At 48.0% G+C, this 127,117-nt stretch overlaps 1 protein-coding gene across 1 annotated transcript; it reads right to left on the bottom strand.

Annotated features, from left to right (window-relative positions):
* Positions 1–10,639: 10,639 nt before the first annotated feature.
* Positions 10,640–69,912, bottom strand: LOC140409251 (E3 ubiquitin-protein ligase RMND5A). Its single transcript, XM_072497586.1, has 10 exons — positions 69,526–69,912; positions 51,555–51,697; positions 41,431–41,526; positions 39,106–39,240; positions 36,640–36,740; positions 34,684–34,850; positions 28,194–28,359; positions 26,708–26,810; positions 20,414–20,568; positions 10,640–11,488 (listed from the first exon to the last, which is right to left on the bottom strand). Exons 1-10 carry the CDS (start codon positions 69,665–69,667, stop codon positions 11,425–11,427), a joined length of 1,272 nt encoding a protein of 423 aa, XP_072353687.1. The 5' UTR covers positions 69,668–69,912; the 3' UTR covers positions 10,640–11,424.
* Positions 69,913–127,117: the final 57,205 nt, after the last annotated feature.

Here is a 127,117-nt window from a genome sequence, read left to right as displayed (position 1 = left end):
GTGGGCAAAATTTGGCAGATGCAGTTTAATGTGGGTAAGTGTGAAGTTAAAGCAAATTCCTGCTGATGCTGGAATCTGAAATAAAGCAGAAAATACTGGACAATCTCAACAGTATCTGTGGAGAAGGGAGCTAATGTTTCGAGTCTGGAAGACTCTTTGTCAACGTATTACAGGCCAGGGTTTAGAGAACCCCAAAATATATCATGGAATTCATCTGATCCACAACTTTTAATAGATTTTGGTTATGGGGAGCACAAGGGCCCACTTTACAGGTGCGATGCAGCAGAGATCTAAAAAGTATTTTTAAAACAAAACTATGTTTATTCTATGAATCCAGTTAACATTTTATAAACAAACAGTAAACAGTTTATCAACTATGAACACACAACTTCACAGATACAATACTTTTTGATAATCCTTAATAACATCTCAAACAACATCCATAATTTAAACCCTTTTTAAACAAAGACAACAGGTTTCAATTCTCTACAGAAACAGGTATTACTTTGAAATCATCAATGATCTGGAGACATTCTTTAGCTTGAAGAAAGATCATTTTACATATCTGCTTGCTTTGAATACAGCTCTCCAACCCTGAAAACGAAACCAAAATCACACTGCAGCTCCCAGCTCAAAACAAAAGTGAAAGACAGACAGCCCTGCTCCACCCACACTCACATCACTGCAGCTATTTGATAAACACCCATTTTTTAAAGCTACATCCACCTAACACCTCCCCCAAGAAAAAAAATCATCAACTTTATTTTGGTTTCATTTTTCAACTTTTCACTTTCCTTTAAGAAATACTGACAGTAAAATCCTTTTTTGTTTCATAAAACAAAACACGCAAACAGGTATAATAACATAGTCTATTTTAGTTCTTCTTCCTCCAACTGGAATCCCTCTTGATTAACAGTCTCTTTGGACAAGAAGGTCTCTGCATGATCCATCCATTTCTCTACGCCTCGGCATTTCTCTTTAAGTCAGATACTTTAGTTCAATCCGATCACAGAGTCTCTTGTAATTCTCCAACACAGGAGCATTGGTTAACACATCCTTTAGACCTTCAAATGCCTGTTGACACTCAGCTGTCCACGGAAATTTGCAATGTATCTTCAGCAGGTCCATCAGTGGAGCAACCATGCTGCAAACATTTGCCTCAGATTTTCGATAAAATCCACTCATGCCAAGAAATCACATTATTTCCCTTTGTGTCGAGGGTATTAGAAAATCCTCAATAACTTCTGTATTCACATCCCGTGGGACCATTCGACCCTGTCCAATTGTATGGCCAAAGAAAATTACTTGGGCTTTTCCAAATTCACTTTCGGCTAGGTTTACCACTTTAACAAACCTCACTGACTTATCCTGTTTTATCACATCAGCTTTCCAAGTGCTTTTCTTCAACCACCAACACTGTGACTTTACATGGCCTAGTTTATTACAGTGAAAACATTTGAAACTTTTCATTTCCCTTCCACCTTCCTGGATTTCTTTTTTAATCTGAGGTACACTCTCTTTATTATCTCCCATCAGATCACCTTTAGCTTTACCACTTGAGTATTTAGGTGGTTACAGGGATAGGGTGGAGGTATAGGCTTAGATAGGGTGCTCTTTCCAAGGGCTTGTGCAGACTCGATGGGCCAAATGGCCTCCTTCTGCCATATAAATCTATGATTCTATGCCACACTTCATCAAATACTGCCTTAATGTCAAAGGCAGTCACTCTCACCTCCAGAGATCAGCTCTTTTGTCCAGGGCAGCACGGTGGCACAGTGGTTAGCACTGCTGCCTCACAGCGCCAAGACCTGGGTACAATTCTGGCCCGGATGACCGTCCAGTTTGCACGTTCTCCTCCTGTCTGCGTGGGTTTCCTCCAGGTGCTCCAGTTCCCTCACACAGTCCAAAGAAGTGCAGGCTAGGTGGATTGGCCATGCTAAATTCCCTTAAGTGTCCAAAGATGTGACTTCCGGGTGCGGCGATGACCAGCTAAGTCGCACGTTTCGGCAGCTCCCGGTGGAACGGACCTTTGGGCTCTTGATAGGAGCCCCAACGGCAATTTTAACGGCTAAAAACACTGTGCGGTAAACCAGAAGGGAATCCCCCCTGGATACGGATGGAAAGAGGGGAAAGTGGCCAGATTGCGGTGGATCCTCTAGAGCAGCGGCAAGGAAGGCAAGCAAAAACCAAGATGGCGTCGGAAGGTGGTAGTTTAACATGGGGCCCTGAACAACAAGAGTTCTTGAAATGTTGTGTGGAAGAACTTAAAAAGGAAATGAAGAAGGAGCTGTTGGCCCCGATAATACAGGCGATCGAAGGGCTAAAGGAGGAACAAAAGACCCAGGAGCGGGAGCTTCGGGTCGTGAAGGTAAAGGCTGCCGAGAATGAGGACGACATACAGGGCCTGGTGGTGAAGACGGAGATGCACGAGGCACACCATAAACGATGTGTGGAAAGACTGGAGGTGCTGGAGAACAACGCGAGGAGGAATAACTTAAGGATTCTTGGTCTTCCTGAAGGTGCGGAGGGAGCGGACGTCGGGGCATATGTGAGCACGATGCTGCACTCGTTAATGGGAGCGGAGGCCCCGGCGGGTTCGCTGGAGGTGGAGGGAGCATACCGAGTGATGGCGCGAGGACCGAGAGCAGGAGAAATTCCAAGAGCCATAGTGGTGAGATTCCTCCGTTTTAAGGATAGAGAGATGGTCCTTAGATGGGCAAAGAAAACTCGGAGCAGTAAGTGGGAGAACGCGGTGATCCGCGTATACCAAGACTGGAGTGCGGAGGTGGCGAGGAGGGCGAGCTTTAATCGGGCCAAGGCTGTGCTTCACAAAGATAAAATTCGGAATGCTGCAACCGGCAAGACTGTGGGTCACATATCAAGGGATGCACCACTACTTTGAGACGGCGGATGAGGCGTGGACTTTTATTGCAGAAGAAAAATTGGAATGAGCGGGTTATTAAAAAAGAACGTTTGAAACAAAGTGGTGGGGCGAGTATGGGGGGCGAAGAGGGGGGTAAAAAGGGGGGAAAGAGGAGTTTTATGTCATTAATCCTGCGATGTGGTAACTTTTCTCTCTTCCACAGGTGGCGGTGGGGGGAGGAAAGGAGGTGGAGGAGATGGGGCGTTGGCCATTGGGGGCGGGGCCAAAGGGGAAGCGCGGGCTTGGTTCCCGCGCTAGGATAATCATGGCGGGAATAGGGAAGCAGGAAGGAGGGGGCGTCGCACGGTGCGAGCCGAGGTCACGGGGGGAAGCCGAGGTCGGCCAGAGTTTGCTGACTTCTGGGAGCAACATGGGGGGTGTAACTACGCTAGTGGGGGATCTAGCAGGGTGGGGGGGGGGGGGGGGGAGTTATTGGGCTGCTGCTGCTGGGGAGAGGGGGGAGCTGGCATGGGGTGGGGTGGGCGGGGGGGCACCGCCTGGGGGGGACACAGCTGCGTGGGTACCGGGTGAGGAGCTGGAAAAAGGGGATGGCTAATCGACGAGGGGGGGGTTAAAAAGCCCCCCAACCCGGCTGATCACGTGGAATGTGAGAGGGCTGAACGGGCCGATAAAGAGGGCACGGGTACTCGCACACCTTAAGAAACTTAAGGCAGACGTGGTTATGTTACAGGAGACGCACTTGAAACTGATAGACCAGGTTAGACTACGCAAAGGATGGGTGGGGCAGGTGTTTCATTCGGGGCTATACGCGAAAAACAGGGGGGTGGCTATACTAGTGGGGAAGCGGGTAATGTTTGAGGCAAAGACCATAGTGGCGGATAGCGGGGGCAGATACGTGATGGTGAGTGGCAAATTACAGGGGGAGACGGTGGTTTTGGTAAACGTATATGCCCCGAACTGGGATGATGCCAATTTTATGAGGCGTATGCTAGGACGCATCCCGGACCTAGAGGTGGGAAAGTTGGTAATGGGGGGAGATTTCAATACGGTGCTGGAACCAGGGCTGGACAGGTCGAGGTCCAGGACTGGAAGGAGGTCGGCGGCAGCTAAGGTGATTCAAGATTTTATGGAGCAGATGGGAGGAGTAGACCCGTGGAGATTTAGCAGACCTAGGAGTAAGGAGTTTTCGTTTTTCTCATATGTCCACAAAGTCTATTCACGAATAGACTTTTTTGTTTTGGGAAGGGCGTTGATCCCGAAGGTGAGGGGAACGGAGTATACGGCTATAGCCATTTCGGATCACACTCCACATTGGGTGGACTTGGAGATAGGGGAGGAAACAGAAGGGCGCCCACCCTGGAGAATGGACATGGGACTAATGGCAGATGAGGGGGTGTGTCTAAGGGTGAGGGGGTGCATTGAAAAGTACTTGGAACTCAATGATAATGGGGAGGTCCAGGTGGGAGTGGTCTGGGAGGCGCTGAAGGCAGTGCTTAGAGGGGAGCTGATATCAATAAGGGCACATAAAGGAAAGCAGGAGAGTAGGGAACGGGAGCGATTGCTGCAAGAACTTCTGAGGGTGGACAGGCAATATGCGGAGGCACCGGAGGAGGGACTGTACAGGGAAAGGCAAAGGCTACACGTAGAATTTGACTTGCTGACAACGGGTACTGCAGAGGCACAGTGGAGGAAGGCACAGGGTGTACAGTACGAATATGGGGAGAAGGCGAGCAGGTTGCTGGCCCACCAATTGAGGAAAAGGGGAGCAGCGAGGGAAATAGGGGGAGTGAGGGATGAGGAAGGAGAGATGGAGCGGGGAGCGGAGAGAGTGAATGGAGTGTTCAAGGCATTCTATAAAAGATTATACGAAGCTCAACCCCGGATGGGAGGGAGAGAATGATGGGCTTTCTGGACCGGCTGGAATTTCCTAAGGTGGAGGAGCAGGAGAGGGTGGGACTGGGAGCACAGATCGAAATAGAGGAAGTAGTGAAAGGAATTAGGAGCATGCAGGCGGGGAAGGCTCCGGGACCGGATGGATTTCCAGTTGAATTTTATAGGAAATATGTGGACTTGCTCGCCCCGCTACTGATGTGCAGTGTGTCCAGGAAGCTTTTCGAACACAGTAAGTAGATTGTCCGACCAGAGGAGGGGCAATATTGGATTTAGTACTGGGTAATGAGCCAGGGCAAGTGATAGATTTGTTAGTGGGGGAGCATTTTGGAGATAGTGACCACAATTCTGTGACTTTCACTTTAGTAATGGAGAGGGATAGGTACGTGCAACAGGGCAAGGTTTACAATTGGGGGAAGGGTAAATACGATCTTGTCAGACAAGAATTGAAGTGCATAAGTTGGGAACATAGGCTGGCAGGGAAGGACACAAGTGAAATGTGGAACTTGTTCAAGGAACAGGTGCTCCGTGTCCTTGATATGTATGTCCCTGTCAGGCAGGGAAGAGATGGTCGAGTGAGGGAACCATGGTTGACAAGAGAGGTTGAATGTCTTGTTAAGAGAAAAAAGGTGACTTATGTAAGGCTGAAGAAACAAGGTTCAGACAGGGCATTGGAGGGATACAAGATAGCCAGGAGGGAACTGAAGAAAGGGATTAGGAGAGCTAAGAGAGGGCATGAACAATCTTTGGCGGGTAGGATCAAGGAAAACCCCAAGGCCTTTTACACATATGTGAGAAATATGAGAATGACTAGAGCGAGGGTAGGTCCGATCAAGGATAGTAGCGGGAGATTGTGTATTGAGTCTGAAGAGATAGGAGAGGTCTTGAATGAGTACTTTTCTTCTGTATTTACAAATGAGAGGGGCGATATTGTTGGAGAGGACAGTGTGAAACAGATTGGTAAGCTCGAGGAAATACTTGTTAGGAAGTTGTGTTGGGCATTTTGAAAAACTTGAGGATAGACAAGTCCCCCGGGCCTGACGGGATATATCCAAGGATTCTATGGGAAGCAAGAGATGAAATTGCAGAGCCGTTGGCAATTATTTTTTCGTCCTCACTGTCAACAGGGGTGGTACCAGGGGATTGGAGAGTGGCGAATGTCGTGCCCCTGTTCAAAAAAGGAACTAGGGATAACCCTGGGAATTACAGGCCAGTTAGTCTTACTTCGGTGGTAGGCAAAGTAATGGAAAGGGTACTGAAGGATAGGATTTCTGAGCATCTGGAAAGACACTGCTTGATTCGGGATAGTCAGCACGGATTTGTGAGGGGTAGGTCTTGCCTTACAAATCTTATTGAATTCTTTGAGGAGGTGACCAAGCATGTGGATGAAGGTAAAGCAGTGGATGTAGTGTACATGGATTTTAGTAAGGCATTTGATAAAGTTCCCCATGGTAGGCTTCTGCACAAAGTAAGGAGGCATGGGATAGTGGGAAATTTGGCCAGTTGGATAACGAACTGGCTAACCGATAGAAGTCAGAGAGTGGTGGTGGATGGCAAATATTCAGCCTGGATCCCCGTTACCAGTGGTGTACCTCAGGGATCAGTTCTGGGTCCTCTGCTGTTTGTGATTTTCATTAATGACTTGGATGAGGGAGTTGAAGGGTGGGTCAGTAAATTTGCAGACGATACGAAGATTGGTGTAGTTGTGGATAGTGAGGAGGGCTGTTGTCGGCTGCAAAGAGACATAGATAGGATGCAGAGCTGGGCTGAGAAGTGGCAGATGGAGTTTAACCCTGAAAAGTGTGAGGTTGTCCATTTTGGAAGGACAAATATGAATGCGGAATACAGGGTTAACGGTAGAGTTCTTGGCATTGTGGAGGAGCAGAGAGACCTTGGGGTCTATGTTCATACATCTTTGAAAGTTGCCACTCAAGTGGATAGAGCTGTGAAGAAGGCCTATGGTGTGCTCGCGTTCATTAACAGAGGGATTGAATTTAAGAGCCGTGAGGTGATGATGCAGCTGTACAAAACTTTGGTAAGGCCACATTTGGAGTACTGTGTACAGTTCTGGTCGCCTCATTTTAGGAAGGATGTGGAAGCTCTGGAAAAGGTGCAAAGAAGATTTACCAGGATGTTGCCTGGAATGGAGAGTAGGTCTTACGAGGAAAGGTTGAGGGTGCTAGGCCTTTTCTCATTAGAGCGGAGAAGGATGAGGGGCGACTTGATAGAGGTTTATAAGATGATCAGGGGAATAGATAGAGTAGACAGTCATAGACTTTTTCCCCAGGTGGAACACACCATTACAAGGGGACATAAATTTAAGGTGAAAGGTGGAAGATATAGGAGGGATATCAGAGGTAGGTTCTTTACCCAGAGAGTAGTGGGGGCAGGGAATGCACTGCCTGTGGAAGTAGTTGAGTCGGAAACATTAGGGACCTTCAAGCAGCTTTTGGATAGGTACATGGATTACGGGAAAATGATATAGTGTAGATTTATTTGTTCTTAAGGGCAGCACGGTAGCATTGTGGATAGCACAATTGCTTCACAGATCCATGGTCCCAGGTTCGATTCCGGCTTGGGTCATTGTCTGTGCGGAGTCTGCATGTCCTCCCCGTGTCTGCGTGGGTTTCCTCCGGGTGCTCCGGTTTCCTCCCACAGTCCAAAGATGTGCGGGTTAGGTGAATTGGCCAATGATAAATTGCCCTTAATGTCCAAATTGCCCTTGGTGTTGGGTGGAGGTGTTGAGTTTGGGTAGGGTGCTCTTTCCAAGAGCTGGTGCAGACTCAAAGGGCCGAATGGCCTCCTTCTGCACTGTAAATTCAATGATAATCTATGATTAATCTAGGACAAAGGTTCGGCACAACATCGTGGGCCGAAGGGCCTGTTCTGTGCTGTATTTTCTATGTTCTATGTTCTATGATGAGGACCTTTAATGAGGCAAAGGAAAGGGGACAGCTGCCCCTGACTATGTCTGAGGCAACGATATCGCTTCTCCTAAAGGAAAAAGACCCGCTGCAATGCGGGTCCTATAGACCTATTTCCCTCCAAAATGTAGATTCTGGCTAAGGTAATGGCAATGAGGATAGAGGATTGTGTCCCGGGGGTGGTCCACGAGGACCAAACTGGGTTTGTGAAGGGGAGACAGCTGAATACGAATATACATAGGGGTAATGATGATGCCCCCACCAGAGGGGGAAGCGGAGATAGTGGTGGCGATGGATGCCGAGAAAGCATTTGATAGAGTGGAGTGGGATTATTTGTGGGAGGTGCTGAGATTTGGTTTTGGAGATGAGTATGTTAGATGGGTACAGCTGTTGTGTAGGGCCCCGATGGCGAGTGTGGTCACGAATGGACGGGGATCTGCATACTTTCGGCTCCATAGAGGGACAAGGCAGGCATGCCCTCTGTCCCCATTATTGTTTGCGCTGGCGATTGAGCCTCTGGCAATAGCATTGAGGGGTTCCAGGAAGTGGAGGGGAGTACTCAGAGGAGGAGAAGAACACCGGGTATCTCTGTATGCGGACGATTTGCTGCTATATGTAGCGGACCCGGCGGAGGGGATGCCAGAGATAATGCGGACACTTCGGGAGTTTGGAGAATTCTCAGGATATAAACTGAACATGGGGAAAAGTGAGTTGTTTGTGGTGCATCCAGGGGAGCAGAGCAGAGAAATAGAGGACTTACCGCTGAGGAAGGTAACAAGGGACTTTCGTTACTTGGAGATCCAGATAGCCAAGAATTGGGGCACATTGCATAGGTTAAATTTAACGCGGTTGGTGGAACAGATGGAGGAGGACTTCAAGAGATGGGACATGGTATCCCTGTCATTGGCAGGGAGGGTGGAGGCGGTTAAAATGGTAGTCCTCCCGAGATTCCTTTTTGTGTTTCAGTGCCTCCCGATAGTGATCACGAAGGCTTTTTTCAAAAGGATCGAAAAGAGTATCATGAGTTTTGTGTGGGCCGGGAAGACCTCGAGAGTGAGGAAGGGATTTTTACAGCGTAGTAGGGATAGGGGGGGGGCTGGCACTACCGAGCCTAAGTGAGTACTACTGGATCGCCAATATCTCAATGGTGAGTAAGTGGATGGGAGAAGAGGAGGGAGCAGCGTGTAAGAGATTGGAGAGGGCGTCCTGTAGGGGACTAGCCTACAAGCTATGGTGACGGCCCCATTGCCGCTCTCACCGAAGAAATACACCACAAGCCCGGTGGTGGTGGCTACTTTGAAAATTTGGGGGGCAGTGGAGACGGCATAGGGGAAAGACGGGAGCTTTGGTGGAGTCCCCGATAAGAAATAATCATAGGTTTGCTCCGGGGAGAATGGATGGGGGATTTGGAATATGGCAAAGAGCAGGAGTAACACAATTGAAAGATCTGTTTGTGGATGGGAAGTTTGCAAGTCTGGGAGCGCTGACCGAGAAATATGGGTTGCCCCAAGGGAATGCATTCCGGTATATGCAACTGAGGGCTTTTGCGAGGCAACAGGTGAGGGAATTCCCGCAGCTCCCGACGCAGGAGGTGCAGGACAGAGTGATCTCAAAGACATGGGTGGGGGACGGTAAGGTGTCAGATATATATAGGGAAATGAGGGACGAGGGGGAGATTATGGTAGATGAGCTGAAAGGGAAATGTGAAGAAGAGCTGAGGGAGGAGATTGAGGAGGGGCTGTGGGCTGATGCCCTACATAGGGTAAACCCATCGTCCTCGTGTGCCAGGCTAAGCCTGATACAATTTAAGGTGTTACACAGGGCGCATATGACTGGAGCACGGCTCAGTAATTTTTTGGGGGTAGAAGATAGGTGTGCGAGATGCTCGAGAAGCCCAGCGAATCACACCCACATGTTCTGGTCATGTCCGGCACTACAGGGGTTTTGGGTGGGGGTGACAAAGATGCTTTCGAAAGTAGTGGGGGTCCAGGTCGAACCAAGCTGGGGGTTGGCTATATTTGGGGTTGCAGAAGAGCCGGGAGTGCAGGAGGCGAGAGAGGCTGATGTTTTGGCCTTTGCGTCCCTAGTAGCCCGGCGCAGGATACTGTTGATGTGGAAGGAAGCCAAGCCCCCGGGGGTGGAGACCTGGATAAATGACATGGCAGGGTTTATAAAGCTGGAAAGGATTAAGTTCGTCCTTAGGGGATCAGCTCAAGGGTTCACCAGGCGGTGGCAACCGTTCGTCAAATACCTCACAGAAAGATAGAGGGAATGGAAAAGAAGAAGACAGCAGCAGCAGCCCGGGGGGGGGGGGGGGGGGGGGAGGAACCAGAAGGACTCTCAGGGTTGTTTATATATATGTATAATATGTATAGGTTATTGTTATAGATAATTGTATATTGGACTGTTAAATAATATTTTTGGAGAGTGTTTATCTGAGACAAGGCAGTTGCCATTTAGTTTTAGTTTTCGTTTTTGTTATATATTATTTATTTTTTGTTTATAAAACAGGCCATTGTTATTTGTACTGTTATATTACTGTGTGAAGGATACACAATGTACAGTGATGGTTGGCCAAAAGTTTTCAATAAAATATATATATTTTTTAAAAGTGTCCAAAGATGTGTAAGTTAGGTGGGGTTGTGGGGATAAAGCAGTGGAAAGGGCCTAGGTAGGGTGCTCTCTCAGAAGGTAGGTGCGGACCCGATGGGCCGAATGGCCTCCTTCTGTGCTGTAGGGGTTTTATGGATCTATGGTTTGAACTAAGAGTGTAGCAAGGTCAGGAGCTGAATGGCACTGGCAGAACCCAAGCTGGACATCAAGAACAGTTATGAAATTTCACCGTTCATATGCTGCAAGATGACAAAGTGCTCCATTTTTCAATAGGGCTAATCCTGCAATGATAGTGTACTCCCCAAACAGTGATGAAACATACAAGTGCTTGGTATAGAACTGTTTAATAAGATTTTTCAGTTTTATATTTCAGGTTGTGGTTATGTATTGGACATGGTACCATACACCTAACTAAATTATCTACATGAAGCAAAATTATACACGTCTATCCTTCATGCATTGTTGCCTTCCCCCATGCCAATACTTCGCTAGCCCACCTCCGATGCAAATGCAGTTTAAATTTACAGTAAATTTAAATAATCAGCCCCTGAGGGGGGGGGCTTAATATATGCACACTCAATATTTGAGCCCGTGTCAAATTGTGTCAGGAAAGAAATTACATGAAAATATATCAAAGCTACCTCAATCAAACCAACATAGAAAGGTATGCAAACATTACCAGTAGTTATCTACTCATACATTCAATTTTTCTATTTTTTTTTAAAGAATAAAGATCACACTGAACTTTAAAAAAATCAAATTTAACCCATGAAATGACAATGATACTATGAGGAATCATATGAAATGCGTTGTTCATGGGTGATTACATATATTTTAAGTTTAAAAAATGCACTGCTAGTATTGTCTCAATATAAAATAACTGCATGAAATGGTGAGTGCTGGTGTACTCGCTTGATCAAATACCAAGACCAAGCTGAGTTCCAAAGCCCTATTGCAACCAATTTATATCCAGTAGTTTTCCTCTTTAGTTCATCCCAAATACACATTGGCATGTACACACCATTCTACAACTTAGCCTTAGGTCCAACAGAACTATGAATTGCTGCAGCACTGCTCAAAGTTCTTAAACCACTCCCCAAGTCACAACAATCTTCAAAAGAAGATCTGTTTTGCATCTGCTGGTGCCTGCTCCATTGGACAATACGGGCATTTTAACCTAGGAAGTGAAGAAAAAAACAAATGGTCATTTGAGAATCGCAGTAAAAGAATCACAGGAAGATGATCTATGATAACCCTACCAAACATATTTTAACAAGCAGCACAACCCTGGTTACCTCAAGCCTGCAGAGACATTTTTCCTTATATTCTGATTGATAGCTTTGTGCTAATCATTGATAAATTATTGGAATTAAGTAATAGCCGACCAATTATACTGCGCACACTCAAGAGTTACACCAGATTCTTGGGTTCAAATCCATTCTGGACAGAGAGATAGCAGTAAAGGTGCTCATTTCTCTCAATCCAATCAGCATTTCACACAGCGCTGATTGCACTGCCAATTCTGAAATCAACACAGAGCCTGCTTGCAAATGTGCTCATCGGCCACTTTTACCTTTGGGCATAACACTGAAAATTTGATATAATTTTGGCTATTAATTCCAATTTGACCTCATAGTGGTCCGAGGATTGAATGCTAAACAAAACAGGATAATTCTACCACCATAGCAGAGCACTCTCTAATCCGGTGAGCGGAAATGTATACAACAGACCACGTTTATATGGACTCTTATGGTCATCGGAGTTCACTGGTCAAAACAAGTTTTTGGGTATGTGCAAAACAGCTAACATTTAAAATGAAATCAGTGTGGATTTCCCTTATCTGATTTTGTCCCATGAACTTAGACAACACCGACTGTTTACCGACTGCAGACTGATAATTAAAATCGTCACATGATCAACAAAGCAATAAACAAATGAAAACAACTGTGCCAACACACCCAAGAGGTTACAGCTGTTAGCCTAACACAAAATTACAAATATTTCCAACACGGCAATGTCTTTGGAATCATAGAATTGAAACTTAGTCATTACAGCACAGGAGGCCGCCATTCAGCCCACTGACTTCAAGCCAGCCCTCCTTAAAACAATCCAATCAGCTTCATTCTCCCGCTCTACCAAATAGTCCAGTAAGATTCTTCCCCTCAAGTGCCCATCCAATTTCCTTTTGAAAACGTTCACCATCTCTGGCTTCATCACCTTCACAGGCAGGTCATTATCACTCGCTGTGTAAAAAAAGTTCATCCTCGCAACCCATAGCCCCTTGTCTAAACCTTAAATCTGTCCCCCCACGCCCCCCCCTAGTCCTTATACCATCAATGAGTGAAGTAGCGCAGTAGGGACCGAGGAGGGTTGGCGCTGCCAAACCTGGGGAGCTACTACTGGGCAGCAAATGTAGCGATGATCTGCAAGTGGGTTATGGAGGGAGAGGGGGCGGCATGGAAGAGGATGGAGATGGCGTCCTGTAAAGGAACGAGCCTGGGGGCGTTGGTGACGGCACCGCTGCCGCTCTCGCCGACAAAGTATACCACGTGCCCGGTGGTGGCGGCAACGCTAAGGATCTGGGGCCAGTGGAGACGGCACCGGGGTGCAATGGGAGCATCGGTGTGGTCCCTGATCAGGGGTAACCACCGGTTTGTCCCGGGGAAGATGGACGGGGGGGTTCAAGTGCTGGCATCGGGCGGGGATTGGACGAATGGGGGACCTGCTCATCGACGGGATGTTTGCGAGCCTAGGGGCACTGGAGGAGAAGTTTGAGTTACCCCCGGGAAATGCCTTTAGATATATGCAGGTGAGGGCTTTTGTGAGGCGACAGGTGAGGGAATTCCCGTTGCTCCCGGCACAAGAAGTTCAAGATAGGGTGATCTCGGGTGTATGGGTCGGGGAGGGCAAGGTGTCGGAAATACACCAGGAGTTGAAAGAAGAGGGGGAAGCGCTGGTAGAAGAGTTGAAGGGTAAATGGGAGGAGGAGCTGGGGAGGAGAGCGAGGAAGGTCTGTGGGCTGATGCCCTAGGTAGGGTTAATTCCTCCTCCTCGTGTGCCAGGCTCAGCCTGATACAATTTAAGGTGGTCCACAGAGCGCACTTGACGGGGGCGAGATTGAGTAGGTTCTTTGGGGTAGAGGACAGATGTGGAAGGTGCTCAGGGAGCCCGGCGAACCATGTCCATATGTTTTGGTCATGCCCGGCACTGGAGGGGTTCTGGAGAGGAGTGGCGGGAGCAATATCTCAGGTGGTGAAAGTCCGGGTCAAGCCAAGCTGGGGGCTAGCTATATTTGGAGTAGTGGACGAGCCGGGAGTGCAGGAGGCGAAAGAGGCCGGCATACTGGCCTTTGCGTCCCTAGTAGCCCGGCGAAGGATCTTGCTAATGTGGAAGGAGGCGAAGCCCCCCAGCCTGGAGGCCTGGATAAATGATATGGCTGGGTTCATAAAGTTGGAGAGGATTAAGTTCGCCTTGAGAGGGTCTGCGCAGGGGTTCTACAGGCGGTGGCAACCGTTCCTAGACTATCTCGCAGAGCGTTAGAGGAAGGTCGGTCAGCAGCAGCAGCAACCTTGGGAGGGGTGGGAGGGGTGGGGGGGGGGGGGGGGTGTGGAGGGGACGTCCTTGGGGGGGACACTGCCTAGGAGGATGGATGAGCAAGAGATAACATGAAGGGTTGGGGAAACTGGCACGTACGGGTGAGGGCCAGTGTACAAAGCTGTGTAAATATATCATTTTGCCATGTATATATCTTGCTCTGCGCAAGATATTTTGTTGTTACGAGGGGGGGGGGTATTGTTTGTAAGGGAGAAAAATTGTGTTAAAAAACTTTAATAAATATATATATTTTTTAAAATGAGTGAAGCAGCGGCAGCTTTTATTTGTATATATTATCTAACCTGACCTTGATCTTGTATACCTCTTATCAAACCGCCCTTCAATTTCCTTGATTCCAAGGAGAACCAACTGCAGCTTCTCCAATTAACCTTTAGCTAAATCATTGGGCAGCACGGCAGCACAAGTGGCTAGCACTGTGGCTTCACAGCACCAGAGTCCCAGGTTTGATTCCCCGCTGGGTCACTGTCTGTGCGGAGTCTGCACGTTCTCCCAGTGTCTGCGCGGGTTTCCTCCGGGTGCTCCGGTTTCCTCCCACAGTCCAAATACGTGCAGGTTAGGTGGATTGGCCATGATAAATTGTCCTTGGTGACCAAAAAGGTTAGAAGGGGTTATTGGGTCACGGGGATAGGGAGGAAGTGAGGGTTTAAGTGGGTCGGTGCAGACTCGGCGGGCCGAATGGCCTCCTTCTGCACTGTATGTTCTATGTTCAAATTTCCTCAAGCCTGGAATCGTCTATAAGTCTCCTCTTCACCCTCTCAAGTACCATTACATATTTTCTAAAGTATGGTGACTAGAACTGGAAAGAAAGCTCCTGTTGTAGCCAAACCAAAGCTTTATACGGGTGCAGCATTACTTTCCTGTCTTTGCACTTTGATAAACCTGGTTTCCCAGAGAGCAGCCAACATCAGTTCCAGGGTATGCGTAAAGGCCCTAAAATCTATTTCAGATATAACAATAATCATTATTGTCACAAGTAGACTTACATTAACACTGCAATGAAGTTACTGTGAAAAGCCCCTACTCGCCACATCCCAGTGCCTGTTCGGGTACACAGGGGGAATTAAGAAGGTCCAAATGACCTAACAGCACGTCTTTCGGGACTTGTGGGAGGAAACCGAAGCACCCGGAGGAAGCCCATGCAGATACAGGGAGAACATGCAGACTCCACACAGACAGTAACCCAAGGCTAGAATCGAACCTTGGAGCAATATGTTGTGGAACCAACCAGGCGGCAGGCTATTCTGAAATAGGGGAGGCGGTGGCGTAGTGGTATTGTCACTGACGAGTAAGCCAGCAATCCAGAGTAATATTCTGGGGATCCGGAGGAAATAGCGGGGCACCTGGAGAGAAATTGTCCCATTGGGCAGACGCAGCATGGGTTCATAAAGGGTAGGTCGTGTCTGGCTAATTTGGTAGAATTTTTTGAGGACGTTACCAGTGCAGTAGATAACGGGGAGACAATGGATGTGGTATATGCAGTTGTTCACAATTTACATAGATGATTTGGAGTTGGGGACCAAGTGCAATGTGGCAAAGTTTGCAGACGACACTAAGATGAGTGGTAAAGCAAAAAGTGCAGAGGATACTGGAAGTCTGCAGAAGGATTTGGATAGGTTAGGTGAATGGGCTAGGGTCTGGCAGATGGAATTCAATGTTGCCAAGTGTGAGGCTATCCATTTTGGGAGGAATAACAGCAGAATGGATTATTATTTAAACGGTAAGCTGTTAAAACATGCTGCTGTGCAGAGGGACGGTAAGATGTTAAAACATGCTGCTGTGCAGAGGGACCTGGGTGTGCTGGTGCACGAGTCGCAAAAAGTTGGTGTGCAGGTGAAACAGGTGATTAAGAAGGCTAATCGAGTTTTGTCTTTCGTTGCTAGAGGGATGGAGTTCAAGACTAGGGAGGTTATGCTGCAATTGTATAAGGTGTTGGTGAGGCCACATCTGGAGTTTTGTGTTCAGTTTTGGTCTCCTTATCTGAGAAAGGACATATTGGCACTGGAGGGAGTGCAGAGGAGATTCACTAGGTTGATCCCAGAGTTGAGGGGATTAGATTATGACGAGAGGTTGAGTAGACTGGGACTGTACTCAATGGAGTTTAGAAGGATGCGGGGGGATCTTATTGAAACATATAAAATTATGAAGGGAATAGATAGGATAGATGCGGGCAGATTGTTTCCACTGGTTGGGGAAAGCAGAACTAGGGGGCATAGCCTCAAAATAAGGGGAAGTAGATTTAGGACCGAGTTTAGGAGGAACTTCTTCACCCAAAGTGTTGTGAATCTCTGGAATTCCTTGCCCAGTGAAGCAGTTGAGGCTCCTTCTTTAAACGTTTTTAAGAAAAAGATAGATACCTTTCTAAAGAATAAAGGGATTCGGGGATATGGTGTACGGGCCGGAGAGTGGAGCTGAGTCCACAAAGATCAGCCATGATCTCATTGAATGGCGGAGCAGGCTCGAGGGGCCAGATGGCCTACTCTTGTTCCTAGTTCTTATGTTCTTATGTAGGTTCAAATCCCACCACTGCAGATGGTAAAATTTGAATTCAATAAAAATCTGGAATTAAAAGTCTAGGATGATGGCCTACATCCCAGGGGTTTAGAGGAAGTGGCAGCGGAGTTAGTGGATCCATTGGTTATAATATTCCAAACTTCCCTGGATGCGGGTAAGGTTTCTACGGGTTGGAAATGTGCTAATGTAATGCCCATATTCAAAAGGGGAGAGAGGCAGAAAGTAGAAAACTATTGACCAGTTAGTTTAACATTCGTCTTTGGGAATTTGTTAAAATCTATTATTAAGGAAGTAATAACAGGACATTTGGAAAATCAAAATGCAATCCATCAGAGTCGGCATGGTTTTATGAAGGGCAAATCATGTTTGACAAATTTTCTAAAGTTCTTCGAAGATGTAATAAGCCAAGTGGATGATGTGGATCCTGTAAATGTTTTATACTGGACTTCCAGAAGGCATTTGATAAGGTGCCGCACCAAAGATTGACACACAAGGTAAGATCTCATGGGGTGAGGGGTCATTTATTAGCTTGGAAACAGGATGGGCTGACGGACAGAAGGCGGAGTCGGGATAAATGGGTCTTTTTCTGGTTGTCAAGATGTAACTAATGGGGTGCCACAGGGTTCCGTCCTTGGGCCCCAGCTATTTACAATCTATATTAATGACTTGGATGCAGGGATAGAAGGTACTCTAGCCAAATTTGTAGATGACACTAAAATAGGTGGGAAAGCAAGTTGCAATGAGGAAATAAGAAATTTACAAATGGATATAGATAGGTTAGATGAGTGGGCCAAAGTTTGGCAGATGGAGTTTAACGTGGATAAGTGTAAGGTTATCTATTTCAGTCGGAAAAATAGAAAACAATTTATTATCTAAATGGAGAGAAAGTTCCTGTGCATGAATTGCAGAAAACTAGTATGCAGTTACAGCAGTAAAAGGCAAATGGAATTTTGGCATTTATGGTTGAAGGAATAGAGCACAAAAGTGGGGCAGTGTTGCTGCAACTGTGCAAGGCATTGGTGAGAACACACCTGGAGTATTATGTACAGTTTTGGTACCCTTACAAGAGGAGGGATGTAGTTGCATTGGAGGCAGTTCAGGGGAGATTCACTAAATTGATTCCAGAGTTGCAGGGTTTGTCTTAGAATCATAGAATCATAGAAGTTTACAGCATGGAAACAGGCCCTTCGGCCCAACCAGTCCATGCCGCCCAGTTTTTTACCATTAAGCTAGTCCCAGTTGCCCGCACTTGGCCCATAACCCTCTATACCCATCTTACCCATGTAACCATCTAAATGCTTTTTGAAAGACACAATTGTACCCGCTTCTACTACTACCTCTGGCAGCCCATTCCAGACACTCACTACCCTCTGAGTGAAGAAATTGCCCCTCTGGGCCCTTCTGAATCTCTCCCCTCTCACCTTAAACCTATGCCCTCTAGTTTTAGACTCCCCTACCTTTGGGAAAAGATGTTGACTATCTACCTTATCTATGCCCCTCATTCTTTTATAGTCTTAAGAAGAGAGATTGAGCAATTTAGGCCGATACTCTCTCGCGTTTCGAAGAATGAAAGGAGATCCAATTGAGATATATAAGATGATAAAAGGTAATGACAAAATAGACGCAGAGTGGATGCTCTCTCTTATGGGGCAATCTAGAATGGGGGTCATAGCTTCAGGATAGGGATAGCAGTTTTAAAACAGAGATGAGGAGAAATTACTTCACCCAAAGGGTCGTGAATCTGTGGAATCCACTATCCCAGAATGCTGTGGATGTTGGGACATGGAGTAAATTTGAGGAGAAAGACAGATTTTTAATTAGTAATGGGTTGTGAAGGGTTACAGAGAATGGGCGGGCAAGTGTTGAGGCCAAGATGAGATCAGCTATGACCGCATTGAATGATGGAGCAGGCTCGGGGGGACTAATTGCATAATCCTGCTCCTAGTTCTTATGTTCGATAACATCAATCCAAAGAAATTACTGCCTCCAGTGGGTGGCAGAGTCGCACAGTAGTTAGCACTGTTGCTTCACAGAGCCAGGGAACCGGGTTCAATTCCCGCTTGGATCGCTGTCTGTGCGGAGTCTGCACGTTCTCCCCGTGTCTGCGTTGGTTTCCTTCCACAAGTCCCAAAAGACATGTTGATTAGGTGAATCGGATATTCTGAATTCTCCCTCGGTGTACCCGAACAGGCGGCGGAATGTGGCGACTAGGGGCTTTTCACAATAACTTCATTGCAGTGTTAATGTAAGCCTACTTGTGACAATAATAAAGATTAGAAGATTATTATAATCTTAACATTAGAGCTGGGTTGCATTTAGGGGTGAAATCAGGTGACACTATTGCACATCAAGTTTAGCAAAATCTAGAATTCTTCCCCCATAAAGCTGTGGGGGGGGCTGAGTAAATCAGGCATATATTCTCTGGAGTTTAGAAGAATGAGAGGCGATCTTATTCTGAAGGGAATTGACAGGGTGGGCACAGAGGCAGTTTCCCCCGGAGAATTTAGAACCTGGGGGCACAGTCTTAACATAAGAGGCAGTTTGCACTAAAATAAGTAGAATTATTTTCACTCCAAGAGTTAGTATCTTTAATCCTCTATTCCCAGAGGGCTGTTGATGTGCCCTCATTGAATATATTTAAGACTTATATTTAATACTGAGATAGACAGATCTTTGTTCTCTCAGGGAATCAAGGGATTGGAAGTGAGGGGTAAAGTGGAGTTGAAGCTGAAGATCAACCATGATCACACTGAATGGTGGAGCATACTTGGCAGGCCACATGATCTAATCCTGCTTCTATTTTGTATTTTCTAAAAAGCTGTGGTACTGAGCTAATATTGAAATCAACATATTTTGTGGATTACATTATCTTTTTTTTAAAAATATGTTTTTATTTAGAATTTTTCAACAATATTTTCCACCTTACAAACAACCCCCCCCCCCGGTAACAAAGAAAAGAAAAAGAACTCGCGTGGCAAGACATGAACATGGCAAGTCAATACGATACAGAACTTTGTACATTGGATTCTTCCCGTACATGTCAGTTTCCGGATCATTCATGTGTTTGCTTGCTCAAATGTCCCCCAGAGAACCCCCCCCCCCCCCCCCCCCTCCTGGGTTGCTGTTGTCCAATCTTCATCTAACGCTCCGCGAGATGATCTAGGAACGGTTGCCACCGCCTGTAGAACCCCTGCGCAGACCCTCTCAAGGCAAACTTTATCCTTTCCAACTTGATAAACCCAGCCATATCATTTATCCAGGCCTCCACGCTGGGGGGCTTCGCCTCCTTCCACATTAGCAAGATCCTTCGCCGGGCTACTAGGGACGCAAAGGCCAGAATACCGGCCTCTTTCGCCTCCTGCACTCTTGGCTCGTCCACTACTCCAAATAGTGCTAGCCCCCAGCTTGGCTTGACCCGGACTTTCACCACCTTAGATATTGTTCCCGCCACTCCTCTCCAGAACCCCTCCAGTGCCAGACATGACCAAAACATATGGACATGGTTCGCCGGACTTCCTGAGCACCTCCCACATCTGTCCTCCACCCCAAAGAACCTACTCAGCCTCGCCCCCGTCATATGCGCTCTATGAACCACCTTAAATTGTATCAGGCTAAGCCTGGCACACGAGGAAGACGAATTAACCCTACTTAGGGCATCAGCCCATAGCCCCTCCTCAATCTCCTCCCCCAACTCCTCCTCCCATTTACCCTTCAGCTCCTCTACCAAAGCCTCCCCCTCTTTGTGGATTACATTATCAAGCACTGTGGACAATAGTAGGTAAGTGGAGTGGTGGTAAAGATCAACCATGACCTAATTAACTGTTAGAACAGATATGAGGAGCTGAATGAGGAACTCCTTTCCTACTGAAGGAATTATGAAAACATTCACCAAAGGTGCCATATTAACTATTCCATCTGTTCAGTAACTGTAAGCATTAACCAGAAAAATCAAGCAAATTTGAGAGACAGCACTTACTTGCTTCCATTGATCATTTTGTTCAGAGCATCTCGTGAGATTATGTGGCCACAGACAAGCTTCATAGGTGGATTGGATTCCGTAGTCTGTTGTCGAAGAATTGGGCAGGCAAATATTGAGTGGTACCAACATTTTTTACCGAGGTCTACTTCAATCTAGAAAACAATCAGCAGAAAAATACGATTCACTACGAAGAACAATATGACATCAACCTGTAAACATAGTTGATGTAAACTAGACAATCGTCTGTTTAAAAGAGATATTTGTGAATTGTGCCATACTAATAAGAGTACCTTTCTCCCCCCCCCAATCTCGAAGTTATGGGATATCAGCCCGAGCAAAGTTAATTTACTTCAAAGACAAGTACTCCCAATTTAAGTACAGTGTAGGCAGCTGCCATATCCCTTCTACCTTATGTCTAATAATGTCAAATCTCAATTTTAGGTTCCACAATATTTCGTACTGCAGATGTGTAAAGGTACAACTACACTACCTGTAACATATGTGTCATATGTGCTAGTTATAAATACAGATTCACTTTATTAAGATTCTGAAGCTACCTCTAGTCGCAAGATGTACACAGTGCTAGCCTGCAATCTGCAATGGGAAACACCCAATTGTATCTTATTAGAAAATGCTCCCGATTAGTATTACCGTGTACTGCGGCCTGGATATCAGGATTGAAACCACCAGTTTTTCTATTTAATCATTATTGGATCATTTGCTGAGCCTGCATTTATTGTCCACCCCTAATTGCTCATGAACGGAATGGGTTGCTAGGCTATTTCAGAGGGTGTTTATGAGTCAACCCCATTGCTGTGGATCTGGAGTCACATGTAGGCCAGACCAGACAAGGGAGATTTTCTTCCCTAAAGGACATTAGCGAACCAGATGGGTTTTTATAACAATAAACAATGGTTTCATGGTCTTCATTATTCCAGATTTTTATTGAATTTAAATTTCACCATTTGCCGTGGTGGGATTCGAACCTGGGTCCCCAGTATATTACCTTGGGTCTCTGGATTACTTGTCCAATGACGGGTAACGTTCGTGAGAATTTACATTTCTTTTTTTAAAATAAATGTTATTAAGGTTTTCACAAAATATCAACAACAAAATGTGAAAGGAACCCAATAGAATTAAATACAAAACAAAACCCCGTGCCCCCTCCCCCTATATATAAATAATAAATTAACACCCCGAATTAACACAGCAAATATATACACCCCCTCAGATCCTCCAGTATAGACAAACAAAAATAAAATAGAACCCCCTCCCCCTCCCCCCGGGTTGCTGCTGACCATTGTCTACCGTTCTGCCAGGAAGTCTAAAAACGGTTGCCACCGCCTGAAAAACCCTTGCACCGATCCCCTTAAGGCAAATTTCATCCTCTCCAATATAATAAACCCCGCCATACCGTTGATCCAGGATTCCACGCTTGGGGGCCTCGCATCCTTCCACTGAAGAAGAATCCTTCGCCGGGCTACCAGGGACACAAATGCCAGAATACCGGCCTCTTTCGCCTCCTGCACTCCCAGCTCCCCTGCAACCCCAAATACTGCGAGCCCCCAGCCCGGTTTGACCCTGGATCCTACCATCCTCGACACCGTCCTCGCTACGCCCTTCCAAAATTCCTCCAGCGCTGGGCATGCCCAGAACATAAGGGTATGGTTTGCTGGATTCCCTGAGCACCGAACACACTTGTCCTCACCCCCCAAAAAACGGCTCTTCCTTGTCCCGGTCATGTGTGCCCTGTGCAGCGCCTTAAACTGTATGAGGCTAAGCCTCGTGCACGAAGAGGAAGAGTTCACCCTCCCAAGGGCATCTGCCCACGTCCCCTCCTCGATCTCCTCCCCCAACTCCTCCTCCCACTTACCTTTCAGCTCCTCCACCGAGGCCTCCTCCCTCTCCTGCATCACCTGGTATGTTGCCGAGATCTTCCCCTCTCCAACCCACACCCCGAGAGCACCCTGTCCTGTACCATGCGTGGCAGCAGCAGCAGGAATTCCACCACGTGCCACCTGGCAAACGCCCTTGCCTGTAGATACCTAAAGGTATCCCCGGGGGGAGCCTGTACTTCTCCTCCAGCTCACCCAGGCTCGCGAACTTCCCATCCACAAATAGGTCCCCCAACCTTCTTATCCCTGCCCTGTGCCACCCCGAAAACCCTCCGTCTATTCTCCCTGGGACAAACCGGTGGTTCCCCCGTATCGGGGTCCACACCGAGGCCCCCACTTCCCCCCTGTGCCGCCTCCATTGCCCCCAGATTTTGAGGGTAGCTGCCACCACCGGGCTCGTGGTATACCTCATTGGAGGGAGCTGCCAGCGCCTCCAGACTCCTATCCTCACAAGACGCCGTCTCCAGCCTCTTCCATGCAGCCCCCCCACCCAACCATCACCCACTTGCGCACCATTGCCGCATTGGCGGCCCAGTAGTGCCCACAGAGCTTGGGCAGCGCCAGCCCCCCCCCCCCCCCCATCCCTACTCCGCTCCAGGAACACCCTTCTCACCCTCGGAGTCCCTCGCACCCACACAAACCCCGTTATGCTCCCGTTGATCGGCCTAAAGGAGACCTTCGGGATAAGAATGGGGAGGCACTGGAACAGGAACAAAAACCTTGGGAGCACCGTCATCTTGACTGACTGCGCCCTACCCACCAGAACAGCGGCAACGCGTCCCACCTCTTAAGCTCCTCCTCCATTTGCTCCACCAGCCTCATGAAATTAGGCCGATGCAGGGCCCCCCCAGCTCCAGGCCACCTGGACCCCCAAATACCTGAAGCTCCTCTCCGCCCTTTTTAGTGGGAGCTCGCCAATCCCCCTCTCCTGGTCCCCTGGGTGAACCACGAACAACTCGCTCTTCCCCATGTCGAGCTTGTACCCTGAGAAATCCCCGAACTCCGAGGATCCTCATTACCTCCGGCATTCCCCCCACGGGGTCCGCCACATATAGCAGCAAGTCGTCCGCATAGAGCGACACCCTATGCTCCTCCCCACCCCACACCAACCCCCTCCAGTTCCTCGACTCCCTCAGTGCCATAGACAGGGGTTCAATCGCCAGTGCGAAGAGCAGGGTGGACAGGGAATACCCCTGTCTCGTCAGATCTCCTCCTGTTTGTGGCCACACTCACCATCGGGACCTCGTACAACAGCCTAACCCACCTGATGAACCCCTCCCCAAACCCGAACCTCACTGCAGGGGATCCTTGTCCCGTTTCAGGATCAAGGCGATCAGTGCCCTGGACATCGTCGGGGGCAAGGCCCCCCCTCCCTTGCCTCATTGAAGGTCCTAACCAGCAACGGGCCCAACAGGTCCACATATTTTATGTAGAATTCGACCGGGAAACCATACGGCCCCGGTGCCTTCCCCGCCTGCATGCTCCCTATCCCTTTGGCCAGCTCCTCCAGCCCAATCGGGGCCCCTAATCCAGCCACCAGTCCTTCCTCCACCTTCGGGAACCTCAATTGGTCCAGAAAGCGGCCCATCCCTCCCTCCTCCCGTGGGGGCTCGGACCGGTACAGTTCCTCATAAAAGTCCCTGAAGACCCCATTGATGCCAACCCCACTCCGCACCACACTCCCTCCCCTATCCTTAACTCCCCCGATCTCCCTAGCTGCATCCCGCTTCCGAAGCTGATGCGCCAGCATCCGGCTTGCCTTTTCCCCATATTCATAAACCGCCCCCTGGGCCTTCCTTCACTGCGCCTCCGCCTTCCTGGTGGTCAACAGGTCGAATTCGGCCTGGAGGCTGCACCTCTCCCTCAACAGTCCCTCCTCCGGCACCGCGTACCTCCTGTCTACCCTCACCATCTCCGCCACCAGCCTCTCCCTCTGCTCTCTCCTCTCCTTGTGGGCTCTAATGGAGATCAGCTCTCCCCTAACCACTGCCTTCAGCGCCTCCCATCTCCACTCGGACCTCCCCGTTATCGTTGGCCTCCAGGTATCTCTCTATGCTTCCTCGGACCCGCTCGCTCACCTCCTCGTCCGCCAACAGCCCCACCTCCAAGCGCCACAACGGGCGCTGGTCCCTCTCCTCCCCCAGCTCTAGGTCTACCCAATGCGGGGCGTGATCCGAAATGGCTATCGCCGAGTACTCTGTACTCTCTACTCTCGCTATCAGCGCCCTGCTCATAACAAAAAAGTCAATCCGGGAATAGGCCTTATGAACGTGTGAGAAGAATGAAAATTCCCTAGCCCCCGGCCTTGCAAATCTCCAAGGGTCCAACCCCTCCCATCTGGTCCATAAACCCCCTCAGCACTCTAGCCGCCGCCGGCCTCCTACCCGTCCTAGACCTGGAGCGGTCCAGTGCCGGATCCAACACCGTGTTAAAGTCCCCCCCCCCCATTCTCAGGCCCCCCACTTCCAAGTCCGGGATCCAACCCAACATGCGCCGCATAAAACCCGCATAGTCCCAGTTTGGGGCGTACACGTTGACCAGCACCACCCTCTCCCCTTGCAGCCGCCATTGTCTGTCACAATGCTTGACGCCTTGAACGACACCCTCTTTCCCACGAAGATCGCCACCCCCCGATTTTTGGCATTCAGCCCCGAATGCAACACATGACCTACCCACCCCTTCCTCAATCTTACCTGGTCTGCCACCTTCAGGTGTGTCTCCTGGAGCATGACCACATCCGACTTCAGCCCCTTCAGGTGCGCGAACACCCGGGCCCGCTTAACCGGCCCATTCAGTCCCCTTACGTTCCAGGTTATCAGCCGGATCGGGGGCTACCCGCCCCCCTTCCCCGCCGACTAGGCCGCCGACTAGGCATAACCCCTCCCCGGCCAGCCACGCGCCCGCACCCCACGCCCGGCCCGTTCCCCACAGTGGCAGACCCCCGTCCCAACCCCCTCTACCCGCTCCAGCTCCCCCTTGACCATTCCAGCAGCAACCCGGTTCCCCCCCACAGCTAGGACCCCTCCTAGCTGCTTTGCTCCCCCCATTGCACTTCCGCAAGTCAGCTGACTCCTGCTGACCCCGGCCACTCCCGCCTCTCCTTCGACTCCTCCCAATGTGGGACTTCCCCTCCCCCCGAGAATTTACATTTCTACTCAAACTGCTGAACTTAAGCTGCTGTACTTCTGCATCACAATGTGAAATTGCTTCATAGAAACACAACAGTGGGAAAATTGAAGTTATCATTTCCATTTCTCCAACAGCTAGCCTCATAGCCCTTGTTTAAGATTGTCAACTTAATATCAAACAAGGGCAGAATAGGAGGCTGTATTTTTCCAATAAGGAACTGTATGGTGTTGCCCCAAATTTACTTCCTGGTGGAACTTCGCTGTGCAGCCAATAAAGTAAGATGATTTTCAGAAAGGTTTTGGGTAAGATCCGAGTAAATCTAAGCTGCATCTTTCTATTGTTTTTATATCCTTCCCCTAATGAATTGCCCAAATTAAAGTCCTCCATGGCTTTGTGTAAATTCAATGCTACCTCCTGGTTTTTGTTTTAAACTTTGTTTCATTGCGCATACCTTCTCACCACATTCCTTCTTTGATGTTGTGGGGAGGTCTTTATAGACCGATAATGCAAGATACAAATATTACTGAACTGTATGGAATGGTCAGTGCTAAAATAAAATGGCAGTTTGCACTGACCACCAATATAATTTATCACCAGCAACAATGCGTCCTGAATAATATGGGACGAACCACCTGTCGAGGCAGCGCCGTCATATTTAAAAATATGGCCAGTGGTTGGGAGTCTCAAGGCAACGTCTGATGACAGCATCAGAGGACTAAATCTCAGGAAAGGGGCTAATGTCCAGGTTAGTGGCTTTAGAAATCCAGTCTATGGTACATCCTATGTTTTGAGAGTTGAGACTCTGGGCCCAAGGCTTTAAAATAAAAACATAACACAGTGTGCAAAACTGCAGGATCAGGAATCAAGAATTTTAGTGTAGCCCGACGGCTACTAAAATGCTAAAAGGTGTTCAACATTGAAGGTAGACTGAAATAGGGGTGGCAAAGCAAATGTAAATGATTTTCTTGCCTCTTCCCCCATCCCCCACCGCCCCACACACAAGTGTATCTCCATCATACTTTTAAGCATCTTCAAGAGTCATCAAGCATAAGCAGCACTAGGCTTTAATCACTCAATTAGATAAAACATGTTTGAACAACCAATATAATGGATCCTTTCTTGGCCAACTGTCATTAGTTGGTTGGTGGGCAGTTAGCAACAACCTTCCTAGTCTTGGCTACCAACTCTAAGCTGAAGGTCCGAGCTCTGCCATGAGTTTACCATGGGTTTATGTATAATCTGAATATGAACATTAATATGCACTTACTGGCAACTCATCCTTCTGATTCCATACTCCAGTGCATTGTCTCTGCTCGATCACTGCCTTAATGTTAATAAGAGCTGGCAATGCAATACACCCTGCTGAAAAACTGAATAAATAATTTTTAATAGACATCATCTATCAATTTAATAGGAAACATTTTGAATATGGTATATAGCTCACTGTGAACTAGCTCTTAAATAATTGTGATCAAAAGGCATGTGGTATGAGAAAGCATGGCATGGTGTAGGTTTCATCGATGTAGCATAAAATCCAACCTCAAAAGATTTGGGAGTGATGATTCAACAATCCTGAAGGGTTTATGGTGAAAAGATGTTGAAATAAAACAAAAACCCATGAGGATGTGAAATTACCTTGCAAAAGTTGTTTAGGGCGAACTATGGGAAGGTAAATTAAGCCCTAATGATCATATAATTGAGACATTTTTTTCCAGTTACGAGAAAGCACAGAAAATAATAAAAGTTCTCTCCTGAAGTTTTTCCAAACAAAACAGTCCCTGACTAAGAGAACAGATATCCCAATTCTCAAAATAGTTAAATGCATGAAAATGGTTAAGGTGAATCATTCTTGAGAGTTTTTATTCTTGGAAGTGAGGAGGGTCACCCAGCCTTTGTTTGTGCCTCCTGATGCAGGATCAATAAGGTTAGAGACATACTAACAGGAAGAGTAATTTACACATGTGAAATTGAAGTGACACAACACTGCCATCAAGTGAATAAAAGTAGTTCACCAAATGGTTACACCGCGCATCAGGGTCAATCTCTGAAATTATGCTACAGAATTACTTAGAATATATAGCAGAAAGACAACCCATTTGGTTCCCTTATTTTGTGCCAGTCTTTTTACTCCTCGAGTCTCTTCCCAGTATTGTAGACGAATCACACTGAAACTTCAAAACCTTTAATAACCATAGGGCACTGCACAACACATACTGAAAGCACAAATGATTCAGTGTTGTATGGATTTTATACTAAAATTTACTGCGCGTGCTAATTTATTTATTGAGCCAACATTAAAAATGTACAATATAGGTGCATTCAAACGACTTGGACACTGGTATGTTAGCATTGGGACCTGGGATCAAATCTGATCCAGACTGGACCTAGATTCGCTTGTCTACTAGGTGCAAAAGACAATAAATGAGTTTGGGTAATTTCAGTTCAGTTCCTGTATGAACCATCAGAAAATATGACTGTGTAAGGGTCAGCACGGTGGCACAGTGGTTAGCACTGCTGCATCACGGCACCGAGATCCCAGGTTCGATCCCGGCCCTGGGTCACTGTCCGTGTGGAGTTTGCACATTCTCCCCATGTCTGCGTGGGTCTCATCCCCACAACCCAAAGATGTGCAGGGTAGGTGGATTAGCCGTGCTAAATTGCCCCTTAATTGGGAAAAAAATAATTGGGTACTCTTAAAATTTATTACAAAAAAAAAAGACTGTGTAATCAGATCTAGCAATATTTATTCATACCTGACACTCAGCGGTGATTCTACTGAGAGACCAAGGAGAGAACAGGCATCCCTGGTGAAGATATCACAGATATCAGCCCACTGGTTAGAATCTAATAGATGCATATATGGCGAGTTTGCTATTCCCTGTCTCAGGTAAACAAGGCTTCCCATTAGCACCTGGATGTCTGTAAAGGAACAAAAGCCAGAGTATATATAAAAATAAACTAAAATAAGCACACATCAATCTTTAAAATCAAAATTACTTTTCCAATCTTAAAATGTACTGGCTTTATGATAAGCATTTGTTCATTTTCTTCCTATTTGCTCCTATTTGAGTGCGGCTTTGGACAGATGTTTAGTGGGAAGAGGGAGTTTGGTGAGGAGTGCAAGGTGGTACACTCCTATGCTTTTCTAACTTTCCCACTCTGTAGGAATTGGTTTCTGCTCTTCCACAGGGGAGGAAGCAAGCTGTTGGTGAGTATCTAGTGAACATTCGCGAAGTGGTCAAGGTCTATTTTCTGAAGGTTTAAATTTGTCCTCCAGTTTGTGGCAAGATTAGTGAATATCTAAAATAAATAAGTAATTTAATACAATTATTAAGTAATTAATGAAATAACATAATTATGACAGGACTGATGATGCGTCAAGGCTGCAGCATGTGGGAGCTCGTGGATACTAGTGTTATCCAGAGATGTGTAGGTTAGGTAAATTGGCCGTGCTAAATTGCCCTTAAGTGTTCAAAAAGGTTGGGTGGGGTTACTGGGATAGTGTGGAGGTGTGGGCTTAAGTAAGGTGCTCTTTCCAAGAGCCAGTGCAGACTCGATGGGCCGAATGGCCTCCTTCTGCACTGTAAATCCTATGATTCCATGAAGTGTCTGCAGCTTGAGGAGCCTCAGCTCAGAGTCATTGAGCTGGAGTTTGAGCTGTGGACACTGAGACACATGAGGGAGGAGTAATCTGGATGATTTTTTTCAGGAAGCGGTCACATCACTTAGGATAGAATCCTCTGGTGTCGAAAGTGGTCAGGGACAGGAGGGTGTGACTGCAGCTGAGGGAGGTAAGGAGACCCAGAGCGCAGCAGTGTCAGCCTTTGCAATTGTCCAACAGGTTTGAGGTTCTTTCAGCTCATTTGGACGAGTGGCAGCTGCAGAGTGGATGACCAGCATACTGTGGTACAAGAAGTCATTCAAGTGGGAGAGTACATAAGAAGGAAAAGGTCATAGGGGACAATATAGTGAAGATTATTGACACTGTTCTCTGCAGCAAGGAGCAAGAATCCAGATAGCGAGTTGCCTGCCTGGTGCCAGGGTTGAGAACATCTGCTCCGGGCAGGAGAGGAACTTACAATGGAAAGGGGAGGATCCCGTTGTCGTGGTCCAATTACGTACCAACGACATAGGTAGAACGAGAAACAAGGTTCTGCATACAGAGTTTGAAGAGATGGGCACTAAAATGAACAACAGAAATTCCAAGGTTCTATTCTCTGGATTATTACCTGAACCGCATACAAATTCACATAGGGTATATAAAATCAAAGAGATGAATATGTGGCTCAAAGACTGGTGTGGGAGAAGTGGTTATTGATTCGTGGGGCACAGGCATCAACACTGGGGAAAGTGGGGGCTGTACTGTTGGGATGGCTTACCTTGGAACCGTGCTGGGACCAGTGTTCTTGGAAATCACATAACTAGTGAAGTGGAGAAGGCTTTGAACTAAATGGGAGGGGAGGGGGTTCTGGAGTGGGGATACGAAGGCTTACGGAGCAAAAGGATATGGCAGCACTCCAAGGCAACTATTTAGGTAATGATACACAGAGCGTGACTGGAAGGGACTGAGTGTACAAACATAAAAAACAGCAACAAATGGGGTCAAAAAAGGGAAAAAATCGTAACGAGGCAAAATTATTGGTTCTTTATTTACATAGATGCTGTATTCAGCACAAAACAAATGAATTTATGGCACAGGGGAGATGGCGGCAAAGTGGTTTTGTGGATTAATGATCCAGAGGCCCAGGGTAATTCTCTGGGGACCGGGTTCGAATCCCACCACAGTAGATGGTAAAATTTGAATTCAATAAAAATCTGGAATTAAATGTCCAATGGTGACCATGAAACCATTGTTGATTGTCGTAAAAAAAACATCTGGTTCGCTAATGTCCTTCAGGGAGGAAAATCTGCCATCCTTACTTGGTCTGGCCTACATGTAACTCCAGAGCCACAGCAAAGTGGTTGACTCTTAAATGCCCTCTGAAATGGCCTATCAAACCACTCAGTTCAAGGGCAATTAGGGATGGGCAACAAATGCTGGCACAGCCCAGCGACGCCCCATCCCATGAATGAACAAAAACAAATTGAGGTTAGTGGATATGACCGTATAGTCATTACAGAGACATGATTACAAAGAGATCAAAACAGAGATAAAATACTCAGGTAATGTGACTTTTCGAAGTGAAGGAAAGGTTCTTTGGGTAGCTTTGTTCGTAGATGAAATACGTAAGGGGGGCACGGCAGCACAGTGGTTAGCACTGTTGTTTCACAGCGCCACAGTCCCAGGTTCAATTCCCGACTTGGGTCACCGTCTGTATGGAATCTGCACGTTCTCCTCCTGTCTGCGTGGGTTTCCTCCGGGTGCTCCAGTTTCCTCCCACCAGTCCCAAAAGACTTGCTGTTAGGTAATTTGGACATTCTGAATTCTCCCTCTTTGTACCCAAACAGGTGCCGGAATGTGGCAACTAGGGGCTTTTCACAGTAACTTCATTACAATGTTAATGTAAGCCTACTTGTGACAATAAAGATTATTATATTATAATTATTATAAGTACGTTGGCAAGAAATGATCATGAATAGGAAGATGTAGAATCCATATGGTGGAGTTAAGAAATTACAAGGAGAAGGTGGCACTCGTAGGAGTAGTCTATTGCCCCCCTAACAGTAGCTACACTGTAGGGCAGAGAATAAATCAGCAGATAATAAGGGCATTAAAAAAGGCAGCACTTCAATCATGAGTAACTTTAATCTTCATGTAGATTGGGAAAATCAAAATGGCAAAGGTGGCCATGCAGAAGAATCCCTAGAATTGTTGTGGATCCAACCAGGGTTCAGGTTATTTTGAATCTGGTATGTGCAATGAAGCAGGTTTGATAAACAATCTCAGAGTAAAAGATACCATAGGAAACAGTGACCTCATATGGTAGAATTTACCATTCATTTTGAGTGCGAGAAATTTAGGTCAGAAACAACTGTGCAACACTTAAATAAGGGTAATTATAAAGGATTGGGGCAGGGTTGGCTGGAATGAACTGGGAAAGGAGTTTAGCAAGAAAAACAGTTGATAGCAATGGCAGACGATCATGAAAATAGTTCATGACTCAATAAAGTTTTATCCCAGTGAGGAAGAAGGATTCTTGGAAAGGGATAAATCAACCATGGTTAACCAAGAAAGTGAAGGATAGTATTAAACTGAAAATAAAAACGTATAATGAGACAAAGATTAGAGGTAAGCCAGAGGATTGGGAACTTTAAAAAACCCCCAAAAATGACCAAAAACAAATAATGAGGGAGAAGATCAATTATTAAAGATGTAATAGCAGCATATTTGGAAAATCATAATCTAATCAAGCAAAGTCAGCATTGTTTTATGAAACGGAAATAATGTCTGACTAATTTATTAGAGTTTTTCAAGGAAGTTTAAACCAGAGTGGATAGAGGAGAACCAAAAGATGTGTTGTATTTGGAATTCCAGAAGGCATTCGTCAAGGTGCCTTAGAAAAGGTTAAGTCATAAGATAAGAAACCATGGTGTTGGAGGTAGCATATTGGCAAGGATAGAGAATTGGCTAATGGGCAGGAAACAGTGAGTGGGGATAAGGAGTTCTTTTTCAAGTTGGCGACCTGTACTCAGTGGGAATCCACAGGGATCAGTGCTGGGACCACAACCATTTACTATATATTAATGGCTTGGAGGAAGGAAGAAAATGCATGAAGCCAGATTTGCAGATTACACAAAAATAGGTGGAAAGGCAAATTGTAAGAAGGATACAAACAGTTTGCAAAGAGATATTGATAGGTTACGTAAGTGGGCAAACAGTTGGCAAATGGAGTATAATGTGGGAAAGTGGGAAGTTGTTCATTTTGGAAGGGAGAACAAAAGAACAGAGTATTATTTAAATGGAGAAAAACTGAGAGAGCTGCAACACAAAGGGACTTGGGGGTACTTGTGCACGAAACACAGAAAGGTATAGCCATAATCAGAAAAGCTAATGGAATGTTGGCCCTTGGGGTTGGAGTGGAAGAGTAGGGAAATCTTGCTGCAACTGTACAAGGTAGTAGTGAGGCCACGTCAAGAGTACTGTGAGTAGTTTTGGTCCCCTTATTTAAGAAAATATATTATTTCATTGGAGGCAGTTGAGAGAACGATCATTAGGAGATGATCCCCAGTATAGAAGGATTATCTTATGAGCAGAGCTTAAACAAGTTTGGACACTACTCATTGGAATTTTGGAGAATGGGAGGTGATCTCATCGAAACATATAGGATTCTTAACATAGAACATAAACATAGAAAATACAGCACAGAACAGGCCCTTCGGCCCACGATGTTGTGCTGAACCTTTGTCCTAGATTAATCATAGATTATCATTGAATTTACAGTGCAGAAGGAGGCCATTCGGCCCCCTGAGTCTGCACCGGCTCTTGGAAAGAGCACCCTACCCAAACTCAACACCTCCACCCAACACCAAGGGCAATTTTGGACACTAAGGGCAATTTATCATGGCCAATCCACCTACCCTGCACATCTTTGGACTGTGGGAGGAAACCGGAGCACCCGGAGGAAACCCACGCGCACACGGGGAGGACGTGCAGACTCTGCACAGACAGTGACCCAAGCCGGAATCGAACCTGGGACCCTGGAGCTGTGAAGCAATTGTGCTATCCACAATGCTACCGTGCTGCCCTTAAGAACAAATAAATCTACACTATATCATTTTACCGTAATCCATGTACCTATCCAATAGCTGCTTGAAGGTCCCTAATGTTTCCGACTCAACTACTTCCACAGGCAGTGCATTCCATTCCCCCACTACTCTCTGGGCAAAGAACCTACCTCTGATATCCCTCCTATATCTCCCACCTTTCACCTTAAATTTATGTCCCCTTGTAATGGTTTGTTCCACCCGCGGAAAAAGTCTCTGACTGTCTACTCTATCTATTCCCCTGATCATCTTATAAACCTCTATCAAGTCGCCCCTCATCCTTCTCCGTTCTAATGAGAAAAGGTCTAGCACCCTCAACCTTTCCTCGTAAGACCTACTCTCCATTCCAGGTAACATCCTGGTAAATCTTCTTTGCACCTTTTCCAAAGCTTCCACATCCTTCCTAAAATGAGGTGACCAGAACTGTACACAGTACTCCAAATGTGGCCTTACCAAAGTTTTGTACAGCTGCATCATCACCTCACGGCTCTTAAATTCAATCCCTCTGTTAATGAACGCGAGCACACCATAGGCCTTCTTCACAGCTCTATCCACTTGAGTGGCAACTTTCAAAGATGTATGAACATAGACCCCAAGATCTCTCTGCTCCTCCACATTGCCAAGAACTCTACCGTTAACCCTGTATTCCGCATTCATATTTGTCCTTCCAAAATGGATAACCTCACACTTTTCAGGGTTAAGTGGGCTTAACACAGGATAAATGCTGAGAGGATGTTTCCCCTTATGGGAGAACCTAGGACCAGAGGGCATAGTCTCAGAATAAAGGGATGCTAAATTAAATGAGGAGGAACTACATCTCTCAGTGTGTTATGAGTCTTTGGAACTCCTTTCCACAGGGAGCTGTGGGGACAGAGTCCTTGTGTGTATTGAAGGCTGAGATCGACAGATTCTTGATCAGTAAGGGAAACAAGGGTTACAGGGAAAGGGAAGGAAAGTGTTGGATCAGCCATGATCCTATTCAATGTCAGAGCAGCTTGAGGGGCCGAATGGTCTACTCTTGTTCCTATTTCTTATGGTCTCAGATAAACTATGAGAGTAAACTAGCAAGTAATATAAAAACAGAGAGCAAGAGCTTCTTTTAAACATATAAAAAAGGAGAGGCCAAAGTGAACAGAGGCCCCTTAGAGAATGAGACTGGGGTAATAATAATGGGGAACCAGGAAATGGCAGAGGAGTGAAACAAATACTTTGCGCTAGTATTCACGGTGGCGAGACTAATAACATTCCAAAGATACTAAATAATTGCGCGGCAGGAGGAAATAAATACAATAACTAACACTAGTTTCCTTAGTACTTTTTCTCTAATGGGGCTAAAGAACCATAGAATTCCTACAGCGCAGAAGGAGGCCAATTGGCCCATCAATTACTGTTAGTTTGCGTGAAGAATCAGAGGGCAACTGACAACTGTAGAATTGCTGACAGGAGTGGTAAAAATCTCAGAGAAAAATGTATCATCTATGACACGTGGTAAAACATGGGCTCCCACAGTATACATTTTCAAGCCAAAATGCGGCTTACCCTTCTGGTGATTCAAAGCAAATGGCTGGAAATTCTTCGCATACTGAAGTGCTTCCCTTTGATTTTCAGTACCTCCCATTAACAGGCTTATGAAATATAATCTGTGTAGCTTGAACTCTAGCGAGCTGTTCTGTGTCATCAACATCTCTCGGTTTGCAACTGCCCATCTTTAAGAAAAATAAGTTAACCAATGTGTTAATTACGATTCTGACAGGAATCACTATAAACCACAGAACTGTAGCATAGTGGTTATGTTATTGGACTCGCGACCCAGATGCCTGGAGTAATGATTCAGAGACACGTCTTTATATCCCACTTGACAGCTGAAGAAATTGTATTCAGTTAATTAAATAGAAATCTGGAATATAAAAAGCCAGCATCGGTAATGTAACTACCAAATTGTTGTTTAAAAAAAAAAAAAAAAAAAAAAAAAAAAATCGGATTCAGTGAAGATCTTAAGAGAAGGAACTCTGCTCCTCTTACTGCATATATCTTATGTGACTCCAGACAAACAGCAGACTTTTAGCTGCCATCTGAATTAGCAAGCCATTCAGTTCCTAGGAGGCAGCACAACACCCTCTCAAGGGCAACTAAGGATGGGCAATAAATGCAGGTCCTGCCAGTGATGCACCCAAAGCCCATGAATGAATTAATTAATTTAAAAAGCAAAAAATAAATATTATTGAATACAGGTGTCGGGACATCTTGTTGAAGTTGAACAAGTCATTGGTAGGACCACACATGGAATACTGTGTTCAGTTCTGGTCAACCTATTATAGGAAGGATATTGTTAAACTAGAAAGAGTGCAGAAGAGGTTTACGAGGATGCTACCAGGATTTGATGGTCTGAGTTATAAGGAGAGGCTGAGACTTTTTCCCCTGGAGTGTAGGAAGTTTAGTGATGTTATAGAGGTCTATACAATAACGAGGAGCATAGATAAGGTAGATAGTCAACATCTTTTCCCAAAGGTAGAGGAGTCTAGAACTAGAGGGCATAGGTTTAAGGTGAGAGGGGAGAGATACAAAAGGGACCAGAGGGGCAATTTCTTCACACAAAGGGTGGTGAGCATTTGGAATGGGCTGCCAGGGACAATGGTAGAAGCGGGTACAATTTTGTCTTTTAAAAAGCAGTTAGACAGTTACATGGGCAGGGTGGGTATAGAGGGATATGGGCCAAATGCGGGCAAGTGCGACTAGCTTAGTGATGGAAACTGTGCGGCATGGACAAGCTGGTCCGAAAGGCTTGTTTCCATGCTGTAAACATCTATGACTTTGTTTAAATTTAATAGGTATAAGATGTAAATCCACATTTGAATATAGGTCACAGAGTAACTAAAACCACCTATGATTGCAGAACAAAAAAAATTTCAATGCCTTCCACCACTCTTCCAAATTTGAGCACGAATGTGTTTCAGTTTTAAAAGAAACATTTATTTTTAGAAGCAGGGCTCTTTCAGGCATTGATAAAAACAGAAAATGTTGGAAATGCTCAATAAGTCAGGCAGCATCTGTGAAGAACAGAGCTCAGATTTGATGGAACGTCATTGAACCGAAACGTTAACTTGGTTTCTCTGTACAAATGATGCCTGACCTGCTGAATGGTTCCAGCAATTTGTGTTTTTGTTCCAGATTTCCAGCATGGATAGTATTTTGCTTTTACATTATTCATTCAGAGATTCTCAATTGCTAGCAAATATGAAGACATAATTTGAAACCATAAACAGAATTACACACGCGCCAAGGACCCGGGTTCGATCCCGGCCCTGAGTCACTGCTCGTGTGGAGTTTGCAATTTCTCCCAGTGTCTGCATGGGTCTCACCCCCACAACCCAAAGATGTGCAGAGTAGATGGATTAGCCACACTAAATTGCCCCTTAATTGGAAAAATAAAAAAGCAAATAAGGAGAATATAAATATTTTTTAAATACGCCATATATTTCAGAAATTGCAACTTACTCTAGTGCAGGCCTTAGATCTCTTACTCTGAGTGCCTCCAAGATGCGATTTAGCTCTACAAAAGGTTCCTTTTGGTTTCCTTCTATGCACAAGCCAGCCTCCTAATAGACAAATGAGAACAGCATTTCTATACCAGGTACAATTGGACAAATCATTCTGGATAAGAGACAACAGACCTACCCGTTTCTCAAAAACAGTATTTCCTCAAAATATGGGGAACTCAAAAAAGGCACAAGGAACAAGGAGCCTGTGTATAAACATATGTTGCTTCTAGAAAGCATAAATGAGCCACGTTCCCCATTGCCTTCTCCATGGCAAAGCCTCAGCCTGAGTCGACTTGCCAACCAAAGAGCCTTTTCTCCTGTAGTATAAATTGCTGTGATTGTTTTAAATTTGGGCATTCTCGTGTTTGTCCTAATGACTGTAAAATGAAAAGCTTTGTGTCTAACTTTCCAGCAATATTAGACAATTTTCGTTATTATGTCCCATGGTGAGAACGTTTAGTGGAATGCAGTCTCGGGTCGATAGCAGGTGGAAACCCTGTTCAGAACTCCATTTCCACAATTACAAAATAAATATCCGCTGCTAGCAGAATAAGCTTTATGCTTGTAAACTATTTTTTTAAAGATTAAAACTGAGCACTCAAGGAACAAGTTTGGTTCTTATTGACAGGAGGAACCTGGCAACGTCCAAACAAAAGTAATTTGCATAAAACTTGCAGGAATAAAAGGGATTAATGGTAATAAGATATTTACAGATGAGGGATGTCATTCAAAAATACTGTCAGTGTATTTGTGTAATCAACTTACTTCCTAAATGATTTCCAGGTTTCTGCTTTCACTATTCTACTTGGGAAACCATTCTACATATTGATCACCATGTGGTATCAGTCCGAAATGCACCTTTTACTTGTTTAAAATGGTCACCACTTGTTCCACTCTCACAATATAAAGCAATTTTCCATAAATGTTCTATACATTCGACCTCCATTTGATTACCTCTCAGACTTTGCCTCTAGGTCTTGCTATAACTCTGGCATCCTGCACTACCTCCAATGTTTGAATGTCTCCCTCGAGTCTCAAAAAAATCAGAGATGGACACTGTAGTAGTTAAGGTGCGATCTGACTAAACTACTGTAGCCAGATCTGAATTCCTCAGATTTGTATTCTATTATTTTGGCTGGGTTTTTCAATGTTCCACTGACCTTTGATTACTCCCCAATGGTTGCATGTTTTGTGCTCTGGGTTTCTGAAAGTCGCAAGCATCTTTTCAACTTGATCCTCGTTTATTTCAGCATCATATATGGAGAAGGCTTGACAGTTCAAATGCTTTACTCCTGCTCCTATTTCTTATACGGGTTACCCATTTCCCCCCCGATACATTTAGAACTTTTATATTTGTCAATATTAAAATGAAGTTGACATTTTCTGTGCATATTTTTTTTTTTTTTTAAAAACAGCTCAATTCTATAACTTCTAAACAGCTTCTTCATTCTCGGTCCGGCAAAATATTGAATGGCAACTCAAAATAGCAGAGTTCGTGATCTCACTAAATTTCTCTGACCCTCCTTTTTCCTCAAAAATACATTTATGGATGTGGCCTTGCTGGCTAGGGATTGCCCATCCCTAATTGCCCTTGAGAAAGTGGTGGTGAGCTACCTTCTTGAAACATTGCAGTCCTGATTTGATATCTAAAAATGCAACTGTGCTTGAATACAAGTCGCTATTGTAAATTGGAAACAGTAATATATCTTTATTGTCACAAGTAGGCTTACATTAACACTGCAAATGAAGTTACTGTGAAAATCCCCCAGTTGCCACACTCCGGCGCCTGTTCGGGTACACAGAGGGAGAATTCAGAATGTCCAATTCACCTAACAGCACGTCTTTCGAGACTTGTGGGAGGAAACTGGAGCACCCGGAAGAAACTCATAGGTTAAAAAGGTGACTCGAGTAACAAAACAGGAATCCAGAGATGAAGGCTAGTGACAGAAATAAACACATCAGTAAACAATTCTTGCTATACTTTCAGGATAAAAGTTGTAGTGAAAACCTTGAAACTGATAAATATAAAATGATAAACATTCTGAAGAACCTCTTTCTCCAAGTAGTCATAAGGAAAATCAGAAAAGTGCCTCCCACAGAGATGACTCATGCATAAATTATTTCAATACAAGTACAATAGGCTGGGAGAGCTCATAGCAAATGGAAAATATTTATTCCATACTGTTGAGACACAATACAGTGCAGGCAAATGGTCGGATAAAAGCAAAAAAGCATGATAGGAAAATGATAATAACATGAAGAGACAAAGTGTCTCACAGTGGAGCACAAAGAATTAGCTGCATTTGACTGGCAAGTTTAATCTGTTCTGAAATACCTGGTCAATTTCAGAGAAGCAATTGAGGAAAGAATACGGAATTACCGATGATACTGAATACAAACTAATCTAAAGTTCATTATTTACCTGACAGAGTTCTTCTGCCACATCCAGCATCCCTTGTCGGAAGAAGTGTTCTACCATCACCTCACTAAGGAGGCGTTGGCTATCGGTTTGCCAGCATCCATCTAGTGCCACACCATTGATATCTGCATCAAAATTCTATGAAGTGCAAATGGGAATATTAACTTGCAAAAGTAATAAAGCAATAAGATAATCTATTTCTTCACTTGCACAAAAATCAATAGCCATATGAAGCACTGCCGAACAAATGATGTACAAATAACAAATAGAAAACAAGATCTAAGATGAAGCTCCAGGCACTCCTTTACACATTTGAACAACAACTTACATTTATAAAGCACCTTTTAACATGGTACATTGTACTAGGGCATGAGCGTCATCAAAACTGAGTCACATGAGATATTAGGGCAGATGACCAAAAGTTTGATTAAAGAAGTCGGTATAGAAGAGTTTCTTAAAGGAGGAAAAAGAGGTAGAGGTGGGAAGAGATTTAGGGTGGGAATTCCAAAACGTAGGGCCTTGGTAGCTGAAGGCACTGCACCCAATCAGCACTTTCTTCTCATTCAGTATAAACTGGTGATCCCTTTACTGTTGGTATTCTTGTGAACTGTCCTGCAAGATGAAAAGCTTCGACAATGTCTTTCTTTCAGCAATATTCACGGTCTGAACTACTAAATGACTATTTCATTAATAAATCTGGAACTGAAAGCTAGTCATGGCTATCATTGATTGTCGTAAAAACCCAACTGACGCTTTAGAGAAGGGAATCTGCCATCCTTACTTTGTCTGGTCTACATGTGGCTTGGTTCCATAATAATGTGGTAGACACTTAATTGACTTCTATAACACTCCAATAAACTACTGTTTAGCAATCAGGGATGGGCAAATGCTGGCCTCGCCAGCAACGCCCACATTGCATGAAAGGAAATCTTTAATTTATTCTGCAGAGAGGGAATTCAATTGCTCACTTTTATGCTTCAACAACTAAAGTCTAGGGTTTTTGAATATTCCAAATATTCAATATCCTTGATTGTCCAATTTCTCATTAACAAAAACAACTTGCACTTATGCAGCACCTACGCTGTAGTAAAATGTCCCAAGGTACTTCACAAGAATGTTAGCAGACAAAAACTGAAGCCAAACCAAGGAAAGAAATATGAAGATAGGTAACTAAATGCTCGGTCAAAGAGGCAGGCTAAAAGTATTTTGTGGGAGAAGAGGTGGAGATACAGAGGTCCAGGGATTTCCAGAGTTTAATGCCTGGGCAACTGAGGGAATGGTAGGGCAAAGGAAACAGAGGATGCCAAATTGAGGGTTGTAGGACTGGGTGAGGTCATAAAGATAGGAAATGGTGAATAAAAGGATGAGGATAAAGTTGAAACATTGTTGGATTGGAAGCCAATTTAGGCCAGCAGAAGGGCAGGTGGATGAATTGTTTTTTTTAAAATGTGAGACAGGTAGGGCGGGGAAGCGAGATCAATGGCGTGAAGGTGAGTGTGGGAAAGAGTGAAAGAATAACAGACTTGCATTTATATAGCATTTTTCACGACTGCATGGTGTCTCAAAGTGATTTACAGTTGTTGAACTTTTGAAGTACAATCACAGTTTATAATGAACAAAACACAACAGTTAATTTGCACACAGCAATTTCCCACAAATAGCAATGTAATAATGACCAGATTAATCAATGTTTGCAATGGTGATTGAGGGATACATAATGACCAGGACACCAGGGATAACTCCTGCTCTTCCTCCAAATGATGTCACAGGATCTTTTTCATCCACCCGAGCAGGCAGATGGAGCCACGGTTTAACATCTCATCTGAGACATGTCACCTTACAATGCAGCATTGCCTCAACACTGCACTTGGCCGTGAGTCTTGATTTTGTGCTCAAGCTAATTTGAGTGGGACGTGAACCCTGAACCTTGTGAATCAGAAAGGGCAGTGTCCCCAACTGAGCGGCTGCTGAAAAGAGGAGACCGAAATAAAACAGACATTTATTTCATCCAACTTCATTCCCAGCCTTCTTTGTACAAAATTCCCAGGAAAAGTGCAAAGCAGTTCAGTAAATCCTTACAAGAATTGTGGTCTGAACAATTACGTTGGCAAGCGAGGGTATGACTTGCCTGCACCTCCTCAGATATTAAGACCTATTAAGACAGCCAATGCAACTAAATAGGCTAGAACTGTCAGATGGTGGCAATGCCATATCCAATGCTGGGTTATAAGTAAGTGCCAAACAGAGCACACAAGCAAAACAAGGTTTTATGAACACTTCTGCACAAAGGAAAAATTGCTTTGGGTGGTAAGAAATCAACGAAGATACCTGATTCGTAGCAAAGTTCTGTCCCATTCTTGGATAAAAGGAGCAGTATTTGGCATCTACTGTAAGTATAAAGAATGGGGAAACATGCCGAAATACCTGGAATTAAAAAAAAAAAGCAGAAGACAGAAACAAAATGGGGTATTCAGTGATGACATTCATGGGCAGGGAGAAATCATGATGCAATTTCTCCAAAATATTAATTTATGAAATGTAATATTTATACATCAAGGTACTTTATGAACCAGAATTCTGTAAAGCAAGTGGTGCTGCACAACTACCAAGCACCAGTTCACTACACCACTGTTCAGAATACACCCCAGGTATGGAGAACAAAGAACAAAGAAATGTACAGCACAGGAACAGGCCCTTCGGCCCTCCAAGCCCGTGCCGACCATGCTGCCTGACTAAACTACAATCTTCCACACTTCCTGGGTCCGTATCCCTCTATTCCCATTCTATTCATGTATTTGTCAAGATGCCCCTTAAATGTCACTATCGTCCCTGCTTCCACCACCTCCTCCGGTAGCGGGTTCCAGGCACCCACTACCCTCCGTGTAAAAAACCTGCCTCGTACATCTACTCCAAACCTTGCCCCTCTCACCTTAAACCTATGCCCCCTAGTAATTGACACCTCTACCCCGGGGAAAAGCCTCGGACTATGCACTCTGTCTATGCCCCTCATAATTTTGTAGACCTCGATCAGGTCGCCCCTCAACCTCCGTCGGTCCAGTGAGAACAAACCCAGCTTATTCAACCGCTCCTCATAGCTAATGCCCTCCATACCAGGCAACATTCTGGTAAATCTCTTCTGCACCCTCTCTAAAGCCTCCACATCCTTCTGGTAGTGTGGCGACCAGAATTGAACACTATACTCCAAGAGTGGCCGAACTAAGGTTCTATACAGCTGCAACATGACTTGTAAATTCTTATACTCAATGCCCCGGCCAATGAAGGCAAGCATGCCGTATGCCTTCTTGACTACCTTCTCCACCTGTGTTGCCCCTTTCTGTGACCTGTGGACCTGTACACCTAGATCGCTCTGACTTTCAATACTCTTGAGGGTTCTACCATTCACTGTATATTCCCTACCTGCATTAGGCCTTCCAAAACGCATTACCTCACATTTGTCCGGATTAAACTCCATCTGCCATCTCTCCGCCCAAGTTTCCAAACAATCTAAATCCTGCTGTATCCTCTGACAGTCCTCATCGCTATCCCCAATTCCACTAACCTTTGTGTCGTCTGCAAACTTACTAATCAGACCAGTTACATTTTCCTCCAAATCATTTATATATACTACAAACGGCAAAGGTCCCAGCACTGATCCCTGCGGAACACCACTGGTCACAGCCCCCCAATTTGAAAAGCATCCTTCCATTGCTACTCTCTGCCTTCTATGACCTAGCCAGTTCTGTATCCACCTTGCCAGCTCACCCCTGATCCCGTGTGACTTCACCTTTTGTACTAGTCTACCATGAGGGACCTTGTCAAAGGCCTTACTGAAGTCCATATAGACAACATCCACTGCCCTACATGCAATCATCTTTGTGACCTCCTCGAAAAACTCTATCAAGTTAGTGAGACACGACCTCCCCTTCACAAAACCATGCTGCCTCTCACTAATACGTCCATTTGCTTCCAAATGGGAATAGATCCTGTCTCGAAGAATTCTCTCCAGTAATTTCCCTACCACTGACGTAAGGCTCACCGGCCTGTAGTTCCCTGGATTATCCTTGCTACCCTTCTTAAACAGAGGAACAACATTGGCTATTCTCCAGTCCTCCGGGACATCACCTGAAGACAGTGAGGATCCAAAGATTTCTGTCAAGGCCTCAGCAATTTCCTCTCCAGCCTCCTTCAGTATTCTGGGGTAGATCCCATCAGGCCCTGGGGACTTATCCACCTTAATATTTTTCAAGACGCCCAACACCTCGTCTTTTTGGATCTCAATGTGACCCAGGCTATCTACACACCCTTCTCCAGACTCAACATCTACCAATTCCTTCTCTTTGGTGAATACTGATGCAAAGTATTCATTTAGTACCTCGCCCATTTCCTCTGGCTCCACACATAGATTCCCTTTCCTATCCTTCAGTGCGCCAACCCTTTCCCTGGCTACCCTCTTCCTTTTTATGTACGTGTAAAAAGCCTTGGGATTTTCCTTAGCCCTATTTGCTAATGCCTTTTCGTGACCCCTTCTAGCCCTCCTGACTCCTTGCTTAAGTTCCTTCCTACTTTCCTTATATTCCACACAGGCTTCGTCTGTTCCCAGCCTTTTAGCCCTGACAAATGTCTCCCTTTTCTTTTTGACGAGGCCTACAATATCTCTCGTTATCCAAGGTTCCCGAAAATTGCCGTATTTATCCTTCTTCCTCACAGGAACATGCCGGTCCTGAATTCCTTTCAACTGACACTTGAAAGCCTCCCACATGTCAGATGTTGATTTGTCCTCAAACATCCACCCCAATCTAGGTTCTTCAGTTCCCGCCTAATATTGTTATAATTAGCCTTCCCCCAATTTAGCACATTCACCCTAGGACCACTCTTATCCTTGTCCACCAGCACTTTGAAACTTACTGAATTGTGGTCACTGTTCCCGAAATGCTCCCCTACTGAAACTTCTACCACCTGGCCGGGCTCATTCCCCAATACCAGGACCAGTACCGCCCCTTCCCTAGTAAACAGTGCAATCCAGGCCGTGATAGAATTTGATCATCTCTGATCAAATAGCCAGGTGTAATTTAATTTCTCGGCTTGTATGTTCGGTTGCACTATTGGGATTTACTGCATTTTCCTGAATAAGAGGACGACAAAAATCAGCAGTGGCTTTCTCAGCAAGCCTGCCACTAATAAAAGAGCTGAGCATCATTGTAATCATTATGCATCATCAGAAGCAACATTAATATCAGTCACTCAACTTAAGTGCCAGAATTCTGTTATGGAGCATGTGCCAAAATAAATCTGAATATGCCTCCATTTTACAATTCACATAAACAATTTGAAATTACCTCGATTGCTCAAGAGTTTATTCAGCAAAAAGGCTAATCTATAGAAACTGTGGATTAGTGGATATTGCTCGGATTAGTGGATATTGCTCGAGCAACAGCAATTTGTCCCAGAATCCATGTAAGATATAGCCAAAATTGACCAGGGTTCCTATTACTAATCACTGCCCAATAATGCATGCTGGAAGTACATGTAGATTTTGGGTGAGGATAGAATTGAGAACATAGTCTACCATGATGCCCACTCAGCCAAAACCCACCCTGCACTTCTGTTAATGACTAGCCTATCAACAAGATCACAAAATAATTATACATAAGGGTAGCACGATAGCACAGTGGTTAGCACTGCTGCCCCACAGCGCCAGGGACCCGGTTCAATTCCAGCCTTGGGTGACTGTGTGGAGTTTGCACGTTCTCCCTGTGTAGGATTTCTCCGCTTTCCTCCCACAGTCCCAGGTGTACAGTCCAGGTGGAATGGCCATGCTAAATTGCCCATTAGTGTCCAAAGATGTGCAGGTTAGGTGGGGTTATGGGGATAGGGCGGGGGAGTGGTCCGAGGTAGGTGCTCTTTCAGAGAGTTGGTGCAGACTCAATGGGCTGAATGGCCTCCTCCTGCAATGTAGGAATTCTATGGTTCTATTCTATTCTTCTATGGAATAGTGTAGTGAACTCGCCAACATTGAGGGCATTTAAAAGTTTATTGGATAAACATATGGATGATAATGGCATAGTGTAGGTTAGATGGCTTTTGTTTCGGTGCAACATCGTGGGCCGAAGGGCCTGTACTGCGCTGTATTGTTCTATGTTCTATGAATGCCAACCAGTCCATCTAACTTCATTCATCCAAAATGATCTTAAGAGTCTCCCCCTCCCAGCGTTTTTTTCCCCATTCTTTCATGGGATATGAGTATTGGTGACAAGGTCCGCAATTGTTGCCATTCCCAATTGCCCTTGAGAAAGTGTAGATGTATGGCGTTGCATCGGAATATCAAGCTACAAAATGGCATTTTGGGTGAAGTGCCAGAGAACAAACCGTAGCTCTGGTTATAGATTTCAGCTTAGAGAGTGTTTTGAGAGTGGGGAGGTGAAGTGGGGAAATTAAATAAGAAAAGGAAATTATGTTCATCGTGCTAACAATGAAGATATGGGGCGTCATTCTCCGACCCCCCAGAGGGTCGGAGAATGGCCGTTGGCCGCCGTGAATCCCGCCCCCGCCGGTTGCCGAAGTCTCCGAAGGGAGAAAAGTCGGTGGGGCGTTAATGGCGCCGCTGCCGCGGAGAATGTCACGGGTCTGCGCAAGGCAGCCGATTTTCGGCCTGCCGATATTCTCCCTTCCGGATGGGCCGAAGTCCCGTCGACGTGATGACCGTTCACGTCGACGTAAATTAAACCTCCTTTTCATCGGCGTGACCCTGTGCTCCAGGTTCACGCCGACCAGCGTGGAGGTGAGTGACGGCCTGGGGGGTTGGCTCTGGGCAGGCGATGGCGTGGCCGCCGTCTGAATGCGTGAGGAGAGGTGCGTCTCGGGTTGTGTGTGTGTGTGTGTGCGGCGGGGGGGGGGGGGGGGGTGGTTAGAGTAGGCTGGGCTCCGGGGGAGTGCCGGGAGGGGGTCCGTGCTGGGGAGGGGGATGGGGGTGTCCGTGCCGGGGTGGAGGTTGGGGGGGGGGGTCCGTGCCGGGGAGGGGGATGGGGGTGTCCGTGCCGGGGTGGAGGTTGGGGGGGGGGTCCGTGCCGGGGAGGGGGATGGGGGTGTCCGTGCCGGGGTGGAGGTTGGGGGGGGGGGGTCCGTGCCGGGGTGGAGGTTGGGGGGGGGGGGTCCGTGCCGGGGTGGAGGTTGGGGGGGGGGGGGTCCGTGCCGGGGTGGAGGTTGGGGGGGGGGGGGGGGGGTCCGTGCCGGGGAGGGGGATGGGGGGGTCTGTGCCGGGGTGAAGGTTGGGGGGGGGGGGGGGTCCGTGCCGGGGAGGGGGATGGGGGGGTCCGTGCCGGGGTGGAGGTTGGGGGGGGGTCCGTGCCGGGGTGGAGGTTGGGGGGGGGGGGGTCCGTGCCGGGTGGAGGTTGGGGGGGGGGGGTCCCTGCTGGGGAGGGGGATGGGAGGGCAAGTGAGTTGGTCCACCTAGCCAGGTGCCAGCCTCCAACAGTTGGACCCATGCGGTCCATGCCACCTGGCTGGGGGGAGGAGAGGATATGGGCAATGTCGTCGTTCCCCTCCCCCCACCAGGCCGTCATGTTTTCAGATCATCCAGCGATGTTGGCCGCCGTGGTGGCAGCCGCTCATGTCTATGTTGCCCTGGATGAGGAGGAGGAGGAGGAGGAGGAGGAGCGTGCCAGAGAGGCGGCGCAGGCTGCTGCAGAGGGGCAGGCGGCAGACGCCCAGGCTGGAGGTACACCCGACCGACAGGACGAGGAGGGGGAGGAGGACATCGCGGCCCCACGGCAATGGAGGCACCCGAGGGCGCCCCGTGTGTACCGGCCCAGGCAGTCATGCCAGGACCTCACGGACCGGGAATGCAGGAGGAGACTCCGGATGAGCCGGGAAACCGTGGCACACATCTGCCACCTGCTGGCACACCTGTCACCGCGTGGCACTGGCGGGGGACACCCTCTCCCCGTGTCCGTCAAGGTTACGGTGGCCCTGAACTTTTATGCAACGGGGTCATTCCAGGCACCGAGTGGGGACCTGTCCGGCATATCGCAGACATCGGTGCACCGGTGCATCCGGGCAGTGACAGATGCCCTATATGCCATGGCGCACCGCTACATCCGCTTCCCCGTGGACCGGGCCAGCCAAGATGCCCGGGCCGTGTGCTTCTCTGCCGTGGCCGGGTTCCCCATGGTCCAGGGCGCGATCGATGGGATGCACGTCGCCGTGCGGCCACCTGCAGATAGCAGGGCCGTGTTCACTAATAGGAAGGGGACCTATTCGATGAACGTACAGGTGGTCTGCGACCACCGCATGATGATCCTGCACGTCTGCGCCCGTCACCCAGGCAGTGTACACGACTCATTCGTGTTGTCGCGGTCATCCATCCCCGGCATGTACGAGTGACGCCATCCCCGGCTGAGGGGCTGGTTGCTGGGCGACAGGGGCTACCCATTGCGATCGTGGCTGATGACGCCTATACGGAGGCCACGCAATGAGGCGGAGAACCGCTACAATGATGCCCATGTAGCGACAAGGGGAGTGATAGAGAGGTGCTTTGGCGTGCTGAAGATGCGTTTCAGGTGCCTGGACCTCTCTGGGGGCGCCCTCCAGTATCGGTCAGATAGGGTCGGCCGCATCATTGTGGTGTGCTGCGTCCTGCACAACATAGCCCAACAGAGGGGCGATGTGCCGCAGGCAGAGGAGGGCGGAGTGGAGGAGCAGCAGGAAGAGGCGCAGTCTTCCCCAGATGAGGGGGATGGGGTAATGGTCAGGGCAGACAGGGTAGACACAGGCGGGTGGCTGTCCACCGTTACCGGCTGGCCCAGCGGGCACGGTACAGACTGATAGACGCCCGCTTCACTGACTAGATGGGCGTGGGAATCGGGTAGTATGGCCACAGACCGCACACCATGGCAACAGCCGACCACCCACACCCCCCACCCACCCAGCTCCCTCACCCCCCTCCCCAACCCAACCCACCCCACCCGCATGCACACCACCCCACCCCCCCCATTGCCGATCCACCTGCGGCACAACGGGCCGGACTCACACAGTTGCGGGTGGACGCGTGTCTATCGCAGGCCATGGAGGATGATGACAACCCGCCCTGCGGTGAGCTCCTGGCTCTACATCGTTGGACTATGTCTGACCCATGGCCACAGTACCACCATCCACCCGGACCATCCCGGCATGCGGCTGTGACACTGCAGCGCACGGTCCCGTCCTCTGCCCGGGGGATGTTGATGGCGGCCCAGGGGGAAGGGGGCAGACTCACCTGGGGCTGAAGTAAGACCACCCCTCACACACACACTTGCGCTCAACGTACATGACACCCCCCGCACACTTTGGACAGAGCACAAAGGCAGCTTCTGTAGGTGTAAAATTGACTTTAATAACCAAAGGAGTTCATGCACGTGCCCTAGCCCCTAAAACTCATCTGTGCCCTGCAACCGTGCCAACTTACTCAGTGTCTAATTGTTTGGCCTTACGGGCCCTTTGACTATGTCTACGTGGTTCCCCAGACGGTACAGCAGAACTGGAGGTGGACTCCTGTGATTCCTGCCCTCTGACACTGGATCCCTTTGGCGGCCGTTTCCTGGGGCGTCCTGGCCTAGATGGGCCAGGCTGCGGCCCGGGCGACTGGGATGGCGAGCTGCCAGCCTGTCCTGCCCGTTGCCCACCCGATGCACCTGGGACGGAAGGGGGGGGGGGGGGAGTCCGAGGTGTCGCGGTGTACCGGGTCCTCCCCTAGAGAGGGAGCCGGGACGGACCACACCACCTCCTCCTCCCTCGGGGTGCCCGATGGCCCCCAGGCCTCTACATGGGTGGGGGATGCGAACGGACTGGCCATCCGACGCCCCCCCGACATCTGGCGCTGCCAGTCCTGGAGGCCCGTGCTGGTATCGACAGGGGTCTGTAGGTTTGCAGCCATGGAGCCCAGGGGGTTGGCAAACCCTGTCTGTGACAGTGCGACGCCGGCTCGCACATGGCCACTGGCGCCGATGCCCTCAGCGATGGCCTGCAGAGACTGGGCCATGGCCTGCAGAGACTGGGCCATGGCCTGCAGAGACTGGGCCATGGCCTGCAGAGACTGGGCCATGGCGTTGAGCGCCTCTGCCATCTGGCGCTGGCACTGGCTCATGGCCTCCTGTTAGAGGGCAGCCATTTCCTGGGCCACAGACGCCGCCTGCACGGAAAGCCCCAGGCCTCGCAAACCGTTCCCCATGTCTGACACCGTCGCACCCATTGCCTCCACCGCGGACGCCACCCGTGCGGTGTCGGCCTGGGTGGCACGCATGACCGGCACCACTTCCAGCTCCTGGACGCGGGTGGACTCCTCCACCTGCGACCGCAGCCGCCGCAAGCCGCCCGTCACCCTCTTCGCTTGTCTCCGGGTCGGTGGTTGCATCGGATCTATGTGTGGGTGTGGTAACTCCAGGAACCCGGGATCCATCTGGGCAGCAGATGTTCACTTGGGCTGGGCTGCCCTCCGACCGCCCGGCCCCTCTGCTGCTCCTACCTCCACCTGCTGTACCGGGACGGCTGTGTTGTGCGCACCAGTGAGTGTACCAGACGCCTCATCACTAAAGTGCCCAACCGAGGTGAGTGTTTCTGCGATGGTGGAGGGTGTTGGTGACAGCAGTGGTGTTGTGTCGTGCTCTTCGTCCCACTCTGAGTCCATGGCACTTTGGGGTGGGGGTTCGTCTCCACCCATCCACTCTGAGTCACTGTCCGGTATTTTGTCTTCCCGGGTATTGGTGTCCCGGGTAGTGGTGTCCTGGCTCGGATGTGACGGGGGCCTGTGGCTGCCCCCCTCATCGCTGGGTGGTCGCTCCCGCACGTGACGGGGGTGTCGTCTCCCTGTTGCTCCAGGTCTCTCAGTCTCCCGTGGTGTGCGAGGGGCATCCTGCGGGCGTCACATGCTGGAGGGTGCGGGTCTCTCCGTCTCCCGTGGTCTCCGAGGGGCATCTTGCGGGCGTCGCATGCCGGAGGGTGCGGGTCTCTCCGTCTCCTGTGGCCTCCGAGGGGCATCCTGCGGGCGTCGCATGCCGGAGGGTCCGGGTCTCTCCGTCTCCCGTGGCCTCCGAGGGGGGGATATGAGGGAGGGGGGATATGGGGGCGGGGGGGATATGGGGGAGGGGGGGATATGGGGGAGGGGGGGATATGGGGGAGGGGGGGATATGGGGGAGGGGGGGATATGGGGGAGGCTCACCCTGCCTGCTCTGACGAGGTCGCTCACCTTCTTATGGCACTGGGTGCCTGTCCGTGGTGTCAGGGCCACAGCGGTGACAGCCTCCGCCACTTCCCTCCACAGACGCCGGCTGTGGCGTGGGGCAATTCTGCGGCCGTGCCCGGGATACAGGGCGTCCCTCCTCTGCTCCACCGCGTCCAGGAGCGCCTCCACATCGCGTGACTCGAACCTCAGGGCTGAGCGGCGGCCAGCCATCCAGTTTGGTGTTGCGGTCGGGTGTTGCGGCGGGTGGGGGGGAGCAGCGCGGCCTTACGAGCCGTCACGCCGTGCGGCGCGTATGACGCTGCACGGCGTGAACCACTGCGCAAGCGCGGATCCCGTTACGTCGCAGCTAGCCCATTTCGGGCCGGAGACTATCGACCCATTTTTCCGACGTGACGCAAGTCGGATTTGCGCCGTTTTTTGCGCCGATTGGCGGACTTTCCGCCGATAACGGAGAATTTCGCCCATGGTTTCAGTGCTGAAAAGGTGTGGACCATACAAAATAACCTTGAGGATCAGAAAAGAGCCAACGAATCAGCTCCTTATTTATCATGTGACAAGATAGAAATATTTTAGTTGTCTTTACCTGCAGGTAAAGAAAAGAAACATGACTGTTTTAATTTGATGTGTAAGTAAATTTAAATAGGGTGCTTTGAAAACTGATTTGCTTATTCCACCCAGAACTATATTTTTAATGTGTGCAATATCCATTAATTGTATGATAACAACCCAGAAATAATCATTTAATATTAGTCGATTAACATATATTACATATGATATTTGTTATTTGAACAGTAGTAATTTAACAGGTTAAAATAGGCGAACATCCTGTTCAGATCTGGATAAAAGAATGTCGCCAATGCTTGTATCCTAATATTATTATTGGTCCTGCATATGTTTACATTGCTTTTTAGTATAGTTTGAAATACTGTGACATCAAGTGATGGGAAAATGGTATTCTATCATTCCATTAATCAACACAATTAAAAAAGATGTTTCTTAAATTCCTTCATCAGGTGAAGTTTCTTCAGTCACTGAACCTTCACCCCCAACCTTTTGTTTTCTTTATTCACTTCACCTGACAGAGGGATTTATGTATCTTGAAACCTAGTGTCACCTAGAAGGGTAAATTAAAATGCATCAAAGAAATCTTACCCACACAATTTTACTACTGGATTAATCTAACTCAAATCCATAAGAACAAAATTGTGGAGATTGTCAGTAGAATTTGGCGTTAACTTACCCGGTCAATGGCTTTACCTACTCGTGAAACACTGCAGTGAATGTCCTTGTGGTCGGAAGCCAGTTTTTGAACTGTGTCCTTTATTCTTTTGCAACACTGAGACAAAACAAGCGACAAGGTCCCTGACAACTCAACATCTTGCCCTAATGCCACATAAAAAGAAAAAAAACATGAATTTTAATCTTTAAAATATGATCAGTTCAGCCCTTGCTCCTTTATTGGTAACTTAGTACTGCTCATAAAAACACAGCATATTTTTTGGCTTCTGATAACTTCTATCAATTAATAATTAGTAGGTACGTATGATGCAATTACGGTATAACAGAAGCTTAATTATATCCAAAGTAACGCACATAATGTGCACTCTCTATAGTTCATTTTTATAAAATTGATTCTCAGGGTGTGCGCGCGCGCCAGCACTGTAGAATACCCAATATCAGATTTATTCTTGACAGCCAATGTGGCTGGTCCAGTTAAGTGCCTGGTCAATGGTGACACCCCCAGGATATTAATGGTGGGTAATTTGAAGATGATAATGGTACTGAGTAGACGTGTTCTCTCATTGGAGACCATTACTGCCTGACATGTGGCACCAATGACACGTGCCGCATCATCAGCCTATGCCTAGATGTTTGCAGAGCTTGCTGTGATGACAGATGCAGAGAACCCAAAGAACATTATTTATATTGTGCTCCACTAGAAACATTTTTTGCTTTATTTTGATTTTGCTGTCTGAAGAATGAAAATGCTGATGGAGAGTTGTAATAGTATCAGTTGCTCTTCAATTTCTTTCCTTGGTAAATAGAAAATGTAAAGGAAACCCACGGTGATTCATAGACAGAGTTTCACTTCCCCACCACTCTAAGTTTTCTTTTTTCAAGGACTCACAATTGGTATGCAACTGCAACATATCCATGTGGTACAGACCCCACTGTTTGAAGGAATCTCTTACATCTTCCAATAAACAATAACCATTATCAATTTGCATCGAGGTCAATTTCAAAGTTGCTGGCTATAACTAAGGATAAATAAGGAGCATGAGAATTTAATTTACTTTGGTCACCTCATTAAGGTGTGCTGAGCACAGGAACAAACATAAGTAACCAATGCTCCGTTAATGTGCACTGAATGTAATCAATAGTCTGATTCCGAGAACTCTTTTACCTGCCCAGTGAATTAGTGCCTGCATCCCGTCAGCTGTAATAAACAGAGCAGGTTTAATAGCTATCCAGACCCCTGGTAACATTTCCCTCAGCTACAATGTTCACTTTATCAAGTGCTCAAAATAAATTAAAAATTAAACTGCTTCCAGATGAAACATGTTTTAACAGCATGAAAGCATTTTAACCCCTAATTAAAACCAATTAATTCATTGATGTTTCAGCTACAGCAAATGCATACGGTGAACTGTTTTCTTCATTACATTTGCTTTATTATTTTCCTGCATTCAAATGATTAGGTCCCTTTTGAATTCATAGAATTTACAGTGCAGGAGGTCATTCGGCCCATCAAGTCTGCACCGGCCCTTGGAAAGAGCATCCTATTCCACCCGAGCCCCGTAAACTCATTTGCATAATATTGAAGAAGAGATTTTCAGTGTGTTAAGTTTTGGATTTACTGGTGGAGATTGTGATGATAGCACGGCCCACAACACATTGTCTACCACCTCCACGATCTTGGCTGTCAGGTGATACTAGCCATCATATATAATGGGACAGAGTTGTAAGAACACAGACAGTTGTGACTGCAGTTTATATTCACTATTATACAATCTTATGATGTGTTTATTGCAGAGGGAATACACTCCTTGTACTGAGAGAAATTCTTTAACAGTCCAATTGTAGTTAGCACTGTTACTTCACAGCGGCAGAGACCTGGGTTCAATTCCAGGCTTGGGTCACTGTCTGTGCAGAATCTGCACGCTCTCCCTGTGTCTGCGTGGGTTTACTCCGGGTGCTCTGGTTTCCTCCCACAAGTCAAGAAAGACGTGCTTGTTAGGCAAATTAGACATTCTGTAATCTCCCGTATACCTGAACAGGTGCCGGAATGTGGTGACTAGGGACTTTTCGCAGTAAATTCATTGCAGTATTAATGTAAACCTACTTGCGACACTAATAAAGATTATTATTGTAAATTCTGTTCTTCAGCTTATGCTGCATTTGGATGACAACACCAGAATGAAAGATGGGGAAGACCAATTTTACAGGATGAATTAATGCCATTGCAGAAGCAATATAGTGGTATAATATTTCCGAAAACATACTGGTGCCAATACAAAAGCATACCCTCGGGATGACATTGGTTAGTATAATGGAACAGGGAGACAGCACATGATGGTATAGTTGCAATTGTAATTGTATGAATTATGCAGCATGCCTCAATTTTTAAATACGCCATCTGCCTTAACCCGAGGTGAGAGGCGACTGTAAAAACAACAGCTTTTTCAAACAAGAATAAAAGTTTCCTATGGAGAGCAAAGTTAAAATTTGCAGGCGGGTAACATGGTAGGAATTCAATGAAAAAATTCTAGCTTTCAAAGCGATCATTTTGTTGAACAAAACTCATTTAAAACAAAAACAAATGACTAAGCTGAATACTTTTGCTCAATCTCCCATAAGGCGGAATCACAATTTATTCTTCAGCTGATGGTAGGAATAACGGTACTGAAGCACAGGTTTCCCTCACTCAATGGCAGTTGGTATAGCACTATTAAATCAGCTTCCGCATTAGAAAACACACAAAAACAATAACCGCACCAATTATTACTTATAACAAGTGGGTGGCAGTCATCTTCTCCAACATAGTGTGAAGTAGTTCATTTTGGTCGGACTAACGAGACGCAATGTAAAACAAAGAGCACAATTCTAAAGTGGATGCTGAGCAACGGGACCTGGGGACATATTGGCACAAATCACTGACGGGGTCAGGTCATGTTTGTTTTTTAGTTCTTTCATGGGGAGTGGGCTTCGCTGGTTAGGCCAGCATTTATTATCCACCCCTAAATGCCCTAGAACTGAGTGACTTTCTAGACCATTTCAGAGGGCAAAGGTAAGCCTCACTGCTGTGGATCTGTAGGCCAGACCAGTTAAGGACTGCAGATTTCCTTCCCTAAAGGACATTACAGAAACAGGCGGGTATTTATGACAATTGGCAACGGTTTTGTGGTCATCGTTCGACTTTTAATTCCAGATTTTTATTGAATTCAGGTTGAGTGTGCAGTTAATAAAGCATAGAGAATAAATAGTGGCAGAGAGATCAAAAACAAGGAAGTTATGAGAAACTGTATAAAACACTGGTTCGACCTCAACCAGTGTTTTGTCCAGCTCTGGATACCACACTTTAAGGATAGGAGTCATTAGAGATAATACAGGAAAGAATCACAAGAACAGTTGCAGGGACACGGAAGTTTGGCTACTTGATTAGAGAAGCGGAGGCCGGTCTCCTTCGAGAAGAGAAGGTTGAGAGGAGAGGGATAAGGACAGTTTTATAAAGTAAACTAGGTTTAAGTAAATGGGAAAGATGTAAATTTTCTAAATAATACACTTTCTTCCCACACATTAGAAATATTAAGTTTTGAAATGAAATTCGATAAATCTCTTAATTTTACAATACTCCATCTTGTTAAAACAAGCTTGAAAAACAGACGAGTTCAGTATTAGGCAAAGACTTGGGAAATTACTTTATCCAGTTTTGATGTGGTGTTAAATCTGCCTTGGTTGGTTTGTATTTGACAGGTGCAAATTTATCTCAAGTGGAGTTGCAAAGAGTGCTTGCCAAACTCATCAAACTGCAATTTTAGTCTAACTACAATATTGAGGAATGGTCTAAAAGATTGAATTCTTCAAGCCCGAGTTTCAACTCAGAAAACTAACAAAGTCATCAAGGAAATTTACATGGCTGGATCAGAACATTTGAAGTTGCAGGATCCCGCGCATGCTGATTTTGGATTCTGCTGGTGTTTATGTCAGCTGACCAGTGTGTACAAATGTGGCACTGCATAATCAGTTTCCAGACTGGATTATCGTCATTGAACACCTTACATCAGCATCAAGCATTCTTTTAGGTACAAGGTATCGACAATGCTAACCTCAATATCATTTTTCTTCAGGTCATGGAACTGTAAGCCACAAAGCAAAATAATTTGGCTAAACTACAAGATTAAATTTGTAAAAATTCAAAATGAGTGAATTCAGAAATTAAATCAGAACTTAGTACAAAACACTATCAGAAATATATTACTCAAATTATCTATGGTCTGTATTTTAACAAAGAGGACAGGGCCCTTCTAGCAAAAGTAAGTGAGCCATATTGCGAGCCCAGCTGATAATCTTAAATTCTTACTGCACTCGGAATTGCTCAGCATGTGCTGCCCAATTGCGGAACCACATGATCCTTGGCCAGACACCGGGTTATGTGGGGAGATCCAGTGAGGGATCAATAACATTTTGTTTATAGATAAAGTTTTGAGATTCAAGGTGCTTCCTAAGTGAATAACGCCACAAGATTCCACTGGTTTTGGACAAAAATAAACTTTACTACACAAGTTCAGAAAGATAAAACAATTTACAATATCTACCTTATACTTTAATATTCAGGGTAATTATGATGCTTACATGAATTACCAGGGGAACTGTGGTTGGAAGTACTACATTGTACAATAGATGACAGATGCGACCAAAAAAGATTCCGTGAATTTCTCAACATCCCATCCAGATGTTTGTCACACTGTGAGCCAACCAATCTAATTGAAACTTTGTCTTTCTCACAGGGGTTTCTAATCTCCACCTTTGAAGATCTTGCCTTGAAATTCTCTCCAAACATTTGCTCCCATTTGGATGGTTTCAACAATGACCCACCTCAAAGGGTTTCAATCTTGCCTTTAGATTCCTTTCCCTAGATCTCCAAGAACATTCATGTTCCACTTTCCAAGCACAATTTTAGATCTTCAGCCATGCAAGGCAGGACACCACGGCTCCAAAGGGGTACACCTTTGCTCCAACAGCCCGAAGTATGAAATCACCAACCTTTGGCAGCCTTCTCGATTCTTCAAGGCTCCAATCGTGTCCACCTTGCTCAAAAATGTGCTTCCCTGCAGCTCTTTCTTGAATTCAGAGCCTATTATTCTGCTCCTTTCTTTAACTTTACTTATGGGGACCTATTCCTGCCCCCTGGCCTTCATCATCTCTCCCAGTCCCCATCCCGTGTCCTGCTCCCTGAAATGCGTTCAATGTAATGCTCTGTACCAGGTCATGAAAATGAAAATCGCTTATTGTCACAAGTAGGCTTCAATGAAGTTACTGTGAAAAGCCCCTAGTCGCCACATTCCGGCGCCTGTTCGGGGAGGCTGTTACGGGAATTGCCTCCCCGAACAGGCGCCGGAATGTGGCGACTAGGGGCTTTTCACAGTAACTTCATTGAAGCCTACTTGTGACAATAAGCGATTTTCATTTTCATGACCTGGTACAGAGCATTACATTGAACGCATTCCAGGGAGCAGGACATGGGATGGGGACTGGGAGAGATGATGGAGAAAGCCAGGGGGCAGGAATAGGTAATCTGACCTGTGTTTCCACCACACATGCGCGCAGGACTGGTCCCTGACCTGAAGAGTGGGAAAAGATCAAAACTGTTCATGTGTAGCCATTTCCCAGCTGGGCTGTGTGGGAATCCAAAGGTTCTTTGGGAACTGGAGTTCATGACCTACAAACTAAAGAAGGTAATGTATTTAAGTTGCATCACATCAGGCACTGCACTTTTTCTGAATTAAAATTTAGGGCAGCACGGTAGCCTTGTCGATAGCACAATTGCTTCACAGCTCCAGGGTCCCAGGTTCGATTCTGGCTTGGGTCACTGTCTGTGCGGAGTCTGCACATCCTCCCCGTGTGTGCGTGGGTTTCCTCCGGGTGCTCCGGTTTCCTCCCACAGTCCAAAGATGTGCGGGTTAGGTGGATTGGCCATGATAAATTCCCCCTAGTGTCCAAAATTGCCCTTAGTGTTGGATGGGGTTACTGGGTTATGGGGATAGGTTGGCGGTGTTGACTTTGGGTAGGGTGCTCGGTGAGCCGGTGCAGACTCATTGGGCTGAATGGCCTCCTTCTGCACTGTAAATTCTATGAAAAGCATGGGGGAAAATAGACCCTGGCTGCAATCTCCATTGCAACATCTTGACCAGAGTCAACCTGCCAACTAATCAACACACTTTCTTCATACGGAATATTTAAGAATGTTATAGTTCTGATCCTTGGAGCAATGGTTATACCTTCACATAAAAGATAACAATTACTATACAAAAAGTCACAGTGAAAATTCCTTAATAGCCACACTCTGGCATCTGTTCGGGTACACTGAGGGAGAATTCAATAGTTTTTTCCCCCCCCGTTTATGGGATGTGGGCGTTGCTGGCTGGGCCAGCACTTATTGCCCATCCCGGAGGGCATGTAAGAGTCAACCACATTGCAATGGGTCTGGAGTCACATGTAGGCCATACCAGGTAAGGACAGCAGATTTCCTTCCCTAAAGGACATTAGTGAACCAGGTGGGTTTTTACGACAATTGACAATGGTTTCATGATCATGAGACTTTAAATTCCAGATTTTTATTGAATTCAAATTCCACCATCTGCCCTGATGGGATTCAAACATAGGTCCCCAGAGCATCACCATGGGTCTCTGGATCAGTAGTCCAGTGACAATACCACTATGCCACTGCCTCCCCCAAAAGTGCAGCAATATTGCCATGAGTTACCTGAACAGATGTGACAATAGGCTTACAAGAAAAAAGTTCTTGCAGATGTGAGAACACTAAGTAATTCATCAATAGTATATAGTAAGGTGGTACTTTGGTATAAACAGTATAGCATGCAGCATTCTCTCAGTGCAAATAAGAAATAAGATAGGGCATTGAGTAGAAATTAACAAAACATTATTTTGAACAATAGCAGTGAAATCAACAAATATGCTAACAGAGAAAAATACGCTGTTCCTCCCAAAGGTAGAATATTGATTACACATAATGAAGACAACAGTTATGGTGGCTTTTCGAATCATACATAAAAAACTTTGTTCACTCAAAAAATTAGTTTTAGGTTATTCAGAAGAGACATTAAACCAAGGGCCATTATCCTCTCAGGCGAACATAAAAATCCAATGGAACTAGTCAAGTATTCTTTATCCATAAATCTTGCAAACTGAACTTACCCAAAACCCCCATTTTTTTAAAACCTCATCTACCTTTAGCACACAAAGTCTAGTTGTCTGTCTGCACTATTTACTTTGTAATTTTTGCAGTGAACATGTCAAAAGGAAACGGATTACAGGTACCCTGTATTTATTATTTAGTGGTACATCTTACATTTCGAGTCATTTTATTTACTTTAGACCAGGGTTTTTCAGGGTCATGACCCGCAGGTGGGTGTCAGAAGGGTCGCAGAGTCAAGGGTCACGGTGTTTATGTGTCCAGTTCCAGCACCGGATTTCCGGGTCCTTCTTGCTTCCTGTCATAGGATTATGCTGCTCTCCTGCTCAGGCCTCAAAAAAAAAATCAATGTAAAGTTTTAGGTGAAGGATTTTGTTTCGTAAATACCTCCCTACTTTTCTTATGGTCAAGCAGGAATTCTAACTGCTGTATTTTCATGCATCCGGCTGCTTAATTCTGGTAGCAGAGTGGTTAGCACTGTTGTTTCACAGCGCCAGGGACTCGGGTTCGATTCCTAGCTTGGGCCACTGTCTGTGCGGAGTCTGTACGTTCTTCCCGTGTCTGCGTGGGTTTCCTCCAGGTGCTCCAGTTTTTTCCCACAAGCCCTGAAAGACATGCCTGTTAGGTGTATTGGACATTCTGAATTCTCCCTCAGTGTACCCGAACAGGTGCCAGAGTGTGGCTATTAAGGAATTTTCACAGTAACTTCATTGTAGTGTTAATGTAAGCCTAATTGTGACACTAATAAAGATTATTATTATTAATTTGAAAAGTAATTGTGACAGGATTTTGGGTTTGAATCCAGTCACAAGTCCACCCTCTCATCCTGTGCAGAAGTGGTCCCATGGCACTGTGCTGAAGACAAAGGAGCAGTGGGGTTATCACCCTGAGCACTGGCTGATATTTATCCGAGAATTGCAGCTTGGATAGGATATCTTAATTATTCTCAGCACTTACTGAGAGCCGAGTTGTGTAAGACTAGCTATAGTCTAAAGCAGTGTTTTTCACTTTTTTCCCTGGACCCACTTTTGCTATAGCTAGCCTACGATTAGGCTACTGTAACGCAAGTAAGCCAAGTCCTATATGTGGATTCTGAAAAACAAAATTATCTGAAATCGGAAATGTAAGCGGCCCCAAAGGTTTCAGGTAAAGGATACTCGAACTGTATTTAAAAGAGCAAGCAATTCCTCCCTCAACACGCATTATAACATTGCCACATATGTGCAAATTGGCTTCCACATTTCTTCCATCACAACCTTTTTATTTATTTGTTCATGGGTTGGGATCACAAGTACAGGCTCTGAAGCATTTGGAATGCCCAGTCAGGAAAGTTGCTACTTAAAAAGTCTTTCTTATGTTTACAAGTTTCTTTACACGATCAACATTTTAAAATTAAATTTATTTCTACTCCCATTACATACCGTAATGTAATGAGCTATGTTATCCGGTGCTCATTTACCATGGGATGGATACCTCCCGCTTCAGTATGCCCAATTAAAGGATGTCTACCGAAGAGTTCTACCATGATAGTAAACATGCTACTCCCATGAGTTTCTGGAAAGTAAATATAGTATGCCGGGGTCTAAACTATAGCCCTACCAAACAAACAAAATTAAGCAACGGTCCCATTTGCACTTGCACCTCTTACTTATCATAGAATCATCGAATTTACAGTGCAGAAGGAGGCCATTTGGCCCATCGAGTCTACACTGGTCATTGGAAAAACCACCCTACTTAAGCCCACGCCTCCACTCTATCCCCGTAACCCAGTCTAACCTTTTGCACACTAAGGGGCAATTTAGCTTAACCAAACCAACTTGCACATCCCTGGACTGTGGGAGTAAATTGGAGCACCCGGATGAAACTCACGCAGACATGGAAGGAAGTGCAAACTCTGTTACATGTTTAGAAGAAAAGGTCTAGATTACAGTGCAACATTTTACAATTGAATAGCTATAACAACACCGCTCTAGAAGTTTGGGAGACTTTTAAATATTCTTATTTAATGTTTGTGGACGTGGAAGTTTAGAAAAAACTGCATTTACTCCTTGGCGGGGTAATCCTCAAATTGGAACATCAAGGTAATAGTAATTAAGTCTCAAAATAACTGATAAATTAACACGGATTTAAACTTTTGAAGATAGTCCTCAGGCTCCATAACATGCCCATGAAGAGAAACCCTGAATAAGCCACTGAAGTGGGACAGTTAGGATTGGTATTAAAATATATATACAGTATTTTGGGAGTAGACTCAAGGGGCATGACAATAAGCATTATGGAGATGAACAACAATAACTCCTCACAGCCTGTGTAAACATGAAGGAGATGAAATAAATTCAATTCCAGACAGGGTGGGAAGACTAGATATTGTCTAACTCACTGATTAAGTCAGAAAAACTCACCAGGCGATGTATGTAATAGAATTAACAGTCATTAGTGCTATTAGTGCTATTGGGTGGAGAAATCAGTAACCCTTGGTGAGAAGCTCACATACAGGGACATAAGGTAATGACAGAGTCACACACGATGGAAGGCCCTCTATGATCAAGTACACCATCAACTCAGGGTGGACTCTTGCATAAAACTCAGAGTAACAATAGTAGTTGTCGGGTCTCAGGACACTGTTTGCATTCATGGGAGCACAGCAAAATAAGAATTATCTTGGAATCAGCGAAAGCTTACGGCATAGAAACAGGGTACTTAGCACATCATGCCTGGGCCGGCCGAAAAATGAGCCACCCAGATTAACCCCACTTTCCAGCATTTGGTCTGTCGCCCTACAGATTGCGGCACTGGAGGTACATATCCAGACAACTGAGGGTTGTGCCTCGACTATGCTTTCAGACAGCAAGTTGCAGACCCCTACCATCCTCTGGGTGATAAAATATTTCCTCATCTTCCCTCTAATCTTCCTACTAATCACTTTAAATCTATACCCCCTAGTCATTGACCACTTGCTAAGTAAATAGGCCCTTCCAGTGCACTCTATCCAGGCCCCTCACAACCTTGCCGATCTCAATCAAATCTCCCTTCAGCCCCCTCTGTTCCAAGGAGAACAATCTCAGCCAATCAAATCTTTCCTCATTGCTGCAATTTTCCAGTCCTGGCAACATCCTCCTAAATCTCTGCTGCGCCCTCGCTGCTGAAATTACATCCTTTCTACAATGAGGTGACCTGAATAACCCACTGTATTCAAATTGTGGCCTAACTAATGATTTACACGGTTCCAGCATAGCCTCCCTGCTCTTATATTCTATATCTCGGCCAATAAATGAAAGAAATCCATATGCCTTCTTAATCATCTTATCAACCTGTCCTGCTACCTTCAGGGATCTGTGGACATCACTCCAATGTCCCTCACTTCTTTGACACCTCCCAGTATTGCCCCATTTATTGTGTATTCCCTTGCCTTGTTTGACCTCCCCAAATACACATCACACTTCTCTACATTGAATTCCTTTTGCCACTTTTCTGCTCACCTGACCAATCCATTGATGTCTTACTGCAGTTTACAGCCATCCTCCTCGCTATCAACCACAGTCAATGGACACAACAATTGGCTGTGTGGTTGATAATTCAATCAAGTATTTTTAAGAAGTGGGTTAGCCCTGTTGCCTCACGGCACCGAGCCCCAGGTTCGATCCGGGCTCTAGGTCACTGTCCGTGCGGAGTTTGCACATTCTCCCCGTGTTTGCGTGGGTTTCGCCCCCACAACCCAGATGTGCAGGCTAGGTGGATTGGTCAGGTTAAATTGCCACTTTTTTGGGGGGGGAAATGAATTGGGCACTCTAAATTTTTTTAAAAAGTATTTTTAAGGAAAGGGAGAAAATTTATAAGTAGAAAAAAATACAAGCACTTCATTCCACAGATCAGTTTAGGAGTCCGAAAGTGAATGGGAAGAACAGTGTAACATGTGCAAATAATGGATTGTATTTCCCAGTACCCAGCTCCCTTGTTTATCCAGTGAGAACACAAATCAGCAAGGTCCTAAGTTTGGCTCATTTTAAGCAATAGTAGCCTCAGTACTGCTGAGTAGAAAGGGAAAAAATGCCACCCATGGATCTTGTGTCCAATCAATGGTTTAAAACCCTATTAGACAACTATGGTGGCTCACATAAACAAATAGCTTCTGACACCCATTGTCAACTCACAAGAATGGAATTTTCACATACTCTCCGTGTTTGCGTGCGTTTCGCCCCCACAACCCAAAGATGTGCAGGGTAGGTAGATTGGCCATGCTAAATTGCACCTTAATTGGAAAAAATGAATTGGGTACTCTAAATTTATAAAACAAAACTCACAAGAATGGCCTCATGGGTATGACGATTGTTTTAATCGGCATCCAGGAAATATAATATCAGCATGGAGTCAAAGAATTCAAGGGAGAAAGCGGAATCAAGAGAAAAATGGCAAAAAATAGAATAATTCTCATTATGCAACTAAAGGCTGTGTAGAAATAAGCTTCTATCAATAATGATTATTGGTGTTCTATACCAACATTATGAAATAAAGGGACAGCGCATAATGCCCAGTAAAAAAGTTAAAAATTTAAATTATTATAATTATGAAACCACAGTATACAGAGATGCCCCCATCGGGGGGCATGGCAGCACAGTGGTTAGCACAGTTGCTTCACAGCTCCATTGTCCCAGGTTCGATTCCCGGCTTGGGTCACTGTCTGTGCGGAGTTTGCACTTTCTACCCGTGTCTGCGTGGGTTTCCACTGGGTGCTCCAGTTTCCTCCCACAGTCCAAAGACGTGCAGGTTAGGTGGATTGGCCATGCTAAATTGCCATTCGTGTCCAAAGGGGTTGGGTGGGATTCCTGGGTTTTGGGATGGAGTGGGGTGTGGGCTTAGGTATGGTGCTCTTTCCAAGGGCTGGTGCAGGCTCGATGGGCCGAATGGCCTCTTTCTGCACTGTAAATTCTATGATTCTATGAAATACTAATCTAACCTCAGGGTGCAAAGGACAATCATGATTTAAGGTATATTAACGACTAATGAAATGAAATGAAAATTGCTTATTGTCACAAGTAGGCTTCAAATGAAGTTACTGTGAAAAGCCCCTAGTCGCCACATTCCGGCGCCTGTTCAGGGAGGCTGGTACGGGAATTGAACCGTGCTGCTGGCCTACCTTGGTCTGCTTTCAAAGCCAGCAATTTAACACTGTGGCCATACCAGCCCCAACTAGGTTACGCAAGTGCAGTTTAGAAAATGCACACATCATCAAATCTCACGTCTAAAAAATTAAGTAAAATTCATCTTTTTTACACTACATCACCTTGGAACAAAGAAGGCTGAGGGGTGACTTAATAGAGGTGTACAAAATTATGAGAGGAAGAGATAGGGTGGATAAAATTGTTTCCCTTGGTGGAGAATTCTAGAACCAGGGGACATAGATTCAAGATAAGCGGCAGACGGCATAGAGGGGACATGGGGAAAACCTTTTTACGCAGAGGGTAGTGGGAGACTGGAATTCGCTGCCCGCGTTGGTGGTGGAGGCAGAGGCCCTAAACTCTTTAAAAAAAGGTACCTGGATTGGCACCTTAAGTGCTGTAAACTGCAGGGCTATGGAACAGGTGCAGGAAGGTGAGATTAGAAAGGGCACCTGAGTATCCTTGGGCTGACATGTACACGAGCCGAATGGCCTCCTTCTGTGCTGTCACTTTTCTATGATTTGAATGGCTGCAGAACAGTTTGGAACATCCTAGCATGAAAGCCACCACATGCAAATACCAGTCTCGCTTTCTATCACAAATAGTACTGAAGTCAAAAGTACAAATGACACTTTGCACTACTTCAAATTTGCACACACAAACCCAAAACATGCATCCAAATATAGCATTCAGGTCTTAACTGCTCACACAATTTCTCACTATTGCTGTATTTTTTTAAAAATATATATTTTATTGAAGTTTTTCAAACAAAGATTTTCCGTTTTTACAACTTAATAAAGGAATATATATTAAACGTTATTTAAATAATATATTAAACTATCAACAGATGGAAAAATAAATAAACAAAAAGCAAATATCAACAACTAACTAAGAAAAAACAAGAACACGGAATAATCCTCCCTCCCCCCTCGGTTGCCTTTTCTATTTTTCCATTATCGTTCCGTGAGATAGTCAAGGAACGGTTGCCACCGCCTGGTGAACCCCTGAGCCGATCCTCTTAACGCATATTTTATTCGTTCCAGTTTTATGAACCCTGCCATGTCGTTTATCCAGGCCTCCACGCCCAGGGGCTTCGCTTCTTTCCACACAAGTAGAATCCTTCGCCAGGCTACTAGGGACGCAAAGGCCAAGACGTCGGCCTCTTTCGCCTCCTGCACTCCCGGCTCTTCTGCAACCCCAAATATAGCCAACCCCCAGCTTGGTTTGACCCGGACCCCCACCACCTTTGAGATCACTCTTGCCACACCCTCCCAGAACTCATGCAGTGCCGGACACGACCAGAACATGTGACTGTGGTTCGCCGAGCTTCCCGAGCACCTCCCACACCTGTCCTCCACCCCAAAAAACCTGCTCAGTCTTGCTCCCGTCATATGCGCTCTGTGTAGAACCTTAAATTGAATCAGGCTAAGCCTGGCACACGAGGACGAGGAATTTACCCTACTTAGGGCATCTGCCCACAGCCCCTCCTCAATCTCTTCCCCCAGCTCCTCTTCCCATTTTCCCTTCAGCTCCTCTACCATCGCCTCCCCCTCGTCTCTCATCTCCCTGTATATTTCGGCACTATTGCTGTATTGATTCTGGTTCATAAATAGGGCAGATTCAACATATGCAAAAGCTAACTCCAATGAAACTGAATGAATGTGTGATATTTTGGATTCAGCTTACACCATAATAATATTCAACTGCCTCCCCTTTCAACCGCATAGCACCGACAGTCATCGCTAATACTTCGAGAGGCACTTACCAAATAAATTTTCAAAACAAACACAAACTAAACAAGATAAGTTGAAAAATCACGATGTACTGCCTAATCATAGAAGGAAGCTAATTTTATATAAACTGCTCACCTCTCCCGCTAGTCTAAGAAAATCATAGCACAATATCATACAAATCTGAGCCAGTGTAATCACTAACAAGAATAAAAACTTGTATTTGCATAGGGCATTTATCATAGAAACATTATCAATCAAAACCTGACACCGACTCACATAAGGCGGCATGAGGGCAGATGATCAAAAGCTTTGTTAAAGAGCTTGGTACCAATACACTAAAAAAAACCTTGGCCAATATGCTGTAATCTAGCTACACCCTTAACATGTTTCTGAAGCTCAAGTGGATGTTATGTGCAACAACAAAAATTCACATTCAGTGTTGTTACACTATAAACTCACTGAAAACAAAACACCTCGGCTTCAACCTCAGAATATTGCCGATATACTATTCCTACTTAAAATTCTTACCGCTATAATGTTAGAGCACAGCTCAATTTGCAGTACACGATTTTACAAACTGCAGACTATAATGCTCGGCTTCAACCTCAGAACATTATCAATACATTATTCTTTCCTAAAATCTTACTGCAACAATGTTAGAGCATAGTTCAATTTGCAATATATGTTTTTACAAACTGCAGGCTATAATGCATACATGTTTTTCCGAGCAGCATAAAAGCCAAGTTGCAATCAATAAGATTCAATAGGTTTACTTACGTAGTTTCCCTCTCAACTGCATTAGGACTGTCAACATAGCATACTATCAAACAATTAAGTGCACTATAATGTTACCATAATCACGCTATGCACACCACAGAGACCACATACCCATAACAATGGAATTTTAGGCTGAAGCTTGCAGTGTGCCATCTGTCGACTGTAACATCGCTGAAATGGAGCACATTGTAAATAAAAATATAAGAAATAGGAGGGTTAGATCATTCAGTCTCTTGAGCCTTTTCCACCATTAAATACCATCATGGCTGCGTTTCTATCTCAACAATACTTTGCTGTACTACCCTTATACCCTCTGATTCCCTTAGTTTGCCAAAAATATATTGATCACTAACCTGAATATACTCAACAACTGAGGATCCACAACTCTCTGGGTAAAGAATTCCAAAACTTCACTCATAGTGAAGACATTTTGCCTCACCTCAGACCCAAATGGCTGACTCGTATCTGAAATTCTGACTCCCATTCTAGACTCTCGAGCAAAGGAAGCATCCTCGCAACATCTGTGCTATTGATGATCTCGTGAACTATATGTTTCAATGAGATCTTTCATTCTTCCAAACTCTATGAAATATATAATTGAATTATCGAATGGTTACAGCACAGGAGGAGGCTATTTGACCCGTCATGTCTGTGTTGGCTCTCTGTAAGAGCAATTTACCTAGTGCCATTCCCCTATAGCCCTGCACACTTTTCCTTATTTCAGATAATAATCCAATTTCTTCTTGATTGAACCTGCCACCACCGCACTCTCAGACGGTGCATTCCTGACCACTGCATGAAAAAGTTCCCCCTCATGTCGCCATTGCTTCTTTTGCCAATTACCTTATATCTGTGCCCTCTCATTTTCGATTCATCCACCAATGGGAACAGTTTCTCCCTATCCAACCTGTCCAGACTCATGATTTTGAACATCTCTGCCAAATCACCTCTCGCCTTTTCTGCTCCAAGGAGAACAATCCCAACTGTTTCAATCTCTCTGCATTAAACTATTCGGAATCCATCTGATAAGTGATCTGAATTGAAATTACCAAGTACATGAAATGCTTAAGAGAGCAAATAGGTAACTTCACATGTATGTCTTTTCAAGCTTTACAATGTATATCAAACTATCTCAATATGTTTAATAGTTACGTAAGGCTCACTGTTGAATGTGTAGCACTATTTTAAAATGTTGGACTTACCAAAGAGCATATGAACAAGTTTGAAACCATTGGGAAATGAGCACTGAATCTGCATCAAAGCAACACTGACACAATCACACAACTGAATCGAAAAGCAGAATACTGTTCTCATTAAAGGTCATTGACATGAAATGTTAACTGTTTCACTGAACAGATGCTGCCATAACCTGCTCAGTATTTCTAGCATTTTCTGTTTGTATTACTGAATGTGCTCCCTCAATGAAAGACAGGAAAAGTTCTGTCTGGACTTAACTAGAAAACTCTTGAACCTCATCTCCCAGTGCCACTATCTCTTGCCACGACCATATAAAAGTGACAAAATTAAGGAAAAGCAACCCTATTCTGCAAAATAAGAGAAGAGAACAAATAGACCGTGAGGCAGCCTTATCCCCTACTCAGGCTTATTTTATAAAACTCATAAACAGTATGTAAATGATTGAAGGAATTTAAGGTACCCAACCTGACAATACAGGATCTATGGACTTGAATACAAAATACAGAGTATAGCAGACCTTCCATTTTTATGTAAATTAAGGAGAACTGCATTTTGCAATGTATTGCAATTATTTTTAGAACTAGAATTTACAATTCAGAAGGAGGCCATTCAGCCCATCGAGTCTGCACCGGCCCTTACAAAAGATCACCCTACCCAAGCCCACGTATCTACCCTATCCCGTAACCCAGCAACCCCCGCTTAACATTTTAGGACACATGGGGCAATTTAGCACGGCTAATCCACCTAACGCGCACATCTTTGGACTGTGGGAGGAAACCGGAGCACCCGGAGGAAACCCACGCAGACACGGGGAGAACGTGATTTGAGATGTTAAAAGCTGAGCAACCCTGTTATTCTTTCATACTTTTAAATTATTGTCTATAATTGCTATAAATTACGATTACTTGTATTATTTGTATCATCACACCTCTGCATCTGCCACCATGAAGATTTTCAGTAAACCAGTTATTAATCAGCACCAATTGAAATTCCTCATGGACAGAACCATTCTCGTGAATCTTTTTGACACACTCTAATGCCGTCACATCCTTCCAAAAGTGTGCAGCCCAGTACTGAACGCAATTCCCCAGTTAAGACCAAACTAGTGCTTTATACAGGTTTAAGATTAACTTTCTTCTTTTGTGCCCTATGCACTTATTTATGAAGCCTAGGATCCCGTAAGTTTTATTATCTCTTTCTCTCAACCTGTCCTGGCACCTTCAGCAATTTGCACAAAGTACACTCAGATCCCTTCACTCCTGCGCCCCTTTACAATTATCAGATTAGAAACAACAGCCTGGTCTAAATGTCCACTCATAAATTAGCACTCTCATTCCAAGAGTGAGTTTAATGAACCTTTGGGGTGTCATCCTTAAAAGCAAACATATGACTCCTTGGGTAAGGAAACCAAAACTGTGCAGTTCTCCAGGTGTGGTCTAACCAAGGCCCTATATAACTGCTGTAAGACTTATTTTCCCAGTCCTGAAGTCAACTGTGCAAACACATCAGTTAAAGTGTGAGCGTTGCATAACATCATACATGACACAAGAGTTCAAATGTGATAAATATTAAGTGTAAGGTACATTGCACACTTATCCTCAGTTGTGTACATTCCAGTCATAGAATCAGGTCCTGTCAGTGGGCAATAACACCCACTACATCTCAACAGTGCAGTGGAGAATAAGTAAACATCTCTCTCACACATATGGGGGAGCCAGTGTAGTTTAAGGATGAAGAACTCTAGTCAGTGTGGGTGAGTGCTATGTGACATAGTTGTAGAGGATGGTCCAGTCCGAGTGCAGTGTGTATTCGAGTTATATCAAAGCACACACAGATGAATACACACAGCACAGGCCTGGACACCGTTATAAATTGCTGCTGACCCAGTGTCCTGGTCGCCATGGCGCCTCTCACCTCCAGTCTGGGTCAACTCCTGCCTCAGGCCGCTGGTATACTCGATCAGCTCCTCCAGGGTCCGGTCGCAGTGTTGTCCGTAGGTGGTGAATTTCTGCAGCACTTTATCCAGCTCCCTCTCCACGTTCAGACATTGCTCCATGATAGCACCAGAGGGGCGAGAGAGTGGAAGGGGAGAGAGGAGGGGGGGGGGGGGATGAGAATGGTAAACAGACAAGTCAGGCGAAGCACTCCACCAAGCGGACGCTGAATGGCTCCCGGCGAACCTCACGCCGCCGTCCGTCCGCCCGCTTTGGCCTGCCCCGGCCCGATCCGCGCCCCTCCCCCGAACTCCGGTTCGCTTCGATCCGGCCCGGTTCCTCGCCGCGCCGCGCCTGCGCCTCCCGCTCCTGTTCGAGCTGACCCCGGCCCTCTCCGCGCCTGCGCCCTCCACCCACTCTGGTCTCCGGCCCTCTTCGCGCCTGCGCCCTCCACCCACTCTGGTCCCCGGCCCTCTCCGCGCCTGCGCCCTCCACCCACTCTGGTTCCCCGGCACTCTCTGCGCATGCGCCCACTCCCCCCCCCATAAAAAAAACACACACACACAGAGCCCTCTTTGCGCATGCGACGCTGGCCCGGCCAAGCCCTCTGCGCGCCTGCGCACTGTTTTTGTTTTTCTCGCCAAACGGCAGCTGCGGCTCGACGTGCCGTGAGGGAGAGCGTGAGGGAGCGCCAACAAACATCAAATGTGTATACAGGAGAGTAATTAGCAAGGGTTGGGAGCGTAATGTTTTCTAAAATCAGCAAGCGGCCGCGTGTTAATGGGATTTTGTTTATACTGTTGATTGGGTTGTATGTTTTATGAGATGGCTTGTTTATTGGGCACTGGGCAGCAGCTGATCTGACCTTTGACCCGCTATTGCTGTGCTCCCTCCTGGCCCAGGGCACCAATGGGGAAGAATTTAGCTCAGTGAAATTGATGCAGGTTCTCTGGAGCCAGTGGTGTCCAGTGTACATTTGTGATTAAAATGTAGGTAGGAAGAATGTTCAGTGGCGGCTTGGTAATATCACTGGACTAATAAACCAGAGACCCAGGGGGTTAATGCTCTGGGGACCGGAGATCAAATCCCACGGAGCATCTGGTGGAACTTAAATTCAGTTAATGACTACACCTTGAATTGAAATCTAGTCTCAGTGACTAATGTCCTGAGGAATCTGCTTCCTTACCTTGACTACAAGTGACTCCAGACCATACCAATGTGGTTGACTCTTAATGAGTCATAATAATATATGATGTGGAGATGCCGGCGTTGGACTGGGGTGAGCTGAGGAAGGAGCAGCGCTCCGAAAGCTAGTGACATCGAAACAAACCTGTTGGACTGTAACCTGGTGTTGTAAGACTTCGTACTATAATAATACATGATGTGGAGGTGCCGACGTTGGACTGGGGTGGGCACAGTAAGAAGTCTTACAACACCAGGTTGAAGTCCAACAGGTTTGTTTCAAACACTAGCTTTTGGAGCACTGCTCCTTCCTCAGGTGAATGAAGAGGTATGTTCCAGAAACATATATATAGACAGATTCAAGGATTTCGCAAGCCCAGGCCAGATGGGGGGGGGGGGGGGGGGGGGAGGTGAATGTAATGTGACATGAATCCAAGGTCCCCGTTGAGGCTGTACTCATGTGTGCGGAACTTGGCTATAGGTTTCTGCTCGGCGATTCTGCGCTGTCGCGCGTCTTGAAGGCTGCCTTGGAGAACGCTTAGCTGAAGATCAGAGGCTGAATGCCCTTGACTGCTGAAGTGTTCCCCGACTGGAAGGGAACATTCCTTCTGGACTGCAGGAATGTGAGGCAGCAGTACTTGCCACTACCACCGTGCCGCTTCAAATGATGATTTGGAGAGATAGCACAGACATAACAGGCTGAAAGGCCTCCTTTGGTGCTGTAGCCATTCTGTGAACCTTCATTAATATAATATTTTTCACATCTTCAGGAAATTCCCAAGTGCTTCGCAGGCATTAAGTTACTTTTGAGATTAAGTCACTGTTGCTCTTTGGAGAAAAAAAACAGTAGATGAATAACCTGTCTCGTGGTGGTAGTTGAAGGATGTTGAATGTTGGCCAGGACTTCCCAGCTATTTTTCAGAAGAGTACCATAGTTCTTCTCCATCCAGCTAAATAGTCAGCTTGGGCTCTAGTTTAATATCTGAGTTAAAAGGCAGCATCTTCAAAAATGCAGCATTCCAATCATGAGCTGATTTTTGCAAACAAGGTGGCTGCCGCTTGGAGGCTTAGGGTTTTGGCCCTTACTACCCAGTTAATGAGTGTTTTGGTGGGAAACATGACAGAGAAATTGAAGCTGGTTGGTTTCTCCTCCAATGTGGAATGTTGATGGGTTATTATACCATATACCAGGCTTAAACTGAACAAAACACTGAAGAAGACTCTGCACAGACAGTGGCCCAAGCCTGGAATCAAGCCTGGGACCCTGGCACTATGCAGCAACAGTGCTCACCACGATGCTACCATGCCGGATACGCTCGGGGATTGCGGGAGTGCAATATAAGATGAGTGATATTGGACCGCGCGCCATGCTATGGACATGAGGTTAGAAACAGATCGAGTCCAGTGGCCCCCGGAGAAGTTAGATTCCGCGCTCTTGGCGGACAATAAGGTTTGTGAGAAGGTAGCCTCAGGCATCGAGAATTATGTGGATGTTAATCAGAATGGGGAGGTATTGCCACCGACTTTGCACCGGGCCTGACTGCTTTCCGGTGGCATTTTGTAAACAATTTTCAGCTTCACTTGCACCACATCTATTGGAGATGTATAATGATTCTTTGGCATGAGGGGAATTAATTTAAAGGAATAAATCATGGCAGGACAGCTCCAAGGCGTGGTCTGCTCCTCTTGCTCCATGTGGCAGGCTTGGGACTGTTCCAGTCCCCAGGGTCAGCATGTGTGCAAGAAGTATCTCCAGTTACAGCGCCTGAAAGCTCGTGTTTCAGAGCTGGAGCGGCGGCTGGAGATACTGTGGAGCATCCGCAAGTTGGAGAGCATTGTGGATAGCACGTATAGAGAGATGGTCACACCGCAGGCTCAGACTCCGCAGGCAGGAAGGGTGACCACCAGATCGAGCAAGAGAGTGAGGCAGATAATGCAGGAATCTCCTGTGGCCATTCCCCTGCAGAACAGATATACCGCTTTGGATACTGTTGAGAGGAATGGCCTCTCAGGGGAAAACAGCAACAGCCAAACGCGTGGCACCACGGTTGGTTCTGCGCAGAGGGGAGGGGTGATAAGTGTGACACTGCAATAGTTATAGGGGATTCAATTGTAAGGGGAATAGACAGGTGTTTCTGTGGCCGCCAGCGAGACTCCAGGATGGTATGTTGCCACCCTGGTGCTGGGGTCTAGGATGTCTCGGAGCGGGTACAGGACATTCTGGAGGGGGAGGGTGAACAGCCAGTGGTCGTGGTACACATTGGTGCAAACAACATAGTTTAAAAAAAAAGGATTGAGGTCCTAAAAGCAGAATACAGGGAGCTAGGAAGGCAGTTAAGAAATCAGACTTCGAAGGTAGTGATCTCAGGATTACTACCGGTGCCACGTGCTAGTCTGAGTAGAAATTACAGGATATATAGGATGAATATGTGGCTGAAGGGATGGTGTCAGGGGGAGGGTTTCAGATTCCTGGGGCATTGGGACCGGTTCTGGGGGAGGTGGGACATGTACAAACTGGATGGGTTACACCTGGGCAGGACTGGAACTGATGTCCTAGGGGAGCTTTTTGCTAGAGAGGTTGGGGAGTGTTTAAACTAATGTGGCAGGGCGATGGGAACCGATGCAGGAAGTCGAAGGTAGTAAAATAGGGACAGAAACAAAAGGCAGTAAGGGGGAAAGTGTAAGGCAGTGAAGCCATAGTCAAAAATCAAAAAGGGCGACAGTACAAAGTACATTGACTGAGGGAAACTCAGTGAATAGGCCCAGTAATACTAAAAGGAATAAAACGGGAAGTAAAAACATAAATGGAAAGCGACACGGCAGGTTGTTACATGAAGATATGGGTTCAACGACAAGGAAAATTAGGAGAAAGGTTAAGAGGAAATATAACTTAGGAGAGGTTACTGATCAAAGTATTAAGATTCAAAGCTGGAGTGTCTGCAACTCAGCCCCCACGCGCCGAACTCAGCGGCAATCTTCAAGCACTGGCTGGATATCTCGGGACGGCCGAAAACACACCCACGGGAGAACAGAAAAGTCCTGCACTCAAGGGTGAGCCTGGAGATTTACACCCTCATCGAGGAAGCGGAAGACTTCGATGCAGCAATAGAGCTGATAAAAGGACATTATATTCGCCCGGTAAACCAGGTCTACGCCCGACATCTGCTAGCAACGAGGTGACAAATCCCTGTGGAATTGCTGGAAGAATTCTACCGTGCACTCCTGGTGTTGGGGAGAAACTGCAGCTGCCCGCAAGTTTCGGCGAGCGAACACACAGAACTCTTGGTCCGGGCCGCTTTCGTGGCAGGTATGCTGTCCTCTCAAATCCGCCAGCGATTGCTGGAAATAGACACTCTAGGTCTCAAGGAGGCATGGGCCCTTGTACGCTCCCTGGATGTGGCCTGCAGAAACGCCCGCGCTTACATTCCGACCGCGCGGCAGCCCCCTGGGCAGCGTGGAACCCCTCCGCAGCCGACCCCGAGACATCCCCCCCACAAGCTTGTGCTGCAAGGCGGCCTGGCAACCCCGGGGGGCCCCCGCTGCTACTTTTGTGGGCAGGCCAAGCACCCCCGCCAGCGCTGCCCGTCCCGCGCATCCACCTGCAAGGGATGCAGTAAAAAGGGCCATTTTGTGGTGGTACGCCAGGCCCGTACGGTTGCCGCGGTCTCCGGCTGCGAATGCGGACCGCCACCACAAACCTCTCCACTGTCCCTGTGCGGCCAGCGGGCACCGCCACCTTCCTACTCCAGGGCCACGTGCGGACCACGGGTGCTGCCACCTTGTCCCACGGACGCCACGTTAGATGGATGGGCGCCGCCATTTTGTGCACCCCCAGCCATGTGCGACCAATGGGAGCCGCCATTTTGGATGGACCCCCAGGACCCCAGCTCGAAGAGAACACTCAACTGCTGCCTCGGTGACTCTGGATCAGTCCCGGCCTCAAACACTCTCAACTGCTACAACGACTGTATTTATCAACGGGCACGAGACGTCCTGCTTAATCGACTCTGGGAGCACGGAGAGCTTCATACACCCCGACACGGTAAGGCGCTGTTCTCTCCTCGTCCACCCCGTTAATCAAAAAATCTCCCTGGCCTCCGGTTCCCACTCAGTAGAGATAAAGGGGTTTTGTGTAGCAAACCTCACAGTCCAGGGAAGGGAGTTTAAAAATTACAGGCTCTACGTCCTTACCCACCTCTGCGCGACCACACTCCAAGTTTTGACTTCAAGTGTAATCTCCAAAGTCTAACTTTCAAATTCGGCGGCCCTATACCCCCCCTCACTGTCTGCGGCCTCTCGACCCTTAAGGTCGACACGCCTTCCCTGTTTGCGAACCTCACCCCGGATTGCAAACCCGTCGCCACCAGGAGCAGACGGTACAGTGCCCAGGATCGGATCTTTATTAGGTCAGAGGTCCAAAGGCTACTGAGGGAAGGAGTCATTGAAGCTAGCAACAGTCCCTGGAGAGCTCAAGTAGTGGTGGTAAAGACCGGGGAGAAGCATAGGATGGTCATCGAATACAGTCAGACCATCAACAGGTTTACGCAGCTGGACGCGTACCCCCTCCCCCGCATATCCGACCTGGTAAACAGGATCGCGCATTACAAGGTCTTCTCCACGGTGGATCTTAAGTCCGCCTACCACCAGCTCCCCATCTGCACTAGTGACCGCAAGTACACTGCTTTAGAGGCAGATGGACGACTCTATCACTTGTTAAGGGTTCCTTTCGGTGTCACCAACGGGGTCTCGGTCTTCCAGCGCGAGATGGACTGAATGGTTGATCGGTACGGTTTACGGGCAACATCCACGTATCTCGATAATGTCACCATCTGCGGCCACGACCAGCAGGACCACGACACCAACCTCTGAAAATTCCTCCAGACCGCAAAGATCCTTAACCTTACATACAACAAGGATAAATTCGTGTTTAGCACCGACCGCCGAGCCATCCTCGGCTACGTAGTGCGAAATGGAGTTATAGACCCCGACCCTGAACGCATGCCTTGGAGCAGGAGAGTTCCCCCTCCCTCACTGCTCCAAGGCCCTGAAGCGCTGCCTAGGGTTTTTCAGTTTCTATGCCCAGTGGGTCCCCAACTATGCGGACAAGGCCCGTACCCTGATCCAATCCACAGCTTTTCCCCTGTCGATAGAGGCCCGCCAGGCCTTCAGCCGCATCAAAACGGACATTGCAAAAGCCACGATGCACACCATCGACGAGTCTCTCCCCTTCCAGGTCGAGAGCGACGTGTCTGACGTAGCTCTGGGGGCCACCCTCAACTAAGCGGGCAGGCCCGTGGCCTTCTCTTTTTAAAAAAAATATGTTTATTCAAGTTTTCCAACAAACTTTTTGACAACCCCCCCAATAACAGAAGATAAAAGAAACGCAAACACAACAATTGACATTGTACAAAACATTTACATTGGGTTTCCCCATGTGCAATAGCCCCCCCCCATATGACATTTAACGGTACTCGTAGGGGAAGTGTCCCCCCCCCAACAGAACCCCCCACCCCCACCCTCGGGTTGCTGCTGCTGCTGACCTTCTAACGCTCCGCGAGATAGTCTAGGAACGGTTGCCACCGCCTGAAGAACCCCTGCACAGACCCTCGTAAAGCAAACTTTATCCTCGCCAACTTAATGAACTCTGCTATGTCATTTATCCAGGCTTCCACACTGGGGGGCTTCGCGTCCTTCCATAATAACAAGATCCTCCGCCGGGCTACCAGGGACGCAAAGGCCAGGATACCGGCCTCTTTCGCCTCCTGCACTCCCGGCTCGTCCGTTACCCCAAATAATGCCAACCCCCAACTCAGCTTGACCTGGACTTTCACCACCTTGGACATAGTCCTCGCAAGACCCCTCCAAAACCCCACCAGTGCCAGGCGCGACCAGAACATGTGGACGTGATTTGCCGGACTCCCCGAGCACCTCCTACACCTGTCCTCCACCCCAAAGAACCTACTCACCCTCGCCCCTGTCATATGCGCTCTGTGAGTAACCTTGAATTGTATTAAGTTGAGCCTGGCGCAAGAGGAGGAAAAATTAACCCTACTCAGGGCATCAGCCCACAGACCCTCATCTATCTCCTCCCCAAGCTCCTCCTCCCACTTGCCCTTTAGCTCCTCTACCGCGGCCTCCTCCTCTTATTTCAGCTCCTGGTCGATCGCTGAGACCCTGCCCTCTCCAACCAATACACCCAAAATCACCCTGTCCTGGGTCCTCTGTGCCGGGAGCAGCGGGAATTCCCTCATCTGCCGTCTCACAAACGCCCTCACTTGCATATACCTAAAAGCATTCCCCGGGGGTAGCCCAAACTTCTCCTCCAGCGCCCCTAGGCTCGCAAACATCCCATCTATGACCAGGTCCCCTAGTCTCCTAATCCCTGCCCGATGCCAGCTCCGAAATCCCCCATCCATCCTTCCCGGGACGAACCGATGATTCTCCCAAATCGGGGACCCAACCGAGGCTCCCACCTCGCCCCTGTGTCGCCTCCACTGCCCCCAGATCTTCAGCGTTGCCGCCACCACCGGACTCATGGTGTACCTTGTCGGTGAGGGCGGCAGCAGTGCCGTCACCAGCGCCCTCAGGCTCGTGCCCACACAGGACGCCATCTCCAACCTCTTCCACGCCACCCCCTCCTCCTCCATTACCCACTTACGGATCATCGCCACATTGGCTGCCCAATAGTATCCGCACAAATTCGGCAGAGCCAGCCTGTCCCTACCCCGCTCCAGAAACACCCTCTTTGCTCTCGGGATCTTATTTGCCCACACAAAACCCATGATGCTCCTGCTTACCCATTTGAAAAAGGCCTTGGGAATCATAATGGGAAGGCACTGGAACACAAATCGAAACCTCGGGAGGACCACCATTTTAACCGACTGCACCCTGCCCGCCAGCGAGAGTGGCAGCACATCCCATCTTTTAAAATCCTCCTCCATCTGCTCCACCAACCGCGTCAAATTGAGTTTGTGCAGGGCCCCCCAACTCCCAGCCACCTGAATCCCTAAGTACCGAAAGCTCCTTTCCGCCCTTTTCAGCGGCAGGTCGTCTATCCCCCTTCTCTGGTCCCCTGGATGCACCACAAAGAGCTCACTTTTCCCTATATTCAATTTATACCCCGAGAAGTCCCCAAACTCCCTTAGGATCCGCATGACCTCCGCCATCCCCTCCACTGGATCTGCCACATACAGCAACAGGTCGTCCGAATATAGTTACAATGTTCCTCTCCCCCACAGACCAGCCCCCTCCATTTCCTGGACTCTCTTAGTGCCATGGCCAAGGGCTCAATTGCCAGTGCAAACAGCCAAGGGGACAGGCGGCACCCCTGCCTCGTCCCTCGGTCCAGCCGAAAGTACTCCGACCTCCGCCGATTCGTAGCCACGCTTGCCACCGGGGCTCTATATAGCAGCCTGACCCAGCTGGTGAACCCCTCCCCGAACCCAAACCTCCGCAACACTTCCCAAAGATACTCCCACTCCACCCGGTCGAAAGCCTTCTCCGCATCCATAGCTACCACTACCTCCGCTTCTCCCTCCACCGAGGGCATCATAATTACGTTGAGGAGCCTCCGCACGTTAGTACTTAGCTGTCTGCCCTTTACGAACCCTGTCTGATCCTCATGAATTACCCCCCGGGACACAGTCCTCAATTCTCGTTGCCAGCACTTTTGCCAGCAACTTGGCATCCACATTAAGGAGCGAGATCGGTCTATACGACCCACACTGCAGTGGGTCCTTGTCCCGCTTCAGGATCAGAGAGATCAGCGCCCCGGACATTGTCGGGGGCAAGGTCCCCCCCTCCCTAGCCTCATTGAAAGTCCTCACTAGCAACGGGCCTAGCAGATCCGCATACTTCCTATAAAACTCGACCGGGAACCCGTCCGGCCCCGGGGCCTCCCCGCCTGCATGCTCCCCAATCCTTTAACCAGCTCCTCCAGCCCTATTGGCGCCCCTAAACCAGCCACCTCCTGCTCCTCCACCCTCGGGAACCCCAGTTGATCCAAGAATCATCGCATCCCCTCTTCCCCCGCTGGGGGCTCAGATCTGTACAAATCCCCATAAAAGTCCCTAAATACCTCATTTATTCTCACCGTACTCCGCACCGTATTCCCCCCGCTATCCTTAATTCCACCTATCTCCCTCGCTGCCTCCCTCTTACGAAGCTGGTGTGCCAGCATCCGACTCGCCTTCTCCCCATACTCATACATCGCCCCCTGCGCTTTCCTCCAATGTGCCTCTGCTTTCCCTGTGGTCGAACTCCGTCTGGAGATTCCGTCGCTCCCTGAGTAGCCCCTCCTCGGGGGCCTCTGCATATCTCCTATCCACCCTTAAAATCTCCCCCACCAACCTCTCCCTCTCCCCCCCTCTCTCTTCTCCCTATGGGCCCTAATGGAGATTAGCTGTCCCCTAACCACCGCCTTCAGTGCCTCCCAGACTACCCCCACCTGCACCTCCCCGTTTTTGTTGGCCTCCAAATATCTTTCAATGCACCCCCGCACCCGCCCACACACCTCCTCATCTGCCAACAGTCCCACATCCAGGCGCCACAATGGGCGCTGGTTCCTCTCCTCCCCCAACTCCAGCTCCACCCAGTGCGGGGCGTGGTCTGAGATGGCTATGGCCGAGTACTCCGTTCCCTCCACTTTCGGGATTAGCGCCCTGCTCAGAACAAAAAAATCTATCCGGGAGTAGACTCTATGGACGTGGGAAAAGAATGAAAATTCCCTGGCCTGGGGCCTGACAAACCTCCATGGGTCCACTCCTCCTATCTAGTCCATAAATCCCCAAAGCACCTTGGCCACAGCCGGCCTCTTACCCGCCCTGGACCGAGAGTGATCCAATGCTGGGTCCAGCACCGTGTTGAAATCCCCCCCCCATTATCAAGCTTCCTACCTCCAGGTCCGGAATCCAACCCAGCATGCACTTCATAAATCCGGCATCATCCCAATTCGGAGCATATACATTTACCAGTACCACCCTCACCCACTGCAGCCTACCACTCACCATCACATATCGACCTCCACTATCCACTACAGTATTCATTGCCTCAAATGACACCTGCTTCCCCACTAGTTTAGCACACTGGGCTAAATCGCTGGCTTTTAAAGCAGGCCAGCAGCATGGTTCAATTCCCGTATCAACCTCCCCGAACAGGCGCCGGAATGTGGCGACTAGGGGCTTTTCACAGTAACTTCATTGAAGCCTACTTGTGACAATAAGCGATTTTCATTTTCATTTCATTTCATTTCATTTTCATAGTATTGCAACCCCTCTGTTCTTCACATCCAGTCCCGAATGGAACACCTGTCCTACCCATCCCTTTCTCAATCTAACCTGATCTGCCACCTTAAAATGGGTCTCCTGAAGCATAACCACGTCTGCCTTCAGTCCCTTTAAGTGCGCGAACACCCGGGCCCTCTTGACCGGCCCGTTCAGGCCCCTCACATTCCAAGTTATCAGCTGGATTGGGGGGCTGCTCGCCGCCCCCCCCCCCCCCCCCGCTCCGACTAGCCATCTACTTTTTAGGCCAGTCACGTGCCCGCGGCTCCCGCACCCTCCAGTCCCCCAGACGGCGGACCCCCTCCCCGACCACCTCTCCTACTTCCAGCTCCCCTTCGGCCAATGCAGCAGCAACCCTATCCCCCCCTTTACCCCCCTCCCCCCGCTAGATCCACATCTAGCCCTTTTGCTCCCCCCATAACACTCCCGTAACTCAGCTGACTCCTGCTGACCCCGGCCTCTCCCGCCATTCCATCAACCCCCTCCAGTGTGAGAATCCCCCCTCCCCATCCCTGGCAGTTAATGTACGCCCCCCTCCAGCACCACCCATCTTCCCCCCCCCGGCCCCCCATCCCCGTCCTTCTCTAGCGCGGTAAAAAGCCTGAGCGCTTTCCTGAGCTGGCCCTGCCCCCTCTGGCGCAGCTCCTTTTGCGGCCTTACCCCAATTCCCCTCCCCGGGCCTCCACTCCCCCTCTTCCCTCGTGGGGGTCTGCCCCTCCAGCACCGACGCACACAGTCTCCCCATCAAGTCCCTTCACCCATCCCCACCCAGCACCCTGACAAAAAGAACATTCCCCAAACGTAGCAAACACAACAAACATCCCCCACACCAAACCCTCAATCTGAGTCCAACTTTTCAGTCCGTCTGAAGCTCCATGCCTCATCAGGCGTTTCGAAGTAGTGGTGTCGATCCTGGAACGTGACCCACAGTCGCGCTGGCTGCAGCATACCGAACTTCACCCCCTTTCGATGGAGCACCGCCTTGGCCCGATTAAAACCAGCTCTTTTCTTAGCCACCTCTGCACCCCAGTCCTGGTAGATTCGGATCTTGTATTCTCCCACCTACTGCTCCGCTCTTTCTTGGCCCATCTCAGGACACTCTCCCTGTCCATAAAGTGGTGAAACCTCACCACAACAGCCCTTGGCGGCTCGTTGGCCTTGGGTCTCCTTGCTAGGACCCAGTGAGCCCCATCTAGCTCCAGAGGCCTCGGGAAGGCTCCCGCGCCCATCAGCGAATTGAGCATCGTGCTCACATATGCCCTGACACTCCCTCAGGGAGACCCAGAATCCAAAGATTCTTCCTCCTCGACCTATTCTCCAGGTCCTCCAATCTTTCCGCCCACCTCTTGTGCAGCGCCTCGTGCACCTCCACCTTCACTGCCAGGCCCAAGATCTCGTCCTCGTTCTCCGAGGCTTTTTGCCGCACCTCTCGAATCGCCGCCCCTTGGGCCTTCTGGGTCTCCACTAGCTTCTCAATCGCCGCCTTCATTGGCGCCAGCATTTTGGTTTTCAGCTCCTCAAAGCAGCGTCTAAGAAACCCCTGCTGCTCCTGTGACCACTGCGCCCATGCTGCCTGGTCTCCTCCCACCGCCATCTTGTTTCTCCTCTCTCTCACTTTTCGCTGCTCCAAGATCACTTTTTTCACCGCTCCACTCCTGGTCCAATCCATATACTGCCGCGGGGGGGAATCTTGCTGTCACCTTCCCACACTGGAAGCCGTCGAACAATTGCCGTTGGGGCTCCTCTAGAGAGCCCAAAAGTTCATTCTCGGCGGAAGCTGCTGAACGTGTGACCTATCTAGGCATAGCCGCAACCGGAAGTCCGGCCCGTAGCCTTCTCACGTACCATCCATGCCTCCGAAATGTGCCACTCCTCAGTCGAAAAGGAGGCCCAGGCCATACTAGAAGCTTTGCGACATTGGAGGCATTACCTTGCTGGCAGGAGATTCACTCTCCTCACTGACCAACGGTCGGTTGCTTTCATGTTCGATAATGCACAGCAGGGCAAGATAAAAAAACGATAAGATCTTGCGGTGGAGGATCGAACTCTCCACCTACAACTACGAGATCTTGTATCGTCTCGGGAAGCTAAAGGAGCCTCCTGATGCCTTGTCCCGCAGCACATGTGCCACCGCACAAGTGGACCGCCTCCGAGCCCTCCACGAGGACCTCTGCCACCCGGGGGTCACTCGCTTTTTCCACTTTATCAAGACCCGCAACCTGCCCTACTCCATCGAGGAGGTCAGGACAGCCACCAGGCACAGCCAAATCTGCGCGGAGTGCAAACCCGCACTTCTACCGGCCAGAGAAAGCGCACCTGATAAAGGCTTCCCGTCCCTTTGAATGCCTCAGCATGGACTTCAAAGGCCCCCTCCCCTCCACCGACCGCAACACGTACTTCCTGAACGTGATTGGTTCCCATTCGCCATCCCCTGCCCCGACATGACCGCAACCACCGTCATCAAGGCCCTCCATAGCACCTTTGCACTGTTCGGGTTCCCCGCCTACATACATAGTGATAGTTTATGAGCGACGAACTGCGTCAATTCCTGCTCAGCAAGGGCACCGCCTCGAGCAGGACGACCAGTTACAACCCCCGGGGTAACGGACAGGTAGAGAGGGAGAACGGAACGGTCCGACTGGCCCTACGGTCCAGGAATCTCCCAGTCTCCCGCTGGCAGGAAGTCCTCCCGGATGCCATCCACTCCATCCGGTCGATGCTTTGTACGACCACCAATCAGACACCTCATGAACGTCTCCTTGTCTTCCCTAGGAAGTCCTCCTCTGGGACCTCGCTCCCGACCTGGCTGGCAGCTCCCGGACCCATCCTGCTCCGAAAACACGTGCGGGCACACAAGTCGGACCTGTTGGTCCAGAGGGTCCATCTTCTCCACGCTAACCCCCAGTACGCCTATGTGGCGTACCCCGACGGCCAACAAGATATGGTCTCCCTACGAGAGCACACCCCAGCCACCAGTCCTCCCCCCCCCCCCCCCCCCCCCCCCCCCCCCCCCCCCACTTCCAACCAGGGCACCTTACAGGAGGATCGGTCCTTCTGCTGGCCCCGACTAGGCCCCCCCACCCACCGACGCACCCCGCAGGCGCTCCCTTCCCAGGTGAACCGTTTTCCCCACCAGCACCGTCGAGGGGTGTCGAAGCTGCCACAGAGGCCGAGGCCACGCTCCCGGAGTCACAGACGCCCGAGCCTCCACCGGAGTCACCACCGAAGTTCCGACGATCACAGAGGACGACGAGGGCCCCCGATCGACTGATTGCTTCATTTTAAATTGTAAATTTAAATCATAAATTGTAAATAGTTAATAGAATTGTAAATAGGTACAAAACGCTGTACGGCGGTATTACGGTACCTCCATAACTAATTCTACCACGTTGCCATGTTTGTAGTATCAGGCCACCACCCCCGCCGGACTCTTTTTTAACAGGGGGTGAATGTGGTAGTCTGTGTAGAGGTATTACGGTACCTGGTAATGCTGGAACACTATTGGTAGATCTTGTATGCTTCCTATTGGTCAAGTTGTATGGTAGCTCCGCCCTGCTAGGCAGGGTATTAGAGCCCGTGCCGCCCCAGCAGCCTTCATTCTGTACCTGCGCTGCTGGGGGAAACATCTAGCTTATTAAAGCCTTCAGTTGGACTCCAACCTCGCTTTAGTGGTCATTGATCGTGCATCAGGGGCTGAATAGGGGGCCAGCATAGGTGGAGTTTGACAACTGTGTTGTGAACAGAAAGACAAAAGGAATGTAAATGGCGGTGATTAAGGCTAAGGAGGGTGCTGATAGTGGCACATAAAGAGATTAGAATGTGTGAATGGCAGAACAAAGGTGAACAGTGTGTCAAAGGGCAACTAGGAACAGGGGACAGGTGGCCCAAGTGGGTTAGGATGGGGAGGTGGGGGGACGGGGACGGGGGGGGGGGACAATGATGAGGGGAAATAGATCAATGGAAGAAATGAAAATAAAAATAAATTGATAGAAATACAAATGGGGTGAAGGTGAAGGAGAGAGTTCACAATCTGAAGTTGTTGAACTCAATGTTAAGTCCGGAAGGTTGAAACGTGCCTAATTGGAAGATGAGCTGCTGTTCCTCCAGTTAGCACTGGACTTCACTGGAACATCGCAGCAGGTGAATGATGGACATGTGGACGGGAGAGCAGGACTGTGAGTTGAAATGGCAAGCGACAGGAAGGTCTGAGTCCTGCTTGCAGATGGACTGGAGGTGTCCTGCAAAGTGGGCACCCAGTCTGCTTTTGGTCTCTCCAAAGTAGAGCAGACCACATTGGTAGGAGCAAATGCAATAGACCAGATTGAAGGAGGTACACGTGAACAACTGCCTCATTTGAAAAGAGTGTTTAGGTCCTGAGATGGTGAGCAGGAAGAAGGTTTAGGGGCAAGTGTTTTTATTTCTTATCAATTTATTTTCATTTCTTCCTTTCATATGTTTTTCCCTCACCATTGTTTCCCCCCCCCCGCCCCTCCAACCCACCCACTTGGGCCATCTATTCCGAGCTCCCCTTTGACACACTCCTCACCTTTATTCTGCCATGAACATATTCTAATCTCTTTATGTGCCACTATCAGCACTCTTCGTAGCCTTAATCACCCCCCTTTACATTCCAGGTTGAGCATCAGAAACTTTATTAACAGGGGCATGTTTATGTTAAACTTGTATAGACAGCTGGAGTACTGTAACAAAATTATAATATACTGGACAATCTCAGCAGGTCTGACAGCATCTGTGGAGAGAGAAGGGAGCTAATAATTTGAGTCTGGATGACATTATGGATGAGTCTGGATGGAGATGTTACATTTTGTTTCCTCATCTAAATGATTAATATATATTGTGAATAGCTGGGATCCCAGCACCGATCCCTGTGATACCCCACTAGTCATTGCATGCCAATTTGAAAAAGACCCGCTAGCTCCTGCTCTTTGTTTCCTGTCTGCCAATCCACCTCAATACACTACCCCTAATCCCATGCTCTTTAATTTTACATATGTGGGATTCTGTTGAAAACTTTCTAAAATTCCAGGTGAACCACATCCACTGGCTCCCTCTCACCAACCCTACGAGTTATATCCTCGAATTCCAGTAGATTTGTCAAGCATGATTTCTCCTTCATAAATCCATGTTGACTCTGTCCGATCCTGCCACTGTTTTCTAAGTGCTCTGCTATAGAATCTTTTTTTTTTTAAATATGTTTTATTGAAATTTTTTTCCCAAACAACAATTTTTCCCCTCTTACAAAGCAAACGCAACAATAACAATACAGACATTTTTAACAATACACAAGTAACAAAACCCCTTTATCTTTGACCTAAACTAAACTAACCCCCCCCCCCCCCCCTGCTATAGAATCTTTGATAATGACTCTAGAATTTTTCCCACCACTGACGCAGGCTTACTGGTCTATAATTCCTATTTTCTCTCCACCTCCCTTTTTAAAAAAATATTTTTATTCTCCTTTTTCACATTTTCTCCCACATTTACACCAATCAACAATAAACAATAATCAGCAAGATATGTCAATCCCCATAATAACAACGATCCCATCCGCCCACCAACCCCCAAACATCAGCCCGCATGTTTACATAAACAAATGACAAAAAGGAATCAGGGATTACCCGTAGTCACCCTTAATCTACACAGCCCCCCCCCACCCCCCCCCCCCAACTAATGTTCGATGTTATCCAGTTCTTGAAAGTGCATAATAAATAGTGCCCATGACTTGTAGAACCCCTCCGAGCTTCCCCTCAGTTCGAAATTAACCTTCTCAAGGGTCAACGCCAGGGCACTGGGTGGAGAGGCTGCTCTCCATCCCAGCAGGATCCGCCTTCGGGCGATCAACAAGGCGAAGGCTATGATATCTGCCTCCGCTCCCGTTTCCAACCCTGGCTGGTCCGACACCCCGAATATGGCCTCCTAGGGACCTGGGTCCAGTTTCACACGCACCACCTTGGAAATTACCCTAAACACCTCCTTCCAATACTCCCCTAGCTTTGGACAGGACCAAAACATATGAACGTGATTCGCGCCCCGCCCGCAACGCTCACACACATCCTCTACTCCTTCAAAAAATCGGCTCATCTTCGCCCTCGTGAGGTGCGCTCTATATACCACCTTCAGCTGTATCAGCCCCAACCTCGCACATGAGGTGGAGGCATTCACTCCCGGAGCACCTCACACCAGACCCCCTCCTCTATAACCTCTCCCAGCTCTTCCTCACACTTTGCTTTGATCCCTTCCAGTGGTGCCTTATCCTCTTCCAGAATAGCTCCGTACACCGCTGACACTGCCCCCTTCTCCAGTCCCCTTGGCGTCAACACCTCCTCCAGCAATGTGGAGGCTGGTTCCTCTGGGAAGCTCTGTATCTCCTTCCTGGCAAAATCCCGAACCTGCATGTACCTAAACACTTCTCCCTGCTCTAGCCCATACTTCGCTTCCAGCTCCCTCAATCCTGCAAACCGACCCCGAAGAAACAAATCTTTTAGCGTCTTAATCCCCTTCACTTCCCATTTCCGAAAACTTCCATCCCACCTCCCTGGCTCAAATCTGTGGTTCCCCCGAATCGACATTTCCCTTGACCCTAAACCCAACCCGAAGTGTTGGCGAAACTGCCTCCAGATTTTCAATGAAGGTATTATTACCGGACTCCCTGAATATTTCCCTGGAGCTATCGGGAGCGGCGCTGTTGCAAGTGCCTTCAGCCCCGACCCCCTGCACAAACTCTCCTCCATTCTGACCCACTGAGAATCAACCCCTCTGACCCAGCTCCGCACTTTCTCCACGTTCGCCGCCCAGTAGTAGTACAACAGGTTCGGGGGACCCAAAACCCCTGCCTTCCTTCCCCTCTGTAGCAGCACCTGTCTCACTCTGGCCACCTTCCCACCCCACATGAACGAGGTAATCCTTCCCTCAATCTCCCTGAAAAAAGACTTTGGCAGGAAAATCGGTAGGCATTGAAAAATAAACAGAAATCGCGGTAACACATTAATTTTAACCGCCTGTACCCGACCCACCAGTGACAGAAGAAGGCCATCCCACCTTGCCAGATCGGTTTTCACTCTCCCCACCAAACTAGTGATGTTGTACCTGCGAAGCCTCCCCCACTCCCGGGCAACCTGCACCCCCAGATACCTAAAATGAATCCCTGCTCTACGGAATGGCAGCCCCCCCCACCCCTGCCCCCACCCCCGGCCGAGACACCACAAAGTACTCACTCTTGTCCAGGTTCAACTTGTACCCCAAGAAAGACCCAAATACCCGCAGTAGCTCCAATATTCCTCCTATCGACGCACTCGGCACCGACACATACAGCAGCAAGTCGTCGGCATATAAGGACACCCTATGCTCTATCCCCCCCGCACTATTCCTTTCCATGCTCCCGAATATCTCAATGCGATGGCCAACGGCTCAATCGCAAGTGCAAACAGCGGGGGGTGGGGGACATAGGACATCCCTGTCTCGTCCCACGGTGGAGAGAAAAGTATCTCGAACTGATATTATTTGTGCGGACACTCTCCTTCGGATCCTTATATAATAGCTTTACCCAGTTCACAAACCTTTGTCCATGAGGTTATGCAGAGAAGGCAAGTGAATGGGGATGAGAAAAATATCAGCCATGATTGAATGGCGGAGCAGACTCGATGGGCTGAGTGGCCTAATTCTCCTCCTATGTCATATGGTCTAAGCCAGTCAGAAACTTTCAGGGAAGAAGGCGGGTGTTCTGGAGAGTGCCATCTTTTGTTCAGTTCTGTTAAACAGCCAGGGAACAAGAACACTGAAGTCTCCCTCTCACCTTCTCCCTCTCTCTCTGTGCTGGATGATTTTAAGATGCATTGTAGCCAAATCTGAAGACTTTCCTGTGTTAAAGGAGCACAGGCACCAACAGATCTGGGAAAGAGATCTTGAGTGTGAAAGTACAAGTTTTCCCAAACCCTTTGAACTGTGTGTCAGCGGCTGGGAAGAGCCGAATAATTAAAGCTTAAGGTGGAAGCATTTGTGAGAAACCTGCCAGTTTTGTACAGGAATCAGGCAAAGGAAAATAGCCGAATTCCAGAAGCAGAGCTGTATTGATCTCACAGGGAGGCGAAAGGTCCATCTGGTGGTAGAAAGGCAGACGTGCAATGACCTGAGCATCCTGTGTACAGCACCAGCTGGTGGCCAGCGACAGGAATAACATTGACCTGAAATTCCTAGTTGGTCGGAAGAAGGAATTGTGCCAACCTGAACCTCTCGAGTAAACATATTACCCAGAAACTGCAACCACAGTGAAGACCCATCTCAGACCTACCTCTTTATTCCCTGCCGACCATTACCTAGTATTTGTCTTGTGTGTGGCTGGGCAGGAGGGTGGGAAGGGATCTCGGGATTAGGTAGTGTGGTAGACGGTTATCCTGGTATTTTCTTATTTGTTCATCTTTTCTCTTTATCATTAATAAATAGTTTGTTAATGTTTTACTTATAAATCTGGTGTCTGTAACTCATTGGAGCAGTCAAGGGTTAAAGATCTTCAGAAAATATGAATTATTGGTTAACTCATGTAGGGACTCCGACTCGCCCTGGGTGTCGTAACATCGACCAATCATGTACATAAGTCTTGGTCCTGTCCAAAGTTAGAGAAGTTTTGGGGTCCTTTCTTCAGCATCACGTCAGCGACCTGAGATGGATCTTCCATTTGAAGATCCAGGTTATACAAGTTAAAGTGACTCCCCTGAAGGGATCCCACAGCCTTAGAGTCTTGTCTGAATGCTCCAAGCGTAAGAACTTCATTAGTCCAACTGGTGGTTTCAACACTCTGCAAGTTGGGAATACAACTGGCTACAGCAATTTTAATATCAGCGACAAAGACACTCATCTTTATATTCAATTGCGAAAAATTGGTGTACTTTGTAAGATCTGCGGATCTGCAAGCTGTGATTTTCTGCAAATTTATAAGGAATTGCATGGAACATAGAACATACAGTGCAGAAGGAGGCCATTCGGCCCATCGAGTCTGCACCGACCCACTTAAGCCCTCACTTCCACCCTATCCCCGTATCCCAATAGCCCCTCCTAACCTTTTTGGTCACTAAGGGCAATTTTTAATGGCCAATCCACCTAACCTGCACATTTTTGGACTGTGGGAGGAAACCCACGCAGACACGGGGAGAATGTGCAGACTCTGCACAGACAGTGATCCAGCGGGGAATTGAACCTGGGACCCAGGCGCTGTGAAGCAACAGTGCTATCAACTTGTGCTACCATGCTTCTTGTGGAGAAGGTGCGGAGTTGGGTCAGAGGGGTAGATTCCCAATGGGTCAGAATGGAGGAGAGTTTGTGTAGGGGGTTGGGATTGAAAGCCCTAGCAACAGCGCCGCTTCCGATGGCCCCGGGGAAATATTCAAGGAGTCCGGTAGTAATAGCATCGTTGAGAATTTGGCAGCAGTTTCGCCAGCACTTCAGGTTGGGGGGCAGGATCAAGGGAAATGCTGATTCGGGAGAATCACAGATTTGAGCCAGGGAAATGGGATGGGAAATTTCAGAGATGGGAGTTGGGACACAAAAGGATTTGTTTCTAGGAGGACGGTTTGCAGGATTGAAGGAGCTGGGAGCGAAGTATGGGCTGGAGCAGGGGGAAATGTTTAGATGCATGCAGATTCAAGACTTTGCCAAGAAGGAGCTACAGCGACTCCCGGTGGAGCCGGCCTCAACATTGCTGGACGAGGTGCTGACACGGGGACTGGAGAGGGAGTAGTGTCGGCGGTTTACCGGGCTATTTTGGAAGAGGAGAAGGCATCGCTGGAAGGGATCAAAGCAAAGTGGGAGGCACAGTTGGGAGAGGGTATGGAGGAGGGGTTCTGGTGTGAGGTGCTCCGGAGAGCAAATGCCTCCACCTCGTGCGTGAGGTTGGGGCTGATACAGCTGAAGGTGGCATATAGAGCACACCTCACACGGGCGAGGAGGAGCGGCTCTTTGAGGGGGTAGAATATGTGGGTAGATGGGAGGCCCCGCAAACCACGTTCATATGTTTTGGTCCTGTCCACAGCTGGAAGATTACTGCAAGGAGGTTTTTAGAGTAATCTCTGAAGTGGTGCACGTGAAACGTGACCCGGGCCCTCGGGAGGCCATATTCGGGGTGTCGGATCAGCCGGGGTTGGAAACAGGTGCGGGGCCAGATGTTGTAGCCTTCGCCTCGTTGATCGCCCAAAGGCGGATCCCGTTGGGGTGGAGATCAACCTCTCCACCCTTTGCCCTGGTGTGGCGGGTGGACCTGCTGGAATTCTTAACTCTTGAGAAGGTGAAGTTTGAACTGAGGGCAAGGGTGGAGGGGTTCTACAATTGATGGGCGTTATTCATTCTGCACTTTCAAGAATTGGATGACATTGAACATTAGAGGGGGTTGGGGGGGCTTTGTATGTTGATGGTGACTATGGGTGATTCCTGATTCCTTTTTTTATTTGATGTTTGTGTTGACAATAGGGCTGCTGTTTGGGGGTTGGTGGGAGAATGTGATTGTTATTGATAAGGGGATTGACATTGTATTCGTTACCATTGATTGTTGGTGGGTGTAAATTCTGACGAAAATGTGAAAAAGGAGGAGAATAAAAATATATTTTTTTTGAAAAAGGACACATCTCTTTTTCTTCATTTTAATCCCTATCATTTTACCCCTTTCCCTTCCCCTGTGTGTGTCTCTGTCTTGTGTGTATTTGAGTAGAGGGGATGGTAAAAGGGAGAGTAATTGGTTAGCTGGTGGATATTCCATTATAATTATTGCATGTCTTATCTCTCTTGTTACAAATAAACATTTTTTGTGTTTTACTTACAAATCTGGCACAAGTAAGTCATTGGAGCAGTCAACGGTCAAAGATCTCAGAAACATTATATGAATTACTAATTAATTCACTTGTGTTGGGATCCGGGAACAGTGGGGCTGGAATTGACCGTGCACTAGCTCATGGTGTTATAATACTACATTGAAATCCATTTGCCACATTTTCATTCATTCACCTATCTCTCATTATCCCATTGTAATTTTATGCTTCCATCTTTCTACACAGTGCCGCTTAATTTGTCTCACCAGCAAACATTTAGACATGGCTTTCCATCCCATTATCTCAGCTGTTCACAAATACAGTGAATAATTAAAGCCCAACACGGATCCTTGTGGAACACCACTTGTCACAACCTACCACTTTGAGTAACTGCCTATTAACTCTACCTTATCCCTCTTGCCACTCAGCCAATTTTCAAACCGCATCAATAAATGGACTTCAATTTCCAACCTTAACCATTTGTATCCTGAACAAGATAGTTGTCCAACCCTTTGGATATTTCTTTATAGATGCCGTACAAATATAAGCTGTCACTCAAACAGATATGGAGGCCAAGTGTTTGCGCTGTCGTGAATGCCGTCGCGTTTCACAACGGTGCGAACAGGGCCCGGGCACAACCTATTCTGGCCCCCACAGGGGGCCAGCACGGCGCTGGAGCGGTTCACGCCGCTCCAGCCAAATGGGCACCGTGCCAACCCGCGTATGCGCAGTTAGGCTGCGCCATCCTGCGCCTGCGCGGGGAACTTCTTACGGGCGCCGGTCCCGACCCAACATGGGGTTGGTGTTCAGGGGCCGGCCACGCCAGGATGTAGGCCCGGGGGGGAGAGGCCGGCCCGCCAATCGGGGGGCCCCGATCGCGGGCCAGACCTTATCGGAGGCCCCCCCCCCCCCCCACGAGCGTTCCCGCAGAGGTTTTGCCGGCAGCGACCAGGAGTGAATGGCGCCGGCGGGACTCTGTCAGGTCGGAGCAGCGGCTCGGCCCATTCGGGCCGTAAAAACGGCGGCCCCGCCGATTCCAGCGGCTGGCGCCGATTCTCCCCACCTCAGAGAATCGGGCGTTGGCATCGCCGTGCGGTTGCGGCGATTCTCCGGCCCAGCATGGGACTCGGAGAATTGCCCCCATGTCTGCTGGAAATACTCAGCAGACCAGGCAGCATCTGTGGAGAGAAAAACAGAATTAACTTTTCAGACCAATGACATTCATCAGAACCAGAAGATGTTTCATTTTTTGTGCAAGTTCAGTGGCAGGACAAAGGGAGGAAAGAACAAAAGAGAACATCTGTGGTTTGGAACACCTAAGGTGGACAGTTAGGTAGTATCAGATATTTAGGCTAGGAATAGGTTACTTGAACCCAGGTTGCAAGTGAAGGATAGATATTAGTCACACACCCAAATAAGAGCATAAGAAGTAGAATCTTATTTGTTTCAATAAGATCACCTCTCATTTTTCTGAATTCCAATGAACAGAGGTCCAATCTGCTCAACTTTACCCTTCATCTCAGGAAGCAAACAAGTGAACCTTTTCTGAACTGCCTCCAGTGCAAGTCTCTCTTAAATGGAGACTAAACATTTGTTCTCACTAACATCTAGTACAGTTGTAGCAAGATTTCCCTACTTTTATACTCCAGTCCCTTTGCAATAAAGGCCAACATTCCCTTTGCTTGTCTAAGTACTTGCTGTACCTCCATGTTAACATTTTGTGATTCATATACGAGGACACTCAGACTCCCTCAGTGCCGTAGAATTCTGAAGTCCCTCTCCATTTAAATAATGTTTTGCTCTTCTATTCTTCCTACAGACAGGCAAAGCAGAGGAGTATTGAATGCACTAGGTACCAAGGTCAGACCCCTTGACTGGAGCGTGGTGGGCACATAAAGAAGGCTAATTATCTGCTGGGATTAGAAATGGTTATGTTTCCTTTTTTCGTATGAAGGCATGTTTTTTGGTGTAGGGACTGCTGACTCATAAGGAACCAGTAGTTAAAAACGGTTGATATAAGATGCAAGGTGGGGGTGGTGAACATAAGATTGAACCCTAAGTATTTTGAGACATTGGAAATATGGCGTCTTAATAATTTGATAATGAGGTTTTTGTTGTAAGCCAATGGTTCGTTTAGTGGATTTTGATAGTTTCTATATTAAGTGTAATCATTTACTTTGGGAATATCCTTTGCAACTACACCACATTAGATGATAAAATTGTCTATCGCTGTCCAAAGCAAGCTCAGCGTTCAACAGACCCACCCGCAGGCTTTGGAAAAACCGTGAAATGTGTCTTAAAACAAAGATCGAAGTTTACTAGGCAGTGGTTCTCACATTACTTCTCTGTGGCTGTGAGGCATTGACAACCTATCAGTGTTGTATAAAACAACAAGATGCATTCCACCTTCACTTCTAAGATCCATCTGCAATATCAAATGGCAGGACAAAACCGTTAACACCAAAGTTCTGGCGAGGTGCTGCAGACATGGCATGAGAGCCCATATTCATCAGAGCTCAGCTTGACTGAATCGGCCATGTGGTTGACATGGAGGGTTCCCATTTACCAAAGGCAGTATTCTGCAATCATTTTAGCATGGGAACCCACACCAGAGGACTTTCCAAATTCAGATACAACAACTTCTGAAAGCCAATCCCAGAGTCTGCAGGTTGGACACGATTACATGGAGAAAAATTAACCCGGGACAGATCCGAATATAGAAGTCTTTGTCATCATGAAGTCTTAACATTTGAGGAGAACAAAGTCAGTTCAGAGGAGGAGGAGGAGCAGTCTCTGTCAGGGAGAGAACCTGAGAACATCTAAGACACTCAGAAGGTAAGAAAGTAAGTAAGTGATTTTTACTCATTTTTACTTTTATACCTTGTTCAAATTGTGTGTGTGTGGGGGGGGGGGAAACTGAAGTGACATCACAGAAAAGCTGTGACCTGAGTGGCTGGTTGGGAATCTACACTAAATTTAAAAAATTAAGCATTGGTAACTAATTAAACATAATTACTTAATTATAATTTAGAGGGGTATCTAAGCCAGAGATCGGAGAGTACTATATTTAGCTTTCACATTTATATTAGAAATCTAGTGCTAGGAAACAGATAGTTAACAGTAATTTAAAAAAAAAATTTTTTTTAATTTTAACTTTTAATTTTAATTTACTAATTCATTGACGCAATGTCAGTTAGAGGGGTGCAGTGCTCTGACTGTGAGATGTGGCAGGTCCGGGAGGCTTCCAGCGTCCCGGATGGCTTCATCTGCAGAAAGTGCACCCAACTGGAGCTCCTCACAGACCGCATGGTTCGGTTGGAGCAGCAATTGGATGCACTTAGGAGCATGCAGATGGCGGAAAGCATCATAGATCGCAGTTATATAAATGTGGTCACACCCAAGGTGCAAGCAGAGAAATGGGTGACCACCAGAAAGGGCAGGCAGTCAGTGCAGGAATCCCCTGTGGTTGTCCCCCTCTTGAACAGGTATGCCCCTTTGGATACTGTCGGGGAGGGGGGGGGGGGGGGGGGGTACTGTCGGGGAGGGGGGGGGGGGGGGGGGGGATAGCCTATCAGGGGAAAACAGCAGCAGCCAGAGCAGTGGCACCATGGCTGGCTCTGATGTTCAGAAGGGAGGGTCAAAGCGCAGAAGAGCAATAGTAATAGGGGACTCTATAGTCAGGGGCACAGATAGGCGCTTCTGTGGACGTGAAAGAGACTCCAGGATGGTATGTTGCCTCCCTGGTGCCAGGGTCCAGGATGTCTCCGAACGGGTAGAGGGCATCCTGAAGGGGGAGGGCAAACAGGCAGAGGTCGTTGTACATATTGGTACTAACGACATAGGCAGGAAGGGGCATGAGGTCCTGCAGCAGGAGTTCAGGGAGCTAGGCAGAAAGTTAAAAGACAGGACCTCTAGGGTTGTAATCTCGGGATTACTCCCTGTGCCACGTGCCAGTGAGGCTAGAAATAGGAAGATAGAGCAGCTAAACACTTGGCTAAACAACTGGTGTAGGAGGTAGGGTTTCCGTTATCTGGACCACTGGGAGCTCTTCCGGGGCAGGTGTGACCTATATAAGGACAGGTTGCATCTAAACTGGAGAGGCATAAATATCCTGGCCGCGAGGTTTGCTAGTGTCACACGGGAGGGTTTAAACTAGTATGGCAGGGGGGTGGGCACGGGAGCAATAGGTCAGAAGGTGAGAGCATTGAGGGAGAACTAGGGAATAGGGACAGTGGGGCTCTGAGGCAGAGCAGACAGGGAGAAGTTGCTGAACACAGCGGGTCTGGTGGCCTGAAGTGCATATGTTTTAATACGGGTAAGGCAGATGAACTTAGAGCTTGGATTAGTACTTGGAACTATGATGTTGCCATTACAGAGACCTGGTTGAGGGAAGGGCAGGATTGGCAGCTAAACATTCCAGGATTTAGATGTTTCAGGCGGGATAGAGGGGGATGCAAAAGTGGTGGTGGAGTTGCGCTACTGGTTAGGGAGAATATCACAGCTGTACTGCGGGAGGACACCTCAGAGGGCAGTGAGGCTATATGGGTAGAGATCAGTAATAAGAAGGGTGCAGTCACAATGTTGGGGGTTTACTACAGGCCTCCCAACAGCCAGCGGGAGATAGAGGAGCAGATAGGTAGACATGTTTTGGAAAAGAGTAAAAACAACAGGGTTGTGGTGATGGGAGACTTCAACTTCCCTAATATTGACTGGGACTCACTTAGTGCCAGGGGCTTAGACGGGGCGGAGTTTGTAAGGAGCATCCAGGAGGGCTTCTTAAAACAATATGTGGACAGTCCAACTAGGGAAGGGGTGATACTGGACCTGGTATTGGGGAATGAGCCCGGCCAGGTGGTAGAAGTTTCAGTAGGGGAGCATTTCGGGAACAGTGACCACAATTCAGTAAGTTTTAAAGTGCTGGTGAACAAGGATAAGAGTGGTCCTAGGATGAATGTGCTAAATTGGGGGAAGGCTAATTATAACAATATTAGGCGGGAACTGAAGAACATAGATTGGGGGCGGATGTTTGAGGGCAAATCAACATCTGACATGTGGGAGGCTTTCAAGTGTCAGTTGAAAGGAATTCAGGACCGGCATGTTCCTATGAGGAAGAAGGATAAATACGGCAATTTTCGGAAACCTTGGATAACGGGAGATATTGTAGGTCTCGTCAAAAAGAAAAAGGAGGCATTTTTCAGGGCTAAAAGGCTGGGAACAGACGAAGCCTGTGTGGAGTATAAGGAAAGTAGGAAGGAACTTAAGCAAGGAGTCAGGCGGGCTAGAAGGGGTCACGAAAAGCCATTGGCAAATAGGGTTAAGGAAAGTCCCAAGGCCTTTTACACGTACATAAAAAGCAAGAGGGTAGCCAGGGAAAGGGTTGGCCCACTGAAGGATAGGCAGGGGAATCTATGTGTGGAGCCAGAGGAAATGGGCGAGGTACTAAATGAATACTTTGCATCAGTATTCACCAAAGAGAAGGAATTGGTAGATGTTGAGTCTGGAGAAGGGTGTGTAGATAGCCTGGGTCACATTGAGATCCAAAAGACGAGGTGTTGGGTGTCTTAAAAAATATTAAGGTAGATGGGTCCCCAGGGCCTGATGGGATCTACCCCAGAATACTGAAGGAGGCTGGAGAGGAAATTGCTGAGGCCTTGACAGAAATCTTTGGATCCTCACTGTCTTCAGGTGATGTCCCGGAGGACTGGAGAATAGCCAATGTTGTTCCTCTGTTTAAGAAGGGTAGCAAGGATAATCCAGGGAACTACAGGCCGGTGAGCCTTACGTCAGTGGTAGGGAAATTACTGGAGAGAATTCTTCGAGACAGGATCTACTCCCATTTGGAAGCAAATGGACGTATTAGTGAGAGGCAGCATGGTTTTGTGAAGGGGAGGTCGTGTCTCACTAACTTGATAGAGTTTTTCGAGGAGGTAACAAAGATGATTGATGCAGGTAGGGCAGTGGATGTTGTCTATATGGACTTCAGTAAGGCCTTTGACAAGGTCCCTCATGGTAGACTGGTACAAAAGGTGAGGTCACACGGGATCAGGGGTGAACTGGCAAGGTGGATACAGAACTGGCTAGGTCATAGAAGGCAGAGAGTAGCAATGGAAGGATGCTTTTCAAATTGGAGGGCTGTGACCAGTGGTGTTCCACAGGGATCAGTGCTGGGACCTTTGCTGTTTGTAGTATATATAAATGATTTGGAGGAAAATGTAACTGGTTTGATTAGTAAGTTTGCAGACGACACAAAGGTTGGTGGAATTGCGGATAGCGATGAGGACTGTCAGAGGATACAGCAGGATTTAGATTGTTTAAAGACTTGGGCGGAGAGATGGCAGATGGAGTTTAATCCGGACAAATTGAGGTAATGCATTTTGGAAGGTCTAATGCAGGTAGGGAATATACAGTGAATGGTAGAACCCTCAAGAGTATTGAAAGTCAGAGAGATCTAGGAGTACAGGTCCACAGGTCACTGAAAGGGGCAACACAGGTGGAGAAGGTAGTCAAGAAGGCATACGGCATGCTTGCCTTCATTGGCCGGGGCATTGAGTAAGAATTGGCAAGTCATGTTGCAGCTGTATAGAACCTTAGTTAGGCCACACTTGGAGTATGGTGTTCAGTTCAGGTCGCCACACTACCAGAAGGATGTGGAGGCTTTAGAGAGGGTGCAGAAGAGATTTACCAGAATGTTGCCTGGTATGGAGGGCATTAGCTATGAGGAGCGGTTGAATAAACTGGGTTTGTTCTCACTGGAACGAAGGAGGTTGAGGGGCGACCTGATAGAGGTCTACAAAATTATGAGGGGCATAGACAGAGTGGATAGTCAGAGGCTTTTCCCCAGGGTAGAGGGGTCAATTACTAGGGGGCATAGGTTTAAGGTGAGAGGGGCAAGGTTTAGAGTAGATGTACGAGGCAAGTTTTTTACGCAGAGGGTAGTGGGTGCCTGGAACTCGCTACCGGAGGAGGTGGTGGAAGCAGGGACGATAGTGACATTTAAGGGGCATCTTGACAAATACATGAATAGGATGGGAATAGAGGGATACGGACCCAGGAAGTGTAGAAGATTGTAGTTTAGTCGGGCAGCATGGTCGGCACGGGCCTCGAGGCCCGAAGGGCCTGTTCCTGTGCTGTACATTTCTTTGTTCTTTGTACAGGACTAGTGAGCACACTGCAAATTCAGTGTCCTCACCCACCCCTTCAATGTGAATTTGTGTGTAATATTTGCAATCAGATCTCCAAATTATTGAAAACACCATGGGCTGGATTCTCCAGTTCTCCAGCTGCATGTTTCTTGGCGGCGCGCTGTTCGCTGGCAGTGGGATTCTATACTCCTGCCACTTATCAAACAAATTTCCCATTGAAGCCACCCCACGCTGCCGGAAACCCGCAGGCGGAGGTGCACTGCCAGTGTGAAAAAGTAAGCCAGAGAATTCCGGCCCATTTCTTCAGAGATTACGGTTTTCTTTTAACATTTGGGATGACATTGCCATTTTTGGTCACTTTTTTTAAAGAAGGTAATTGTTCACCTTGGACTGTCACATGATTTCAGCTACCTGATCAGCGACACCCTTGAAGGGGGTGAGCTGTTTATTTGAACTCCAATTATTTTAATTGTTGGGGGGGATGGGGGGGGGGGGGGGCTGATTTAAAGGATGGTCTGGTGGTTTACTGGGAATCACCTGACAGAGCAGCTTTAAGTTTTGAACCTGTTGTTTTGGAACTCCGGTTTGGGGAATAAATGAGAAGGAAGGCTGTCCTAACGCGCTCTCTCCCTGCCTTGCCTGAAATTGCAAGCGTGGTTATCAACCTGCAACCAAACAATCCTTTTCTGAGCATAAACCTGTCTGCATTTTGAAACCTTCAAAGCTGAGGCAAGAAGAATTGATGCAGATCTCTATTCTCCTCCACACCAAACCTCCATTGGTGAGAGCCTCCAAACATCTACTGGGGCAGATTGACAGTGTCAGAACCCTGCAAATGTCATCCTTTTGAGTTTATTGAAATAAGCCTGATTAAAATCTCTTACTCTGGGTCTAACAGCAGCGAAGGTAAATTAAACTTTTAAGCTACTGGTGCGATCGGTGGAGTAGTGGGGCCAGATAAACTGCGCACTCCTCCCATCCCAGTTGCAACAAAATGGGTGGCACGGTAGCACAGTGGTTAGCACTGTTGTTTCACAGCCTCGGGGTCCCAGGTTCGATTCCCGGCTTGGGTCACCGTCTGTGGGGTGTCTGCACATTCTCCCTGTGTCTGCATGGGTTTCTTCCGCGTGCTCCGGTTTCCTTCCACAAGTCCCGAAAGACGTGCTGTTAGGTAATTTGGACATTCTGAATTCTCCCTCAGTGTACCCAGACAGGTGCCGGAGTGTGGCGACTAAGGGCTTTTCACAGTAACTTCATCGCAGTGTTAATGTAAGCCTACCGCGGCTGGTTTAGCACAGTGGGCTAAATCACTGGCTTGTAATGCAGAACACAGCCAGCAGCGCAGGTTCAATTCCTGTACCAGCTTCCCCGAACAGGCGCCGGAATGTGGCGACTAGGGACTGTTCACAGTAACTTCACTGAAGCCTACTTGTGACAATAAGTGATTATTATTATTATTGTGACGATAAAGATTTTTTTTAAAATCAAGATTTGGTTTACTATCATGTTTGAAATGACACCAATCCTGTCATTGAACAACTCCTTACTGCACATTCATGCATCAAAGCAATAGGAGAATCCATGAAAGGTGGTAAAAAGAGCACGGTTGAGTGCAAGTTTTTTGTGATTCTGCAGTTTGTTTCCCCAGATGCTTTATAGACACTGGACTCTGAAAAAGTGTTGGAAACACATCTGCAATGCTTGTAAGAGAAACCGTCTAGAAAGATTATTTTGTTTTGGAAGGTCGAGCTAAATTACAGTAAAAGCATTCCGTAAACTTGAGTGTTTAAGATATTGTTAAACCCATTTACTCATCAGATCTCGGAAAGAAATGTAAATGAGGGGTAATCAATTTTAAGGTCAGCTTGAGGACAGCCCAGAGCGGGCTACATCATTATGGAGCTATTTATCTGGGCATTTTCTGGGTGAGTTTTTAGTTACAATTCAAACCTGATGTAGTTTGCAGCATCAAGAGAAGTCTCGCTGGAGCTTTGCAGGAGAGAAGTTAGCAAAAGTATATGACAGTTAGATAAACTTGAACTATAAACTGAGTAGAGAACAGGTTCATCATTGACCATAGCTGGCACAGTGGTTATCACTGTTGCTTCACAGCGGCAGGTTCGATTCCCGGCTTGGGTCACTGTCTGTGTCCGGAGTCTGCATGTTCTCCCGTGTCTGGTTTCCTCCGGGTGCTCCGGTTTCCTCCCACAACTCCCTAAAGGTGTGCTGTTGGGTGAATTGGACATTCTGAATTCTCCCTCAGTGTACCCGAACAGATGCCGTAGTGTGGAGACTAAGGGCTTTTCACAGTGACTTCATTACAGTGTTAATGTAAGCCTACTTGTGACAATAAAGATTATTATTATTATGGGCAGCATGGTGGCGCAGTGGGTTAGCTCTGTTGCCTCACGGCGCCGAGGTCCGAGGTTCAATCCCGGCTCTAGGTCACTGTCCGTGTGGAGTTTGCACATTCTACCTGTGTTTTGCCCCCACAATCCAAACGATGTGCGGACTAGGTGGATTGGCCACGCTACATTGCCCCTTAATTGGAAAAAAAATGAATTGGGTACTGTTTTAAAAAAAAAAAAAACATTTTTTAAAGATTATTATATGTGGGAGGCATCAGGCTTAATATCAGTCTTGTGCGGGAACAGAAGCTGGAAGATTACCTAGTCTGAAGCTAGTCAGAGAATCTATGGTGCGTGCCGCAGAGACCTATTGCAAAACAGAGGAATCGGCTCAATTATCTTGGCATTATTAAAAAGTAACCGGAACAAGCGACTGGGACAGTCAAGAGATGGTAAATTACCTCTGAGAATAGCTGGAGCTGAGGAAAATTCCCAGAGAACTTTGATCTACTTGGGGGTGAGCCCTAAAGAAGTCAATAACTTTCAGATTGATGCGTCTTGTAAGAGGATTCTTGGGTTAGTTAATAAGTAAATCTGAGTGCATAACATGTTATGTTAAATGTGAACAAAATCATATTAGCTTTTTTTTGTAATTTTATATACAATAAAGTTTGTTTTGTTAAAAAAACATTAAATCTTGTTGTGTACTTCTATCAGTTCGAATAAAGTATTTGGATTTATTTTTAAGCGTTTACGCTAACTAACTGGATCGTAATAACAATTACTTGATCAAATGCAGGAAGACAAATAAAAAAGTGAAGCTGATGCTGACTTTCTGACCAAAGATCATCAACCTGAAACATTGGGTGGAATTTAATGCCCCCACCTCAGGCAAATTCAGATGCGAGGCTACTTGTGTGATCAGGCAGGCGGATGTAAGTTGGAGATCCCACTGCCTTCCTTCAATTAGGTCCAATTCCCACACAGATGTCAACTGAGGCCCTTAAATGGCGAATTAATGGCCTCATCCTGCTGTCACTGGTATTCATTCAGCAGCAGACAAGGAACTTGGCATGCAGGGTTGCTTGCGGCCTAGTAGATGGAGAGGGTCAATTATTGAATAGCCAGCATCAGGAAGGGGGGACGCTGATAGCGTCCCTTTCATCTGACCCCCCCTCCCCTCACTGGCGTCCCTTCTTGGTATCCCACATCTCACCCGCACGAGATCCCTGGTGAAGGCCAAAGTGTGTTACCGGCATCAGCCTCCACTCCTGATGGCACTGCTAATAATGGAGAGCTTCTGACCTGATTGGTTGACAGTTCTCAGAAGCTGGGATTTCCACTCCATAGGGAAAAGTCCGATAATTAACTCTCCCCCTCGGGGCTGTTGGAAATCGGGCTGGCGAGGATGATGCTAGTTTTGTCAGTGGAGATCAGGTCTACTGTTGCCCTCATTAAATTCCGCCCATGAGCTCTGTTTTCTCTCTGCACAGATGCTGCTTAATCTGGGAATTGAATATCCAAGGGTGCGCAGTATTTTGGAAAGATAGGGTGAAAGGAAAAGGAGGTGGCCTAGCCCTGCTGGTGAGGAAAGGGATCAGTGCTGTAATGAGAAATGACGTAAGCACTGGAGATCAATATGTCAAATCAGCCTGGGTAGAAATAAGAAATAACAAAGGGAAGAAGTCCTTGGTAGGTGTAATCCAAAGGTCCCCAAACAGTAGTTCTGCAGTGGGGCACAGTATAAACCAGGAAATACTGGGGACTTGAAAGAAAGGTACGGGAATAATAATGGGTGATTTCAATATGCACATAGACTGGAGGAATCGTATTGGCCAGGGTAGCCTGGAGGCAGAGTTCATTGAATGCATTGGAAATTGTTTCCGGGAACAGTATGTTGGGGAGCCAGACAGGGAGGAGGCTGCTCTCAATTTGGTATTTTGTAATGAGGAGGGGTTAATCAACGACCTCATAGTTAAGGATCCACTAGGGAGTAGTGACCATAGTATGGTAGAATTCAAGATTCAGTTTGGGGATGAGAATGTGGAGTTCCACACTAGTGTTCTGGAATTAAACAAAGGAAATTACATAGGCTTGAGGTCAGATTTGGCCCATCTAGATTGGGCAGGAAGGCTAAAAGGTAGGACAGCTGATGAGCAGTGGCAGTTGTTAAAGGAGATACTTAATTCCTCACACCTAAAATATATCCCAGTGGGGAAGAAAAATGCGAAGAGGGGTAAGTTATATCATATTGCAAAGGCCAATGGCAGGCTGGAAGATTGGGAAACATAAACTAAGGGGACTAAAAAAGTAATAAAAAAGCTAAGGCAAATTACGGAAAAAAACTAGCACAGAATATCAAAAAGGATAGCAAAAGCTTCCACGGGTACATAAAAGGGAAGAGTGAATGTTGGCGTCTTGGAAGATTAAATTGGTGCAGTAATAGTGGCGAACACAGAAATGGCAGAGATGTTAAATCAATACTTTGGAGGACACTAGTACCATTCCTATAGGAATGGGCAATTCAGAGTGAATAGAAACGGCAGAACTTGGAACAATCAGCATCAACAGGGAAACAGTACTCAACAAACTCTTGGGATTGAGGGCAGACAAGTCCCCAGGGATGGCTGGCCTACATCATAGGATGTTAAAGGAAGTGACAGCAGAGATAGTGGATCCACTGGTTATTATATTCCAAAATTCCATGAACATGTGAGAGGTTGCAGTGGATTAGAAAAATGCTAACGCCCTTCAAAAAGGGAGGGAGGCAGAATGTGGGAAATTACAGCCCAGTTAATTTAACATCTGTTATTGGAAAATTGTTTGAATCAATTATCAAGGACGTAATATCAGGACATTTGGAAAGCCAAAGCGTTGTCCATCAGAGTCAGCATGGTTTTATGAAGGGCAAATCATGGTTGACTAATTTGCTAGAGTTCTTTGAATATGTAACAAGCAAATGGATAATGGGAATCCTGTAGATGTAGTATATCTGGACTTCTGGATGTGTTTGATAAGGTGCTGCACAGAAGATTGATTCAGAACTTTCTAGCTTGGATAGAAGCTGGCTGACGGACAGGAGACAGAGAGTCAGGATAAATGGGTATTTTACTGGCTGGCACGATGTAACTAGTGGGGTACCACAGGCTTCCGTCCTTGGGGCCCCAGCTATTTATAATCTATATTAACGACTTGGATACAGGGATAGAAGGTTCTACAGCCAAATTTGCAGATGATACAACAATAGTTGGGACAGTAAGTTGCAACGAGGAAATAAGAACCTTACAAATGGATATAGATAGGTTAGGAGAATAGGCCAAAATATGGCAGATGGGGTTTAATGTGGATAAGTGTGAGGTCATGCATTTTGGTCGAAAAAATGGAAAGGCAACTTATTATCTAAATGGGGAGAAACTTTGGGGTGCTCCGGTGCAGAGGGATCTGGGTGTCCTTGTACATGAGTCACAGAAAACCAGCATGCAGGTGCAGCAGCTAATAAGGAAAGCAAATGGAATGTTGGCATTTATAGCAAAAGGAATTGAGTATAAAGGTAGTGAAGTGTTGTTGCAACTATACAAGGCATTGGTAAGACCGCACCTGGAGGATTGTGCACAGTTTTGGTCCCCTTATTTGAGGAAAGATGTACTGGCATTAGAGGCAGTTCAAAGGAGGTTCACTAGATTGATTCCAGAGATAAGAGGTTTGTCTTATGAGGAGAGATTGAGCACTTTGGGCCGATACTCTCTCAATTTTAGAAGAATGAGAGGTGATCCAATTGAGGTATACAAGATGCTGAAAGGTATGGATAAAATAGACGTGGAGCTGATGCTTCCTCTTATGGGGCATTCTAAAACGAGAGGTCATAATCTTAGAATAAGAGGTAGCAAATTTAAAACAGAGTGAATCTGTGGAATTCTTTACCCCAGAGTGCGGTAGATGCAGGGACAGTGAGTAAATTTAGTTATTTTAATTGGGAATGGGTTAAAGGGTTATGGAGAACGGGCAGGAGAGTGGAGTTGAGGCCAGGATGGGATCAGCCATGATCACATTGAGGGTGTTACGCTCGGGAGGCTAAATTGCCTACTCCTGCTCCTAGGTCATGTGTTCTAGGGAGAAGATGCTGATTTCGCAATCCAGCTCTTGGTCTGTAACATTGTAGGTAGCAGATGAGGAACATATCAGCCATGATAGAATGGCGGACCAGACTCGATGGGCCAAATGGCCTAATTCTGCTCCTATATTTTATGAACTTATGAATAGGAAACCAAGGAATCCCGGGACAACCCCATCATAACAGATTCAGGAGCATGCGTAATTGAAAGGGAAGACTGCCAGATTGATAGTCAGCCAGGAAAGTCAGTGTCTGGCAGAATCAGGCTATAAAAGTCGATTCAGATGGTTGGTGCAAAGCCATTGGAATGTTGTGGTGTGTTTACCCGTAAAAAATTGCTTTGTGGGTGGAGCCAACAGAGTTTTCACACCGAAATTGCTTTGTAGGAGGAGCCAAACCACGCTCGCATGTCACAGCCCTTGGCATGGCAGAGTCAGACCACAGACACAGCCCTGTGCCTGGCATAGTCAGGCCACAGGCACAGCCCTGGGCATGACAGAGTCAAGCCGCATGTCACAGCCCTGGGCATGGCAGAGTCAGACCACAGGCACAGCCCTGGGCCTAGCAGAGTCAAGCCGCATGTCACAGCCCTGGGCATAGCAGAGTCAGACCACAGACACAGCCCTGTGCCTGGCAGAGTCAGGCCACGGGCACAGCCCTGGGCATGACAGAGTCAAGCCGCATGCCACAGCCCTGGGCCTGGCAGAGTCAGGCCGCAGACACAGCCCTGGGCCTGGCAGAGTCAGGTCACTGACACAGCCCTGGGCCTGGCAGAGCCAGGCCGCAGACACAGCCCTGGGCCTGGCAGAGTCAGGCCGCAGACACAGCCCTGGGCCTGGCAGAGTCAGGCCACTGACACAGCCCTGGGCCTGGCAGACTCGGGCTGCATGTCATGGGCATTGCAAAGTGGTGCACTATCAATTACGACGAGACGAGAGTAGAGTGTAATCGAGGCTTTATTACGCAGAGATGTGTAGCCTCCCGCAGCTGATGCCGAAATGGCTGCAGCTCGGAGAGCCCACACATTTAGCAGGCAGGGATCCACCCCCGTACCTGTAGTAGAGGGGCCTTACCGTAATACCCCTCGTATGCGGTATATACAGTACAACTGTGGTGACTACCACATTCACCTCCTGTTAAAAAGGAGTCCAGCAGGGTGGTGGAAAACTATTTACATTCAGGTGTTTAACATTTTAAGGAAAAGTTTACGGGCGTCTTGATCAGTTGTTGCGAGCGCCGCAGTTCTAGAGGCGATTTCAGCATCGGTTCGGTTGTCGGTGACTCCGGGAGCGTGTCGACCTCATCTTCATCCCCGGGTGGGACCAAGGGGAGGACGGATCGTCCTGGAGCGGGGCTGTGGTGGGGTGCGCCGGGTGGAGGGGAGGGGTGTGGGGACCCAGCTGGTGCCAGGTCCCTGAGGGAGACTGTGTCTTGGCAGCCGTCGGGATACGCTATGTAGGCATACTACGGGTTCGCGTGAAGTAGCTGTACCCTCTCAACCAAAGGGTCCGCCTTGTGTAGCCGCACGTGCTTGCGGAGGAGGACGGGTCCTGGAGCTGCCAGCCACGTTGGGAGCGAAACCCCGGAGGTGGACTTCCTGGGGAAGGCAAAGAGACATTCATGGAGAATTTTGTTAGTCGCAGTGCAAAGGAGCGACCGAATGGAGTGAAGTGCGTCGGGGAGGACCTCCTGCCAGCAGGAGGCCGGGAGACTTCTGGACCGTGGGGCCAGCTGGACGGCCTTCCAGACTGTCCCATTCTCCCTCTCCACCTGCCCGTTTCCCCGGGCATCCTGCTCGAGGCAATGCCCCTGTTCAGCAGGTACTGGCGCAGCTCGTCGCTCATAAATGAGGATCCCCTGTCGCTGTGGACCTGGGCGGGGAAACCGAACAGAGCGAAGATGGTGTTGAGGGCTTTGATGACGGTGGCAGACGTCATATCGGGGCATGGGACGGCAAAGGGAAATCTGGAATATTCGTCGACCACATTAAGAAAGAATGTGTTTCGGCCGGTGGAGGGGAGGGGCCCTATGAAGTCCACGCTGAGGCGTTCAAAGGGGCGGGAAGCCTTCACCAGGCATGCACGGTCTGGCCGGTAGAAGTGCGGTTTACACTCCGCGCAGACCTGGCAGTCTGTGGTGATAGCCCTGACATCCTCAATGGAGTAGGGCAGATTGCGGGCCTTTATGAAGTGATAAAAGCGGGTGACCCCTGGGTGACAGAGATCGTCATGCAGGGTCCGGAGTCGGTCCACTTGTGCACTGGCACAAGTACCTTGGGATAGGGCATCGGGGGGCTCGTTGAGCTTACGGGGGCAATACAAAATTTCGTAATTGTAGGTCGAGAGCTCGATCCTCCACCTCAAGATCTTATCATTTTAGATCTTACCCCGCTGTGTTGTTGTTGAACATGAAGGCAACCGACCGTTGGTCAGTGAGGAGAGTGAATCTCCTGCTGGCCAGGTAATGCCTCCAATGCCGCACAGCTTTAACGATATGTTTAACGATATGTTGCATATGTTTTAATGCAAGGAGCATTACGGGTAAGGCAGATGAACTTAGAGCTTGGATTACTACTTGGAACTATGATGTTGTTGCCATTACAGAGACCTGGTTGAGGGAAGGGCAGGATTGGCAGCTAAACGTTCCAGGATTTAGATGTTTCAGGCGGGATAGAGGGGGATGTAAAAGGGGAGGCGGAGTTGCGCTACTTGTTCAGGAGAGTATCACAGCTATACAGCGAGAGGACACCTCAGAGGGCAGTGAGGCTATATGGGTAGAGATCAGGAATAAGAAGGGTGCAGTCACAATGTTGGGGGTATACTACAGGCCTCCCAACAGCCAGCGGGAGATAGAGGAGCAGATAGGTAGACAGATTTTGGAAAAGAGTAAAAACAACAGGGTTGTGGTGATGGGAGACTTCAACTTCCCCAATATTGACTGGGACTCACTTAGTGCCAGGGGCTTAGACGGGGCAGAGTTTGTAAGGAGCATCCAGGAGGGCTTCTTAAAACAATATGTAAACAGTCCAACTAGGGAAGGGGCGGTACTGGACCTGGTATTGGGGAATGAGCCCGGCCAGGTGGTAGATGTTTCAGTAGGGGAGCATTTCGGTAACAGTGACCACAATTCAGTAAGTTTTAAAGTACTGGTGGACAATGATAAGAGTGGTCCGAGGATGAATGTGCTAAATTGGGGGAAGGCTAATTATAACAATATTAGGCGGGAACTGAAGAACATAGATTGGGGGCGGATGTTTGAGGGCAAATCAACATCTGACATGTGGGAGGCTTTCAAGTGTCAGTTGAAAGGAATACAGGACAGGCATGTTCCTGTGAGGAAGAAAGATAAATACGGCAATTTTCGGGAACCTTGGATGACGAGTGATATTGTAGGCCTCGTCAAAAAGAAAAAGGAGGCATTTGTCAGGGCTAAAAGGCTGGGAACAGACGAAGCCTGTGTGGCATATAAGGAAAGTAGGAAGGAACTTAAGCAAGGAGTCAGGAGGGCTAGAAGGGGTCATGAAAAGTCATTGGCAAATAGGGTTAAGGAAAATCCCAAGGCTTTTTACACTTACATAAAAAGCAAGAGGGTAGCCAGGGAAAGGGTTGGCCCACTGAAGGATAGGCAAGGGAATCTATGTGTGGAGCCAGAGGAAATGGGCGAGGTACTAAATGAATACTTTGCATCAGTATTCACCAAAGAGAAGGAATTGGTAGATGTTGAGTCTGGAGAAGGGGGTGTAGATAGCCTGGGTCACATTGTGATCCAAAAAGACGAGGTGTTGGGTGTCTTAAAAAATATTAAGGTAGATAAGTCCCCAGGGCCGGATGGGATCTACCCCAGAATACTGAAGGAGGCTGGAGAGGAAATTGCTGAGGCCTTGACAGAAATCTTTGGATCCTCGCTGTCTTCAGGGGATGTCCCGGAGGACTGGAGAATAGCCAATGTTGTTCCTCTGTTTAAGAAGGGTGGCAGGGATAATCCCGGGAACTACAGGCCGGTGAGCCTTACTTCAGTGGTAGGGAAATTACTGGAGAGAATTCTTCGAGACAGGATCTACTCCCATTTGGAAGCAAATGGACGTTTTAGTGAGAGGCAGCACGGTTTTGTGAAGGGGAGGTCGTGTCTCACTAACTTGATAGAGTTTTTCGAGGAGGTCACTAAGATGATTGATGCAGGTAGGGCAGTAGATGTTGTCTATATGGACTTCAGTAAGGCCTTTGACAAGGTCCCTCATGGTAGACTAGTACAAAAGGTGAAGTCACACGGGATCAGGGGTGAACTGGCAAGGTGGATACAGAACTGGCTAGGCCATAGAAGGCAGAGGGTAGCAATGGAGGGATGCTTTTCTAATTGGAGGGCTGTGACCAGTGGTGTTCCACAGGGATCAGTGCTGGGACCTTTGCTCTTTGTAGTATATATAAATGATTTGGAGGAAAATGTAACTGGTCTGATTAGTAAGTTTGCAGACGACACAAAGGTTGGTGGAATTGCGGATAGCGATGAGGACTGTCTGAGGATACAGCAGGATTTAGATTGTCTGGAGACTTGGGCGGAGAGATGGCAGATGGAGTTTAACCTGGACAAATGTGAGGTAATGCATTTTGGAAGGGCTAATGCAGGTAGGGAATATACAGTGAATGGTAGAACCCTCAAGAGTATTGAAAGTCAAAGAGATCTAGGAGTACAGGTCCACAGATCACTGAAAGGGGCTACACAGGTGGAGAAGGTAGTCAAGAAGGCATACGGCATGCTTGCCTTCATTGGCCGGGGCATTGAGTATAAGAATTGGCAAGTCATGTTGCAGCTGTATAGAACCTTAGTTAGGCCACACTTGGAGTATAGTGTTCAATTCTGGTCGCCACACTACCAGAAGGATGTGGAGGCTTTAGAGAGGGTGCAGAAGAGATTTACCAGAATGTTGCCTGGTATGGAGGGCATAAGCTATGAGGAGCGATTGAATAAACTCGGTTTGTTCTCACTGGAACGAAGGAGGTTGAGGGGCGACCTGATAGAGGTATACAAAATTATGAGGGGCATAGACAGAGTGGATAGTCAGAGGCTTTTCCCCAGGGTAGAGGGGTCAATTACTAGGGGGCATAGGTTTAAGGTGAGAGGGGCAAAGTTTAGAGTAGATGTACGAGGCAAGTTTTTTACGCAGAGGGTAGTGGGTGCCTGGAACTCACTACCGGAGGAGGTAGTGGAGGCAGGGACGATAGGGACATTTAAGGGGCATCTTGACAAATATATGAATAGGATGGGAATAGAAGGATACGGACCCAGGAAGTGTAGAAGATTGTAGTTTAGTCGGGCAGTATGGTCGGCACGGGCTTGGAGGGCCGAAGGGCCTGTTCCTGTGCTGTACATTTCTTTGTTCTTTTGTTCTTTGATAGCTTAGGCCTCCTTTTCGACTGAGAAGTGCTGAATTTTGGAGGCATGGAGGGTGCAGGAAAAGAATGCCACGGGACTGCCTGCCTGGTTGAGGGTGATGGCTAGAGCGACGTCTGATGCATTGCTCTCGACTTGGAAGGGGAGTGTCTCGTCGACTGCGTGCATCGCGGCCTTGGCGATGTCGGCCTTGATACAGTTAAAGGCCTGGTGAGCCTCGGCCGTCAGGGGGAAAACGGTGGAGTGAATGAGTGGGCGGGCCTTGTCCGCATAGTTAGGGACCAACTGGACGTAGTACGAGAAGAAGCCCAGGCATCGTTTGAGTGCCTTGGGGCAGTGGGGAAGGGGGAGTTCCATGAGGGGGCGCATGTGATCGGGGTCGGGCCCTAGCACTCCGTTCTGGACCACATAGCCGAGGATGGCTAATCGGTTCATGCTGAACACGCACTTCTCCTTGTTGTAGGTTAGGTTGAGGAGTTTAGCGGTGTGGAGGAATTTGGAAAGGTTGGCATCGTGGTCCTGCTGGTCGTGGCTGCAGGTGGTGACGTTATCCAGGTACGGGAAGGTGGCCCGCAGTCCGTACCGGTCAACCATTTGGTCCATCTCCCGTTGGAAGACCGAGACCCTGTTAGTGACGACAAAGGGAACCCTAAGGAAGTGGTAAAGGCGGCCGTCCGCTTCAAACGCGGTGTACGGGCGGTCCGCTTTGCGAATGGGGAGCTGGTGATAGGCAGATTTCAGGTCCACTGTCGAGAAGACCCGGTACTGTGCAATCTGATTGACCATATCAGATATGCAGGGGAGGGGGCACGCGTCGAGTTGCGTGTACCGATTGATGGTGTGACTGTAGTCAACCACCATCCTGTTTTTCTCCCCAGTTTTCACAGCTATCACTTGGGCTCTCCAGGGGCCGTTGCTGGCCTCGATAATACCTTCCCGTAGCAGCCGCTGGACCTCAGACCTAATGTGGGTCCTGTCCTGGGCGCTGTACCATCTGCTCCTGGTGGCGACGGGTTTGCAATCCGAGGTGAGGTTTGCAAACAGAGAAGGCGGGTCGACCTTAAGGCTCGTGAGACCGCAGACAGTAAGGGATGGTAGGGGCCTGCCAAATTTCAGGGTTAGGCTCTGGAGGTTGCACTGGAAGTCCGGCCGAGTAGCAAGATAGTGCAGAGATCAGGGAGGACGTCGAGCCGGAAGCCGCTGAACTCTACGCCCTGGATGGGGAGGGCGGCGGTGCAGTACCCCCGGATCCCACTCTGTGGGAGATTTTCTGGTTAATGGGGTGTACCATAAGGGAGCAGCGCCTTACCGTATTGGGGTGGATGAAGCTCTCAGTGTTCCCGGAGTCCAGAAGGCAGGATATCTTGTACCCGTCGACTTTCACTGTCGTCGACGCGGTCGCAAGGTTGGGCGGTCGGGACTGGTCGATCGTGATGCAGGCGAGACGCGGCTGGTCGGCGGTGGTTGCAGGCGATGAGCGGCCCGATGAGGTGGCCGACGAGCAGGAGTCCTGAGGCGGGGAAGATGGCGGTGCCCACATATCCTGAGGCAGGCAAGGTGGCGAGCAAGACGGCGGCGCCCACGGGCCGCACGTGGTCTGAGGTGAGGAAGATGGCGGCGCCCACGGGTTGCTTGGGGGGGGGGTGCAGGGACACTAGCAGCGATCAAGCGAGCCTAGCACACAGCAGCGAAATGTCCTTCCTTCCCACAGGCCTTGCAGAGCGTGCTCCGCGCCCGGCAGCGCTGTCGGGGGTGTTTTGTCTGTCCGCAGAAGTAGCACTTGAGTCCCCCGGGGTTGGTTGGCTGCCGCGCAGCGCAGGCCTGGGGTTGGCTGGGTGCGGTCGTTGATGGGGTCCACGATGGGGTGTTCGCTGGCGGGGTCCACAATGCCATGGAGGCGTGCGCCGTGCGGTCGGGGGCGTACACCTGTACATTGCGTGAGGTGACTGTGAGCGAGATCGCTAGTTTCTTGGTTGCCGCGAGGTCGAGGGTAGCCACTTCTAAGAGGCGCTGGCGGGAGTAGGCCAACCCTATGCCCATAATGAACATGTCTCTAACTAGCAGGTCAGAATGTTCAATGGCCGAAACAACCTGGCAATCACAGTCTCTCACCAGGGCGTGCAGGGCACCCCAGAAATCTTCCACAGACTCACCGGGGAGTTGATGCCGCATGGACAGGAGGTGCCTGGCGTAGATTTTGTTAGTCTGCTGAGTGTAGTTCTCCTTCAGTAGCGCCATGGCCTCGGCGTAGGTCGGCGCGTCCCAGATGAGAGGAAAGATATCGGAGCTCAGCCGTGTGTAAAGGATCTGAAGCTTCTGTGCCTCTGAGGGTGGCTCTGTTGCAGATCCGATGTATGCTTCAAAGCAAGCTAGCCAATGTGCAAAGGCCAACTTGGCGTTGTCTGCTTGAGGGTGCAGCTGCAGGTGATCAGGCTTGATGCGGAGGTCCGTCGTTGTAAAATCACTGCGTAATAAATTGATGCACTATCAATTACGACGAGACGAGAGTAGAGTGTAATCGAGGCTTTATTACGCAGAGATGTGTAGCCTCCCGCAACTGCTGCCGAAATGGCTGCAGCTCGGAGAGCACACACATTTATACTCCACCTACTGGGCAGAGCCAGCAGGCAGGGATCTACCCCCGTACCTATAGTACAGGGGCCATACCGTAATACCCCTCGTATGCGGTATATACAGTACAACAGTGGTGACTACCACACAGAGTCAAGCCGCAGACACAGAAGATCTTCAGCACAGCTTTCCATCGGTGAAAACACAGATTTAAAGAAAAAGGAGGAATCCTTGAAATGCAAGGAATACTAATGCCATGGCTACAATGTACCCTGTGATGAATTGGAAGGTCCCAGACATTCACCTTGCACTCAAACCTTTTCACCCAAGAAAGGGATTATTTATGCTTTTTGAATCAGGCAGTTGTTGAATCTGACAAGCAGGCGGTTTAAAACCAAAAGGACAATTGGCGACAATGTACTGTACATTATTAATAGAACATAGAACATTCAGTGCAGAAGGAGGCCATTCGGCCCATCGACCCACATAAGCCCTCACTTGCACCCTATCCCCGGAACCCAATAACCCCTCCAACCTTTTTGGTCTCTAAGGGCAATTTATCATGGCCAATCCACCTAACCTGCACATCTTTTGACTGTAGGAGGAAACTGGAGCACCCGGAGGAAACCCACGCAGACACAGGGAGAATGCAGACTCCGCACAGACGGAATCAAACCTGGGATCCTGGCACTGTGAAGACACAGTGCTAGCCACTCGTGCTACTGTGCTGCCCATCAGGATTATCTGATGAAGATCAAAAAGACCCTTCAGTACCCTGGTTGCCTGCACTGACCAGCTGGCGAGTGTATTCGCAGATATCTTCAACACCTCACTTCTCCGCTCCGGGGTCCCTGCCAGCTTCAAGAAGACCACCATAATACCAGGATCAAAGAAGAACAAGGTATCGTGCCTCAACGACTACTGACTGGTGGCCCTGACGTCTGTTATCATAGAACATACAGTGCAGAAGGACCCACTTAAGCCCTCACCTCCACTCTATCCCTGTAACCCAATAACCCGTCCTAACCTTTTTTGGACACTTAAGGACAATTTAGCATGGCCAATCCACCTAACCTGCACATCTTTGGGCTATGGGAGGAAACCGGAGCACCCGGAGGAAACCCACGTAGACACGGGGAAAACGTGCAGACTCCGAACAGACAGGAACCCAGCGGGGAATTGAACCTGGGACCCTGGTGCTGTGAAGCCACAGTGCTAACCACCGTGCTACCGTGCTGCATCATGAAATGCTTCGAGCGGCTAGTCATGAGATGGATCCACTCCAGCTTCCCCGATGGTCTCGATCCATTGCAGTTCGTCTACTGTGGCAACTGATGCCGATGGCCTTCTTCATAGATTATCATAGAATTTACAGTGCTGAAGGCGGCCATTCGGCCCATCGAGTCTGCACCGGCTCCCGGAAAGAGCACCCTACCCAAGGCCAACACCTCCACCCCATCCCCACAACCCAGTAACCCCCCCCCAACACCCAGGGCCATCCTGGACACTAAGGGCAATTTAGCATAGCCAATCCACCTAACCTGCACATCTTTGGACTGTGGGAGGAAACCGGAGCACCCGGAGGAAACCCACGCACACACGGGGAGGATGTGCAGACTCCACACAGCCAGTGACCAAAGGCAGAATCGAACCTGGGACCCTGGAGCTGTGAAGCAATTGTGCTATCCACAATGCTACCGTGCTGCCCCATTCTGCACTGTATGTTCTATGTCTAAATCAGACTACAGAAGGGAGATAGATCACTTGGTTGCATGGTGTACCGAAAACAACCTCTCTCTAAATGTTGGAAAGACCAAGGAACATTGGTCAACTTCAGGAAGCGTAGCACAACCTCCCCCCCCCCCCCCCCCCCCTCCCCCAACCCACCCTGCCGTCTCCATCAATGGCTCTGAAGTAGAGATGGTCGATAGCTTTAAGTTCCTGGGGGTCACCATCACCAACAGTCTGTCCTGGTCCACTCACGTTGATGCAAAAGTCAAGAAAGCCCAACAAGTCTCTACTTCCTCGGGAAGCTAAAGAAATTTGGCATGTCTGCATCAACTTTCACAAATTTCTACAGATGTGCCATTGAGAGCATCCTTTCCGGCTGCATCACAGCCTGGTATGGCGACTGCTCAGCCCAAGATCACAAGAAACTGCAGACTGTGGTGAATTCAGCCCAACGCATCCCACAAGCTTGCCCCCCTCCCATTGATTCTGTCTACACCTCTCGCTGCCTCAGAAAGACAGACAGCATTGTCAGAGACCCCTCCCACCCAGGCATTGCCCTCCTCCAGACCCTTCCATCAGGCAGAAGATACAGAAGTCTGAAGACCCGCACATCCAGACATCGGAACAGCTTCTTCCCCACAGCTACCTGACTCCTCAACGCATCTCCTTTGGACTGATCTGGAAGAACACTATTCACGACGTCCTATGCTGCTCTTGTTTGGCCCTTGTTTTACACTGTAACCAATCACTATTTGTTGATGTACCATTGTTAATGTACTCTGTCGATTATTCTATTGTCTACTATGTACGTACTGTGTACGTTCCCTTGGCTGCAGAAAAGTACTTTTCACTGTACTTTGGTACAGGTGACAATACATAAATATCACTCAATCAATAAATGAATAATAAAAAACCTTCATTGGAAAACCAGCTCTGAGTTAAGGTCAATTTTTGGACCCACCGACTGTCAGCTTAATGGCATTCAGACAACAACCAGGAGAATCAATTGACCAATTTGTGAGTCGATGTTGTGACAAGGGCAGTGCCTGATTTCTCAGAGGTAAGATTATCAGAAAGAATCATGGAGCTTGTTATTGTATCAACCCGAAACAAGATGTTCCAGAAAGACCTGTTCGAGAAGAAAAAAGGGCAAGTTATTGACATCCTAATCAAAGACAGTAGGAAAAGTTAAGCCATAGTTTTAGGTAGGCAACACAGTAATAAATTGCGGTATTGTATAATAGAACATAGAACAATACAGCGCAGTACAGGCCCTTCGGCCCACGATGTTGCACCGAAACAAAAGCCATCTAACCTACACTATCCCATTATCATCCATATGTTTATCCAATAAACTTTTAAATGCCCTCAATGTTGGCGAGTTCACTACTGTAGCAGGTAGGGCATTCCACGGCCTCACTACTCTTTGCGTAAAGAACCTACCTCTGACCTCTGTCCTATATCTATTACCCCTCAGTTTAAAGCTATGTCCCCTCGTGCCAGCCATTTCCATCCGCGGGAGAAGGCTCTCACTGTCCACCCTATCCAACCCCCTGATCATTTTGTATGCCTCTATTAAGTCTCCTCTTAACCTTCTTCTCTCCAACGAAAACAACCTCAAGTCTATCAGCCTTTCCTCATAAGATTTTCCCTCCATACCAGGCAACATCCTGGTAAATCTCCTCTGCACCCGCTCCAAAGCCTCCACGTCCTTCCTATAATGCGGTGACCAGGACTGTACGCAATACTCCAAATGCGGCCGTACCAGAGTTCTGTAAAGCTGCAACATGACCTCCTGACTCCGGAACTCAATCCCTCTACCAATAAAGGTCAACACTCCATAGGCCTTCTTCACAACCCTATCAACCTGGGTGGCAACTTTCAGGGATCTATGTACATGGACACCTAGATCCCTCTGCTCATCCACACTTTCAAGAACTTTACCATTAGCCAAATATTCCACATTCCTGTTATTCCTTCCAAAGTGAATCACCTCACACTTCTCTACATTAAACTCCATTTGCCACCTCTCAGCCCAGCTCTGCAGCTTATCTATATCCCTTTGTAACCTGCTACATCCTTCCACACTATCGACAACACCACCGACTTTAGTATCGTCTGCAAATTTACTCACCCACCCTTCTGCGCCTTCCTCTAGGTCATTGATAAAAATGACAAACAGCAACGGCCCCAGAACAGATCCTTGTGGTACTCCACTTGTGACTGAACTCCATTCTGAACATTTCCCATCAACCACCACCCTCTGTCTTCTTTCAGCTAGCCAATTTCTGATCCACATCTCTAAATCACCCTCAATCCCCAGCCTCCGTATTTTCTGCAATAGCCTACCGTGGGGAACCTTATCAAACGCTTTGCTGAAGTCCATACACACCACATCAACTGCTCTACCCTCGTCTACCTGTTCAGTCACCTTCTCAAAGAACTCGATAAGGTTTGTGAGGCATGACCTACCCTTCACAAAGCCATGCTGACTATCCCTGATCATATTATTCCTATCTAGATGATTATAAATCTTGTCTCTTATAATCCCCTCCAAGACTTTACCCACTACAGACGTGAGGCTCACTGGTCTATAGTTGCCGGGGTTGTCTCTGCTCCCCCTTTTGAACAAAGGGACCACATTTGCTATCCTCCAGTCCTCTGGCACTATTCCTGTAGCCAATGATGACATAAAAATCAAAGCCAATGGTCCAGCAATCTCTTCCCTGGCCTCCCAGAGAATCCTAGGATAAATCCCATCAGGTCCCGGGGACTTATCTATTTTCAGCCTGTCCGGAATTGCCAACACCTCTTCCCTACGTACCTCAATGCCATCTAAACTATTTACCTGGAGCTCAGCATTCTCCTCCACAACATTATCTTTTTCCTGAGTGAATACTGACGAAAAATATTCATTTAGTATCTTGCCTATCTCTTCAGACTCTACACACAACTTCCCATCCCTGTCCTTGACTGGTCCTACTCTTTCCCTAGTCATTCGCTTATTCCTGACATACCTATAGAAAGCTTTTGGGTTTTCCTTGATCCTTCCTGCCAAATACTTCTCATGTCCCCTCCTTGCTCGTCTTAGCTCTCTCTTTAATAGCTTTATAAAACCCAAAGAGATTTATTGAGCATTATAGATATATATCTCCCTTTCAGTATAATAAAGAAAGCACCCATAGCAGCTTCTTGGGCTGACATACACAAGACAGTGAAAGCCGTTATCTCTACCAAGGCCATGCCTTTATCACAGCCACTGAAAGAAGGCATTGCTGATCCTGATAAAGAACACTGACCTCATGACCCATCCTTAAAATAACTATCTGAAGGTTAAACAGGATGAGCCACATGATGACTTAACTGACTTCCGACGGAAATAGGAGGGACCACATTGAGTATCTGTCCCTTGCTAATGGACAATTGAATAAATGATTAAAATAAGACCATCAGAAATAATGTGTATTAATGATGCCCAGAGGGGCAGGTATCAGTCTTCACCAGGCAGCTAGCTGTCTTCTTCAGGTGGAGAAAAACAGGGAAGATGGAGATAGATCACGAAAGAACTTCCTAAAATTTTGGCTACTGAACAGAAAACTGCCACCATAAACTACTGAGATTAGCGTACTCTGTACCACCGATGTATTTGTCCTCCGGGATCAATAAACCCCTCTCTACCAACACGGGTCGTACGATTTTCTTCTCAATTTAGCGTATGCATCATATCTAAATTGTTGCTTCTTAATAAACTTAATAAAGTACCTTAAAATCATTTGTGAGTTTTCAACTGCCTATTTTGTGTGGCCTGTGGCTCCTAAACCTTAAAACTTGCAACGTCTACAACTTTTGAGTGTACCAGTAACTATTGGTGAAGTGGTCAAAGTATCAAGGCATAGACAAGACAGGTGGGAAATGTGGCCTTAAACACCAACCAAGGAATTGTCCTGTATTTTGATATTACTGCAAGACGTATGGTCTGAAAGGACATTGGACACAACAATCTGACTACAAAGGAGTCATCAAAGCATCCAACAAGCCACAATCAAACAATAAGCAAACCCCACACAGTTGGCAGAAACAAGAAGGAATATGTCAGAGATCAATCTCAACACAGGTGTACTCATGAAATGGACCACAAACTAGATCACATAAAAGATACAGAGGAAGAATTTTTCAATTCTGAAGGTGAAGTCTTTCCACACCATAACAGTATCACAGCACATGAATGCAACAACTCACTTGGAAGCTTATACTGCAATAGGTATAATATATACTAAAAAGAATGGCAAATACACTCTTCATCTCAAGATAGATATGGGACCTACTGCCAATGTTCCACTGTTGAGAGTACTTGGGAATATGTATCTGAACGAGTGAAAATTGATGTTACAGCCTACAAGAGCCAAGCTGACAGCATATAATGGTGTGCCTATCCACCGTGTAGGTGCAATAACACTAAAGTAAATAACACTAAAAGCAATTCAGCACGGCCATCACAAATTTTGTAGTCACACACGATCCAGCGGGAGCAAGCACATCGACACACAAGGAGCTTACAATCATGACAATTCATGAAATAAACAAGGCACCAGTAGTGGACTCCGCCCTCCGACTCTGCTCCCAGTCAGCTGCACTCTCTGTAAACGCCCGGCTCCCTTCACGCTCTTTGAGGAAATGTAGGAAATGAAATGAAAGGAGCACCTTACTCCCTCCTCACCTAACTCCCTCAGTCACCAAACTCTCACTATAGCACTCGAATGCACCCAAATTCAGCACTCTGTGCAAACAAAATTGGCACTGTAGCTGGCTCACCTTTATACTGTGAATCCTGCCTCTGAAAACTGGCCTAATCCAATTAACTAATTAACTCATTCCACTGAGTGCTGAATTTGGGTGCATTTGAGTACTATAGTGAGACTTTGGTGACTGAGGGATAACATGGGTTCATTTTTATATAAAGTCTAGTCTTTCTTTTATTTAGTTAATTAACTTAAAAGTTGCTGTTTGGTTTAGAAGAAGGTGAATTTTCAATCAGCTTTAAACAAAGCTTTTACTTGTAGCTATTTGCAGCTGGAGCTTGTTAATTAGTTAATTGGATTAGGCCAGTTTTCACTGAGGTGTTTCACGACAGGGAAATAGTCACGAAATCCGCACCGATTCCGCTACCGGTGAGGGGCTAGCAACAGCGCCAGGTGAAACACCCATGGAACGTGCAGAAAATGGTTGGAGAATAGTCGGGTCCATGCTGCACATGCGCAAGGCTGACAAGCTCCAGCCGCGCGTATGCCTATAACCCCCACACACACACCGATCGTGCTGGAAAAGATGGCATCAGCTGCGCTGGACCATGTACCTGCCCATCCTGACCCCACATCCCACCTCCTGGCCACCCCCCACCACTCTTCCGCCCCCCCCCCCCCCCCCCAGCCCTGGCAGAAGTCCCCCCGGCCAGTGGCACGGATCGCGGCTGAGTGTGGTGGTGCTGGACACTGTCTGCCTGCCCTCTCTCTCCCTCCGCAGTCGCCATGCCAGGCTCACAACTGTTGAGACCACACGTGACCCGCACCGTCAGGAACTCGACCCATCGGAGGCAGAGCATTGCAGGTGGGCCCACTAATGACATTACAACGGGGTTGTGACTGTGCGCAGTGCATGTCTCGATGATGCCGATTTGGAGGGGTGGAGCATCAAGACCCGGCTTCAAACCGGCGCCTGACGCTATTTCAGCATCGGGAGCCATTCTCCACCTGATCGCCATTTCCAATTTTGGCGTTGGGCAACAGAGAATCGCACCCATGTTATTTGGTCTGTTCGTTTATCGAAGGCTCAGAATAATTAACCACGTTTACAACACCATTCGAAAAATATTGTTTCCTGAGATTACCATTTTCTCTGTCTGTAGGAAAGGTCAATTTCAGCAGCATATGGGCAGAATCTCCGAAAATATTCCAAATTAGACCATAAGACATAGGAACAGAATTAGGACACTCGGCCCATCGAGTCTGCTCCACCATTCAATCATGGCCAATCATCCCCGTTCTTCTCCTGCCTTCTCCCCACAACCCCATGTCCCCTTATTGATCAAGAATCTATCTATCTCTGTCTCAAAGACACTCAGTGATTTGGCCTGCACAGACCTCTGCGGCAAAGAGTTCCACAGATTCACCACCCTCTGGCTGAAAGAATTCCTCCCCATCTCGGTTTTAAAGGATTGTCCCTTTAATCTGAGATGGTATCCTCTGGTTCCAGTTTTTCCTACAAGTGGAAACATCCTCTCCACATCCACTCTATCCAGGCCTCACAGTACCCTGTAAGTTTCAATAAGATCCCCCCTCATCCTTCTAAACTCCAACGAACACAGTCCCTGAGTCCTCAACCGTTCCTCATACGACAAGCTCTTCATTCCAGGGATCATTCTTGTGAACCTCCTCTGGATCCTTTCCAAGGCCAGCACATCCTTTTTTAGATACGGGGCCCAAAACTGCTCACAATAAATGGGGTCTGACTAGAGCCTTATACAGCCTCAGATGTACATCCTGCTCTTGGATTCTAGCCCTCTCGACATGAATGCTTGCATTGCATATGTAACAGATGATATTGCAGTTATGGGTACCACTAAGGTTCAGCATGATTAAAATCTATCAATGTAAATGGCAAGAATTGCCAAATAAATGTAAGCTACATCAATTTCTTTGGATCAACCTGGGATACAACCAGATCCAAACGAACTGGAGATATGCATTCCATGCCCATGCCTCAAGACCGAGAAGATCTGCACCAGAACCACAGAATCATTACGGCACAGAAAGAGGCCATTTGGCCCATCATGTCTGCACCTGCCCTCCAAATGAACATCATGACTTAGGATCACTCCCCTGTCTTTTCCCCGTACCCCTGTACATTGTTTCTATTCATAAAATCATCTAATTCCTTTTGAATAACTTGATCAAATCTGCCTCCACCACATTTCGAGGCAGTGCATTCCTGACCCAAACCACTCGTTATGAGTTTCTTCTCACACCACACTGCGTCTTTTGGAAATCACTTTAAATCTGTGCCCTCTCGTTCTTGACCATTTAACGAGCAGGAACAGTTTCTCCCGATCTCCTCTGCCCAACCCCCTCATGATTTTGAACATCTTTATCAAATCTTCTCTTAGCCTTCTCTCCAAGGAGAATAGCACTAACCTCTCCAATCTATCCTCATAGCTGAGGTTTCTCATCCCTGGAATTATTCTTTTAAACCTCTTCTGCAATCTGTCCAATGCATTTGCATCCTTCCTGTATCGTGGCAACCAGAACCGTACACAATATTCCAGCTGAGATCTAACTAGTGCCTTGTATAAGTTTAGCATAACCTCCTTGCTCTCATGCTCTATGCTCTACTAATAAAGCCAAGAACACTATGCACTTTATTAACTGCTCTCTCCACCTGTCCTGCCACCGTCAATGATCAATACACATACACACCCAGGACCCTCTGCTCCTGCACCCCCTTCAGAATTTTACTCCTTATTTTATATTGTCTCTCCATATACTTCCTCCCAAAATATATCACCTCACACTTCTCCGCATTGAACTTCATCTGCCATGATGTCTAATAAAAAAATGCTAAAATTCAAATAAATGTATTATCGCCCTCCATTCCCAACTTTGCTGAGAAAGCATTGTAACTCGGGGAGTTGCTGAGAACAGGTGTTCGATTTGTGTGACAAGAAGATCACCAATGTGGATTCAAGTCACTCAAGCAATTGTTTTCTGAGCAGACCTCAGGAGGATGGCCTTCATCTGCCCTGCCTTCTTCAGCATTGCCCTGCCTTCTTCAGCATTGCCCTGCCTTCCTCAGCATTGCCCTGCCTTCTTCAGCATTGCCCTGCCTTCTTCAGCATTGCCCTGCCTTCTTCAGCATTGCCCTGCCTTCCTCAGCATTGCCCTGCCTTCTTCAGCATTGCCCTGCCTTCCTCAGCATTGCCCTGCCTTCCTCAGCACTGCCCTGCCTTCCTCAGCACTGCCCTGCCTTCTTCAGCATTGCCCTGCCTTCTTCAGCATTGCCCTGCCTTCTTCAGCATTGCCCTGGCTTCCTCAGCATTGCCCTGCCTTCTTCAGCATTGCCCTGCCTTCTTCAGCATTGCCCTGCCTTCCTCAGCATTGCCCTGCCTTCTTCAGCAATGCCCTGCCTTCTTCAGCATTGCCCTGCCTTCCTCAGCATTGCCCTGCCTTCCTCAGCACTGCCCTGCCTTCTTCAGCATTGCCCTGCCTTCCTCAGCATTGCCCTGCCTTCCTCAGCATTGCCCAGCCTTCCTCAGCATTGCCCTGCCTTCTTCAGCATTGCCCTGCCTTCCTCAGCACTGCCCTGCCTACTTTAGCATTGCCCTGCCTTCCTCAGCATTGCCCTGCCTTCTTCAGCATTGCCCAGCCTTCTTCAGCATTGCCCTGCCTTCCTCAGCATTGCCCTGCCTTCTTCAGCACTGCCCTGCCTTCCTCAGCATTGCCCTGCCTTCCTCAGCACTGCCCTGCCCTCTTCAGCATTGCCCTGCCTTCCTCAGCACTGCCCTGCCCTCTTCAGCATTGCCCTGCCTTCCTCAGCATTGCCCTGCCTTCCTCAGCACTGCCCTGCCCTCTTCAGCATTGCCCTGCCTTCCTCAGCACTGCCCTGCCCTCTTCAGCATTGCCCTGCCTTCCTCAGCATTGCCCTGCCTTCTTCAGCATTGCCCTGCCTTCTTCAGCATTGCACTGCCTTTTTCAGCATTGCCCTGGCTTCCTCAGCATTGCCCTGCCTTCTTCAGCATTGCCCAGCCTTCTTCAGCACTGCCCTGCCTTCCTCAGCATTGCCCTGCTTTCCTCAGCATTGCTCTGCCTTCTTCAGCATTGCCCTGCCTTCTTCAGCATTGCCCTGCCTTCTTCAGCACTGCCCTGCCCTCTTCAGAATTGCCCTGCCTTCCTCAGCATTGCCCTGCCTTCCTCAGCATTGCCCTGCCTTCAGCATTGCCCTGCCTTCCTCAGCATTGCCCTGCCTTCCTCAGCATTGCCCTGCCTTCCTCAGCATTGCCCTGCCTTCCTCAGCATTGCTCTGCCTTCCTCAGCACTGCCCTGCCTTCTTCAGCATTGCCCTGCCTTCCTCAGCATTGCCCTGCCCTCTTCAGCATTGCCCTGCCTTCCTCAGCACTGCCCTGCCTTCTTCAGCATTGCCCTGCCTTCTTCAGCATTGCCCTGCCTTCCTCAGCATTGCCCTGCCTTCCTCAGCATTGCCCTGCCTTCCTCAGCATTTCCCTGCCTTCCTCAGCATTGCCCTGCCTTCCTCAGCATTGCCCTGCCTTCCTCAGCATTGCCCTGCCTTCTTCAGCATTGCCCTGCCTTCCTCAACATTGCCCTGCTTTCTTCAGCATTGCCCTGCCTTCCTCAGCACTGCCCTGCCTTCCTCAGCATTGCTCTGCCTTCTTCAGCATTGCCCTGCCTTCCTCAGCACTGCCCTGCCTTCCTCAGCATTGCCCTGCCTTCCTCAGCATTGCTCTGCCTTCCTCAGCATTGCCCTGCCTTCCTCAGCACTGCCCTGCCTTCCTCAGCATTGCCCTGCCTTCCTCAGCATTGCCCTGCCTTCCTCAGCATTGCCCTGCCTTCTTCAGCATTGCCCTGCCTTCCTCAGCATTGCCCTGCCTTCCTCAGCATTGCCCTGCCTTCCTCAGCATTGCCCTGCCTTCCTCAGCATTGCCCTGCCTTCTTCAGCATTGCCCTGCCTTCCTCAGCACTGCCCTGCCTTCCGCAGCATTGCCCTGCCTTCCTCAGCATTGCCCTGCCTTCGTCAGCATTGCCCTGCCTTCCTCAGCACTGCCCTGCCTTCCTCAGCATTGCCCTGCCTTCCTCAGCACTGCCCTGCCTTCGTCAGCATTGCCCTGTCTTCCTCAGCATTGCCCTGCCTTCCTCAGCATTGCCCTGCCTTCCTCAGCATTGCCCTGCCTTCCTCAGCATTGCCCTGCCTTCCTCAGCATTGCCCTGCCTTCTTCAGCATTGCCCTGCCTTCCTCAGCACTGCCCTGCCTTCCGCAGCATTGCCCTGCCTTCCTCAGCATTGCCCTGCCTTCGTCAGCATTGCCCTGCCTTCCTCAGCACTGCCCTGCCTTCCTCAGCATTGCCCTGCCTTCCTCAGCACTGCCCTGCCTTCGTCAGCATTGCCCAGCCTTCTTCAGCATTGCCCTGCCTTCCTCAGCATTGCCCTTCCTTCCTCAGCATTGCCCTGCCTTCTTCAGCATTGCCCTGCCTTCCTCAGCATTGCCCTGCCTTCCTCAGCATTGCCCTGCCTTCTTCAGCATTGCCCTGCCTTCTTCAGCATTGCCCTGCCTTCCTCAGCATTGCCCTGCCTTCCTCAGCATTGCCCTGTCTTCCTCAGCATTGCCCTGCCTTCCTCAGCATTGCCCTGCCTTCCTCAGCATTGCCCTGCCTTCTTCAGCATTGCCCAGCCTTCTTCAGCACTGCCCTGCCTTCCTCAGCATTGCCCTGCTTTCCTCAGCATTGCCCTGTCTTCTTCAGCATTGCCCTGCCTTCCTCAGCATTGCCCTGCCTTCTTCAGCACTGCCCTGCCTTCCTCAGCATTGCCCTGCTTTCCTCAGCATTGCCCTGTCTTCTTCAGCATTGCCCTGTCTTCTTCATAATTGCCCTGTCTTCTTCAGCATTGCCCTGCCTTCTTCAGCATTGCCCTGCCTTCCTCAGCATTGCCCTGCCTTCCTCAGCATTGCCCTGCCTTCCTCAGCATTGCCCTGCCTTCCTCAGCATTGCTCTGCCTTCCTCAGCATTGCCCTGCCTTCCTCAGCATTGCTCTGCCTTCCTCAGCACTGCCCTGCCTTCTTCAGCATTGCCCTGCCTTCCTCAGCATTGCCCTGCCCTCTTCAGCATTGCCCTGCCTTCCTCAGCACTGCCCTGCCTTCTTCAGCATTGCCCTGCCTTCTTCAGCATTGCCCTGCCTTCCTCAGCATTGCCCTGCCTTCCTCAGCATTGCCCTGCCTTCCTCAGCATTTCCCTGCCTTCCTCAGCATTGCCCTGCCTTCCTCAGCACTGCCCTGCCTTCCTCAGCATTGCCCTGCCTTCTTCAGCATTGCCCTGCCTTCCTCAACATTGCCCTGCTTTCTTCAGCATTGCCCTGCCTTCCTCAGCACTGCCCTGCCTTCCTCAGCATTGCTCTGCCTTCTTCAGCATTGCCCTGCCTTCCTCAGCACTGCCCTGCCTTCCTCAGCATTGCCCTGCCTTCCTCAGCATTGCTCTGCCTTCCTCAGCATTGCCCTGCCTTCCTCAGCACTGCCCTGCCTTCCTCAGCATTGCCCTGCCTTCCTCAGCATTGCCCTGCCTTCCTCAGCATTGCCCTGCCTTCTTCAGCATTGCCCTGCCTTCCTCAGCATTGCCCTGCCTTCCTCAGCATTGCCCTGCCTTCCTCAGCATTGCCCTGCCTTCCTCAGCATTGCCCTGCCTTCTTCAGCATTGCCCTGCCTTCCTCAGCACTGCCCTGCCTTCCGCAGCATTGCCCTGCCTTCCTCAGCATTGCCCTGCCTTCGTCAGCATTGCCCTGCCTTCCTCAGCACTGCCCTGCCTTCCTCAGCATTGCCCTGCCTTCCTCAGCACTGCCCTGCCTTCGTCAGCATTGCCCAGCCTTCTTCAGCATTGCCCTGCCTTCCTCAGCATTGCCCTTCCTTCCTAAGCATTGCCCTGCCTTCTTCAGCATTGCCCTGCCTTCCTCAGCATTGCCCTGCCTTCCTCAGCATTGCCCTGCCTTCTTCAGCATTGCCCTGCCTTCTTCAGCATTGCCCTGCCTTCCTCAGCATTGCCCTGCCTTCCTCAGCATTGCCCTGTCTTCCTCAGCATTGCCCTGCCTTCCTCAGCATTGCCCTGCCTTCCTCAGCATTGCCCTGCCTTCTTCAGCATTGCCCAGCCTTCTTCAGCACTGCCCTGCCTTCCTCAGCATTGCCCTGCTTTCCTCAGCATTGCCCTGTCTTCTTCAGCATTGCCCTGCCTTCCTCAGCATTGCCCTGCCTTCTTCAGCACTGCCCTGCCTTCCTCAGCATTGCCCTGCTTTCCTCAGCATTGCCCTGTCTTCTTCAGCATTGCCCTGTCTTCTTCATAATTGCCCTGTCTTCTTCAGCATTGCCCTGCCTTCTTCAGCATTGCCCTGCCTTCCTCAGCATTGCCCTGCCTTCTTCAGGATTGCCCTGCCTTCCTAGGATTGCCCTGCATTCGTCAGCACTGCCCTGCCTTCTTCAGCATTGCCCTGCCTTCTTCAGCATTGCCCTGCCTTCTTCAGCATTGCCCTGCCTTCCTCAGCATTGCCCTGCCTTCTTCAGGATTGCCCTGCCTTCCTAGGATTGCCCTGCATTCGTCAGCACTGCCCTGCCTTCTTCAACATTGCCCTGCCTTCTTCAGCATTGCCCTGCCTTCTTCAGCATTGCCCTGCCTTCTTCAGCATTGCCCTGCCTTCCTCAGCATTGCCCTGCCTTCTTCAGGATTGCCCTGCCTTCCTAGGATTGCCCTGCCTTCTTCAGCATTGCCCTGCCTTCCTCAGCATTGCCCTGTCTTCCTCAGCATTGCCCTGCCTTCCTCAGCATTGCCCTGCCTTCCTCAGCATTGCCCTGCCTTCCTCAGCACTGCCCTGCCTTCCTCAGCATTGCCCTGTCTTCTTCAGCATTGCCCTGCCTTCTTCAGCATTGCCCTGCCTTCCTCAGCACTGCCCTGCCCTCTTCAGCATTGCCCTGCCTTCCTCAGCATTGCCCTGCCTTCTTCAGCATTGCCCTGCCTTCTTCAGCATTGCACTGCCTTTTTCAGCATTGCCCTGGCTTCCTCAGCATTGCCCTGCCTTCTTCAGCATTGCCCTGCCTTCCTCAGCACTGCCCTGCCTTCCTCAGCATTGCCCTGCTTTCCTCAGCATTGCTCTGCCTTCTTCAGCATTGCCCTGCCTTCTTCAGCATTGCCCTGCCTTCTTCAGCACTGCCCTGCCCTCTTCAGAATTGCCCTGCCTTCCTCAGCATTGCCC

The sequence above is a fragment of the Scyliorhinus torazame genome, chromosome 3 (assembly GCF_047496885.1).
Source record: "Scyliorhinus torazame isolate Kashiwa2021f chromosome 3, sScyTor2.1, whole genome shotgun sequence".
NCBI lineage: Eukaryota > Metazoa > Chordata > Chondrichthyes > Carcharhiniformes > Scyliorhinidae > Scyliorhinus > Scyliorhinus torazame.
This window is presented reverse-complemented; position numbering and strand designations above follow the sequence as displayed.

Coding starts and splice junctions, on each gene's coding strand:
- LOC140409251 (XM_072497586.1), bottom strand. CDS start 69,667: ATGGAGCAATGTCTGAACGTGGAGAGGGAGCTGGATAAAGTGCTGCAG. Junction 51,698..69,525: donor GGAGTTGACCCAGACTGGAG/GTGAGAGGCGCC, acceptor ATGTGGCATTAG/GGCAAGATGTTGAGTTGTCA. Junction 36,741..39,105: donor TGGCAGAAGAACTCTGTCAG/GTAAATAATGAA, acceptor TTTGTCTATTAG/GAGGCTGGCTTGTGCATAGA.